Below are 120,645 nucleotides of genomic sequence, written 5' to 3' on the forward strand. Positions count from 1 at the left end.
TTACTAAAATGAAATAATAATCCTTATATCATATTTGAATAATTGTGTTTGCTCGCAAACGAAAAAAAAACCGACTTCAATTACATCGACGAGTAATACAACGTAGATCGACGAAAAAATAGTCAAGTAACTGCGCGTTATCAAAGATAGTTATCAGATCTCATAAAGTAGTTATCAGATCTCGATAAAATTTATATGTGACCACATGATAAACATCAGCTTTCGATTAAATTAAAAATTATCAAAATCGGTATACGCAGTAAAAAGTTATTGCGGATTTTCAAGAGTTTCCCTCGATTTATCTGGGATCCCATCATCAGATCCTGGTTTCCTTATCATGGTACCAAACTAGGGCTATCTTCTGTCCAACAAAAAAAGAATTATCAAAATCAGTACATTCAGTAGAAAGCTATGCGGTATAATACAACGTAGGTCGACGAAAAAAGCGTCAAGTAAAAACGCATTATTAGATATAACTCGAAAAGTAGTTGTTAGATCTCAAATAAATTTAAATGGGACCAATTGGCACACACCACCTTTCGATTAAAACAAAATTTGTCGCAATCGGTCAACCCGGTCAAAAGTTCTGAAGTAACATACATAAAAAAAATACAGTCGAATTGAGAACCTCCTCCTTTCTTACATGGATAAAGAGGCCTATGACCAACAGTGAGATGTCACAGGCTGAATGCTGCCTAGTGATATATAATAATAATAAATTCTTTATTTTAACCAAAAAGTTACAGCTCTCTTCAGCATACAGATATTAGAATCGTGTGCATAACAGTTAACATGTATTTATAAATCAGGTATAGGTATATAGTCAGGTAAAGGATCAGAACTTAATCCACCACGCTGCTCCAATGCGGGTTGGCGGATGGCTGAATTTAGACATATCCAGCATAAAATACAGCCTTGCCAGCCTACCTTTTCTTTTTTTTTTTATGTCACTAGGTCGGCAAACAAGCGTACGGCTCACCTGATGGTAAGCGATCACTGTAGCTTATAGACGCCTGCAACACCAGGAGCTCTGGTCACCGTACTCACCAACAGGAACACAATACTGCTTTTTTCTTTTAATTTTCTGAGAACACACTTTTATAGTAGTCGACTGTTAGTACAGGCATTAAGCTGCATGTCCTTTGAATGGACGACTAGGCGTATGTATGTTTTAATGATATTCATTGATTTATTTATATCTAATGAGGGTAAACTTGTTAGCCTATGTGTTTTAAATTGCTTTCCTGTGGTTAATTAATGAAACAAAACAATAATTATCAATTGTATATTTGATATCAAATCTTAATACATATTACATGGCTTAACAAATTTGAAAATATATACTAACTTTTATCATTCATCGTAGCTATTGTGAGTTCAATTAAGATGCAAATGAGATCTGCTCCGTACGTAAATTGTCATTTTATAAAAACATAGCTTTTTTATTCACATATAAAACTATCCATTGATTTTTGAGAATTATGACACATCAATGAACTTACATTTTATATCCACTGGACAATAATTTCATAATACATTTCAAGTCACACTGAATACATACAACAACTAATAACCCTATAAAAATTGTCATTTCGAATCATCTTCGTAAATTCAATATGGTATATGTTTCAACTCATCTTAACGCGAGTCACTTTGTATGAAACAAATTTGTATACCTACCGTACATTTGTAGGCAAATGGTATACAAATACAATTAACGGTCTTTCATTTATATAATGCATGTTGTATATCATCGTTAAATTTCTAACACCAAATATTGATGTCGAAATTACCAACTTATATAAAAAAATATAGACACCTATATCTGTACAATGAAATAAAATTATGATGTCTCTTTGTAATATTAAAATAATCGCTTTTTACTTAATGAGTATGCATGTTTACACGATACATATACCAAAATAACATTTTTACAATTTTAAGTCTGTCCGTCTGTTTGTTCCAGGTAATTTCTGAAACAGCTTAACCGATTTTGACACTGGCAGGTAGCTGATATAGTAAGGAGTAACTTAGGCTAAATTTATTTTAGAAATTTATTTGTTTTATATCTGCGAATTGAACAATAACTTTTTTGTTAAATTCCACGCGGACGAAGTCGCGAGCACAGCTAGTATTATATAAAAATAAAGACACTACTATATAGATTGCTACTGTGTTCTTTTAGTTACATATTTTCATTGCGCGATGTTTTTGATTGATTAGATTTCTAGCGAATGATGTCAATAAGTCAAAATCGCCAAAAATAACATAAGTGAAACTTCAACGATGATATGCAAATTTCTGTTTAACAAATATCAGCATTAAAATTCAAAATTTATTCCGTTGATAGTATTGTAATTCTACTAATGATAACTGAATCTAAGCTGTACCTATATTTATTTGTAAACACGCACATACGACCGTGTATCAAGATGAGTTGAACAATGTATAATTTCGTGTTCTATATCTAACAGTAACACTTTCACATACATTTTGATATGGTCACACAATACCATCTATAAATTAACACAATTACGTAAACATGGAAAACACCTAATCACATTACAACATTACATTTAACTCAAACTCTGAGAACCGTCGCGAACGCTCGCAGGCTACGCAGTACAATCATATTGTCATTTTAATACAACTACGCGGACGTCTCTTTGATTTCATCTAGCTGACGAAGATCACATAAACATATCATAGAAAAATTATCAACTGTCATGCTTGCTTGTCAAGAAAAAAAAATATTTTATAGTACAACATATGGCAAATAAACAATTTGTTCGAATCACAAACAACATTATTTCAAAGGAAATCGTTTTATTTTGTTTTATTTATTTATTCAAACATTAAAACTTCATATGAATCATATATTCGACAACGATATCAATAGCTAGAATACTTAATAGTAATAAAACTCGAGATCACATCAATGTGAATTGTGAGCCAAAGATTGAATGCAACGGGTCATATATTCTGGATCATATATTTTGGATCATATATTTTGGCTCAAGACCGTTTCATTTATGTGCCTCTTAACTACGTGGCAAGTTTGTGCAAACGTGTAAAGATGGCTACCGCTATAGATAATAAAGTGTTCCGTAAACTAAAACTTAATTAGTTTTATTGCTAATAAGAGAGATATGATGATAGTTCAGATATGTTTGAACCGTTCTAGATATTATAATTTTGGTCCGAATTGTCGTGTGTTGTTCATTAGTTGTTTAAATATCTAAACAATATTCTTGGACATAGATCACTAGATATAAGAATATATAGAACGTATAATCACAAAGTAACGACGAAGAACATATAATCACTAAGTAGAGATTGAGAAAAACATTCATATATTTAAGTGTCTTTTATATAAAAGATATAAAATATCTGTTATTTAAAATAAACATTACAAAATTGTTAAAAATTTTAGATTGTAACTATTTCGACAACGAAAATTGTTTTTGAAGTAGACAGCTCATTATTAAAAGCTATTACTTAACTACATAAACTTCTCACAAAACGTTTGTCGAACATCTTAAAACGAACATAAATAAAGAATAATTTATCGTAGAAATTGCTTATTAGTAAAAGTAATAATAGAAAATATTGGTAACGGTAAAGATTCTTACACTAACCGTTCAATATACAAACATTAAACTACGTTATATTTACAGATTGCGTTTAAAATTAAATAATTAAAAATATGAAATAATACCGTTCGAATAAAACGAGGCAAGTCGTGTCATGGAAGCGTTACTACAATGCAACATTATGAATATCTTCATATTGATATTTAATAATTTCTTTATGAAAAATTGGAAATTATCAAATTTACGACATGAAAGTAAAATGATTTCGATAACTTTAAACTATATAAGCGTTTTAACTGCTTAGTTTTTAGTGCTTAGTTTTTATTTTATTTTATACAGATGTAGTCCCGCATATTATTGCTTTACGCTGCATTTTTTCATTTTTGTCATTAAAGAAATCTATAACTCAAAATATTTTTATCATTCACTGCAAGCTAATCAAATGATAGAAGAGGACTAGTATTTAGTACATGATACTACTAACTGAGGAATGAATGCAACAATTTTTTTTTTGGTATCGTGAAACTGTCAAATATTAAAAGCTCGTAATGAAAATTAGTATTTTAATACTGTATTGCATGTGTACGACTAATTTGCTACAACCATATATTTTAATTTTATTGAACTAAGAAACGCTACCTAACTTTAAATCACGAAGTTTTGACATTAGTTTCATAAAATTAACAAAATGTAAAAATAAATAAATGATATATTTAATGAAAATGTAATAAACAAGTGCAAGTAGGTACATAACGAAATTTGTTTAGCAAATGGATACAAACAAGTCAACTGTTTTAATAGAAATTATTTTTTATTTTTTTAATAATTTCTTTATATTTTTTTTTTAATAAAAATTAGATTATGCAATACTTCTTGGTATCACTGACATAGAATATGCTGACGTGACATCGTCCAGTAGGTATTCCAACTCACCTATATACTTGGCTGAGCTAGGTCACGATCGGAACGGCTAAGAAGTTAATATCGATGCATGATAGATGTCTCCTGATTTCAAAAACACCACCCCCCCCGAGCCCTAATTTTGAAGTCATAGCCCGTACGTGTGAGTAACTGACTGTACGTTCCCTTTTCTACAATAATAAAAACTAGTAAAATAAAAGCTGATATTATTTTTAAACGATCACTATATTTTTTTTTAGATTCAAAAAAATGAACACATAGATATTTAATGCGTGAAATACAGTAAATAATAACTATTATTTTTATATAAATTGATTCTTCTTAATGTTGCATTGAGTTGTCGCCAGATATATAATTATCCTAGCAGTGTAAAATTTAGGCATTACTTCGAATAGGCAAAATGCGGCAATTTAATAAAGTCTTTTAAATAATATATATATATATATGTTCCCCTACATCGTTGTATACCAGAACCATGCTATGAACGGAAAGATACCGGCTTATTAAAAGTAATATGAATTAATGCCTTCTTAGTGGAACCAGTTAGGTTCTATCGTTTTAGGGTACTGTGATCGAACCATGCGTTAATTGTGTGTATGGATGTATGAGAATTATATTCATAGAAGAGTTCTAGAAATAGGGAAAGAACGTTACGTACGTCTACTGGCTTAAAAATAAAATGAAAGGATATATAATATTGAGTTAGAAAATATATTTGGAACACGGATAATAAACCTTTGTATGTTACAAAGCTTCAAGAGCCTAATCAAAGGTTTACTCGGTGGCATCAAAAGTTGCACGGTTACGATTTTGCTATCAAATAAATTATATGTAAAGACTTCAAGAATTTATAGTAGAATGTACGGGTAAATTATCAATGTAATTATTCGTTTGGGGTGAATCGAAAAAAAAATCTAAACAATACTTTAGTAATTTCAATAACAATCAATTTTTCTCTAATCAATAAAATTAAGAAAAGAATTCCTGTAAGAAAATAATAAATACATGTCTTCCGAAAGACAAGAAAAAATAGTTTTGATTTAAATAAAAAAAAAAAATCTAAAATAAATAGAGATAATTCATGGCATGTTCGTAGCACAGTAATGGTATAATGGTTGGAACTACTTAATGAGGGTCTAGAACGAAGCGTGATTTTGAGGATGATCACTTCTTGTTTGTAATAAAAAACATGTTAATCTCTAAAAACCCTTAAGGTCACGCGTCGTAGGAAACCATCGCATTTTAAAATTGTCATTTCATCATTCAATATTAATTACCCTTACAAATCTAGAAATGTGTTTTTAAATACCAGATCTAATATTTTAAAAACTGAGACATTAAAAATTACGGACACATTAATAATTAAATTAAAACGGGCGAAATATGTCCCTAAGGGATCACGTATTGCATTGTTTGTCTTTGTACCATAAGGGTTTAAATTATATCTGGAACACCAGTATATGGACGATATGCCAAACTTTTCCTGTGTAAAATCGAATATTTTATCAAAATGTGAATAATTCATACATGTGCGTTAAGCCATATTATATTATTCATTCGACAAAACTTTAAACCGATAACAAAATTATCATATCAATTGCCGTAATTATATAAAAACATAAAGAAAACCGCGCATACATTGAGTATTTAGGACAGTCTTGCTTGTCTGAACTTTTGTCGAAATATCTAGAGATTTCCAGAAACAGTATTAAAATACACTGTCCGAAAAAAATGCTAGAATTTTAGGCATTTTCAACTGCTAAACAATCCTGAAATGTGCGCATATACTTTTAGATCAAACCCAACTTATGTTACAGTCGAAATCTAATCTGTGCAGTAAACGCTAAATTAAAATGAGTGCAACAATATATAAATTTTACGAACCAAATCTCCATTTATGGAGATAACCGTGTGATCCCATTATCGAAGCGTTCCAAGATTAGTCTTAGGTGACCTTAGAAGATGGTATGTAAGTAGAGCTTTGTAGTAGGACGGCACATGTGTTCCCGTTTTTTTGGATTATAGCAGTCCCCTGTCCAACTCTTTCCGGAGCATTCTGGTTAGTTTGATGACGTCATCGTCTATTTGCCCCGCAAACAAGGAATCGAGGAGTTCGCCTCTAGATGCCAGCGCGAACACTCCAGCCAGTCTTGAAACCGACTTGTCTGATAGATGACGCTCGACGACGGCCCTGGAGATGGAACGATTAATTTGATTATTAAGCTAATACTGCACGATGGCTGATTTTGCATCCAGTATGTCGTTTTTAAAGATTCAGATCCAGAGAAAAAACTAATAATAATGTATTAATTATATTAATATACTAGTACTATTAAACTGTTAGTAGGGGTCAAACTTATTAAGATTGAAATATTGGTCGTAACTACTTTAGTAAGTTATTTGGTTGATTCTACGCTGTATACTGCTTACAACAGATAAATATACCCACTTGAGCGATTGATGGGACTCCCGTAGAGCGTCTTGAAGGAATCCTCGATCGTAGGAGAAGTCGACCTCGCAGAATGACACAACAGCCATCAATACCGTCTGTGTGAACATATTGCGATTGGGTAAATAATAACATATTCCTAACGTTTTTAAGTATTTACTTTTTTATTCAAAGATCGAAAAAATGACTGGATAACTCCGCCTTTCATTAAGTGTTTAGTGCCACCCTTGGAGATCTACAACATTAAAAATATTGAAGGTGTGTTACCGGGCCTTATGAAGAGATATTTATCTGTACATACAGGGACAACGTTACGCTTTTTAAAATAGAATAAAATCTGCAATAGCTATTTTTAAAGTATGCAAATTTTAAAATTCTAAATAAATCATATTTAAAAGTATAGTACATTCGAAGTATCAAACATGGAGTATCTGAGTATATAATATGAACATTTGACTTGATCACTATGTGACAACATTTTGTTAAATAATAATTTTTAAAAACAATGTGAGAATCAGAATCAGAACTCACGTGAAATTTCGAACGGAAGGCGGCCAGAGCGCGCTCGTCCGCAGCGGACAACTGCCCGTGCCGCCGCAACACGCCCAGCTTCACGGCCGCCTTGATGACGTGCTTCACCAGTTTTTCTGCCTCGCGCTTCTCCACGCGTTCACGCAGCACCGTTAGGAACTGAAACCAAAATAAATAATTGTTTGTTCTCAAAAAAAAAAAAAAAAGATTTCACATTCACATTCACATTACATAGACAAGTATATTATAATATGGGTTATTAGGGTCAACTCAAAAACGACTCGTAGAATTTCGCTCAATTACAATGGGACCACATAACAAGCACCAACTTTTAAAGAATCATCAAAATCGGTGCATCCAGTAAAAAGTCATGAAGTAGCACACATACAAAAAAATACAGTCGAGAAATAAAATAATAAAAAAACAAATTGAGAACCTCCGACCTTTTTTTTGAAGTCGATTAAAAGTTACTTAATTCAAGCTGGCTTCAAAATCACCTTAGAAAATTTAATTTACAAATTAAAATTATCTTTTTATTTTTAATTAAATAATTGATTAAACTAATTAGTAAAATAACAGTTCTTGGTCAAATACCTGACAAACGCTACTAAGAATCATGAGATTCTGAAATTGTACATTATATTTGATTATATAACTTAGAATATATTTCGTGTGATTTTATGATAATAAAAATTATAAGCTTTATTATGATTAAATCATGGCTTATTTTTTCATTTACTCAATCTAATTCAAATTGTACGAAAATAAATTATCATAAAAAATATCAATTACCTAAATGGGTCACGAATATCGTAACAAGGGACGTACGTTAACATCTGGAATTTGCGTTATATAAAGGTCAAACATTTAAATTACACTTATTTACGAGTGCTTTACAAACTTTCCTGCCCATCTGGACCTTCGGATTGGTCCTAGTTTACATGACTTTAGTACCTATTGAGGTTTGGCGCAGCAGGAAATATCAACGTCAAACAAAGTCTAAAGTAACTTGACTGGAGAAAGTACCTTAATTAAATAAAGAAACATACACACATATTACAGTCACAGCTGAATAAAAATGATTTCAAGGATTCTTGTGTTCCTATGTTAAGTAAGGTAGCCAGAGCTCACGGGGAACGTTGGGATTAGGGTCGGCAACGCTTCTCGCGATGCAGGCGTTCATAATTTACGGTTTCCGCTTACCATCAGACCGTAAGCTAGTTTTACCTTTGCGGTATAAAAAAAATGTGTGGCTCAAATTTGAAGTACGAAATTTTACTGAATATACATTAGCTCCGCTGTTCAAGTTACTTACTTTCTCAATATATTGGATCTCTAAGGTATTTTTTTTAATAAAATTTTTGCTAAGAGCATCCAAATAAACAAACATTTAACTTTATACATACAAATTTATTAAGTATCTTCTCCTATCACAATATACTTTTTTTAAATGTCACGATAAATTGAATAATGAAGCAGATGTTTTGTCACGTTGCGCTAAGCGTGATCAACGTGCTTCAACGACTTACAAAAGTCGGGGACAAAAACATCCTGCCTCGGTGATTACTTATTTAAAATTCTAATTGTTTTTTGTTGTGTTTTGATACCTTTATTGTTGTAATTATTTTTTTTTTAGTTAATTTGGAGTTCATTATGTGTAGGTTATTAGAAATAATATTTTTGTATAAAATAATGTAATTTAATCATTATTAAAACTACTACGACGGATATTTTATTCATTTGTGACTAATTAATTTTCCCATCATAAGTCACCAGAGTATTTAAAGACTTAATTTGTTTTTATTTGAATCTTTACTGATATTATAAAGCTAGAGAGTATGTTTGTTTGCTTGAACGCACTAATCTCAGGAACTACTGGTCCGATTTGAAAAATTCTTTCAGTTTTAGATAGTCCATTTACCGAGGAAGGCTATAGGCTATATATCGTCACGCTAAGACCAATGGGAGTGGATCGGGATATCGGTGGATAGATCGAGGTTTTATTTCCTTTTGAGAGCTTCCGCTGCGTGCACTGCTGGCACAATTGTTTCTATTCCACGCAGATGAAGTCACGGGTAGAAGCTAGTTCATTATAAAAATATAGGATTAGCCCGCAGGCGCAATTTGCAGTGACTGCATTCTGCTCCGGGGTTGTGGTTTCGGTACTTGCTTAGAACAATGGTGTATTATATAACACATATATATAATTTTTTTTCTTTATTAGAAAAATATCAGAATAAACGATTTTATAACACAAACATATTTATTATTACTTATTATTGAAACATATTTCAATCTATCCTTTTAGGTTACATAATAAGTGTCTCACGCCGAGTTGCACGAAAAGAAATTAAAATGTAAGTAGTGATTAAATTAATTTATTCGCAAGAATTGTATGAAATTATTGTGATTAAATTAGTTTAATCTCTACTTAAATTTTAATTTTGTTTCGTGCAACTCGGCGTTAGTCTCTCTGATTTCGTCCTGCCTGAGTTAACATACGGAGCCGAGACTTAGACACTGACAAAGGGACTGGTCCATAAGTTTAAAGTCGCTCAACGTGCAATGGAACGTGCATTTGTCTCAAAAATAGGATTAGAAATGAGACATGATATCATATAATAGAACTTAACGAAAGTAATCGACATAGCCCACAGAATTAGCAAGTTGAAGTGACAGTGGCCTGGTCATCGATGTGACACGATTGCGGAAAATCGGGATGTCTGGCGTGAACTTGAGGAGACCTAGGTCCAGCAGTGGACTTTAATAGGCTGAACTGACTTACTAACTGACTGACTGACTACTTTTATCCTCCCAGCCCCTTTTCTTCCCCCATAGAAGAAGTATACTAACAAAGTTACAATTCTAGTAAGCTATCAATTATTATCATATACAATTATACAGTCTAGACAGTACCTGGTCGAGAAGCTTGGAGGCGTGTTCGTCTAGCACGAGGGAGCGAGCGCTGGCAGCGCCGCCAACACGCGACAGGAATTTCTTCTGCGCGCGAAGCGAGATATCGCGGGCGCACCACGCGCCGCCCTCCATCGCTGGAAATAAGTAACGATAACGTTAACACATAGCTTCAAAAAACGTTGGAAATTCTCAATTCGATTGTTTTATTTTCTATTGTTACCTCATAATATTTTACAGTGTACCGATTAAGATGATCCTTTTTGTTCGAAAGCAGGTGCTTGTCGTACAGTATCGTTTAATTTGATTTATTTCTGATGAATAGTTTTGAGTTTTTCCTATAGAGATAGTATACATGTGATGTATTTATATCCTCCTAACCACCAGGGAGCGTCGTGATGGATTTTGCTCTTTCTATTTTATAAGAGTAGGCTTTTGTTTAGTAACATTGACAGGCTATTAGAGTGCCTACTAAACTGTTTGTTTACAAAAACAACATATCGAACAATTTAGAGGCTTTCTAAACTTCTACGTAAAGATTAGAAAATAAGAAAATGAATGTGTAAAAAATTATAAAAGAAAATTTAGTTAAAATTATAAAAGCGTGGGGTGCTTGATATAAATTATTCTACTAATATAATTATTCTACTTGCAACTATCTATGTGCGGAGAGTTATAAAAACATAGTAAAAAGTTATGAAAATATAGTAAAATGTACTCCACGTTTTTTACTCTGAATTGAATTATTCTCTTAATAACTTAAATTTTATTATAATTTTATTTTGAAGTAATTAATTATGATTGATTGTTCGATCTTCTACTATTATAATATAAACCCTTTGTAATTAAAAATTATTTTCAACTTTTTAGTTCGATTAGCTTAAAAGCGTATTTCTTTAGTTTTTTAAACTAATAATTTATTTAATATGTATAGATATCTCAAGTAATGTTAGAAAAAAAATATTTTTATAGCATAACTAGCTAGCCTGGCGAAGTTCGTACTTATTTGTATCGTTTAAAAAGTTTAGTTCGCGTTCCATCGCGGACAAACAACGTAACGCGTAATTTATATACATATATTAAGATTATTTACGATGAACGATATTTAATAATTTACCGTCATACTTAACAAATTAAGCTTATAAGAACTTTTATTTTCATCTATAAAATATCCATTAGTATGTTTAATAATCAAACCAACTTTAGACTAGTTTATCAAACAATAAATTGTACATCGAAACAAAAATATTAGGCACAGAGAAGAAGAACGTAATGTTGAAAAGAACAGACAGAAGAACATAAAAATGTTTTCCTGTTACCATGGTTACTGTTAATCCAAAACGTCGGGCATTTAAAAAACCTAATAAATCGTGATAAAGTCTGAAAAAGTTGTTTCATTATAATAATAAAGTATCATAATGTACAAAGATTTATACTGTTAGGATATATTAAATGTACTCTATTGTAACTAGCTGAGAAATGTCAGCAGAGCCTCGCACATTTTCTATTAAGGAAAGGGATTTAAGAGTAATCCGTGATTCCGTTCCACTGCATGACTATTGGCCAGTACAATGCCTCAAAATTTTCTACGAAACGTGGAAATTTTCTAATGAAATATTCCTTAAACACAACACAAGGTGAATTTTTAAACAGAATTTTATAACATTAAGTTAACTATGATTGTTCAGTCAGCGTGGATAAATACATTAACACACATAAAAGATTTTATCATCTTTCATCAAAGATTTTGACATCTTTTGACAACTTTTTAAAATATGTGCGTTTCCTACTTGTATAATTTCGATACGTTTTCATTTTATAATTTATATAAAACCAACAATGAGTCGATATAATATTAATCTATACAAATAAATAAAATTGGATTGTCTGTTTGTAATATTAAAAGAACCGATTTGTACTAAATGCGTATGGATTTATACACGGTACATATACCAAAATAACATTTTTTACAATTTTTGTCTGTTTGTATGTCTGTCTGTCTGTTTGTTTGTTCCGGTTGTTAATACAGTGATTTTCTTAGTCAACGCTTAAACCTGAAATTCCTTATAAGAATAAAAAAGTAGTAATTACCAAATTTAACCCCGTGACTGAAAAGGTAATTTTTTTTGACTTTTACGTCTAACAATGAAATTCGTTTGGCACAAAAAGAATAAAATATAGAATATAAAAATATATATACACAAAATCCTACTCTATAACATATTTTATACGATTAGGAAATAAGGTATTTTAATTATATATGGAAATATTAGCAATTTATTTTATGAAATAAAAAATATGAAAGCGATCTTTTTGCGTATTTTGTATGCAATCACGTTTCTAAATAGTATTTTTAATTAAATTACTAAACTTATATCGTATTAATAGCTGGCAAATACCGAAAAAGACATAGAAATAGTTGGATTTTTTTTTGTAGTAAGCGCCTTAAATTTCGTAAAATGCAGGTATGCACTTATGAAAATGACGCACATTGATTGACCCCAATTATTTATTAGCCTTATAAAACCTTGGTGTTAATTAATTATTATTTTAATATTCATTCTGTTTTTTATCTTTTGTTCTATTTTATGACTGTACGATACACAAATTTCAGAATATCTCTAGGTGATTTTAAGCTAAGACCCACGTACTCCTATGCCTCTAGAATCGCAACATTGGCATATGGCATTGGTGGTCGGGATTAAGAATCGGTTTAATTTTTTGATTGCTCACGCATAACTATGTATCGCATGCGATGACTTTTTTCCCTGACGACTTCTTTCTTAGATATTGTGTTTTTTTTTTAAATCAACAATATTTATGAAAAAAATATTTACTAAAATACTAATAATTTTGTTTTCTTTTATTGCGTATATTATTACTTGTATCTTAGCTATGTAATTATCTTATTCATAAATAATCAATGTACTCGACCATACCTTGATCAGACTAATATAAAATGTATTTAGCCGGTTATTTATACTAAGAATAAGGTTAATAACCCTCGCCAGACTCGGGCGATGTTATAATGCGATTTTAATTTGCATATGATAAATTTATTTATTCCCGGACAGAAAAGGTCAACGGCATCTTTCGATTCAGGTAAGAAGATTACGAAAGTCAAAAGGGTACAACAAACCCTTTAGATTAACTCATTTACACTTTTATAGGGTACCTGACTTATTCAGAGCATATGATCTCATGTTCTTGTAATATGATACCTAGACTTTGGTACGATTCCCTGAAGTTTATGCTTTTGTAGCTAGAGTGAAACGTAAAAAATGAACTAGTGTCACACTCGTTTGTGATTTTAGTAGTCCTTATTTTAGAGAGGTGAATGAACCTTTGATAAATTGTTATAAAATAGATGAACAACGCGGTTTTACCCTCGATTACGACATGAGTGACTCTTTCGTCTACTAATTACCGAGATTAACAACGCAATAATATACTTTTTTATAAACTGCCGGATAGATTTTAATGTTGAGGATAGATTTCGATGTTCAAGAAACAAACAATAAAACCCACACTTGTCCTATATTAGTATACGTACTATAGATTTACATGAGCTTTATATGAACATTTTAAAACATAGATAATAAATATAATATGTAATTAGTAGTAATTTAACGCTTTCCATCAATATCCTTTAATATGTCGAGTATTTTATATATTGATTTGTTTCCAGTTGTAGACGACAAAAACTACATGCACAGCACACATCGGTATTATAATATCAATAGTGACTTAGGACTTGCACACACTGACGGCAGTGACAGACTTTTTTTTTCAATTAGTAAAAATATAAATAATGTAACATGTGTCATGTGTCCTCCGTTTTTTATAACTTTAGAACTGGCTTATGATATCAACTAATAATTAAGCGCACCAGCATATTAACAACAACGCTAAAATTATTCCAAAAGCAACCATTAAAACAAGCTACATTAGAGCTAACGTTTGGTCGGTATGCTTTGGCGTACCTAATGACGTATAATATGATGAAAATATCTACGCGGGTGTTCCTTTATCCCACCGTACCGCAGTAGACCTTAAGCATACCTTGATGTCTTAAGATGAACCTCAATATCCTTAGATTAAAGCATAACGATGTTATTACTTTGTCAATAAAATTTCAATTTTTGAAGTAAAACTTCTTTACTCACGTTTGACTTGGAGAGTAGTGAATGCGTGACGAAAGCGTTATGAAAAGTGTGATCGGGCGAGGCGAACGGTAGTTGAGAGGAAGTTACAAGTTAGTGAAGACAGAAAGAGAGAAACTTACGTTTTGTAAGTTTTACTTGAGTCGTGTGGTCTAAAGCACACTCTTTTTTTTATATAATTTTCTCAAGTATGTCTATTTATAACTACAGTTTGAGACTCAGTGCCCGTAAAGCTGCTGACGTAGTGAAAAATGTACACAGGTAACCTAAAGCCCTTGTTTGATACTGAAGAATGTCGAGCCCTTCTGAATAACTGCTGAGCTAATCGTACGATTAAGTATTACACATATTCGTTCCTACAATGGATATTTTCGAAATTTAATTTGTTTTACGTTGCCGTGCTTTCTTGGCCCTAAGACATGACGATTTTTTTAATCAAATAAAGAGAAGGGAAACTTAATCTATTCCTTTAGGCACTACAATCTAATATTGAAAATATTTTGTGAGTAATATAATACAATTAGTTAAATCTTTTCAGGTTTAGTAAAGTTTTATTGAATAAGGAAAGTCTCGCGATATAATCTCATCTAATTAGATTTTAATAATATTGTACAGCCGGAGGATATGATAAAGCTTTTTTTATATAACTAAGTCGGCAAACAAGCGTACGACTCACCTGTTAGTAAGCGATTACCGTAGCTAACAGACGCCTGCAACACTACAAGCATCGAAAACGCGTTGCCTACCCTATCCCAGGAGCTCTGGTCACCTTACTCATCAACAAGAATACAGTACTGCTTGAAAACAGTACTATTTAACTGTGGTGTTCTGTAAGGTCGAGGTACTACCCCAGTCGGGCTGCTCCATATTTTGAGTTAATTTTATTTAAAAAGGTTAAGACTTTTGGCTAAAAACACTAGAAATAATTGTGTTTACAGACAAACGAAAAAAACCGACTTCAATTACATCGACAAGAATACAACGTAGATCGACGAAAAAATAGTCAAGTAACTACGCGTTATCAAAGATTACTCAAAAAGTAGTTATCAGATCTCGATAAAATTTATATGTAAACACATAATGAACATCAGCTTTTCATTAAATTAAAAATTATCAAAATCGGTACACCCAGTAAAAAGTTATTGCGGATTTTCGAGAGTTTTCCTCGATTTCTCTGGGATTCCGTCATCAGATCCTGGTTTCCTTATCATGGTACTAAACTAGGGATATCCCCTTTCTAACAAAAAAAGAATTATTCAAATCGGTATATCCAGTAGAAAGTTATGCGGTATAATACAACGTAGGTCGACGAAAAAAGCGTCAAGTAAAAACGCATTATTAGATATAACTCGAAAAGTAGTTGTTAGATTTCAAATAAATTTAAATGGGACCAATTGACACACACCACCTTTCGATTAAAAAAATGTCGAAATCGGTCCACCCGGTCAAAAGTTCTGATGTAACATACATAAAAAAAAAATACAGTCGAATTGAGAACCTCCTCCTTTTTTGGAAGTCGGTTACAAAATGAAATGGGATAAAAAAAGATAAAGTCCTGACCACCACATTCAATCCTACACAAATCCATGAAAAGGTAAGTATTTCAAATGAATCCCAAGAAACACTATCCAAGATCTTAACAGGAATTTATCTTGTGCCAAAACTTCAAATTATATTTTCGAAATACAGTCGAATTGAGAACCTCCTCCTTTTTTGGAAATCGGTTAAAAACTGTGTAATTCTTTGATAAAATTGCAATTAAATTTGACTTCACATTCAAATAAGCTGAGTCACTTTCCAAATTCATTAAAAAAACGATTATGATTCCAAACCAATAATGCGAATAACGAAAAGAAATAAAAAGTTATAAAGTTAGTCTTAGCCACTGCAGTATATTACTAAGAAATTCCGGTATATGACTCACGGTAGTGTTAAAAGTGAGTATATAAGTAACTGACTCCGCGAACAGAAATGACTAATATTACTTCCGTATCAAATATCAATATTTATCATTAAGCAATCTTTGTGTATATTTGTCATTTGTCTATAAACAATGTTTGCCACCAGTGAAATAAAAAAAAAATAAAAAACATTTGTCGTTTTATGACGATAAAAATTACCTAATAATCGTTAACGATTTCTTGACCGCGACTAATAGAAAAATATCTGAAATACAGAAGAATACTTATAACAAAACAACAAATTGTTATTTTATACTGTTAAAGTTTCTAAAAGCTATTTAATTTCCTGTTGCTACCAATTTACCAGCGAGTCATTGACGAAAAAGTGCCGCGTCAAGCAGAAGGTAATTTTCTTTACATACTTAATAGATATCCAAGATACAGAGGGGTGAAGTTCCCATTGATTTGGCAAAAAGGCTCTTATACCTTTTGTTACTTGCGTCAAAATAGCCTAACCGGTAAGGGTTCAACCGGCAATGTACAGAGGTTTCGGCGGAACATGACAGCCGTATATTAGCATATCGCGTGCAAGGGCGGCCTTCGTTTTGGATATATCAAGAACAATGTCAAGTTAAATGCTTACAATGTCATGATATAAGGCCTTTCTAGGTTCCACCAATTGTAGGTCATTGTACACCAATAATGGTAAAAGAAAATGCGGTATTACGATGATTCATTCACTTCATACTTACCAAAAAATATGTTTTCAAGATGTATGTAAAAAGATGTATCAAGTTTCCCTATTCCATTATAAATTATTACTTAGTCTCGTCTATTTTAATATACAATCTGTGTAAAATCTTTAAAAAAAAAACACTGACGTAATCATAGTACGCAATATTGTCAAAAACAATGTACTACCTAATTAATTAGCTTTTTAAAAAACAAGCGTTTTTTTTCCATATTTATATTGCTTGCGTGACTTGACCTTGCCTTACCTAAACTATAGTCTATTTACCTAATAAAAGATTAATCAAGTAAGTTAGTAAGGTTACTTTAATGAGGATGTTATCAACTTCAAAAGCCATAAACAGGGGCGGACATTTTAATTGCTATCACATTACACTGAAAAGGCACTGAGCTTCTGCATTATCACGATCATTAAAATGTTTCTTATTGATAAAACTCAAATTTAATTCTCAAAATTAATTCTAAACAAAAAATAACAAAAGTAAACTTTATAATACTGTGTAAGTTATAATTATATGTTTTCGTTTAAAATCGTTTAAAAAAAAAAACGATTTGTTATAGATTCTGCTATAGGAGACCTTGTTAAAATAAAACTATTTTAAAAATATCTATGTTAAAAAAATGTTCCGAGAAAATATTAATTGGAATTTTACTTTTGTATTTATGTTGACAGATAGTACATAAAATTAAGTTACAATCTACTTTAAAGTGTAAAAATATAAAGCTAGTAAAATTCTGCGATTTTTATATCAACGATCGAATGCTTTGTAAAAAAAAAAATTAGGAGGACAAATTGATTATATACAATGTATCTTGCCCCTATATTTCCACCCCATTGTTGTATATCCTTGACTCGTATTCAATTTTCTTACGTAATGTGAAACAATGAGAAATAATACAATCCAATTGTGTCCGCATCGTCGCCTGTACCTGAGATTTATTTAAATTTAAAACTACTGATACTAAACTACTGATTTATATCTCCAAATAACAAAACATGGCAGCAACATTTATCATATACGATTAATCGAAATTGTCATTGTCATGTCACTCAGAAGCTGCAAATTATGACACAACAATTGAAAATTAAATATCGTATAATTATGTAGCGCCAACTGTTGGTATTAGGAGTTAAGTTCGTAATTCAACGCGATGTAACATGACTATATATTGCAAGACTTATATCATACTTTATGATTCTGACACTTTAACATATATTTATTATAACCCATAGAAATAATATGGGGTCTTTCATTAATTACGTGATGTTTTTTAGCCACTTTACACCCTTCTGGTGATATGTGATGATGTTTTAAACTACTCCATAGCCAACAATCGCGTGTATTTTTTTGTAGATAGTATATTGAAAATTTCAGAATATTTTTAAATACAGATATAATCTGATTATGTTTTGGAAAGTTAAGCATCATGAACAAATTCCCACACAGAAAACAATGTTGCAGTGTGTTTTTTATATTTAAAAATAACATTTTCAATGAAAATAAAAACACGTGATATATCATTCCAGCCATTCTTTTGATATGGCATGATTTTTCTTCTACTCCCCCCCCCCACTTTGAACCTCACTTGATTAATGGACGACTCCTATGTATTCAAATAATCAGTGAAATAGACGAAAATATCTGCGACAACTGCAATGTATATATTCATAATTAGTATTTTTAGGCTCCTGCGGGATTCGTCCATAGTTATGCTTTTCATAAAATTCGGAAGTCTACACATTACTACACTCGTAAAAGTAACATTTTATACGTGTGTTCGTGGACACGGCCTCATACGTCGATCTTCACAACGCATGAATTATTTAAATAATTTTAATAGAATTGGCAAGCAAACACCTACACTCATTACCATTCATGCAACAAACTGAATACTTGTCTTGACGTAATGGGAACAAAACATCATTCTACACACAAATTATTAATTCCAAAAATATTAAAGTCAAAATTAATAATATAATTTCATACATTTCTCAATAAACATCTTCTCTAAAACTTTTCTCTTTAAATAAATACAATTTCAACACAATAAATAAGAACTGAACTAACAAATATTTCGTCCTTTTATTTACAAGTGAGTCAGTGTTAATTAAGAGCCTACTTCACTGATTGTTGATAAAGCAATCTGATACATAACGGTATTCAACAAAATTAAACTCCACTTCATCTTTCAGACACAGATAAATCATTACTCGCAAATTGTAAATTGTGTAGTTTTGCAGTTGAGGAAGAACGTGACCTAAGTCGCTGTGCCATCTTTTACTGATAAAGCCTATCTGTATCTTACGTACCAGACAAAATTCATCAGTCCCCGATGAAATGGGTCCTCAAAAAGTATTGAAATCGTTTTTTGTCCCCTTTATCATTATGTATTATATGAAGTAACTATATATTACATGACACAAGAAGTAATTAAAAATGTTCTTTGAGTCTAACAGTATTACCACATTCAATAAAGTATTTGTTGTTATTTAAAGCTATAAGGAAACACTTCCAATTGTTATTCAAAGAATGCATCGTCGTCACTATCCGAGTTCAACGAACTCCGTTGATTGGAACAATTGTCATCTTGAAGTGCAAGATGCGGGTTCTGTTACATCTACTAATATGTTAATCTCGCATTTGTTACCTATAACCTGTTTATAACTTTCTTAATGTTGATTTATGAAATTTTTAATATATTCTAAAACTTTGTATAGTGTGTAAATACGGAATAAATAATATAATACGATGCATTTGAATTTTACTAAATGGATGAAAACCAAATAAGTTTTTTTAAACACCTAAAATGTTTAATAAACACATTCTAGACATTAACTTATAAAAGTTACAATTTAAATACTCTTTGTTTCACATAACAATAAAAAACGAGGTATGATATAGGAAAGTAAATAAAACTATAAATATATTCACACTTTAAACCGTGAAAGAAACGTTTGTAGACTCGTTAGTACGAACAAAAAGCAGAATACATAAAATATCCATAAACGGTCGAGTTCGTTACATTCAAACAAGCGTTGTCTTTAAAACAAGTTAATGAGACGTTTGTGAATCGATGACTGTGACGAGGTCTGATTGGCTTGTACCGTCCTCTCGATCACGCAACGATGACCAATTTCAATGGCGTTTTGACTATCAATACTGATTGACTTCACTTGAACTATTAAAAAAGTTTCAAGTTAATTTAAATATTGAAACGGTTGTTTAATATACAATTTTTTTTAATGTAACTAGGTCGGCAAACAAGCGTACGGCTCTGCCTGCCCTATTATATTGACGGCCTGCAACACCAGAAGCATCGCAAGCGCATTGCCGATCCTATCCCCATTTCCCCCCATTCGAAAACGCACTTAAGATGCTCCTCGTGTTGCAGGCGTCAATATGATACAGCAACCGCTTACCATCAAATGGACCATAAGCTCGTTTGCCATCTTAGTGGTATAAAAATACGCTTTAATCTGATTTAGATAATATAATAAACAAAGTGAGCAGAATAGCTTCGGTGTAATTCTCTGCACAAATATTTTAAGTCCATTAGTGTTATAATAATCTATATATTAGTGCGCGAAGCATAAACTTTGTATTCCTTTTTACGAAAATTACGGGGACGGAGGAGTATGAAATTTCGCGCACTTATCTATACAAATAAATAAAATTGGAGTGTCTGTTTGTAATCTTAAAGTAACCTTTTTTTACAAAATGCATTTGGATGTATACACGGTACATATACAGAACTAACATTTTTTACAATTTCTGTCTGTCTGTTTGTTCCGGTTTATCTCTAAAACGGCTGAACCGATTTTGACGGAACTTCTACTGGCAGAAAGCTGATGTAATAAGGAGTATTTATTTTATAACTATGCGAAGTGAAAGGAGTACAGAATGCTAATATATTTTTTAAAACTATGCATAAAAATATAATAAATCAATTAAAAAAAAAACACTACACAAAGTACCATGTATTTGACACACACACGCATATATACGTTTTTATTTATTGTTATAGTGTTCAAACTTATAATTTAAATTAATTATGGTTAAATTTCGACCACTGCGCGACCATTAGTATAACTGAAATACAGATTCCCATAAAAGTTCTCGGGATAAGCTTTCATATGTTCTTTTTGTATAAAGTATGTCAGGAATATTCTTATACATATAGAAATTGTACATTATGTTTCGGAAGCGGATATTTACTTCCATTTCTTCGTAATCTTTATTATTTACTAACTCTCATGCGGAATGCTCTACATGTGGAAAGAGGCCTATGCCCAGCAGCGGGATATTAAAGGCTGAAGCAATTCATTTCTACAATATGGGTATTTATGTAATAGCTTATACATACTCGTATTACTGAAAAAAAATGCAAAATTTTGCTAACGATATAGTTAAATGTGTGTAATATTGGCACCTGTGCCGGGCCACTTGCCAATATTCATGAATCTCGTTTGCCTCATAGTTCCATAAAACAAACACATAGAGGGGTTATTGTCTAGACATGACTAATATCTAGAGCAAAACAACTATAGCTTACATATGAAGGCAAGTCCTTTGCAATTACTGAATGCTTTTATAATAAATGTTTGTTAGTAGGTTAATAATATAATTAATAGCTAAACAGTTTAACTAATTAAAAAAATAGGTACGATATAGAATTAAATTCTGTTTAATTAAAGACAAAAATAATTAGTCAAAAAATTATAAAATAATATAAGTAATAAAAGTTTGGCGTTGGCGTAAAATTTCAATAAAAATAAAAAGAAACGCAAATCAACTCACTCTACTAGTAAAATTTAGTTTCAGACTAGAGAGAGAAAAGTATTTGTTTCCTCGTGTAATGGATAAGTCTAGAAAGTTTTGAATAATTCTTGCTACATTAGAAAAAAATACCGCCCAAAATCGTACGTAGGCCAGAGACTTACCGTAGCTGATCACAAGACATCTGTAAATTATGTCAACGGGTGAAACCGCAAGAGGTTTTCACTAAAAGTATTTCCCGTGAGAACAGTCGCTGGCTCTAGCTAGTCATAAATGTAATATTATGACGTATTTTATGTTTAATTAAGAAAAGCGTTACGTGATTTATTCGAAGTGTAATAATCGCGGGGCGTCGGTTCCGCTCGAGTAAATATTTTTAATGAGAATAACTTCTTATTTACACAGAAGGCTTTGAAAATAAAGTACTTAAAACGTTACTATATTCACTTTTATGAGGATTTAAGAGGACTTAATACATAATACGTGAACGTAAATCAACACTGTTATGAGCTTTAGTTAGTCACATAAACAAATATAAGTGCTTTACAAGACACATCGTATCCACACTTTGAGGATAAATATCATACTTATTTGTATCCTTTGATATGTGTCGAAAGCCGACAAGTCGACGGATATACGTATTTGCTATTCGAGTTTATGCATTGTTTATGTAGAAATAGAATAGTTTATAAACCGTATTTTGCACTACGCCGCATGCGGAGGAAAAATCCCAAAATGAATAGCAAAAACCGCAGTCCCGCATTAGCCCATTATCCTGTGTCTGTCAAACGAAATAACGCTTTGTAACCGACTGACAAACACGAGAAAATATCAGAACCTATAATAAGTCGCGTTATGACACATGAAGTGACCCCGCTTTGCGTCGAACCTTGTCGTTTAACGCTACCAAGATATGGCCTACTGTGACATATCAGTTTCTAAGCGACAAACTCGCCAGTTTGTATTGTATTTGTCCTCGTGAAATGATGCCAAAATATCAAATAGTTATTGTAAGAATATCATGCCAGAACAAGCGCCCGTAGGATATCGCGTGAAATGTTTGTAGAATTATGTCGTGTCAAATCGTAATGTACTTTTTGTACACTTACCTACAACAAGTATTTTGCATTACTCTTTGACTTTAAGGTTAGGGGATACAGTAAGATTTAGAAATGCCTCTGTTTATTCGTTTATTTTATTTAAATTCTTTATTGTACAATAAATACACTAATACAAGTGTGTACAAAAGGCAGGCTTAACGCTAATATATTTTCTACCAGCCAACTTTTGTAGGGGCAAGAAAGTACAGTGTGTAGGTGTACAATAAAAAAAGGAGCAAATAATATAACATTACATATCATAAAATAATACTAATAATATAATATAATTATAGTTTAAGTAGTTTTTTGTATTTATTAAAGTTTAAAACAAAAATTATTGAAGCGCAGATGTGGACAATAAGTGGCAAGTTCTTCAACACTACGCGGCGGGAGTGACTAAGTTATCCACTTAGACGAGTCGACTTCTTGCTAACTCGGAACTTTGTCGTTGGCGATATTTATTTCTTATTACGTTTTTGATTATTTTCTTGAAATACTGATGTAATTTTTTTCGATCAAGGTCTACGATATTCAATTATCAATTTCAACAAATAAGTATCTAAAATGAGTGCAGTAAGTTCCTGTGTTTACTGTAAAACAAATGCAACGCCATGAAACCACAACAATGATGACCTATAAATTCATACTGTTATTTCCTTCTAATTATAAATAGTTCAATAAATTATATTCGTATTGTTTTTGGAATATACAGTTTTACATATACAGTTACACAAACTCATTCATCATCATCATTACAGCCTATACAGTCCACTGCTGGACATAGGCCTCCACAAGTTTACGCCAAAAATAACGTGAACTCATGTGTTTTGCCCATAGTCACCACGCTGGGCAGGCGGGTTGGTGACCGCAGTACTGGCTTTGTCGCACCGAAGACGCTGCTGCCCGTCTTCGGCCTATGTATTTCAAAGCCAGCAGTTAGATGGTTATCCCGCCATCGGTCGGCTTCTTAAGTTCCAAGGTGGTTGTGGAACTTTGTTATCCCTTAGTCGCCTCTTACGACACCCACGGGAAGAGAGGGGGTGGCTAAATTCTTTAGTGCCGAAGCCACACAACACAAACACAAACTCAACGGATACAAATCTACTATCAAATATTAGTAAGAAGACCGAACACTTGGAGGTTATCCCGCCTCAGATGTAATTCTCACAGTAATTAAAGGGGTTATATCATAAGACCTCTATGTTAAACGAGTAAAACCGGTTCGAACTGATAACATCAGAAACTAGAATAAGAGTTGTATCCTTGACACGGCTGGCCTGCTTTGTTCATTACATCTCCTTAGAGCTTAGACTAGACTATTGAATACGTAACAAGAGACGGTCAATATAATAAAGATTGTGGGAAACTCGGAGTAAACTGATATACGGTCGCTTAAGCCGGATAATTGCTTACGTCTTTGCGTTTTAGATTATTTTTAGATGAGATGTTTTAGATTTACGTATATATTTACTATTTACGAAAAACGGAATAGGGTTTATTGGTATTTTAATTAAATATTTAAATTTCTCTCTCCTTCTCTTTCCTTTTGGTCTATCTGTGACATTATTCCGTCGATCACTTTAACTCATTACATTCCAAACGCTTCTCACAAAAAATACACGTAATTTTTGAGTATGGAGGGTAGTCTAAAGGGATTGTCTAAAAGCTCACCACTATCACCAGGTTATTGGGGGTTAAAAAGTTGCTAAAAGCATCACGTGATTAATGGACGACACCTAATTGCTAAATTAAAAATAAAATAATAATGATTTCCTACTGGGGAATTCCCATCTGGGATCCACTGAGACCCAGATGCTTATACTAGGCAATCCTGCAGTAATTTCTAGTCTGATTACTTTGTAAGTCTGTAGATACTTAGAAAAGGTAATAATACCATATAGCATACCAAATAGCATTCAAAATAAACTTTCTATTTGTTAAATAAACAATTCTTTAATATTTCAGCTATTGCGACACATAATAAGGTATTATTACAATCGGCATACAAAACGTGAATGACAATTAATATAGGTACTCCTACATGAGAAAGTTTACGCCGTGGGATTTAATATGAAACAAAAACAATGAGAGAGCGGCATTATCATTATTTTTTCTTATTATTGTTAATGTTTTCATTTTTATTAAAATTTGAAGTGACTTAAATATAAGTATCAGTACTGATAAATATATATGTATTAAATCCTAATTTGGCGAAAAAAGTATCCGGTATTTTTTCTTTCGTTTTTTTTATAAGTAGTATCTAGGTGTTTATATTTATTAAATTTTTAATACACAATATACTGTTTTTTTTCTTTGTAGCGATACCAGTCTGTTTAACTGTCCTGGACTCTCTGCAGAGATGTCATATCGACTGGCGATATATCAAGATACTGAGATGTATGTACGATGCGGCGACGATGACCGTTAATATCCTGGACCAGAGAACAAGACCCATTTTCCAACGGCGTGGGGTAAAACAGGGAGTTGTAATCACCGAAACTGTTTACCACTGCGCTGGAGGATGTCTTTAAGACTTTGGATTGGGGGAACGAGGCATCAACGTCAACGGCGAATACACCTCTCACCTTCGTGTCGCCGACGATATCGTTATCTTTGCGAAGACATTGGATGAGCTAGGCCAAATGCTGACCGGCCTTAACGAGTCCTCCCGACGTATCGGTCTCGGTATGAACTTGGACAAAACGAAAGTTATGTTTAACAACCAAGTCATACCGAGACGATGGTACCCTTCTCGAAGTTGTGCAGGATTATATTAACCTAGACCATACTATCCTACTAGGCCGCAAGAACTTTGAGAAGGAGGCCGATAGGAGGAACTAGTTGGGCTGGGCGGCGTTTAGCAGGCTTCGTCGAGTCTTCATTTCGAAGATTCCGCAATGCTTGAAGACAAGTCTTCGAGCAATGCGACCTGCCCGTGTTAATATACGGAGCCGAGACATGGACACTGACGAAAGGACTGGTCCACAAGTTTAAAGTCGCTCAACGTGCAAAAGGCTATGCTTGGGGTTTCTCTCAAAGATAGGATTAGAAATGAGACTGAGATTCGCGAGAGAACGTAAGTAACCGATATAGCCCATATAATTAGCAAGTTGAAGTGGCAGTGGCCTGGTCATCTGTGTCGCAGGACTGATGATCGTTGGAGCAGACGGGTCCTGCAGTGGAGACCGCGTCTTGCCAAACGCAGTATAGGACGTCCTCCGGCTCGTTGGACTGACGATCTACGTAAGATTGCCAGTTTAGGCTGGATGAGGATTGAGGAAAACCGGGATGTCTGGCGCGAACTTGGGGAGGCCTATGTCCAGCAGTGGACTGCAATAGGCTGAACTGATTGATATCAGTCTAAGCATGGTGAATCGGAATTGTGGTTTGTTACAACAATAGTCTTAAGAAAGAGTTATCTTATAAGAAATAAAATGTAGCTTTCGAAAATGTATGTAAATGATTTTGATTTTTTTCACTTCACGAAAACCATGTATGGTGTCTTATTTTGATGAAGTATGAACAATTAATAATGCTATACAGTAACAAATCAAAAGTTAACGCTAATACGGTCACACATTTATCCGTTATTTACCTCATTGTGACTAATACATATACATTCAGAACGATATCCTTCTAAAAATAAATTTAACGACAAAAACAACGCAGTATAATATAACTAATTAGAGTACTGTTATTAACCTTGAAATACGCAAAACGTAAATTAAATAAATTTTAATTGGGATACCGACAGACGAGCAAAACTGTGATATTGCAATTTTCTCGAACACCTAAATTATTATTTTAATGAAAGCGTATTATTTACATGTTTGAGCAAAAAATATTATATTTTTAGACAGTAGTCGAGAAATGAGCAAGCATGAGCAATGAGCATCAAGTTTTCCACTTCTATTCTAAAATTAGATTTTGCAAATGCTCCTTTTTATTCGCGAACTCTAAGTTTGCAAAACTAGAATTCCCACCCTTCGAATTATTTAGAGGGTAAATGCCACATAAATATAGTCTTTAAAGGTTCAAAGGCGCGGACGACTAGACTCTTATATTCAAGACTCAGAACAAGTATTAAGAAACGTTATTTTTCGTAATTTATTTTACAATATAAATTTATAGCTTAACGCAAAAACATTTGCTAAAAACTACAAGCGTATTGAAAAATATTTCGTAATTTGAAGCACAGACATCGTCTCAAAAAATAGAGGAAAAAATTATATATTTAATTAGAGATAAAGCAATCTTATAGAGCAAATATTTGAAAAGAATCTTTGAAATATGAATAAGTTTTCTGAGAATCACAAAACAAAGTATCAGAGAAAATCGGCCTTCGATTTTTCTCTTGAAAAGCGTCGCCATGGTGATCTTTTCTCGGAGAACCTCGCACACTTAGATATCATTAAAAGAACGCAATACAATCAACAGCTTTTAAGAAGTTCTTTTCTCCATTCATACCCATACATTTATCTTGCACATCCATACTTTTTATTGTATGAGATATCGTCAAATAAAACTGTCTAAAACTGAACTATTTTAATAAGCATTAAAAAATTTTGGTATACTGTATTTTATAACGGATTTTATGCTACATGACCAATGCCAATGGGACAGTGGTCACAGCAACCGGCTGATGCGCTAGCAGTCACTAGTTCGACCCTGAACGTGACAAATGTTTATATAATCAGAGATAATAAAGAGAGAGTATTGTCATGGAAATGATTGTGTGTATTTCCAAATTTTCATAAGATTACATCCTGCTGAGGCCTGTACACGATTGTGATAACAAACTTCATTCCCTGTTGACAGCATCAATTGACATGGGGCAAGGGGCATGGGGCTAAGTAATAAGATGTCACAATAAGAACCCGTGGGAGAGCTAACAAAAGTTTTTCGTCTCAAGGGGTCTGTGAATCGTATCTCTATTTCGAATGCCCTTGGAAGGAAGGACGACGAGGTGAGTACAGGCACAATGAATGACATGCTTTGCAACAAACTATAAATTGAATTGGAACGATAAACTTGTAAATTTTTGGTGGATTGAAAAATTAAATAAAAAAGAACAACAGAAAAAAGATAGGGATACTACAATCACATAGTGGTATCAAATTTAATATACTTAACGACTTATTTTCATATTTACTAAAAAATCCTAAAAATCGATCGATCTATTTCTGAGGAGTGTGATCACAAACACCACGACCTTAGATTTTTATATATTTAAAGATTACTGCAATGAAAGCTGTAATATTCGTTTTCCTTAAATTTTTCTACGTACAGACTTCAGTCGCTTATAATTTTGTCATACCTAATACACACGTTTGTAAATAAGATCGTAAAATGTCGAAGAGTGATTTCTAATCAAAAATCAGATTGGCTTTAGAAAACCTTATTTCCCCGGGGTAATCAATATAATAAAGCATTAAAGAACGATATAGTGTAAATATTTAAAGGTGAATCAAATGCAAACCGAAGTTAACACCAAGGACGGACACACCTATGTGACGACTTACTAGGGCTGTTACTCATAGAGTTTAGGGAATCCATGGGGATTTGTCCTCGTTTTAGAGAGCCACAGAAAGGTTTAATAAACTTCATGTTGTAATACCTATAGTAATAATAATTGTATTTTATTTCACCGTAAACGTACATCAAATACGTAGAGACGAGAGAGCTGCTTTTTAAATCTGACCTTGTCATATCACCTGTAATTAAATCTAAATAAAGATATTAAATCAATTAAAACTAGTTTAAGTAAAACTTCTTTACTCACGCTTGACTTGGAGAGTAAGCTGGTGAATGCGTGACGTGAGCGTTACGAAAAGTGTAATCGGGTGAGGCAAACGGAAGTTTAGAGGGAGATAATTAGATAGAGCTAAAGAAGTTTTACTTCAGTCGTGTAAAAAGTATGCTCGTATTTTTTTTAGTTTTTTTAATTTCTGCGTGATTTACGTAATTAGTAACACAACGCAATCAGAAAGAATTTTACGCCGAAATTTTGAAGATTTTTTCAGCTTGGCAGTTCAATTATCGGCAGCCCTAGCCTTGACCGACGGAATCAGGACAGTGCGAGGTGCAGCTTGTGTGCTTTTCATATTTCCACGTTCCATACATTATTAGTGAAATAAAAAATGTTTCTGGTTTAAAATAATAAATCCATTTTTACCTTATTAATATAGTTTTATAACAATCATTTGCAAGTGTTTAATACTACAATTACAACAAACAAACAACAGTGTTAGTACATAATAAAACCTGAGGTTAATTGAGGTTAATATTTTATAATATATACATTAAAACGCAATCCTTAGAATTGATTATTATTTTCAAGGTTTTTTTTTAAATATTTTGTTTTAAATATGAAGCAATTAGGTAATGAATTACGCAATGACATGACTCTTGTATTAATATTAAAGAGTGTTTAACGTACCACTCGTAAAATTTCGAATGAAGAAATGTTTAAAATAAATCTGTTGGACCAGACTTAAATTGTTTGTCTTTATTTTATGTTACGTTAAGAAAAATCCACTTCCATCTTTTGTCGCTTTTTATTATCACAGCCAGAAGACAATTTCCTAGCGAACATTTTTGGCGGCACTGGTTCCGTACGAGCGGAAAATGAAGTGAAATTAGATTCATGAGAATAAAATATGTTTCGTATCGAACTTAATAGTATAAATCACAAATGTCTAGTATAGTGAAGGGAATACACGGTAAAAGTGATGTTTTCCCATTTGAACAATTTTTAAATATTTGTTTTTCAGGTTTGTTATGTCATTTGTTTAAGCGCACCAAATCTCAAGATTTATTCGTAAAGTTTGAATTTGTTTTTTGTGCTCCAGTCTGTTTATTAATAAAGATTGTATCAAACAATCAATCATACGAAATTTAATATAAGTCAAACTGTAAAAGGAATTTAGTTTTAAAAATTAATACATGTAAAAAAATAAAAGGTGCTAAAATTCAAAATTAAATACAAGTTTAACGGCAAAGGGCGCTTAGTTCAGAAACTCAGTACACGTAAAACAGTAAAAGGCGTTTAGTTCAAATTATCGAACCATAAATGGAGCACATAAAAAAATCTTTTCATAACATTGTCATTGACTAATCGTCTTTATACACTCTCGGAAAGTACTTCCTAGCGATGTAACAGCGTTTCCTTTCAAGCTCATGTTTTATGCAAATCCGTTCGGCTATCATCCGTAATGATAAAAGAAAATCAGTTATAATAACTGATACGACACACTCCAGTTCCTTAGTATATTTTTTCAGTGTATTCGTATAAATAATTTATTATTTTAAATGTCTTTTAGATTTGACTAGTAATTATTTAACTCTACTTACCATCAGATATCTAAGTAATCTAAATCTAAAATCTGCATCGGAATCTGAAGCTGGAAGGGGTAGTCTGGAAGAGATCACTATCTAGTGATAAGACCGCCCTTGATGCGATGATTCTTTTTTTGATCGGAAGTTGGTGCTTGTCATGTGGTCCGATTTTAATTAAATCGAGATCTGACATGTATTTTTTGAGTTATCCCTAATAATGCGTATTTAGTTAAGCAAGTTTTCGTCGACCTACGCTGAATTATACAATGACATGACTCATATACATATACGCTGACATGTATACGCTGCATTATACCTTATGTGTTATAAGTACTAGATTTACTGTTTTTTTTATTATTCTTTTTTTTAAACAAAAGCTGGTGATTGTCATGTGGTACGATTTAAATTTGATTAAGATCTGATGAGTACTTTTTGAGTTATCTCTAAGAATGCGTATTTATTTCACTACTGTTTAGTCTACCTACGTTGTATTACCTACTTGTCGATGTAATTCAAGTCGGTTTTTTTTTGTTTGCGAGGAAACACAATTATTAACAATATATATATATATATAAGAAAATATAAGCAGTTATAGAACTAGTTTTTCAATAAATCGAAATATTTCCAGTTTCGTTTTTATTGTTTTATATAGCTTTATAACATTAACATAATTTGTTTAAATCTGTCACGTATGTCGCAATATCTTTACTCGTTTAAAAACAAATTCGTCCTATCACGTTCGCCATTAGTCGCACAAAAACTGGCTACAAAACGAGAAAACGTTGTTACCATTCTCGTAATTTCATGTTTTTATATTTTTTCTTGAAAATATAATCATAATTATCTTCAAACTTTAAACAATTTTAATGTTAAGTATATTATTATGTACCTTCTTAAGTTTTTCATATGTTACTCGACGACTGAGCATTACAATTAAGACATTTTATAATAATTATTATACATTTAATGTTTGACTTTATCAAAAATAAAACGCAATTTTCAAACTAAACTGTCAAGAAAAAATGCCCCTTAACCTAATAAGCAATTAAGAAAAACACAAAATTAGTAGCGTATTGTAAGGATGCGTCTTTGTTAAACTATTGTTATTACAGTCCTATTAATGGGAGTATTTTTATTCAAATGAAAGATCTCAAGGAAAAATAAATCACAAATAATATTAAAATTAAAATTCAAAAACATAAAAAAAATAATAATTAAAGAAACAAACAATCAGGTTAGAAAATAAAAAAAAATAAAAAAAAAAACTTACAGGTGGCTACCATGAAGAAAACTTAAATAAAAAGTGGCGGCAAAAAAACTCGCGTATCAATCAGCTCCTGTAAAGAAATAAAAGAAGGTTGTAAAAAAAAAGAAAAAATAATAAGCGCATTAAAAAATAAAATAAAAAAAAACATCAACAAATCATTTTAAATATACATAATAAGATCAAATCCTTGTCGGCGGCAACAAAGGGTGAACAAGGCTTCTTAACATCGTGCAAGTTTCTTAAGTGTGATTTATTACGAAACACACTCTTTTATGGTTTCATACAATAAACAACATATATTATATAAAATACATTCATAACATAAGTTATTCCTAGTTACATTTGGAATAGTTTTAGTTACATTAACTAATAAACAACGTGCAACTTTTCTATGAATAATATTATAACAAAAAAAAAATATATATATTCATGCTAAATACAATTAAATAAGCAGTGCAAGTACAATCCACAAACATATTTCTATATAAATACTAAGGTGCATCAAGATCTCTTGTTATATAAATCTTAACATTCAATCATTTGTTCTCGACATATTATAAAAAGCAACAGAGTAAATGAAACTAAAACAACAAACCAATTGTATTATTGTCTATAAATAATCTCGAAGCATAACCGTTATTCCATCGCGTTATTTTCGAATCCTTTTATCTGCGCCTGCCGGATGCGGTAAAAGATTCGGTTGCACATGTGGACGGTTTGAAAAGACATCCTTACAGGAAATGTTAGACGACCATGATATTAAACGAATGAAATCTATTTTACGAATATTTAATCCTTTGTTATTAATCGAGTAATTCTTGTGACTAGCCTATCATATCTTATTTCATACAAATATTATTAATGTTCTAAATGTGAAAGTTTGTGAGGACGGATGAATCTTTTATACTCTTTCAAGCAAAAACTATTAAACTGATTGTAGAATCTTGGTACGTAGATAGCTGGGTATACAGAATAACGCATAGACTATTGTTTATGATAAAATGGTGATAATTATATTTAAAAACGCTTTGGTGTGGTGGTGCGTGTGCCGTGTTCGATTCCCGCTCGGAACAGATATTTGTATTTACAAATATTTCTTTCCGGTTTGAATTTCTGTCCTTGTGGGTTTCCCCGCCGTGCCTCGGAGGGTACGTTAAGTTACTATGTAAGCTTACGTTCTTGTATCTATTTTTAGTTTAAAATCTTTCTATGAAGAAGGAGTATATACGTCGTATAAAGAAATGTATACATAATTATATTGATGATTTCTGAAACGGCTTTTGGGTATATAAATTACATTTTTCAGGAAAAATTCATTTTAAGTAGATACTTTGGAAACCATAACCAAAACCGAGAAAGCACAGATTCGATCTTATCTACTTTTTATTACAGGTAATTTTACTTCATTCGTAACTAAGTTAATATGGGTTGTCTGGAAGAGATCACTATCTAGTGATAAGACCGCCCGTTGCATGCGACGTAATTATTATTTTTTCTCTTTAAGCTTTATACTTATGTAATTGTTATATGTTACTGTGTGCAATAAAGTTATTTATTATTATTATTATTATTTTTACTATTATATGGTACATTTTTTAAGTATGGTATCTGGGTGACCGAGCTTAGCTCGGTATTTTTAGTAAATCGTGTTTTTTGGAAATCTTATTTAAATACTAATTACATATTGATAAAATATAAATAATAACTTTCGATTTTACTGATATAATAATAAGAAATATGAAGTGGCTATTTAAATAAAAAAATAACGAGTGCAATCACAAAAAAATCTCGAATCATGGGGATTTGAAACGTGGTCTTTTCGGTCGAACGCGACCGGCCGATTTCCCACCTGAGCTATTATAACTTTATTGACAAATGCGAAATTTACCTTCGTACCGTTAAACTTAAATAACGAATATAATATAATAATAATGGCTACAATGATGTTAAACTTCCTTACAACAATACGTGCCTTCAAATTCCTTTGATCTCAATAATCTCAATAAACATTTTACTTCTTCTGTCACTATAGACAGTGCGACTAAAGCCGATACCCTTAGTCATCTCTCTGCCATTGAAACTCCTGACTCTTCGTCAACTTTTACCTTCACACAATTGTCTGAATGTGATGTTAAGAAGAGCATATTAGCTGTTTGTTCTAATGCAGTGGGCTTTGATAACATCAGCCGTAATATGATCATTCCTACAATAGACTCAGTCCTTCCTGTCATAACCCATATTTTCAACGAATCCCTAAGTTCCAATACATTCCCTACTAGCTGGAAAGACGCTCAAATCATTCCCCTACCTAAAAAACCTAATTCCTCTACGTTTTCCGATCTTCGCCCGATAGCCATTCTCCCTTTCCTGTCCAAAGTTTTAGAGCGTCTTGTCCATCAACAGCTAACGTTATTTCTTTCTTCCAATGATCTACTAAATCCTTATCAGTCCGGTTTCCGTAAAGGTCATAGTACGGCAACGGCCCTTGTGAAAATCACTGACGACATTAGGCGGGCAATGGACGGTCAGAATCTCACCGTGTTGACCTTGCTGGACTTTAGCAATGCCTTTAACGCGGTGGATTTTGATTTACTGCTGGCTGTTTTGTGCTCACTTAACATATCTCCATCAGCAATTGATTGGTTTCATAGTTACTTGTTTGGTCGTCGGCAGCGCGTTCGTGTCCAGGATTCATATTCAGACTGGTCCAACGTTAATGCTGGCGTTCCGCAAGGTGGCGTGTTGTCTCCGCTCTTATTTTCGATCTTCATAAATTCAATAACTCTCCGCATATCTCCTCTCTCTCACTTGTATGCCGATGATCTTCAAATTTATTCTCACGCTAAGTTGACAGATTTACCTACATCAATAAGCAATTTAAATAATGACTTGAAGAACATATATAGATGGAGTAACTCCTACGGATTAAACATAAATCCCTCAAAATGTCAAGCCATTATTATCGGTAGTCCTAAGCTTGTGTGTCGAATAGATTGGTCACTTATACCACCAGTCGTTTATAACAACGCCGTAATCAGTTACAGCGACACAGTCAAAAACCTCGGAATTATCTTCGATAGACATCTTTCTTGGGCACCTCAGCTGAGTGAGATGAGCCGTAAACTATTTGCAGCTATCGGATCACTACGACGACTGCAATATTTCCTCCCTTTGCCTACCAAAATTACATTAGCACAGTCACTCCTTCTACCAATTCTTGACTATGCTGACACTTGCTATCCTGATCTTAAAGAGGAGCAATTAAATAAGCTTGAGCGCCTTCAAAATCTTTGCATACGGTTCATATTTGGTCTTCGCAAATATGACCACGTTTCCCAATTTCGCAGTTGTCTCAAGTGGCTTCCGATTCGCTTTCGCAGGAATACTCACATACTCTCGCTACTATATTGTATACTTTTTCATTCTGATACACCTCTGTACCTTAAGGAGCGTTTCAAGTATCTTTGTAATACACACGAACGCACCCTTAGATCTGAGTCTACTTTGATGCTCGAAACCCCAGCTCACACTACTTCTTTTTACTCCAATTCTTTTTCAGTTAAAGCTGTTCAACTTTGGAACGCTCTACCTCTTCCTATAAAACAAGCCCAATCCCTGTCTTGCTTTAAAAAATACCTCAAGGCGCACTATTTGTCACTTAGCACGTCATAATTGTTTTTATCTCTGCATAACATATTGTAGGAGTATCGCTTCACTTGTATTTTGTATTCTATGCTATTATTCATATTATATGTATTTCGTTTATATGTAGGTATAGTATTTTATGCGTATGTATATATATGTGTATGTATGTCTGTGTATGTATATATGTGTGTATATATATGTGTGTATATATATGTGTGTATATATATATGTATATATGCTTGTATGTATGTATCTATGTATGTATGTATGTATTGTGCTGTATATGTATGTGTATTTATACTGGATAGTTGATATTGTTCTAGGTGACACTAATTGTCACTTCTCTGTATACACTTCCCTACCGCTTTTTCACTACGCTGTGTCCTATATGCCCAAAAGTTGTCTGGAAGAGATCGCTACTCTAGCGATAAGACCGCCTTTGTACACTGTTTTATTTTATTTTTTGTTTGTAATATGTTATTGTGTTGATTGTTGTTGTGTACAATAAAGAGTATCTATCTATCTATCTATCTATCTATCTATCTAACTTCGTAACGTTATTGTAGCCATTTTTTCATTGCTTAAAAATAGCGATAAAACGACGTTTTCTAAAAATGAATCCTAGCTATACCGATGTATCTCCCACGAAATCCCCTGCATACTAAATTTCATAAAAATCGTTGGAGCCGTTACCGAGATTCAGATTTATATAATCTGAATGAATATAATAAAATGAATCTTTATTCAAGAATTGTTCGTTTAATAATATAAGATTTATATGGAATTCTCGAAGTTGCTTAGATACTTATACTTTCTTTTCTGTTTAATAAATTATATAGATAAAAATATCATTATCCATAATATTGATAAAGTTTGTTCACAAAGTTTTTCTGAATTGAAGTATTATTTATGTCTCTATGTAGAAACTTTATTCTTTTGATTATTGAAATAAATATTTAAATATAGGTACATTAATACGTAAAATATTTATTCCAAAATGATCATTACTAGTCTCTGTGCGAGTTTTACAGTTATAGTTAATCTCAATTTATTTTTTCTAATTCAGTAAACAATATTTAATTGGTTAAAAGCAAAATTATTTGAAAAGTATAATTTTTCTCCGTATGCAGAATTTTTTTAGACTAATATTTATTAATTAAATTATACTTAAATTCTTCTTATTTATTATATTGCAACTTTATAGCTATAATTATGATCACACTTTTTTTTAATTAAGGTGATTCTAATATCAGGAATATTTTTTATTAGAAGCACGCTTAATTCACTTTGTAAAAATGTACCTACAAGACACAAACAGACACATTTATCGTTACAACTGTAGTACCAAACGAGTTAGACTTAAGACTATCGTGCGTTGGACAATACCTAACATTTAAAGTTTTTGGACTATAAACTTTATCCCTCAAAACTTAAAGTCCATTTTTCAATATAATAAGACCATTATAATAGACCATTACCCGCAGACGCACATTTTCCGCCTTATTTATTATAAGGGCCGCAGCTGATACGAACTAGTCTTTTTATAGAGAAACGAAGGCACTAACGTGTCTATTTTTAGTCTTATCTTTTTAATTCCACAGCAACCATTAATGCACTTGAATCGTGTTAAAATTTGCAGTAACAGCACATTCCATTTCAGCCAAACAGTATTAACCCATTCAATAAAACTTGAATAAAACTATCCAATTTAATGCATTCGTTCGGATTTTATGCGCATATTTCGGTGATTCGTTTATTATATCGTTTTATTCGTTATATTTTTTATTAACAAGGAGAAATATAATTATTTTGTTCGTAAGACTTTCAAAAATTATTAAAATTAAAGAGATTATATATTTTCATAAAACTTTGTATAAAGTAACACGTAATTGCTCCGTGAAGTATGATAATTTAATTGAGATATTTTGCGGAGAAAAAATACATGGGTAATTATTTTAAATTATATACTTTTTTAGCAATTAATTTTAATTATGAACAAAAGTGAACACTTACTCAAGTAAATTCATTCAAGAAATATAACAGACTTTTTTAATGATTGATTCAGCCTGAACATGTCACAACTGGGCACAGATCTCATTCTCCGTGTAGGGGAAGGATCGGAGCTTAATCTACTACACTGCTCCACTGCAAGTTTTGGAGGACACTTAAATTGAACTAGTTTAAAATTTTTAATATTTTTAAAATTTTTAATATTTTTAAAATTTTAAATAGATTATAGACATTTTTAGCACACAAAATTTAAGAATACATTAAACAATTTTTAAAACCCTCGCTGCGGTACTCGTTTAAGATGTTATAAAACCGAGATCAAACGTAAAGTTTATTACTTTTAATATAAATAAAATCGTTTGGTTTAGAAACTGGGATTTAATTGACTGATATTAGTGTTCCAACCTGTTTGTGAGATTCTACAGTGAATTTCAATTGTCAGAAAAGGAAAAAAAAATGAAATTTTAAACAAAAAAACGAGTAAAAAAAGAATGAAAATGCTATGAAATTCTCACAACGGTCTTTAAATTAAAAAAAATTGTCTTTCTAAAACGACCGTAACGACAGTAATAATTCTAAAAAAACATACAAGAAAATATAAAAAAAAAATATGCTAAATAATTTAACTTGATTCAGAATACATAGCAAGGCATAGCAACATTGTTGTTTTACATAACATTCGTTGGTACGGAATCCTTCGTGTCCCAATCCAACTTACACACTTTTTTAGGTACTTATTAATATTTTAAGTTACATTAAGATACAAAACTTTGATGGAGCGCAGATGGCTGTTATTTTAAATCGATAATAATAATGTGTTCAGAATTTGTAATCTATACAGCTTACTGTGATATATGATTATTTAAAGTGTTTGATTATTTATACCGTCTTATTGTAGCAAGAGCAACTACCAGTCGGATTAAAACAAAATTATTGATGAAAGCGTAATAGCGACTCTAAATGCACATGTCTTTTGTTGAACATGCATTATAAAAGTGCCTAGTAAAACTAGGACGTAGTCCGACATTGACTTTTTTTTATAATCTGGCATGGCTTAACACTTTTACTTTTACGGAAGTAGGGAGGGTTTATAAAACTATACGCTTTGTATGTGGATTTTAATTTTTGTATGGTTTAATTACCAACCTACTAGGCGACTATACGTTTCAGTTCTATGACATTTATGGGACATTTCGGGGGTTTCCTATAGTAGTGGAATTGCTGAGTGTAACGGAAGCTTAGTAAGTACTACATACAGTATCAGACGATTAAACGTATACTTATTAATATCTACGATTTTATTTTTGTGTTACCCACACATTAGGAATTCTAAACATTTTTGAATATCATATCAAAAATTGACCGCTCCAGCGGGGTTCGAACCCGCGTCTCCGACTGACCGTGTCGGCGCTTTAGCCAATTAAGCTATGGAACGATGTACCCGCTAGATCGAAATTTTTGATATGATGATTTTTATATTCGGTTTAAGCGAACCGTGGCGCCGTCTATAGTGAGCTCTTTACTTATTGTCTGATTTTTATGAAAAAAAAAAAAATCATGTCGATATGGGTTCCTAGACGGTTCAGACACAAAATTATGACAAGATTCTTGTAATCAGAAATAGGCACATAAATTTTTTCTCGAGTAGAACATCCATGGAAGCACGTATATACGTATAAAAGTTGCAAAAGCGACTTTTTTTCACAGAACGTAGGACTTACTTGAAGTAAAATTTATCGGTTTAGTTCTAAGAAACCTTTTAATAGTATAAAGTCTTTAAAGAGAACTCATAAAAAGTTCGGTAGGAGAAGTAGCTTCTAAAAAGTGCATAAAATATTCACATGTCGGTACGTAACATAAATTATTACTACCCAACTGACTTTTTGTTTTAACCATAGATATTATGGTGTATTCGCGTTAAGAAAATGGTGACTTATCATTGTCTTTCAGTTTAGCCGGGACGGGAAGGGATGTCCCTTGAAAAATTAAATCGTAGTGAAATAGTTAGAAACCCTGTCTGGAGGGCTCACTTCAACTGGTCAATATGAACACGGAGGAACACGATGAGTCACTATTTTCTTAACGCGAGTAGTAACAAATAAATGAACATCTACTTAAAAACCAATTGAGCCGATAGCTGCCGTCCTGTATTTCGTAAGAACTAAAAAAAGCCAAAATCTCTGAAAAGTATTAAGTATCATTAAAAAAATAAATAACCAAATTGGTTCAGCCGCTTCTGACTCTTTAATGCAACACAATTAGTAATTCATTTTTATTTTCACATAAGTATGAATACACATAAACAGCAGAAAACATCCCGTTCAGGGCTGGAGCAGCGCGTCTAGTAGAAATTCATTTACAGAAAATCACAGCTAAATATACTGCTCTCAAACAGTGATGTGTTCCTGTGTCAGTGACCAGAGCTCCTATAGGGAGTGTCTGGGGTAGGGTCGGCAACGCGCTTGCGATACTTTTGGTGTTGAAGTGTCTATAGGCTACGGTAACCGTTTACCATCACGCTACGCTTGTTTGCCGACCTAGTTGTATATGTAATTAAAAATCAGTTATAATTTTCGTAGTACATCCATGTTTGTGAACTAACTACAAGTATCTATGTTAAGGATGTATTTGTCTATCGACAGTAATGATAAGCTCAAATCTCAATTAACGTCACTAGAATCGTATTGTGCGTGATAATATTTAATTTTCTAGTCAACCGCTGTTCCGGTACATGAGCCAAGATGCAGAAGTGTTATTACCTACTACTTATGAATAAATTTAATATGCTCAGACATTCTATTAGTGCTGTGTTAACACCGAGGAAAAGTTTTACGCAAACTGTTGAGAAGCGTGGATGTTTATTTATATAGGTTTACTAGCTGACCCCGCAAACGTTGTTTTGCCATATATGTTATTAACCCCTTAATCTCCCCCCCCCATCCCATTTATAACTTAAGGGTATGAAAAATAGGTGTTGTTCGATTCTCAGACCTACCCAATATGCACACAAAATTTCATGAGAATCGGTCAAGCCGTTTCGGAGGAGTTTAACTACAAACACCGCGACACGAGAATTTTACATATTAGATAATAAAAATATATCTAAGTATCTATACCAATAAATGAAGAGCCAGTTTTTTGTTCGGTTACACTGCGAAAACTACTGAAGTGATCGGAATTACACTTATACAGTTATACCATATAAGATGCAGCGTGTTTCGAAGAAGGTTTTATTTAGTATATGATATGTTGGTGATTACTTGTCGTGTAAAAAAATATGGACAGAGGTCGCTAGTCGAATATGTAAAATGACAAAAATACACTTACTCTTTTAAGTTATATAGACAGTCGAATTTTTATGTAATCTCTGTTTCAAGTTACTGCTTGTCTTTCTATTTGATTTTATAAAGACACTTTAAAAACCTCTCGCTGCGCTTTTTAGATGTTCTTCCAAATAGAACAAATCCGAGGAAATCCGGAGAGATAGCAATTCTTAGATCTTTCTTCTTTTCTGTGTCTCGACAAGTGAAAGCTTTTTGTATGAGGTACCACTTTTAAATTAAATTAATAAAATTAAAGCAAGTCAAATTAATTTAATATTTAATCGTAATATTTGAACGTTCACTTCATCTTAATAAAACTAGAAACATGGAGATTTGAATAAGTTCAAAAGAGTAAATTTTTAATATTAAATGAAACATAGTTTATCGTGCAGTTATTTTTCTTAATACTTTCTGATTTAATTTATTTGTGTGATGAAAAATTTAACTTATGCAAATTTAAAAAAATATTTTATACATCAAACGGTCATAATGAAATCAAGATTTCTTTTAAACTAAAAACATTCCTTTTATTTTTAAATTAATTCGTAACGAAACATTTATCACTAGTAGCAATCGACATAATGTCCTATTTTAATAGAATAATGTTTATTTATTATTTAACTAGCTGTACCCACCTGGTTACACACGTGTTAATTTGAGAAAAATAATTGTATTTGCTCGCAAACGGAAAAAAAAAACCATCATCAATTACATCAACAAGTAGATATACAACGTAATACGTATGCAACGTAAATATACGAAAAAAAAATGTCATGTAAATACGCATTATTAGATATAACTCGAAAAGTACTTGTTAGATCTCAATTAAATTTAAATAGGACCACATGACACACACCACATTTCGATCAAAAAAAAAATCGTAAAAATCGGTCTACCCAGCCAGAGTGATAAAAAAGGAAAATACAATCGAATTGAGAATCTTCTCCTTTTCTGAAGTCGATTAAAATAGCTTATAACCTTTCTCGGTAAATGGGCTACCTAAAACAAAAAGAAATTTTTCAATTCGAACCAACAGTTCCTGAGATTAGCGCGCTTAAACAAACAAATACTATTGATGAACAAAAAACAATAGTAACAATAAGCGAACTATAGCCTAGTAACATTCTCTCCCAGTAGGCCAAATAGAAAATATATACGAACTGTGGGCAGTAATATAACATAATATTCCGTGATAATAAAACATAACAAACAATAACTCCAACATACGTGTGTATGCCTTAAATCATTTTAACTTAACCTCGTTTTAACGACGCCACAACAAACTGTTTTCATTTTTATTATACTAGGTAAATAATAACTTTTTTTATATATGAGATTTTCAAATAACTAGTTTAACATTTTTGAAATATAGTATGTGGCGCACTTCAGATTAATAATTATTAATAATAATATTTCTTGAATAGAACAATTTTTAAACAAAGCCATATTATTTATGTATGGTAGGAAGTAAAATGTCGTTACAGACAAATTTCCTTTTGATTATCCTTGCACTTAAGTATTAAAAATTTTAAAGCAAAAAGTTTTAAAGCTATAAATGTCTTTTAAAATAATTTACCTAACTTTATGATAGATAATTAATAAAAATAAGTAACAAAGTATTCATACGCCGGAAGTTCGGTTCGTGACACATTTCGCCGTCACATCAATGCGATGTAAGATTAACAAACGGAAGTGTACTTACAAGTGTTATCAAGAAACACGCCACTTTATGTTACAATCATTAATAAATACTTTAACCATCATAATAGACAGTATTAAACAACGTGTGTCATGGATCATGTGAAAGAATCGTATTCTATATTATTAGAAATTATTACCATTTGAATATACTTAAAATAATTTTACATAAGAAAAATAATAACTATATGTCAGAAATTACTTGATATAATGTTCTGTAAGTTAATAACAACTCGAGCAATTAGGTAAGAAAAGATAACAAACAAACATACATTCGAACACCATTACCCCTCTCTGTGAATCGTCAGGTAAAGAACGTTACATAAAAAATGATAAAAAATCGTAACTCTAATCAACATATTAAATATAAGAACAAATCATTTCACTCGACTTTCGAGAGTCAGGTAAAACCGTGGGATTAATATTACAATAAGTAAAAAATTCCGCTGCTCGTATTACCCACAATTGAAATACACAGAATGTTTGCTAACTGCAAGAAATATGATTTTCTATTATAATTAAAACTAGCAGTTATACTTTACATGTTCAACGTGATTCTTTAAATTTGCATAACTTTTTTAGTTATGAACCGATTGACATGAAACAAACACTTAATGTTAAGCCAAGCTTGCCACAATAAATTAATAAAAACCACATATAAATCGTATAAGCCGTTTCTGAGATTAGCGTGCACAAACGCACAGACAAACAGACAAAAATTCTGACAATCATTGTTTTGGGAGCTATCTGCGTTGATAAAGGTCCCAGTAATATTTTTTTCTCATATATCTTAAATGTACAAGGCGCGATGCGACCAGTTACATTTTTATTATATGTATTGATATTGATGATTTAAAATGAAAATACCGAAAATTTAACGGTTGCGATCTAAAATTTATTTAATAATATTTATGTGATAGTAAAATTACAAAAATAAGATATTATTTCAATAGAAACTTAAATCACGATCAAAAAAGTTACAACCTTCTCTAAAATTGCTGCTTATAGTAACCAGTAAGAAATTTTCCAATGCATACATTTTTATTATATTATAAGTATTTAACATACGGAGCCAAGACGTGGACACTGACGAAGGGACTGGGTCCACAAAGTTAAAGTTGCTCAACGTGCAATGGAACGGGCTATGCTTGGGGTTTCTCTCAAAGATAGGATTAGGAATTAGACTATCTGCGAGAGAACGAAAGTAACCGACATAGCCCACATAATTAGCAAGTTGAAGTGGCAGTGGGCTGGTCGTGGTGCTGGTGGTGGGAGTCACAGGACCGATGGCCGTTGGAGTAGACGGGTCCTGGAGTGGAGACCGCGTCTTGGCAAACGCAGTGTGGGACTCCTCCGGCCCGTTGGACCGACGATATATGTAAGATTGCCGGTGTAGGCTGGATGAGGATTACGGCAAACCGGGATGTCTGGCGCGAACTTGGGGAGGCCTATGTCCAGCAGTGGTGGGTGCCATAGGCTGAAGTGAGTGTGAGTGAATGAAGAATTTGCTACATTATAATATAATAAAATAAATATCAGTGAGTAGCTATGGTACTCGTATTTTAAGGGGTTGTAGTATCAGTGATCGCTTCTGGTGAAGAAGGGTAGACTGCGAATTGGGAATGGTATAATATAGGACATTTTTCCATAGAAAAAATTTTAAATTAAGTAATTTGTATATTAATTTGAATTGTTTTGGTACTCGTATAAGTAGTATAATGAACACATACTAATGGCTCAAGGAATAATTAGGACATCGTCTAATACAACATGACTACGTCAATCAACATAGGCATCGTAACGGATGTACGTCGCAAATCATAAATCAACTCCCTCTGAAAATGCTGTAGCATGTTATCAGCGTCATCGTCATAAATTATATAACTACTCATTAAATTTATCATAGCATTGTAAATATTCGGTATGAAAGTCAATGAACATGTATTAACATATATAGAAATTAATAGGTCGGGCAAAGTCTTTACGTGTTTCCTTCTAAAAATTTGCAAGAAAATTTTTGGTTGTATTGTTTGTAACTGGCCGATTTTGATACCATGAAACGGTGACATTTTAAAAATTAATTTAAAAAGTAAAAAAAAAAAAAACCAATTTCCTTCCTCTTTTTATTTGTTTTTCTGTCCACCAAAATGGGTGAATCCAACGAAGAAATTCGGTACATTTTAATGTTTTACTTTAATAAAATGAAAAATTCGACTCAAGCCGCGAAAAAAATTTGCGATGTTTATGGACCTAATGCAATGTATGTATAATTGTGTTTGCTATCCCTAAAAATCGACTTTACCTGCCGAAAATTACCTGCTCAAAATATGGAGCAGCCCGATTGGGGTAGCACCTCGACCTTACAGAAGATCACAGCTAAATAATACTGTTTTCAACCAGTATTGTGTTTCTGTTGGTGAGTAAGGTGACCAAAACGCTTGGGGGAAATTGGGGATAGGGTCGGCAATGCACTTGCGATGCTTGCTTCTGGTTTTGTAGACGTCCATAAGCTACGGTAATCGCTTACCATCGGTTGAAAACATTCAAAATTATTTATAATAATTTAATCAATTGACTAAGTACTATATTATATTAATAAAAATGAAAGTAAATATAATTAATCGTCATATTACTATCTAGTTTTCTCGTTTAACATGATTCAAGTGGATCATAAATAACTATTTAAGCGTAAAAATAACGCGAATACCAGTAAAATACATTTGAATTACTATATTAAATAGGTAATTTCCTCCGAAACAGCGCGGTATGTTTTCAGCGAAAACTCTTATCACATAAATATTTCGTAATTAAATTGCCTTACATTAAATGCTATGAACATTTCTGAGAATTAAAATATATTTTTTACATAAAAGAAAAACTAAGAATCGAATAGTCTGAAGTTGTATATGTTGCAGTCAGAACTCTTAACCACTCAAAAGTACTATTGACTAGCAAAATCAGTCAGAAGTACTTTTGACCGTTTGCTTTAGTCAATAATACTTTTGACTAAAATAACAGTTAAAAGTACTTTTGCCAAATGGAGCTGGTTAAAAGTACTTTTGACTAAATGATTCCGTCAAAAGTGGTTTTGACTGGTTGTATCAGTCAAAACTCTTAACAATTTAAGGTGGTCAATAAAAATAACGACAAACGCACATATAAACTTTTATATTACTCATTATTAGTGGAGAACGTGCTGATATTTGAACAAAAATGAGTGACTACGAAAAGAAAGAAGGCTTTTTGCAAATAATTTTAGCGATGGAAGATACGAAAGATAGTCATTTCAATGTGATGACAAAAGAAAAATTTGAAAAGTTTGCAATGGATGTGGAAGACGCGAAATTTAATGAAAAGGAAACACCATTAGTACAGTAGACTACAACGCTTTAACACATTGAAGTTTGTGGTATAAAAAAATTAGTTACAAACACAGAACCCGTCAAATATTTTTGCCGGCTGAGGAAATCTACGACATTATTGATGCTGCTCATATTTCTATAGGGCATGGTGGTCGCGATAGACTTAAGAATAAAACGGCAAAAAAGTACGCTAATGTTACAAAAGAAATGATTAATGTATATTTATCAATGTGCGAAGTATGCCAAAGGAAGAAAAACAAGAAAAGGATGGGTCAGGTTTAGAAACCAATCCTGCACACTGAAATGAACATCCGCTGCCAAGTCGATCTGATTGACATGCAATCGCAAGAAGATTGCGGGCATAAATTTATTATGGTTTATCAGGATCATTTGACTAAATTTATTCACATTCGAGTTAATAGTGCTTTTGACTGACGTTTTTTGCAGTTAAAACTACTTTTGACGGAGAGCGTCAGTCAAAAGTATTTTTAACCGCGAATTTGCAGTCAAAAGTACTAATAACCAATAATTTTCAGTCAAAATCACTTTTGACCAACTTGTCCAGTCAAAAGTACTTTTGACTGATTTCGCTAGTCAATAGTACTTTTGACTGGTTAAGAGTTCTGACTGCAACATATACACTTTAAATAATGATTAATATGAAAATATCAAAAATCGTTCAAAACTTTGTCAAAATTTTTGATCAAAAGTGGACTATTACCAATCCACAATTGCCTGTCCTTAAGCTAACTAACTGCACTAGATTTTATTAAGCATAAATTATAGTTTAGTTATCGCTTTGGAACGTGTCCGGCAGTAATTCTGTACTGAATGGACCACTAAGTCATTTTATGTAGCTGCAAATTACAGCAATAACTTATCTTTGAGACTACCAGTCGCAATTTCGCATTCATTACATTTATCAACGTATCTAAATAGCTGCAATTGAATATTTTGGGTATAATTAACGGTAGTTACATGGGGGTACCCATAATTTTCTAAAGGGGCGAAATAAATGTAAAAGTCGATAAGTATAAGATTTTTTTTTTGTTTACTGCAACTTTTCATTTACGTTCAGTATCCACACTACTTCTTGCTATCAAATTTATACGGATGGGTCTAAGGATGATAATGGAAGTGGGGCTTCATTTTACGATTCACAAGCTAATATAACTGCAAAATTTAAACTAAATAGCAACATTTCAATTTTAGAAGCGGAATTGGTTGCAATATATATTTATTCTACATTTATTCATGCGAAAGTAATAAATTTGTTAGACTTAGTGACTCTAAAAGTATAAAGTAAAAGTCCCTACAACATATAGCTCGGTGCACCTCAGGTAAACGAGGACTACCTGTAGCTTATTGTATATTAGAAACGTTTTTGAATTTAAAAGAATACGGTAAGGATGTTAAATTTCAGTGGATCACATCTCAAATAAATGCGGCAGAATATATAGATTATTTTAAAGATAAAGTTTTCATAAATCATATTTTTAATTTGCCAGAACAATTCATGATTTATTTAACGTTTTAATCAATAAAAGCAAACAAATATTAAAAAAAAATCTCGCTGAGAAACTGCTACTCAACAACGAGTTTGTCAATGTTTCTCTAGAGATTGTGTTGTGTAACATTAATTAACAGTCGGTGTCAATAAATAAGTACATAAAGGCAGCACTCGAGTGACAAAATAGGCTGACAATACATTTAAATTGTAAAATATTTTATTGTAAAATATGACTATATTTTGGCCCAGTGGTCAAAGTAACTGCGTGGTCGCTGATACGATATCCGCACTTGACAAATGTTTCAATCATAAAGTTATTTGTCATTGTGTGGGCTTTTGTGTTTATTTTCTGTGTGTTTCTGTATCTCTATACAGGATAATAAGGTAAATCATATTCTACTATATAAATATAAAATTGATGTAATTTCCAATAAAAGTTTTGACAATACTCATATTTACCTTTAAAGTAATATAAGTTGTTACCTTATCAATCGTCATTTTGCACAATGTCAAAGATAAACCCATTAGAATTTATTGTCTAAAGTTTGCTAAAATTTTACAATGCCACCGTATATCAACAAGGACGATCACTCGGAGGTGACTGCCTTCACAATTTATACAGAAAACCTAGACTTAAGCCTATTAATTTTTAAATAAGACCCGAGACGAGGACGATTTAATCACATCGAATAGGTTCTTACTTCTCTTAACAAAATAACGTAAAGTATAAATGAATAATATATTAAAAGTACGAAACAAATTAACAAATTCTAAAACATAATTTGTAATTCTATAATATAATAAACAAAAACGAATCACAGAAATAAAATGAATGTATAACTTATTAACGACTGCACCAAAATAAGAGAATTCTTTTTCTTTTTTAACCGACTTCCAAAAAAGGAGGAGGTTCTCAATTCGACTGTATTTTTTTTTTTTTTTTTTTTATGTATGTTACATCAGAACTTTTGACCGGGTAGACCGATTTCGACAAATTTTGTTTTAATCGAAAGGTGGTGTGTACCAATTGGTCCCATTTAAATTTATTTGAGATCTAACAACTACTTTTCGAGTTATATCTAATAATGCGTTTTTACTTGACGCTTTTTTCGTCGACCTACGTTGTATTATACCGCATAACTTTCTACTGGATGTACCGATTTTGATAATTCTTTTTTTGTTGGAAAGGAGATATCCCTAGTTTGGTACCGTGATAAGGAAACCAGGATCTGATGATGGGATCCCAGAGAAATCGATGGAAACTCTCGAAAATCCGCAATAACTTTTTACTGGGTATACCGATTTTGATAAGTTTTAATTTAATCGAAAGCTGATGTTTATCATGTGGTCACATATAAATTTTATCGAGATCTGATAACTACTTTTTGAGTAATCTTTGATAACGCGTAGTTGCTTGACTATTTTTTCGTCGATCTACGTTGTATTACTTGTCGATGTAATTGAAGTCGGTTTTTTTTTCGTTTGCGAGCAAACACAATTATTTATGTTCGTGTTTGTCATAAAACGGTTTCTATTTAAAAAAAATAGATATAAACAAGAAAAAAAAATGACTGGACAAAGTTTGCTGGGTCGACAAGTAAATACATATCCACTATATCTATTGCTGAATCAATTTCATAAGCCACATGATATAATTGTGTTTGCAGGCAAACGAAGAAAAACCGACTTCAACTATATAGACAAGTAATACGTACGTAGTAATATGTACGTAGGTAGACGAAAAAATGGTCAAGTAAATACGCATTATCAAAGAATACTCCAAAAGTTGTAATCAAATCTCGATGAAATGTGACCACATGATAAACATCGGCTTTCGATTAAATTATAAATCATCAAAATCGGTACACCTAGTAAAAAGTTATGCGGATTTTCGAGAGTTTCCCTCGATTTCTCTGGGATCCCATCATCAGATCCTGGTTTCCGTATCATGGTACCAAACTAGGGATATCTTCTTTCCAACAAAAAAAGAATTATCAAAATCGGTTCATAAACGACGGAGTTATCCCTGAACATACATAATATAACCTCCTCCTTTTTTGAAATCGGTTAAAAAGAAAAAATACTTTTCATATCCAGTACAGTATTGACCGGTCAAATACTATTACATTATTAACACGACTTTCCCATACACGAAATCCCATACGATCGTTCTGGTATTCCCGTTACTATAACAACGCGTTTGTAAACCAACCAAATAGAACTCGCTTACCGGCTGGCACCGAATTATTTTAGCAGAATTCTAAATTATCAAACTTTACTTTTAAAATATTTACGATGTCTACCAGGTAACTTACTTACTTTAAGTGTTTATGAAATTCATAAGAAGATTACATTTCAAATAAAAAGGAAGATAATTTGAAATTAAAACTAAGGAATCGTAAATCTTTTTATACAAACATTCTTTACAGTTATTGCGCTTATTACTTGTAAATTTTGTAATACGATCATATAATATACATTTTCGGTGTAACTACCTTGTATACATTTTTTTATTTTTTTTGTTATTAAAAAATAGATTTTATAATTAGTAAATAAGAAAAAGAAAAACGAAAAATTAAAAGGTCTTCGTTTTATAACAAATTATATTTAATCAGGCAGAAAAAAGGTTTCATTTACATCTTTAAATTTTTATGAAAGGTTGTAAAAAAAATAAAAAAAAAAAATAGTGAAGAATCTTTTCCTTGGCGAACAAAAAAGTAACAATTGTAACCCTTGATACATTTGGGCAAATTAACAATTGTATTAACAAGGCTTTCATTTATTATTAGTGTCCCTTGAGAGGCATTATACTCGTAATATAAAAATGGTAAAACGATAAAAAAGGCAACTTTACTTCAACTACATGCTCCCGCTTTGTAGAATAATGTAATTTTTATCACTTACTTGAAATATTTTTTTTTCTATTATTTTTAATAGCGGATTGTTTTCGTTCAATAACGGTGAATATGAGACCTGCGGTTAAATCTCTTAGGATTTTTAGTGATTCTACTCGAAGGTTGTTTGAGATATTTGCAAGAATATTGAATATAAGTATAAACGAAATATTATTCAGAATCAAAACATAATGCGTTTCTGGTTTTACTAGCTTTTTCTTTTCTTATTTTTGTTACTGTTAAAAAATAAATTTATTAATAATAAATATTTACACCGATGACGTGTGAATGAAGAACGACCCAAATCTCAACCATATTTATAAAACAGAAACTCGACATTAAACATTGTTTTAAGAATGATTAATATTATTAAGTCATAACCCTGTTAGTAATACGATTGAAACATAATCTGCAAATGTAACAAAGGCCAGTTCGCGGTATCAGTGACTGTCACCTCGTTAAAACATTACTTATGCCTTTTAATAACATGATGTACTTGCGTAAATGAATGAATTGCATAACTTACAAATTAAATTAGAAATTACTTATTAGTAGGTAAAGTTATAATACAAAATGCGTTTTCACGCGGACACCGGGATTATTTTTGATTATATTTTTACTATATAGCCGTGTCCGATGATTTCATCTGAAATAGATGTGCGTACTAAGAGACTCCTCATCATCTTCAACAGATTAGTGTGACCTCAAAAATCAGAACTATGAACATCACATCAATTTATGATTAGTATTAATTCAGCCTTTTATTTGTAAAAATTCTACAAATACAAAATTTATTATGTTTTAAAAAAATCTTTTGTAATTATAGACTAAACCAATCAAAATCAGTGTAAAAATAAAGCATCAAAATCGCTTTCAAAGTATTGTTTCTTAAAGTAAATAATCTTCTAAATCTACGGGAGAAATGAAATGTAAAATCTGAAATCCTACGCAAGTTTGATTTTATATTCAATCTAAAGTTACTAGACGAAGGTTGGGACGAGACGTTTAAGAATAAACTTAGTTTAGTTAATTTAAAGGGATTCTCGGGATCTGGTTTGATGGGGCTGAGAAAATTCAATTCGAAATTTGATTGGAAAAGTATCGGGGATCCCGTGAAACATCTTATTTTCACATTCTGTGACGAGAAAAGATTTATCTAATTTAAGAATAAGTAATAAAAGAAGACGTTAGCGGCGGGCAACTGTGGTAATAAAACTTTTTCTAAGAATTTTCCTACTTATTTTAATCTGGCGTTATTATACAATATATTCAGATGTAGCTGCAGTTATTTACCCAATATTCTCTACTGATTTTGATGAATTATTTACTATTCATAAAATCAATACTAACACTCGTCTCGTCTCGGTTTGGGGGTTCTTCTGTCACGACGACAGAGCATACGCTAACGTAACCAAGAGTTAAACCGATCAATCAATCAACGTTTATTATAAAATATCATGTCATCATTTCCAAAGTCAGGCATCAATTTTCAGTAGTCGTCAGAGACATGACGTAATATCTAATAGTCTAATATATACTCACTCACTCACTTCAGCCTATCGCAGTCCACTGTTGGACATAGGTCTCAACAAGTTATCTCCCCCAAGCCGACTGGTCCTCGTGGGGGAAAATGACCACGACCCTCTAAAGATAAAAAATTACAGGAAGAAAAAATATAACGATATATATATAGCAACTCTAAACTGTCGATCACTAGGAACCATGGAAAAACTCCAGGAACTAGAATTAGCATTGGATGAAATAAAATGGGACATAATTGGTATTAGTGAAGTGAGAAGATTTGGGGAAAGAATCGAAGACCATGGAAAATACGTACTACACCATATAGGGGAGACACCCGGATTATACGGAGTCGGATTTATGGTAAAAAGAGACCTCGCCAAAAACATACTTGAATTAAGAGGCCAAAAACATACTTTTTTGAAAAATTCTACGAAGATCTGCAATCCACTGCTGCAAATGCATCCAAGAACATAATAGTCATGGGTGACTTTAATGGACAGATTGGTAAACAAAAAAGTGGAGAAGAATATATCATAGGAAATCACGGATTTGGCAATAGAAGTAAAAACGGCTCACGATTAGTATCCTTTGCTATTGAAAATAAATTAAGCATCCTAAACAGTTTTTACAAAAAAAAACCATCAAAGAAATGGACATGGATATCTCCTAATGGCCAGTATAAAAATGAGATTGACTACTCGTATGTTCTGTCTAACAATGCAAAAGTTTTCAAAGACTTGTCTATTATAAGCAATTTGAATTTTAACTCAGATCATAGAATGGTTAGAGCAAAACTCTCAAGTACACATGTTAAAAGAGCACGAAAATTTAATAACATTATGAAAGCCATCGAGTGCACTGGTAGTACTGATTTACTTCTGAACAATCTCAAGATATCCTTGCATGATGGTGAAAAAGAATGTATATCTACTCAAGAAAAATACAACAGATTTCTCAAACAACTAAAAACAGAAACTAAAAAAGTAAACATGATTAGCAAGACAGCGATATCATTTAAAAGTAAGCAATTATTACAAGAACGGAAAGAACTCATACAGCAAGGAAAAAGTACTACTATCCATCGCCAAAAGATAGCAGAAATAAGCAAAAAGATTAGCGAACAACTTAGAAAGGAACGGAAAGCAAAAAGATTAGCAACATTCAGAAAATATTTAGAAAAAACAGGAGGAATAAAGAAGGCGATAAAAGAAATGAACTACAAAAAGGACTGGATTCCAAATATGAAGAATAAAAATAATGTTAAAACCAGCAAAAGACCAGAAATACTAGGGATTGCTACAGAATACTACAAAAATTTATACCAAAGCCATAAAGGGGAACACGTGATAAAGGAAAATAATTTAATAAATAAAGAGGAGATTAAACCAATTCTAAAAGAAGAAACAATAAAATCTATCCAAACACAAAAACTGGATAAGGCGCCTGGATCAGATTTAGTCACAAATGAACTACTAAAAACTACGTTACCAGCGATAACACCAAGACTTACAGATTTATTCAATGAAATCCTCGAAACGGAAACCATCCCGGAAGACTGGACCAAATCGACAATCGTACTGCTGCATAAGAAGGGAGACAAGGGTGATATAGGAAACTACAGACCGATCAGTTTAATGTCCAATGTTTACAAAATATTTTCAAAAATTATACTAAACAGAATAACCACTACACTAGATGAAAACCAACCTAAAGAACAAGCTGGTTTCCGAAGTAAGTTCTCAACTATAGATCACATTCACACTCTAAGACAAATACTACAAAAATATAGAGAATATAATAAAACATACTACATAGGGTTTGTTGACTTTAACAAAGCGTTCGATACATTGGAACATGAGTATATATGGGATGCTCTAAAAAGACAAGGGGTAGAAGCAAAGTACATACGAATAATCAAAAACGTATACACAGCGAGCACCGCACAAATTAAACTTGAATCTAAGGGCAAAGAATTTCCTATTAAAAGAGGTGTACGCCAAGGAGATCCTATATCACCTAAATTATTTTCAGCAGTACTGGAGATGATCTTCAGGAACCTAAACTGGACAAAAAAGGGGCTCAATATAAATGGCGAAAATCTCAACCATCTACGCTTCGCTGATGATTTGATTTTGTTCTCAGAGGATGCAGAAACTCTAGGTCTAATGTTGCAGCAATTATCCGATGAAAGTGCTAAAGCCGGCCTGACAATGAATCTAACCAAAACCAAAATTATGACAAACGCCCAACAAACACTAAACAATGAACAAATAACAGTAAATAACGAAAAAATAGAATATGTAAATGAATATATATATCTAGGTCAACTTATATCTACAGATGATTGCATGAATAGAGAAATAGAACGAAGAATAATTAATGCTTGGAAACGATTTTGGTCTCTAAAGGAAATAATGAAAGATAAAGATATGCCAATGAAAGGAAAAAAGAAAGTATATGAAATATGCATTATGCCATGCTTACTATATGGGTGCCAGACATGGGCGTTAACAGAACTACAAGAAAGTAAACTAAAAGTCTGTCAAAATTCAATGGAAAGAAGTATTTTAGGCATAAAAAAAGGAGATAGAGTCAAATTGCAAGAAATCAAAAAGAAAACAAAATTTAAAAATGTAACGACAGTCTACAGACAGCTTAAATGGCGTTGGACGGGACATATGTTAAGAGAAAGTAAAGAGAAATGGACTAAGTTAGTAACAGAATGGTATCCAAGAGATAGTAAAAGAAATAGAGGAAGACAAGCGAAAAGATGGGAAGATGACTTCAAGAAAATAGCTGGTCCGTTATGGTCAAGCTTAGCAAAAGATAGGAATACGTGGAAATCTTTAGAGGAGGCCTTTGTCGGCAGACAAGCTGTTCCACATAAACACCCAGTTGCCGATCATTCAAATACAAGTTAAATTTAATTAAACCAATTTGTGTTTTTTTAGAAAGTAGGCATATATTATTATGTATTAGTGTTAAGAAAAAAGCAGCAATAAAGGCTATTTTATTTTATTTTTTATTTATTTTATTAATAAAAGAAGACGTTAGCGGCGGGCAACTGTGGTAATAAAACTTTTTCTAAGAATTTTCCTACTTATTTTAATCTGGCGTTATTATACAATATATTCAGATGTAGCTGCAGTTATTTACCCAATATTCTCTACTGATTTTGATGAATTATTTACTATTCATAAAATCAATACTAACACTCGTCTCGTCTCGGTTTGGGGGTTCTTCTGTCACGACGACAGAGCATACGCTAACGTAACCAAGAGTTAAACCGATCAATCAATCAACGTTTATTATAAAATATCATGTCATCATTTCCAAAGTCAGGCATCAATTTTCAGTAGTCGTCAGAGACATGACGTAATATCTAATAGTCTAATATATACTCACTCACTCACTTCAGCCTATCGCAGTCCACTGTTGGACATAGGTCTCAACAAGTTCGCGCCAAAAATGGGGTTTAATATGTACATTGAAATATGTTTACTGCGTCAACTCTAAATAAGGCTTTCACTTTAAACGAAAACTTTCGACCCGAAATTTTTTAAAGAAAGTTGACGCAATTTGAACAACCTGTTTCGCACAGCTAGTTAATTAAAATACCATTGACATTGCAATCAAGAAAACGAGTCCTCTAAAATCAATTATCCGGTTAAAACCGGAATGGCATCTAACTGTTATTGTACTGTTGCGGATGCTGCGATACAAATTCGGTTGACGCACTTTCAAATTGTAGCACGCGACTCGGCGGTCCTCGGGCGGTGTTCATTATAATAATTGAATAAATCTATTCGAACAATAAAACTGTTACTGAAAACTGAACAGTAATTGTTTAGTTGTCTGTATGTGAATTATTTGCAAAAAACAAATCCCTTTTTAAGTTCCTACATTGCTATTATTTTGTTAAATTATGGATTGTAAATTTTACAAATAACTGAAATTGAGCAAGTTGCAAAGGTTTAAAAATATCAACCTAAAAATAGTTTTAAAGAACTATAAAAGACACGCTTTTGTAAATAAACTAAAAAGTAGAAAATCTTATCAAATTAGTATATTGTCATCGGTCCTTGATAAATCTACTAAGTTTGAGTAATGTAAGTAAATGAAATCTGAACGTTTGAAGTCGGTTACAAATATATACAACTTAGAGATGAAGCTAATAATAAGCGTGTAAAACATTTGAGGGTAAAATTAAAATATTACCTAAACATTGTTCGAGAAGGTTAATTTCACGTCCCATATTCAAAATTATGCATTAAATTACTCCCGTTAATAAAAATCACTAATTATAACACTGAATAATATAAAAGCTACAATTGTAAAATCAACATGGAGATACAATGGACAATATTAGGTATTCGTTTTTGAATAAAATATACACAATTATGAATTGGAGCTAAAGGTGGTTGAAACTGTCATTACTATAGCTCCACAGATTGGATTAAAATTTATTTTCGAATCTTATGTTTATTTCATAATGTTATAAAATATGAAGATAACCATTCCGTAAAAAAAAAATTACCGTACGTGATTTTATTGGAATTAATTCGGATATATCCTACCCGGGTTTAAAACGTTGAATTTTTATAGTTAATTTATTTTATGCATCAGTTCATCACTTCAGCCTATCGCAGGCCACAGCTGGACATAGGCCTCGACAAGTTCGCTATAGTCACCACGCTGGGCAGGCGGGTTGGCGACCGCAGGGCTGGCTTTGTCGCACCGAAGACGCTGCTGCCCGGCTTCCAATATCTCCAAGGTGGTTGTGGAACTGTGTTATCCCTTAGTTGCCTCTTACGACATCCAAGGGAAGAGAGGGAGTGGCTATATTCTTTACTGCCGTAACCACACAGTAGTTATTTATTTTATACACAACATCAAAAAACACATCGATTTAACCAGCATTTTATGAGAGAGACCCGCTTATTTACAGTTAAGCAATATGTCAGATTAAGTTTCAATTCTTCTCCTTTAGGATAAACTATCTTCTATTGAAAAAAAGAAATTCCCATCAGATAAAAGGTTGGTAAAGTATAGTACACTGTAGCAAAAGACAGAACAAATACACTTCTAGCAAATAAATTTACATTAATAAAGGTTACGCGAATAAAGCAGATGCGGTTCCTAGACAATAAATATTTGAAACATGCGGGATTCCAGCACGCGATTTTTCGCTCAGAAGACGGGTTCATCGACCTATCTCACATTAATATTCAGAAACTAATTTATGGAATATTAACATCAGTAGATCCATAATATTTCAAGTAGCGGGCGATTTATTATTGTTAGCCAATACTGAAAACTAGTGTTAACTGAAGTTCGTAGTACATGTCATACTACATACATAATTTTTAAAATATTTTGGTATTATCTCTTTGATCCTGTATCGTTTCAGATGAGTTTCAGGTCAACAACTAATTCCCGTTTCATATATTCATAAAACAGTTTGTTTTACTTATGAAACGTCAAATTTAAAACATGTCATTTTCGACTGGTCTGGTGGCACAGTGTGCTTATCTTAGGTACAGGCGATCGTGTGACTATTTTAAAGATATTTATTTATTATAGCGACTGGGCTTAAGTATATTACAACACAAATATTGTCATGAAAACTACATACGAGTATGTATGGTCCCTTTACACAATAGACGCTTATTTTGACTGGGCTTTTTTGGATATATTTTTTACAAAATTTACAATTATAGGTTTATGATTATCGGTCCATAATATGCAAAGTATTTTAACTATAAATATTTAAAAAATTAAACTTCATTCTTTTTGTAATTATGTATCCAAAGAATGAAATAAGTATACTAAAGTGAAGCTTTCATTCTATCGCCCCAAAATGTTTCGTTTATCTATCGCATGTCGCATGTCACAAGTGTTCCGCGGTATTTGTATTTTGATCTGTTTATTACTGTAAATGTTCACTTTAAAAAAGTTTCACTTGCATCGTGGTTTCATAAAACCACATAAATCTTTTTTTATGCTAGAACTATTTAAAAATTTTATTATTAAAAAGGGAGTCTAAGACTTTTTATACATCTTTTCAACGTTTAAACATTGATTGTTCCCACTATCTGTAATTTTGTATGATTCATACACTTGAATAATTTACCGGTTTCCTTGTAAGTGCGTTGTTTGGCTTTAGATTCGTTGAATATTTTATGAATCTCAATCGAATCATGTAATTAGAACTTATATAACTGTATATAATGTTAAGAAAACAGTTATCGAAATGCTTAAAAACTGTCTTTACTGTTAATAATTTTATATAATTACAAAATAACGTAACAAAGAAACTGCAATAAAAATATTATACTTCCGAATAAACGAAAAGGCAAACGTAGTTATAAAATTAACACAATTTATAATTTTACATAACACGACACACCACATTGACAAATTTAAAATTTATTACGATTTGCGAATCTCTTTAGGTGTTTAGTGTATACTTTGAATAAAATAAATTAACATACTCATAATGTCCAAACTTTAGAAGTAGTTTTTGATAAATAATCATATCATCTTACCCAAACAATGTATTAATCCGAGACTACAGCGGACTTGCCTATTTTAAATAAATAAATATGTATACATGTAGGAAATACAAAAGTAGCTTTGCTATTATATTTCATTAAAATTGATTTAGTTTTTTGGCACAAAATATTACCTACTGTTAGGTCATTACTATTCGGTTCGCTTGTTTTTGTATCGACTTTTTATTGCAATATACAATGAATTAAAATTAACATAGATAGAAGGCTAATGTGGCTTCGAAGAATTTGGGGTTTTTACTACTCGATACTCGCTTTATATACATACGACATACCTAAATTATACCTAACACTTCAAAACAACTTACTATGACCTTCCGCTATTAGAATAGTTACAAAGCATTTTCGGTAATTCAATATGTACTGGAGCCGAATGCAGGCAAATCCATACGAGATATTATAATATGTGTCAAACATTACGATGGACGAAATACGTTATAACGTTATGTGAAATATTAATCAAGCAATCCGAGATGATGTACGTAAGTTGATCATTCATTCATCGCTGGCTGTGGACTGTGGATTAATTAAACGAACACAAGCCGCATTTATAATAATATTAATAACTAACGACTTATCACTTGGTAATATGACTCATATTGTGGTCTCACAAGTTAAACAATGTCTAAAATTAGTTATGTTTTTAATTACTAATGTTTTGTATCGCTATAGGCAAGGATATTGAGCGCTGATCTTCTTTGTCTTTAACATTTTATGGAAATGGGATATTTAATGACAACTTGAAACTATTTTCATATTTTTTTTTTTGTTTGCGACCTTTGTACGAGGCGCAAAGCGATTTCTACTTTGTTGCCAATGTACTGCTTAAATATTTCGATCTATAAAAACGAGGCACTATTATTTTAAAATACAATAACAATCTCTTTATTAAGATGATTTTATTTTACAGGGTGTCTGACTGTCTGTTTCAGTCGCTGATAAAGTTACTTAGAAGACACATAAGCTACTGATACTCTGTATCGACAGATGGTAAAATAGTTAAGTTTTTCTTAATTAATAAATTACTACTTTTACTTTTACTGGTTACGAATATAACTTGTTGTAAATAGAACTTCCGACAGATAAAGAGTAATTTAATGGTAAAACAGAAAAAAAAAGAACTGCTGTGTTGGATACTGTCGTACATCAGGATATCTTTATAAGCAAACAATGAAACGAGGTTAGTTTTTTTTTAATTATTATTAAGTATAAGAAATGTCTCGGTGTTTCGAATTAAGTAAAGTTAGTTCTAAAATTCCTATATAGGACTACAGACCACGTTAAAGCACTTAAAACATGTATTGTATTTTTAAAATAAAATGTTGTTACAGTATTAGAGTTATTGTAAAAAAGAAAACACAATATTTTAACCCTCTGTCACAACTGCAGTGAACTTTAATATAGAATGTTATTACAGTCTGAAAAACGGTTGAAATGTCGACATTAAAAATGTAATCCAATCCACCGTAGTGCTTTCCTAGCAGAAATACTAATGAAAGATAAATTTTATTTTATTTTGAATTAGAATATTTTAATATTATCTATTTAAATAAATTTTTATTTGTATGACTGGGACGGTTTTATTTATAAGCCGAAGAACCAATAAACTAGTTTTTAATAAAAACCATATTGCAACATCAAATAATCTTAAGAATAATTAATGAGTTCATAAAGTCAATATCAAAAGGGATCTAAATATGTAAAAAACAAAAACCTAAGCAACGCCTACCGAAGCGTTAAAAGGCCATAATATGTCATGTATTAGAGGTTTCACGAACATTGTCTTACTAAAATAGCTTTAAACATGAATAAGCGCAGTACGCAACACTAAGCAACAACTTTAATTATTCTTTATAATTTATAAATGGGTCAGAAACTACGAATCATAAAAGATATACAGATTATTATATCTTTATACATATATGAATTCGCTTTTATTATAATGAATACGCCATACATTCCAATTTTTTAAATCAATTGAAACTGAAACTGACCCAATTTAACTCAAACAGCGTACACGGCTGAAAATTCAACGCAATTAAAAAGTCTATTTTATATACTAGACTGTTATGTATTGCTCATTACTTATGCCATTATTTTATGTAATAAAAGTTTTAAAATATATTTACGCCCTTGACGCCGCGTTGGCGCAACGGTTACAGCCATGGATTGGCCCTGTTGCGTTGGCGGTTGCGGGTTCGATCCCCGCTCATGACATACATTTGTATTGGCCATACAGGTGTTTACCGTGGTCTGGGTGTTTGTTCAGTCCTTGTGGGTCTCCCCACCGTGCCTCGGAGAGCACGTTAAGCCGTCGGTCCTGGTTGTTATCATGTACACCTGATAGCGATCGTTACTCGTAGTAGGGAATATATCCTCCAACCCACATTGGAGCAGCGTGGTGGATTAAGCTCTGATCCTTCTTCTACATGGGGAAAGAGGCCTACGCCCAGTAGTGGGATATTACAGGCTGAAGCGTTACGCCCTTTCGATGCAGTTCAAAAGTTCTTCTAATACGATACTAATAAGAAAATTCGTGGTTCTTAAATGGAACTTAAATAGGTATTATTGAAGGTCTAATATGATGTATTATTTAAGTATCTAGCTATGTATCTCCTACGTAAAATAGAAATATCACTTGTAAAATATAAGCGAAATTTATTTGTTATTTTTCTAAGTTTCCTTTATTTCGATTGAACCGCACAATCCAATATACAATTACTTAAAAATTCCTTTGTCATGTAACTTGTGACCGATCAAGCGGTTCATTGGCATCCTCTTAAACGAAATAAGTCTACATTTTACTCTCGATTCTATTATACGTTAAGGAGTTATTTTCTCTTGAGCCCCAATAAGAAAAGTAATTTCGCAGGTAAATAAACAGTACAGGATAAAGGACGGCGTCCGTTAACATAAACAGCTGTTCGCCCACCTGCCGTTACCGGCTGCTAACACGTCTATACATCTTTCGTTTTTTATTTACGTTAGTTTGAATTGAAGGGGACATTGAGAAACTTTTCTATTTTTATAAGAAATACAAAACTTAGTATAGTTGGTAAGTGTAGTTTGGTGTGTATGCTGTTTATAGTATCATAAATTTTGCTGTATTGATTATTCTTGGTTATGTTGAATTGTTATTATTATGTTGCTGTGTGGTTACGGCAATGAAGAATATAGCCACCCCCTCTTTTCCCGTGGGTGTCGTAAGAGGCGACTAAAGGATAACACAGTTCCACTACCACCTTGGAACTTAAAAAGCCAACCGATGGCGGGATAACCATCCAACGGCTGGCTTTGAAATACACTAGCCGAAGACGGGTAGCAGCGTCTTCAGTGCGACAAAGCCAGCCCTGCGGTCACCAACCCACCTGCCCAGCGTGGTGACTATGGGCAACACACATGAGTTGAGGAGGCCTATGTCCAGCAGTGGACTGCGATAGGCTGAAATGATGATGATGCTGATGATGTTGAATTGTCTGCAAATTTTACAACTATAAATAAGTTGCTATATTTTTAAGAAAAGCTGAGCATACTTTTAAATTAAACAAAAACATAGAAAATTGTAACTTTAGTCGTGTATCTTACCTACTATAAATTTAGTAATGCTGGTAAAATAAAACAAAATGTTACATGACAAAATTGTAACTGACTTTTGGATGAAGAATTATTAAAACGCATATTTTAAATACGGCTGTAGTACAAATATTAGCTAGTTCTGAAGAATATTTACAAATCCTTTTTAACAAATTTTTTTTTAATAAATATAGTATTATTCAGTTGTTTTTACCACTAAATACATTGTAAATTATACAACAATAATTTTATAAAGTATATAGGCAACTTAGAGAAACACGCATATAAAGTAGGTGACCGAATATGAGAATTTTTATAATTTTATAATAATCAGTGTCATAAATATTAAAAGTATGCGTGTACTACCGTTCATTTACCGTAGTATTTTGTTGAAGTCATCGAAAAATCGAATTGTTTATTATTGTATCCTTCCAAATCCACACACATTATTGTATCCTACACGGAGAAAGATGCCTATGCCCAGCTGTGGGATGTCACAGGTTGAATCGTACTATTGTTTTAATTTTGGCTTTAAGAGCAACTAAGCAGTAACGTCTAAAATGTTTTTCTTTTTCTGTCTCAACTATGAATATTAAATTAGAATTGGTATAATTAGTACAAAAAAAAGTGTTATAACCAATATTTTGTCAATTCTATGTCAAACGTTATAAGGTTAGATTAAAAAAGTTTATATTGTTCAGCGCTGAAGTTAGAGTAGAAATAATTTTATATGGTGGTTAAGTATTCTTAAATTTTCTAATTTCGCGCATTTTTTAAAATCTTTTCTTTCATAAGAAGCTTCTCCTGACAATAACAAATACAACAAAAAAAGAATCAGGTTATACAGGTGATGTGCTATAAAATCTAAAAAACGTAATAACCCGCGATAAAATCCGAAAAAGTTATTTCATTATAATGATTGAAACTCGCTTAAACATTAGAAAACAATATATAAATGAATTTTAAATACAATTTGCTAAAATAGGCTACGAAGAAGAAATGTAATCACTAAACTTTGTCAACGATGGTTAAAGTTTTAAATAAAATAAATTAATTGAGTAACCTCCTCCTTTTTTGAAGTCGGTTAGCAAAAACAAGCAACATAATTATGTAAAACATACAAAGAGAAAGTAATAAAGTTTAGACCCACTCGCTAGTACGTTTAAAAAAATGAAAATTTAAAAATGTTTATACAGTACCATTTCTCATAACAATATACTATTTAATTACATTTTTTTTTTGTTGTAAATAATTCGTAGAAGGTCGGTACATAGAGCGAGTCACGGAATGCAGAGTTGTGAGACCATAGTCATAACTTTCAACCTTCGTCCATTCATATTTTGCGTTCCTCCTCGAATCCTTGGCATTACTGTGCCTACGTACAAGGACAAAGTTTATTACTTCTCCATGTTATTGAATATACTACAGAAACGTAGTTAAAATATATTTGATCGTATCCATTACTAAGAATAACAAAAAAAAAAAAAAAAAAAAAAATTGCGAAATTAGGACGAACACGTAAAATACTGCACAACTTTGCACTATTTAAGACAATGGAATTTTTCTTTTTTCATTACCCTTTTTGGGATTTTTTTTATATTTGAAATGCATTTACCTATTATAATTCAAAAGATACAACTCTGTAACAGACTGATATACATAGAAGTTTCAGTAGTAAGGTTCTGTCGTAAAGAGAAGTTTATGTAATAAAATACAGTTGTTATTTATTTCTGGAAACCGGAGACAATAGTTAAGGTGACAGTTAAAAATATGAGGATGGTAAATTCTGATAATGACACCTCATTGCTTTATAAGTGCCGCGCCTCTGACGCGACCATGATTCATATAAAAACTAGAATAACACGCAGTATGTTTTTTTTTTATATACACATACACTAGCTGACCTGGCGAACTTCGTACCGCCTTTTTTTATCTTAAATATAATAATTACATATCATCACTACATAGTATAAAACAAAGTCGCTTCCCGCTGTCTTCATGCTTGATCTTTAAAACTACGGTATGGATTTTGATGCGGTTTTCTTTAGTAAATAGAGTGATTACAGAGAAAGGTTTATGTGTATAATATTTGCATAATATAGTAGAGGAACACTTATAGTTTTTGCAAACGTGCGAAGCCGGAGAGGGTCGCTAGTATCAAAAATAAAATATAGCTTATCTTTCAAGTTGGATCAAACTGCACACGGTGTGCATAAAATCCGTTAAGTTGTTTAGGAGTCCATCTCGGACAAATGACGTGATGCGTAATTTAGACATATTAAAATTATGTTTTGTACATTTATCCATACAAATAGCCCCTTTTTTGCTCATACAATAAAAATGTGTTATATGTGTGTTTATGCAACTAAACGTTTATTTGTGGTAGAGATTTTGTTTTGTAAATTACGTACACACTATATTGAAGTTTTACTGTCTACTAGATAATGTTATAAAGTTGTAGTTGGTACTACATTCATTGTTACTTACAATCATAATCATATTTGTTACTAATATATTTAAAAGTAATCTTACATATATTTTCACTAGTGACTCAGCAAACGTTGTCTTGCCGCTAAACGCTATTTAAAAATAGGGGTTGGTGGTAGAAGGGTGGAAATTTAGGGTTGTATGTATTTTTCAATGCCAAATCATAATAAAATAAAGAATAAATAATTTATCTAAAAATTAAAAAAAAAATTGGGGTGACTACCCTTAACATTTAGGGGGATGAGAAATAGATGTTGTTCGATTCTCAGACCTACCCAATATGCACACAAACTTTCATGAGAATCGGTCAAGCCGTTTCAGAGGAGTTTAACTACAAACACCGCGACACGAGAATTTTATATATTAGAGATTAATTTCCATACTTTTTAATAAAATGTATGCTTACATTGCAGATTGTTAAGGCTTTAAATCTGTTTGCCTAAAACTTTGCAAGGGGTAAACTTAGTCGGGAGGCAATTTGGAGAGAATGTACACAATGAGGCCGAACCCTTCAAGTTGTAAGGACTTTGACATGAAGTTGAGATTGAGCATCTGTTACTGAAACAGATATCGACAAAGTTTTTAGATTTTACGTATTGCTTTTGTTCTTGTTCAGATTTATGAGGAATCGTTTTTAAGATGACTTATTGAAAGATATAGGAATGTCACTACGATGGTAACTAACGAAAATCAACTAGAATGCTGTAGTGAGTGTATACATCTTTTACAAAGCTGTATTTTTACAGATTTAATAAATAAAATGAAAAATGTTATATATACTAGCTATGTTGTAAAACTTTAGTCAATAAACATACCTAACTTTGTAAATTGATGATATCTATTATAAAAAGAAATGTTGAAGGGAATTTTTATAATATTGAGCCAAAATTGTAGTAATTATTACTATCTATATATTGGTCACAGATCACTCTTTAAATGAAACTTAACATGAACCTGTACTAGAAGGTGGAACAAAGAATATTTTTATCATAAAATTCAGTGTAATTTCGTTGGGAGAAAGTATAAAACTTTCGTAGATTTCAATTTCAATAGATATTTTTAATATGAAAGTCAAAATCTCAAAAACCGCTAGAAGCATAAAGATGAAATTTAGCGGGGTGGTTGGTATAGTTTATATAGTTAGTAGACGTTCGCTGATAACGGATTCTTCGATAGGGTTTCCAATCAAAATAATATTTTAAGACTTTTCTTTTTTTTGTAGTATCCTGTTCGGAAGAAAAACCGAACAACCTTAAGATTGAGACGAAACGTAGACACAAAATTTACGCTTTATTACGATTTAATGAAAATCGTGTTGGCGCATCGGCCAGATCGGTGTTTATTGCGCTAGTGGTCGCGGTTTCGATTCCCGCACATGACAAACATTTGTAATTAGCCATACAGATATTTGCTGTGGTCTGGGCGTTTGCGCTTGTGTATTGTGTGTTTCCAGGCTCCCGATACAGGAGAAAATACTACTGGGAGCTGTTGAGTGCGAATCGTTTATGTTTATAAAATAAATATTAAATAATAAGAAATGAAACAAGAATCGTACAAGACAATTAAAATAAAAAATAAAAAATAAAAGATCGCATTTTTTTTAAATAAACGATCTTCCTACTGTAACAATGCATTAATAAATCGTAAAGAGCTTGTAGGATTTATTTTTGTGTTACCCACAGATTAGGAAATTCTAAACAATTTTTTAATACCATATCAAAACCGACACGGTAAGTCAGAGATGCAGGTTCGATCCCCGCTGGAACGGTCGATTTTTGATATGATATTAAAAAATAGGATAGGATAGGATAGGGATAACAAGGTTCCACAACCACCTTGGGACTTAAGAAGCCGACCGATGGCGGGATAACCATCCAACTGCTGGCTTTGAAATACACAGGCCGAAGACGGTCAGCAGCGTCTTCGGTGCGACAAAGCCAGTACTGCGGTCACCAACCCGCCTGCCCAGCGTGGTGACTATGGGCAAAACACATGAGTTCACGTTATTTTTGGCGTAAACTTGTGGAGGCCTATGTCCAGCAGTGGACTGTATAGGCTGTAATGAAATTAAAAAATAGCTTGTAGGGTTACCAGTTACCACATATTTTTAATCTTTAAAATCGATTTTACTTTTGAACAACGTATAAACTTTTTTAGACTATTCTATTTTTTTTTTTGTAGATACATTACTTTTATTGCACCCGTGTTTTATGTTTGCTGTTATTGTTTTGACATTGAGGAGTATTCTAGCGTTTGTTGATTATTTTTCAATGTAACCTCTTATGTCTTGTACTTTATCTACATATGCTAGCGCGCTGGTGAAATTGAGGGTAGATAATATTTAGACAGTATTTTTAAGCAAAAACTAATAATACCTTCTAAAGAAAAAAATTATAAGTATATATCTATAACGATATACCATTTATTACATTACTATTTACAATATACAAAATATAGGAATCTAATTAAAATGTTCTGTGGTATAACTTTTGCGTAATATACAACCCTAAACAATTTCAACTTTGAAGACAGAACAAAGAATTCCCGATAAGGTATCAATTACTGAAACTGAAAACTTAAATTGCTACTCCCGATAGCTTTGGGAAACTAAATCAGTAATGGAGTTTGTTACTCACGTTTCTCGCGTCTATTAGCAATATAATTATTTTAAATCCCTAAAGAATTGATGATTTTTTGGTTTTGTTTAATTGTGCGTATCGGCACCCAAACGTTGGCGATTGCGATTTCGGTTGCCGCTCGGGATGGATATTTGTATTTCTAGAAAATATTTGAATCTGGTCTGTCCTTGTGGGTCACACCGTGCTTCAGAGACCACGTGAAGCCATTGGTCCCGCTTGTTATCATAGACACTCGATAACGATCGTTACTCGTAGTAAGAAATATATATACCAAGCCGCAGTGGAATAACGTGGTGCATTCAGCTCCAACCCTTCTTTTGCATGGAGAAAGAGGCCTATGCCCAGCAATCGTATGTTACAGGTTGAATCAATCGATCGATTGTTTTTGATTATTGTATAATCTTTTTTTTTTTTTGGTTTATTTTTTTCAATAATGTACGCCAACGAATGTATGATTACCTACCTATTTATTGCTTTTTGCATTTTTGTTCTCATGTAAGTAACGTGCGTCTCTATGAAAATAAATGTATTTTAACCTAAGCGTACTTAAGTCACGTAAATAACCTCTACTACACCTCTCTTTAGGTTTTTGGTTTAGTAGTTAGAAGTAAGTTGTCATTCTGACAAAAGTAGTCATTGAAATTATTTCTTTATTTTCAAAATTGTGTATCGACTTGAAAGAGGTTTAAAGAAATGTGACAAAAGTAATATTATGTTCCTCTTTAATTACTTACTTATGTAAATTTATAATTAATTATGTTGTCTCCAGCAAAAAAAATGTTATATTATTACAAGATTATAATAAATACGTAAAAAAAATTCCGCTTACGACAAATAAACAAAAAAACAAACACTTCAATTTAAAAAATTACGAAACAACTCCATACGGAAAATTCGTTAAAATTTTAAACAAGCGTATTATATATGTATACGCTGAGCAACGATGCCACGTGCATACACAATTACATAATATGGAATTTAATGGAAAATTTAGGCTATGTCCATAAAACTTTCGATGTCCAAGGTTGCGACCTTGGAGGCATAGGTGCGACATGGGACCCATCAATTTACACACACGCCATAAAACTTATTAATTATTATTTATATTTTTTAATTAACATATTATTATTAGTAAATAAATATTTTAAGTAGTCTTAGAATATGTGATAGAATTAAAAATGTGTAGTTACGAGAAATCTATACAAATAAATAAAATTGGAATGTCTGTTTGTAATATTAAAATAACCGCATTTACTAAAAATGCATATGGGTATATACACGATACATATAGCAAAATAACATTTTTTACAATTTTTATCTGTCTGTCTGTCTGTTTATTCCGGCTAATCTCTGAAACGGTTGGACTCTGTTTATATATATAGCTATAAAGAAAGCACTTCGATTTATGCTTTCGAGGACAAGCTACGGAAACATCTTTTCTCCGAAATGATGAACCTCTGATAATTGTTGTACCCTCAATGTATGTACTTTTGTATATATGTATGTATATATGTATATGTTTATGTATGTATTAGTATGTGCCGGATCGTCAAAAATGGATATCCGCGGATACGGATACGGATATTTAGTGTGAAGATCCGTGGATACGGATACGGATCTTTATTTACTCACTCAATTGGTGTCGGTGCGTGGCCTTGAAACGATAATAGGCCAATGATGATGATAACTTCCCTAGTCGGGCTGCTGAATTTTAAGTAGGATATTTCCTGCTGTGCTCTACCTCATTGCATAACAACATGCCAATACTACCGGAGCGCCGAGTGGCAACGTATCGTTTGACGAAAATTCCGAACTTAAAATTATTGTTTTCTAAACTGAAGTTGTTTTTCGGGAGTTTTTTTTCTTTGTTGGGAGTCGGGAAGGCATACAAAAATTCTGGAGAATCTCGCCAAATCACGACCATCGGGCTAGGTAGCATTGAGCGCGTATTACTTTTGTTTAGCAACCAGGTTCAGGAAACGTCAAGCGTCTAAATAACTTAATAAACCGCGATAAAATCCGAAAGAGTTGTTTCAATAAAAATGTTATTTGTTTTTCATTTTCTTATATTTATAAAAGTAATGTCATAGCTTTCTATGTCTAATAGTGATATCATAAGATAGTTGATTTAGTATATTTGAGTTACTATTAGTATGATAACTTACTAGAATATATGTTTGCAATAAAATGTGCCAAATATTTTTTAATTATACTACTTAATCACATAACTAAGCATTTTATCCTGTCAAATAAATTTGAAAATTTATAAAAGATCCGTCCGTATAAGATCCTCGAGAAAAGTGACGGATACGGATACGGATATCCGGAACATCACTAGTACTTATGTATGTATATGTATTTGTATATGTAGTTAAGTATATATGATTTTTATATCACTAATTTTGAATGTATATATTATAAAATAAATATGTTTTTTTTTTTAACCTTTTTGTTCAGTTTTTTTTTACTTTATCACTCTTGCGCTTATGAGTCCCGCAGTAACATCATTTCTCACCAACGTGGTTAGACTGGTAGAGATTTCTTTTAGAGATAAGTTCGCCCTTGCCAACATCTCTTGTAAAAATGATCTGTGATTGTTTCTTTTTTTTTAAGTGCAATAAAGAATAAAGATAAAGATAGAGAACGAAGAAAGAACACCTTTTATGAATATTATGATGATAAATATAATTTATATGCTAATATTTTTAACATCTATGCAAAAGTAAATAAAATTATTGTTCCTGTTTAGTTTACGATAAATTTTAAAACGTCGCGTCGATCTTTTTGAAGCTACGGAAATACTTTAAAAACTTTAGATATTTTATTCTTAATTTTTTTTTTTCTAAAATGCTTAAAAGAAATACCAAATATATTTACAACGAGATTTCTGCTTATACATACATTAACTTCTGTCTTCAACTTATAAATGCTCAGATGTATGACGAAGGAGGCATTCCTATTATGAGCATTAACCAATTTACTTCAATTAAACATACTTAGGATACATATGTGCAATGACCGCGAACACTACACCAGTAGACCTTGTCTTTATTAGGTATGTAGTTTTTCTATCTTTAATTTATTTTAATTAATATTTTTTTCATTTAAGATCGCAACACTATTAAAAGATTTTATAAAACAATGTATTAAAATTATTTAAGCTCAAAATGTATTTAGATAAATATCACATTTTCTTCTAATATGTACATTAGTTAAAAAGTTACCAAAATGTATGAATTTTAGGACAAAAAAAAATTGAAAAAATTTTAAATTAAAAATACGTACATGTACTGGAGACATGGCATTCATTAAGGACACACTGGTAGATTATCCAGGATTCCAGTTCAATCATAGTGGACGCTGTCATTATTCCGGCAATTAATTATCACTTCAGTTAATAAATACGAAATTTAATACGGGGTATATATTTTATTTCACTACAGCCTTTCACTTAACTTTTATATTTTATAATAACAATTCATATGCGATAAATTTTCAGTCAATGTTATAAATTGTAAATAGTCCGTTAACATGCGAATCGTACTCAATGTTTTGATACCGCCCACGTCCAAAGCTTGAGCTTTACATGAAAAAATGATACAATCAAGCTATCCTCTCTGCTACTAGCATATTTCTACGTTAGCCGCCCCGACCGGAATCGGAAATCACAAGTAGGGCTGCCATAACAATACAGCACTATTTTCCTCAAAATAATTTAATCTATCAAAATTTTACGGTCGTTAAACTATAATTAAATACAACGATAATATAATACGACGATAAAAAAATACAACGATAATATAATACGATGATAATAAAAGGAATAGTAGATTTGAATTAAAATTTGTTGTTGTTAAAGTTGACAAGAATTTTACTAAATTATGTAGTAAATATCTTTGTATCAAGATGAATTTTAAAATTATACTATTCAAAACTATTGACGATAAAATAAATACTTTTTCAATGTAATTCTGTTATTTCTACATCATTTTTTTCTTTTATATTACTTCGGCCTTAGTCCGTCTATTGCAGACTACTTAGACAATGTCAGACGGACACTGTGTCACTTAGGACACTCTTCAGGAAAATCCAGAGTTGCCTTAGCTTTGCACCGCCCTCTCGACCTCACTGGCTAGGCCCACAAGAACGACGAGTCAATACGTGTGGAGCCAGTTCAGCTGCAGGAGTCTTTCGAATTTTAGAACTATGCCACGAATGCTTGACGGAGACCCCATTACGGGTTTCAAATGAAATTTTCCTTCTTTCCAGGACCCTGATAATCTTGAGCCAAGCCTCGGTCTCAATCTGACTCAGTGATAAATCTGAACTACAATAAAATAAACAAATGAAATGCGTTCATAATTTAGTTAAATTCAGAGTTACTAGTTGAATGTAAAACATATTTTTATATCAAAACTTGTTTAGTACATTTGTGTCAATCTTATGTGTTAATGTTACTTAAAATTGAATATTTTTAAATACTCCAGAAAAGGTAGCAAATTTTAATGATCTGGTAACATTTTCTCCATAGATAATTATGGAATGTAGAATGGAGATTGCAATTTATCGAATTTTTCAGACAATAATGTAATATCAAACAATTTATTGAAATACCTATTTAACTGTTACAATTTATATCCTATATTTATATACAAAATCATCTACTTAATAGTATAAAAAATGACATTACATTTTTTCATCATCATGCAACATTACCTACTTGTCAATTTCAGAATATCAGTGTTGTCTATGGCTTCTTATAAGTGGTTCGCGCAGTAGAAAGTGCTCTATTTGTAAATATTGTTAAACTGTAAATATTAGAAGAAAAAAAGTGTTTATACAGCAAGTTTTGGTTTTTAATATTTATTTAAGTGTTTTATGGATTTTATTTGTCATCTGGGACAAAACTAAGCCCTTGCAGGTGAGTAAAATATTGTTACGCACTATATTTATATCAGTGGCTTGTTTATCTAGCAAAGGTAAATATAATATTAACGTATCATAAGCACACACAACATAATTATTAATTAATTTATCGGTTTAGAACAAATAAAGTCGTAATTAAAGTGAAATAAAACGCTTTTCTGTGTAACCTTGAGCCAAAGAGTGTCATCGTTAAAAACAGCAGCTGTGCTACAAAATTTACATACGTTTTTAAATGCAAGGTGTATGCTGTATTGTAATAAAACTTTACATTTTAGTAATGTCGTTTACGCTTTTCAAATTAATAAAATAATTATTATGTTGATTAAATATAAACTTTGCTCATTTTATTATTAAGTCCAGATAAAATACAATAGTTTAACAAGATCAACCAACAAAATTGTCTAACAAGAAGAAACAAGTCTTCATTTTAATTATTGTATATTATATTTATTAAAATGCAAATGTAAACAAATTTGCAATTTAATAAATATAGTATTCAAAGTTAATTACATTATATTTTTATTTTTATAAAACATTTTTATATATAATATGTTTATTATATATTCTATAATAGTTAACAAAAATAGTTTTGTCATACATTAATCACATAGTACTTATTTTTTAAAGATTTTCCTTTCTTCTTTAGTATCTGGTATATAGCTACATTTACACACTAGTAATAATTATGATGGTTATATGAACTAGTTGCTGTAATGACACAGCTAAATGAAAGTAAAAAACGCTAACCTTTTTTCACAGCAACCGCTTAACACCAAAAAGAGCATTATATTTAAAAAAAAATCAATATTTTTTAATCAACACAGTAAATTATCAAGCTTGGTAAGCAATATCTTTTGAGAATATTGCTGTGCCCTGTGATTTTGCCTGTGTTGATGTGAGAAAAAAAGATATTCAAAATATATAGCCTATATACTCCTCTGTAAAAGGGCCTTCCTTAATGGCCTTCCTCGATATATGGACTATCCAGCATAAAAAGAATTTTTAAATTTGAACCAGTAGTTCCTGAGATAAGCACATTCGAACAAACAAATAATCTCTTCAGCTCTATATATTAGTATAGATTTATTTAGGCAGGCAGTTGAACTGATGGTTGACTGTTTTCAACAACATCTATTAATACTGAAAATATAAATATGTTTTATTTTTTCATAAATGTATTTACAGATGTTATCTAAGTTAATATGATTGTATATGGATAGCGTCAATAACATCAGTCTATTTGTGAAACTTACCTAAGAACCTTTTTATGGAGGTCATCCACTTGTAGTCTCGGAATCTTAATCTAATTAGTTCCTCAATTTAATTAAAAAGTTAATTCATGTAAACTATAAATAATAAATCTTCTTTTGCTATTTTTAAAGTTTAAACTATGTACACACATATTGTACACTGTAAAAATGTTTAAGAGAATAATTTATAAAAATTATAAAAGAGCAATCTACAAAAATATAAATATTATAGCATTTTAATCTAAGTTTATATATTTGATTTTTGGGAAAAGTTCAACACAACAAACATTTTGAACAATTTTTGCAATGCCTGTTGTGTTTTGCAGAATAGTAATGCGGTATATTGAAACCAAAGTTTGATATAACCGAAATTTTGTAAACGCATTAGATTATTAATTACCTGTAATGTTTACAATAATATTACGTGTTAATAAATAAATAAATAAACATTAACAGACTCTGATGTGCTCTTTTTTTTTCAAACATATTACATAATGAAAACATATCAAGGAGAGAATTTTAATATATTATGTATGAAACTCATTTATATTTTAAACATTATAATATTAAAGTAATTAAATACGTGGTTCCTATCAGAAATTTTATTTGACACTCGAACTTTCTAACATTAATTTGTATAACTTGATCACTAATATGTCTGATTAATTATGCTAGTATCTGGGTGACCGAGCTTAGCTCGGTATTTTTAGTAAATCGTGTTTTTTGGAAATCATATTTAAATACGAATTCCATATTTATAAAATATGTATAATATTTTTTTTCCCGACAATAATAAAAAATATAAATAAATATAAAAAATCAAAAATATTAAAAAACAATAATGATAAAATATGAATAATATTTTTCGATTTTACCGACATAATAATAAAAAATAAGAACTAATTATTTAAATAAAAATAACGAGTGCAATTTAAAAAAAAAAAAATTATAATCGATCTGGAAATTTGAACCGTGGCCATTTTGGTCGATCGCGACCGGCCGATTTCCCACCTGAGCTATTACAACTTTATTGACAAGCGCGAAATTTACCTTCGTACGATACGATATTGTAGCAATTTTTTCATTGTCTAAAAACTGAGATAAAACGACATTTTCTAAAAATGAATCCTAGCTAGATTTATTTATCTCCCCCGAAATCCTCTGCATACTGAATTTCATGAAAATCGTTGGAGCTGGTAGTTGCTATGTAGTCTTATTTAAATTTGATCGAGATTTTATGACTTTTTGAATAATCTATGATAAGGAGTTACTTGACTATTATTTCGTGTGCCTATGTTGTATTACTTCTCGATGTAATTGAAGTCAGTATTTTGATTGATTGCGAGCAAATATTATTATTAAATCCTACTATGAAGTACAAAAATTAAATAATTGTATTAATATTTAATAGGCTTATTAGAACTAAACTAAAGATATAGATATTAAAAAACAGTAAAATCATTGGAACCACAATAATATATTGTTATCAATGATATCAGTACATAAAACACAGGTAAACACTCCTATCAGTTATTGATATGTGCCACAGTAATGAGTTTACAGTGTTAGTCACAGTTGAGAATTGGAAGTAGTAAATGTTGATAACAAGATTTTTCATTGTTTGTTGCTTTTTATTTTAAAGACTTGATTTTGCGTGTTCTGATTAAAATATGTAACATTAAAAAAATGTCTTAGAATTGAATTAAAGTGTATATTTTAATTCTGAAATAAAATACACTGCACAGGCCAATCAATAGATTTTATATAAGATTTTTTTTTTTTTTTTTTTATAACAAGTCTTATACATCCATGGGCTTATGAACCCATGTCCTTTTTTTACTCTAATACATGCAAATTTTTATTTTTATTTTTTCTCTATTTCAAGGTAGGCGTTAGTCAACAACATCGCTGTTCAAGTCAGACTATGTTTCTTTTTAATGTCTCCAAAAGAGACGTGAGTCCACCGACCGGTTCTTAATCTAATCTATGGTACAACATTTTTTTTTTTTTTTTTTTTTTGTATTATTATTATTTCCTTATAATACTATACTTATATCTAGCTAAATCTTACATTATTTACATGCGTAATAATCGTTTTCTTAGAAATATATTTTTTAATATTGTCTATATTACTACCAACTTACTCCTCCCAAGCAAAGCAACCTATTCGAATTTTATTTTGACATCTCGAGAATACTCTCAACGACGGCGGTGTCTCTATTATGAATCGCCATCTTGAGAATATGCTCGAGGATGTCTTTTTCCGTAGCCTCCGCCGCTCTCCCGACGAAACGACAGATCGCGTCATCTCTGTAGTCGGTGTAGTAGACACTATCGCGTGCGAAACGCTGTCATGTATTCGCAGCCTCCCACTCCTCGTCTGGATGACGATGACACTCTCACTCGTCTGGCCCTGCGCCTCGTGGATAGTCAAGACACGCGACCCCTCCCCTTTCCCGTATCCCCGGTCCACCAGCAACTTCTTCTCTTCCTGCGTGAAGACCAGGTATAGGGTCCAGTTCTGTCTTGTAGAGATTTGCGCGCCCGTGAAGCTTTCCACGCGCAGGGAACGGATTATTGGGCTTGAGCTATAAATATCTTTGTAGACCTCGCTGATGGCGAAGGCGACATCCTTGGGGTTTCGGTGCGTACAAGACAGCTCCCACGATATGCCTGTTATCAGGGTTGGTCTGCTGTACCGCATCTTGAACAGGTTTTCCCTGTCGATGTACGGCAGCTGGTTAATATCTCCGATGAGGACCACCTTCTTGGCCCCTGATAGTCGGGCTGCCATCACTATGGCCCCGAAGTGGTTCATGAGGGCTTCATCTACCGTAAGACGGCTGATTTTTGCGCCCCCTCGAAAACCATTGACCAGTACGGAGGCCATAGTGCGCACCTTAGATTTGGCTTTAACGCCATAGCGGTGTGCCAGCTTCTCCTTAAGTTCTTTGGCAGCCTCGACTGTGGTCGTAATGACGACTTCCTCGTCCTCATCGAATTCCCCGACTATGCGAGTTGTCTTGCCACATCCTGGAACCCCATTTATCCATTCCAGTGAAGGTAGCCCCCAGACCACGGAAGAATCATCGGCGTCACGGTCCCCCGTGATGGTTTGAGCCATCCGGAGTATCCGATCATCCAGCATTACTCTCGTGCATCTGGCCACTACCACCACCGGGTCCCCTGGTGGTGTATTGAAGATCTGAGGCTCTTGTTCCTGCCCCTCAGACTCGACCGCGCTCACGAAGCCTGCTGTGATGTTATATGCAGCCATATACCTCCCCGACATATTTCCTTTGAGTATCTGTCGAGTGTCGTTGTTGTAAATGGCTGCTTCGGCTTCTTCGAGTTCCACCTCCAGTAACTTTAGGTTGTTGTACTGGTAGGTCTGCATGATCTTATTGCATGTGGCCAGGTTCACCTCTCGGTTTGCCTTTGTTATGGCCAGGAACTCGGTAAGGGCATTTTGCGCGTGTTCAGACAGTGTGGACGCTGGTCGAAGTTTTGGTGGTGTTACTTGCCCCATATCGGCCCTTGTTCGAACAGTTGGTGGCGCCTCCGGGTGCTTCGAACTTTCGTCCTCGGTGAACCTTTCCAACGCCTTAATTTGCCGCTCTCTTGTATCGACCTGATTGGGGGACAAGTGGGGCGGTTTTTTGCCTCGTTTTGGGGAGATCGTCGATTGGATAAACTTCGCCATCGACATCAGGCTCGGTTTCGGTGTGGCTTTTGTCCGATTGCTTAACTCAGCCTTTTGGGCCTCGACCTGTTTCTGTAGGCGCTCCGATCCGCTGGGTGTGGGCTCTTCAAGAGCCGGCGATGCGGGGGGTTTAGATGTCCTGATCTTGGGTTTTAGGTAGCCTAGATCCTCCCCCCTGTCTTCGTATATAATGACCTCGTTGTTCAGTGAGGCCTTTAGACACCCGTACCTGTCTGATACGTTGCCTTTGTCATACCCGACTCTCATTGAGTCCACACTGATCCTTCCGGGGGCCCCACCGGAGGCCTCGTCCAGCCGCTGTAGTCACAAACTTGACTGCGCGAAGGCAGACCTTTCTCCTTCCTCGAAAAGCACGATTGTTTTATTTTTCAACCGCACCAGACGGTAAATTAAGTCGTCCTTCGGTTTTTGCGCAAGCGCCTCGATCTTAGAGCGCTTTATGCTTGTGTTTTGCGTGCTACCTGTCATCAGCAGGGCAAGCCCCGGCGTGACCACCAGACGATCCTGACCTTCGGAGCGACAAAAACTCATTCCGACTCTCTCCGCTTCGCTGTCCATAAACAGAGCCACGCATCTGGTCTTTATTCCCACTTCACCGCTTCCTTTCCATTCTTTGAACAAGGCCACTGGTGTTTTGCTGTGAGTAGGTTGCGGAGGTACGTTTTTATTGGCTCTCTTCTGGAACAAACTCTGCAGAGAAGACGGTGTGGTCTGTGTTATTTGGCCACGCAGCGTTTGGGTATTCAGGGGCTGAGAAGCAGTTGCCCCAGGCTGGTAAACGGTATATGGGACACGGACCTGAACGTGTGTCGGTGTCTGTGTAATTGTGTTTGTGTTTGTGTTGGTAGTTGTTGTGACGGTACTGGCACTATGTGGTATGAATGCAGCCTGTGGTAGAGCGGTCGTGCTATTTCTTTTTGCAGCCAAGGAAGCGGCTTTTCTCGCAAATGTCAGGAAAGACGTTCTACCCGGTTCATTTTCCAAGATGGTGCGGAGCGAGGTCTGGTCTAGTTTTGTCTGGAGTTTGAGTTCCAGAGCCAGCCTTTCTCTGCCGAACCTCGGACATTCCAGCAGAATGTGCAGAACTGTCTCCTGACAGTTTGAGTCGAAGATACACGAAGGGCTGTCCCTAAGGTGGAATCTGTGTAGATACGCCGCAAATCCTCGCATCCATCGCTTTATATAAGATTGGCTAATATTAAATTTAATCAATATAATGTTGCCATTAAGCTTGTAACACAGAGTCCATAGACCAATTTATTTAAGATGGGAGATGTCAAATATTTAGCAAAACTTTTTAGTTCATATGAAATTTAAAAATATGCATATGCATATGCTTACAAAAGTTCTTTTTTCGTAAGATTTTAACAGTTTACCTTTTAATAACTTGTAACCCACCCACACTAATGTCTTTTTGTTTTTGGCCCACCAGTGACTGAGTTTCATATAGCTGGCCTGCAGTGTATAATTTGATTGACATACAGTACATTAATTTTTATTAACATATTGATATACGTTACAACCAGATCGGACCGATATTATCCTTTCGAACCGTCAAACGTGTGAAGTTGAAATAATCTTTACAATAATATTACAAATAAGAAACCATTTAAAATATTCGTTAACTGAGCTTATATTTTACTTTTATTTGTAGCATATTGTTTTCATGTAAGTGACATTGTCTTTTTGAGAATAAAGTTCTTTAACCTTACAATTCCTGAAATTTTCTAGTTTTCTTAAATTATGTTCCATATGATCCTTCGACAATTTTTAGAAAACTTAAAACAAAAATGGCTAGAATTGATGCTGCCGTTCTCAAGTTTACCGCCTGGTAACACATTAAGCGATTCATTTTTAATCACATGGATAAGTTACTTTACAAGTTTATATAAACTTGTTAAATATTAACCTCTTTCTACACTAACTAAGTATGGATAACCAATGTTGCCACCCGTTTTACTTCACTACATAGTATAAAACAAAGTCGCTTTCTCTGTCCCTATGTATGCTTAAATCTTCAAAACTACGCAACGGATTTTAATGCGGTTTTTTTAATAGATAGAGTGATTGAAGAGGAAGGTTTATATGTACAATACATGCGTAATAGAGGAACATTGATAGTTTTTGAAACGGTGCGAAGCCGGGGCGGGTCGCTAGTATCATATAATTTTATTCAATAACGCGTTCGTAACAAAGCAAAGTTCGTCGTAACAATTATATGAATCGATGCACTTTCTCCTGCTTGTGACGAGAATACACGATGTTTATCTATACTTGCCAAATAACACATTTATATTTATTTAAATTTATGTACGTTTAAAAGAGTTACTAAATCTAAATAATTGTTTAACATTTTTTTTTTAAATAATAATAAAAATTATGGTTTAAGATTTCAAATATAAAACTCTCTAAACCGTCTTAACTTGTGTTGTCCATTAGTCGCCTCTTACGACACACAAGGGAAGAGAGGGGGTGGCTATATTCTTTAGTGTCTTTATTAGTCTTTAGTGTCGTAACCACACAACTTACCTTGCTTTGCCGTAACCTTGGAACTTAAGAAGCCGACCGATGGCGAGATAACCATCCAACTGCTGGCTTTTAAATACACAGGCCGAAGACGGGCAGCAGCTTCTTCGGTGCGACAAAGCCAGCGCTGCAGTCACCAACCCGCCTGTCCAGCGTGGTGACTATGGGCAAAACACATGAGTTCACGGCATTTTTGGCGCGAACTTATGGATGCCTATATCTAACAGTGGACTGCGATAGGCTGAAGTGAAAGCGTCTTAAAAATGTTAAACTTTAGTGTTTAAATTATTAATGATAACTTGGAACTTTTTAAAAAACTTATTTATTGCAAGTAATTTGACTCGATATTCATTTAAATGGAAGGATTTTTTCCTAAACACAGCAATAGATACTTATACCTACTTTATAAATATTTTAAACCACCAGTTTTACAACCACATTCTATGTAACAATAACATGGATATATACCTACTTATGATATTATATTTCAAGATAGTCTATTATATGCTTTGGTATTCATATTTTGGTCTAACTACATGGACTGTGGTTTAAACCTATTGTTACATAAAAGTATAATGTTCAAATAGGGTCATTGCGCCTGTTCGCGTCCACCGCCCAATTCGCGTCCATTTTACGGATCTCACTTTCAAAAGTCTCGAAATTAAGTATACTAAGACACCAATAAGTCGAAAAGTAATTACCGGCAATACCTCAATGTATAAGAGGCACGCACGCATAGACAAAAGTTCTCTGCGTCCAAGCAATCCTGGGTAAAAAAAATAGTTAGTGAGGGCTGTTCAACAAGAGAGCGCGAAGGCACGGAATAATGAGAAGAAAATAGTGAGCAGCGGTTCGTTTGAAGGTAAGTCTTTTATTATTTTATGCCTATTTTGAATACATAGCTGTTTCTAGGCGTTGATTATGATAAAAGGAATTATAATAATTATGAATTTGCTTATTTTTTTTATAGTTAACAGTTAAAATAAGGTGGACGCGAACTACTACACCGAATTTATAAAACTTCCACTTTGCGTCCGCAATGGACGCAAACTATACCTAAAGGGATTAATAATAAAACTAAATCGCGTCCATTTCTTAAATTAATTCTATAAGTTTAATACATAAAACTAATAACTACAAGTTTAATACCTATTCTACTTTGAATGAAATAAGTAATTTCTTTCTTATTTTTTTTTTTCTGTTTAAGATGAGTTCTTTGCAGATAAGAAGAAGAAAAAAAGAACATACACAGAGGAAGATTTAAGAGAAGTTTTGCTGGTACAAAACTTATCTACACAAATAAATAAAATTGGAGTGTCTGTTTGTAATATTAAAGTAACAGCTTTTTACTAAATGCATATTGATTTATACACGGTACATATACCAAAATAAGCAATCTCTTTACTGTATGATGCCCTAATAAGAAGTCAGCTTGAGTATAATGCGGTAGTATGGTCTCCACATGAAGTCAAATACAGTCTCATGCTGGAACGTATTCAAAATAAATTCACCAGGTTTCTTTACCTTAGGCTTAATGACGTGTATCCCTTGTATCCCTTGATGTATCCAACATTGTTTGTATTGGGCATGGTTGGATACAACAAGGTGGAGACTAGGAGAGAGCTGGCTCTGGCAACTTATATTTTAAAATTATTATTTGCAGTACCCCACGGCAGAACCGAGCTAGCTAGTATCAAATAAAACCAAGTAACGAAGAAGAAAACATAACGGTATTATTAATATTTAATGCGAATGGAGATATGTGTCCACCTCGTATTTTGTTTCCATAATTATTAATCAAGGCTGATCTTTGTGGTGCTGTGTGCTTACGGCATCAAAGAATATAGCCACCCCCTCTCTTCCCGTGGGTGTCGTAAGAGGCGACTAAGGGATAACATAGTTCCACTACCACCTTGGAACTCATAAAGCCGACCGATGGCGGGATAACCATCCAACTGCTGGCTTTGAAATACACAGGCCGAAGACGGGCAGCAGCATCTTCAGTACGACAATGCCAGCCCTGCGGTCACCAACCCGTCTGCCGAGCGTTGTGACTATGGGCAAAACACAGGAGTGAACTTGTCGAGGCCTATGTCCAGTAGTCGACTGCAAAAGGCTGCTGTGATTATAATTGCAGGCTGATCCTTTAGATTGCTTACATTCCTTTAAAATTCACAGAACAGATAATTGTTGAATTTTATAGGTGGAATTACTATTTACTTACTAAATACATGGGTACCTAATTTGTTTTTTAATTTTAAGTTCTATCAATGTTTAGAAGAATAAATAGGTGTTTTATTTTCTTTATAGTGATTTATTAATGTTAATATTATGTTGATTTTTAAATAACTATAATTCTTCAATAAATAAATTATTAAAATCCAACCTCTCTTTACATTATCATAAAAATATCACCTCTTTATTCCTTTTCTAAGCTGGTGGACGCGAAGTGGTCCAGCGGGTGGACGCAAATTGGATTTTATGGACGCAAACTGGGTAAATCGCCTAATTCTGAAGTTTGTATTTAAATAAAATAATAACAAGACGTTTCGAACAAAACTGAAAATTAATCTTTAAATAGACTATATAATGAACACAGTAAATAAATTTTTCATAGAAATTAGTACATTTTTATTTTCTTCTTCATACTTGCCAACTGCACAAAGTGGACGCGAACAGGCGCAATGACCCTAAATATCTTTTAACGGTCGTAGCGAACGTTTGACAATATAGTTAGGTTGCTTTCGGTCTTCTGTCGTTAAAACAAACGTGTACAGTGTCACATGTTTTATTCACTACTTTTTCGTGGAAAGTAGCAATTAAAAAGTTTACGTAGACTGCACTATGTGTGTAACACTTCTTATGAAGCCTATTTTTTAGCTTTTTTCGTTACACAGTTTTTGCCAGTATTTATAATAATTTTTTTGTAGTAAAAATATTAGTCAGTGACCAGTACTTATACTATAAAATTGTAAGTAATGAAATATTTAGCTCTTTTCAATCTTTCGTAACGAAAATTGCGAATCAACAATATCTTCTTTAGACGAAGGTATTAACTATAATATATTCAACAATTTCATTACTTCATTGGATTTTGTTTATTTTCGCTATTAATATTGAAAAAAATCTTTAGTAATATGCTTAGTCTTCTACCTCAGAGAGATACGTGACCTTCGTGACCGGTTTATAGTAATGTACACGAACGTTCCCTTCAACTTTTGTTTAAAGATATTGGTTAAAGGCGTTCAGGTTTTTTACTTTTTCATTGATTCAATTCTCTTTATTCTTACACAAACTCAACATGCTTAATTCCATGAAACGTCCTAGAATTTATATTATGGTAATTCTTGATGTCTAGACTATTAAACATGGCATTTTTATATATTAGTTTACAAGTTTTCAACACATTTACATATACAGGATTTACTAATATTATCATTTTAACCCTAGATCACTAACCTTATTTTACAACGCTTATGACTAACCTTCGTCGTTTCGACTACGCCGTATTAAAGGGAGGCTTCTAAGGGTTTATGGAATAAAATATTCATATGTGTTTTACTTATTTATTACAATAATCATTTGTTAACATGTATATAAGTTTTTTATTTACTAAAATTGCATTATAATTACTTTGACACTATTTTAATTGAGACCGGTGTTTGTACGCATTTGTACATTTTTGTTTTATTAAATGCTTAAATCTTATTATCTTAAAAAAACAAAGACTTAAAAATATATTAAAATATCAAAATTTAGTGGTAAAATCAACAAAATAAAGAAACATTAAAGAAAAAAACTATTAATTAATACATTTGTGACAAATGTCAAGTTTGTGTTCGCCACACAATGATTTATTGCACTTGGTGCAATAACTCTTCGTCATTGTTCGCCTTATGAAGGGGCAAATTGCACAAATTTTTCTTTTTTCGGCGATAGGAAAACTAACTGCATCTTTTCTTTGATCAGTCTCGTGTGTAGAAATAGAACTATTGGTTCCTGGCATGGGTTACAATTAAATCAATCATATTATCAGTTACAAAAAATAAAAATAAAGAAAGCTGATCTAGTTCGTTTTTACAATTACACGTGGGTCCAGGTCTATTATGAACAATATTTTTTGAAGCTGTTCGGCTTCATGAACTCTGTTTCACTGATGACCTTGCCTTTGCCTTTTCCGCGAATAATATTACTTGGTGGTGTAATAATTAATTCGTGTGACTGACTTGAAGTACTAGCTCACGGGTCTTCAATTGGTGAAGATGAACTTTGCCTGGATGTCTTCAGGTGAAGGTGGTTGTTTTGTCACAAAACAAATTTCTTCCTCACCATCTGTTTCATAAGCCGAATCAGCGTCAAGGTGGTCTTCTTTCTAACTCTCAGAGCCGTTTTCTTCGTCACTATTAATATCTAATAACAGCTGACGAATCGTATCTAAAATAAAAATATATTGAAATAAAAATAATGTGGGTCCTTATTTCAATGTAGGCAAATTAAGTACAAAGTTTACAAAACACCAAAATAATTATAGCACCAAAAAAGAATGAAAAATAATACTGCAAGAATAACGTTAATACTAACCTTCGTCGATTCGACGACTCATGGTGGCTGGAATGGCGCACACAGGGCTCCTAAACAAAAATACACCCGTGTGCCGTAAGAACTGTATGTCGACTGAGATTAGCCGGAATCTGGAATGCGTACGACGACGCACTCAAAATTTATAGCACTTTTTTCAAGTCCGCGTCGTCGTTTCGACGAAGGTTAGTGATCTAGGGTTAAAACTCCCGATATATCGGCGACGTTAAGACGCCATGGTTAGGGACTGAGGAGCTGCGAGTTTGATGTCATGAAAATTTCAAGGCAATATGTAAAAAAAATAAATTAAAGTGGTTATTTGTAGTATCAAAATATATAATACATTTTTATTTAAGAGACATAGGCGTATGCTTTTAATAGTATTTATATAATTAAGTATATCTATATAAGAATATATTTAATATATATTTTACTTCAGCCTGTAATATCTCATTGCTACAGATCTCTTTCCCCATGTAGGAGAAGAATAAGAGCTTAATCATATATAACTTAATTAAATTAAACATATATAACCATCTGTTAATGCATTTAATTAACACACAAAAAAACTCTGTATTAAACAACAATAAAAGAATTATATCGTTTTAGCATTAACTTTATTTCCTAACACCGGAAGCCAAGAACATTTTGTAATGATATAAACAAAGAAAATCACCGCATTAAGCGTACTTCCTTTATTAGTAATCCTTTATTTTGTACAAACTTACAAAGTAGCCTAGTCGACCTCCGCAGGCGTGCAACCGTATTAGTCTCGGCTTCACTTCCGGATTGTCAAAGAGTGTGTGTTTGGAAATCTCGTCGCTTTATTGGAGTTTTACGTCCTCCAAAATAATTCGAATCCGTATAAATATAAGGAAAGCGAAAGTTTTAGGAAGGTTAAATGTTAATGCCACTAGGGTAAAACTATTGGACCAGTTGATATTTGTTTACTGTTTGAAGTCTTAAGGCCAACGATGGTACTGAACTGTCTATAAATATTAAAGTCCCTAAAAAGAAAAAGACTTAAAAAGTTTTAAGCCATTCCTTTTTTACAAACGGTTCCTATATTCAAAAACAATGGTTTTTGCTCATAAAATTGAATACCTAGTTCGCGAGTAAAGCGAAAAGTTACTTGAAGACAAGAACTAACTTTTATCGTGTATTCCAAATTTGTCACGGAATCAGGACACGTGGGCATATCCGTGGGATATAGCTATTGTAATACGTTAATACAAATATTATTCTATTAATAATTTCAATATTGTACTTTAATTGTTTTGTTGATACTTTTTAGATTTTATTTTCATTTTTATTAGCTCATTAGGGCTGTTGTTTCAATTGCGTGATAAAAAAAAAAAAAAAAAAAACGCTAATCCTACATAATCTTCACCTTATAAATGGTATTTAATAGTAAATTTGTTTTATTATTAATACAAACGCTTTTAAGAGTATACCTACTACGTATTTATAATATTAACTGAAACAAATTAAAAAGTGGTAATTTAAGCTATTAACATATTCATCCTTAATATTTACCCGTAAGTATTGTTTACTTAAACAAAAAAAAAAATAGTAATTATTGCGAAAGCCCGTATAATCCGCTTTGTTTTATTTCAATCGACAGTAAGGCTTCGCGATGGTTCAGTCGTTACGATAGACATGAGATGATTCTAATTCTATCCTTGTCCTAAATATTGTATTGAGGACGTCTGTATTCCGATTAATCGTATAAAACACTAGGTCACACCCGGGGCTTCGGTTGACTTAGATACTTAGCGTACAAAACGACTTAGCTATAATTTCCTTACAATTGTTTGGAGCATCTAGACGAAACCTAGACTAGATTTAAAGCTAGAAATATTAGACGATGCTGCCTAGTCGGAAAACTGCGTTCAATTTCATGCAACAGATTCAGCGCGATACCGGATCAAATGTCCAGTCAGGCAAATTCTAAAAATAATTATTTTTTAACGAACCCTATAATCTGGGGGCACGGTAGTGCCCCCGCCAAGACGAACCAAAAAAAAAAAAAAAAAAAAACGAAAAGCACTACCTATCTTTTCTCGAAGTGCTTCGTCGTTTTTTTTGGACCTTCATAACTTGGGTTTGGATTATACCAGATAAACAAAATTCTCAGGATATGATGTTAATAGTGGACTTATTAATCATATAAAGTTTCAATTGCATAGCTCTTATACTTTAGATTTTATTGATATCTAAAAAACCCCGATTTCGTCACTCACTGATGATCATCAAAATTCTTAGAGTACTTCCTGAAGTCTCAGAAAGCTGAAATTTGGTATGTAAGCTAGTATTAGTACACAAACAACAAAAAAATTCTAAAACTTGGAACTTTAACCCCCCAACCCCTTAAACTAGGGGATGGAAGTTTGTATGAGAATTCCGCACATTTTGATGCTAGAGGTCTGAAAATTGATATAGGGACTCCTAGTTACTCCTTGTTATAAATAATAATAATAAAAAATACATAAAAAATAAAAATCGACAAATATTTTTGACATTTCATCTTAAAAATTTATTTATTGATTTAGAGTGAAAGCTTAATTACAATAGTTTTTGGTGTGAATATTTGGTGATTTATAAAAGATAATATAGAGTCTGTGTATTTAAGGAGATAAATCAGTTGGTTTTTTTCTATATTTGTATTTCTTCGTTTGACATAGTTATTAAGTTCTCTTATAGTGGTTTTTTTTTCAAGACAGCAAAGTAATTTTCTGATATATTTATTGCTGTGGATTTCGTGTTATTTAACGTTCTTCCATAATTATATGTATAAACTACTAAGTTTTCATCCACTTTGCAGTTTTCTTACGTTTCGTGTTTGTTCGGTTTTATTATAACATATATTACTTTTATTGAGAGTATTGTCCGTATTCGTCGTTTGCGGTCAATTTAGTGTTATTAATGTTCTTTATCTGGGGACACGGTAGTGCCCCCGCCAAGACGAGCCAAAAAAAAAAACGAAAAGCACTACCTATCTTTTCTCGAAGCGCTTCGTCGTTTTTTTAAACACTCATAACTTGGGTTTGGATTAAACCAGATAAACAAAATTTTCTGGATATGATGTCAATAGTGGACTTTTTAAAAATATAAAGTTTCAATTACATAGCTCTTATACTTTAGATTTTATTGATATCTAAAAAAGCCCGATTTCGTCACTCACTGATGATCATCAAAATTCTTAGAGTACTTGCTGAAGTCCCAGAAAGCTGAAATTTGGTATGTAAGCTAGTATTAGTACATAAACAATAAAAACTTTCTAAAACTTGAAACTTTTACCCCCCAACCCCTTAAACTAGGGGATGGAAGTTTGTATGAGACTTCCGCAAATTTTGATGCTAGAAGTCTGAAAATTGATATAGGGACTCCTTGTTGCTCCTTGTTATAAATAATAATAATAAAATACATAAAAAACAAAAATCGGTTATTAGATAAATATTGACTTTAGTAGTATTAAAGCACAACAGGCAGCTATAGTAGAATATAATCGCCTAAAAGCCAAGTACCGCCTTGATCTATCGCTTATTATAAACAGTAAACCAACAAAGAAAAAAGGCAAAGATAGAGAGTGATCTATGAAAAAAGGCACCTCTGATTTGCAAGAAATACACCCCAAAACAAAGAAAGAAAAAATGAACAAAATACCAAAATATTGTCATAAGCAACTTACAAAAAGAAGTGAAATCCCAACAAAAACATTTTCATGTAAAATGTTGCCAAGACGAGATCATATGGCTCGCACTGTCAAAAAGTTATCAGATCTCATGTAGAGCCAAGCTTCTAACTCTACACGCCCTAACTCTACAAGCCCTAACTTCACAAACTCTACACTTTAGTCAAAATATGTGGCTTGGCCGTTTCGCTACCGCCACGTGGGCGTAAGGTGAAAAATTTATTCACTGTTTATTACTTTTCTGTTGTACAACAGTTCTATTAAAGAAAAAATAAAAAGAAGAATAATAATTGATATATAATACAAATAAAAATAAAAAGAGAATATATATATTCCCGCGATGGGGCCAAAATGAAGAGGCAGGGGGCAGCATCGCCAGCAGCAGTAGTCCACCTCACCAGCAGTCATCATCAACAACATCGGCAGCCGGTACTAACGAAACGGCCAAGCCACATATTTTGACTAAAGTGTAGAGTTTATGAAGTTAGGGCTTGTAGAGTTAGGGCGTGTAGAGTTAGAAGCTTGGCTCTACATGAGATCTGATAACTTTTTGACAGTGCGAGCCATATGATCTCGTCTTGGCAACATTTTACATGAAAATGTTTTTGTTGGGATACGATTTACCTAAACATCCATCTTATGCAGACATCTCTTGGTTCTGTTCAGATATAGGTATAGTTTATTGTATTAATGATGATTGAAATGTACTTTATTAAGGGGAGACCTGGTGTCCTGAAACACAGGCCTCGAGCCTAGCTTAGGCACCAGTCTTCCACAATATGAGTGCTCATATTATAATGTAACAGTCAAATGTCATGTTTAAAATATAATGGTGAGAAATTAAATAAATCTTATTATAATATTATTGTTATTATGGTGGACTTCAGTATGTTGCAAATGACGAATTTTTACGTTACGCTTGAATATTTTTTTGGGTCACATGTTTATCAGTACGGCATACAAGTAATTCGGAATGTAAAATGTAATGGATCATAAACCGTTGATAAAACCTATTGATAACGTCATGTAAAAGAATAATACATACAGGTAACGATACTAATTCTGTTGCACACATATTACATTTTATTATTTATTATTATTATTTATTATTATTATTATATTATTATACATTGTAGCTTATTAAAAATAATTATATAGTAATTAAAAGTTCTGCGTTAGAAAAGTGTATGTAAGAATAATTAACCTAACTTAATTCAATGACTATAGTTATTACCCTAGACAGCGATCCTGGCAGAGGAGGTTATTGACACTAACCCTCAACAAAAGGGACCTACGAGAGGGCTCAGGAAGTACGTTTTAAGGGTGTCTACTTGCATATTATCAATATATTATAGAGTGTAAGACTTTATTATACTGTCCTTCTGGGATTTTTTACGGGAAAAACCTACATTACATGCTGAATAGATATTTTTATTTTTAATTCTTCAATCTTTTCCATTTTCCTACGTATAGAAAGAGACCTATGCTTAGTAGTGGAACGTTACAGGCTGATTAAATGAATCAATTATTCTTTTCAGGGCTCCGTACCTTAAAAGTAAAAACGGAACCCTTATAGGATCTCGTTGTTGTCCGTCTGTCTGTCAAGACCCTTTTTATCAAAAACGCGTAAAGTATCTTAAAAGTAGCTTAAATTCATATCAAATACTCAGGTCTACTGTCCCTTGGAGTTGTAAAAAAGTCAAACTTCTAAGCCAATGCAGTCAAAAGATACAGCCGTTTATGCTGCAAATTTTCGATACTCGTAAGGAAATCAAAACCTACAGGGTATTTTCTATAAACTAAGAATCTTGAAATTTCGTACAAACCAACGTCCTATACCACAGATAAAGGGAAAATTGCGAAAAGCATAAATATTTAGTGACATCATGTAATAAAATTATTTTTAAAATATTATTTGTACGGAAAACTCGGTACGTGAATCCGACTCGCGCTTGGCCGGTTTTTTTTTAATCTATACCGGTTAATTTTATAAATCTGAAGAGTTTGTTTGTTTGGACGCGCTAATCTCAGAAACTACTGGTTAAATTGGAAAAATTCTTTCAGTGTTATATAGCCCATTTACCGAGGAAGGCTATAGGCTTTATATCATCAAGCTAAGACCAGTAGGAGCGGAGCACCAATGAAGAATGTTTCAAAATCGGGTTATTTTCCTTTTGAGAGCTTCCTCAGCTTGCCCAAAGAAACTGTTCCCCTCGGGCGAAGTCGCGGACAGAAGCTAGTTGTAATATATTTTAGAGTACATTGTGCACCAATTTAACTAACCTGCATCTGTTTAACTGAAAATTTTTCTCTACTCATGGTTGCTTGTAAGAAATCGCTTTTAGTGATGACCACCATTGCTCATTTGTTTTAAAATTATTAATGTCGTTTTTTAAAATATATATTACTTTTTCATTTGCGAGATATTATGCTCTTATTTGAATTATTGTCTCATAAACAATAGGCACTATCAAACGATGCAATAACAGATGGTAATTTCATTCAAAAACGTAATTTTATTGTTTACTCTTCCAGTTAGTCATCCACACCCACTTCAAACTATTCCATATGTAATGTACTTAGCATATTGCACAACAAATGATTGCGTACTAAAAGTACCAACAAAACATTGTTACTGCACGTGATTGAGATCCTTCGCAGACTGAGATTATTTTATACCCGGTTTCTGTATTAAAAAAAAAAAAAAAAAAAAAAATAGTTTTGTCTAACAGTCTTCTTTTATGAAATGTAACTAGATTTCTAAATCAGTAAAACATTTTTGTACTTACCTGTAAGATACGTAAAGAAGCGTACGGTCTGCCAGGAGTGTTCCTGAGCACTTGATAACTATTTGGTTGTGGTCTTCTGTAAGGTCGGTAAATCCCAAGTCGGTCTGCTCCATATTTTGACCAAGATTAGGTATAACTATTAGTATCTAAAAATATTTTTAGAAATTTCATTATTTTGAAGACGTAATAAACCTTCGTATTTGAGATCGTTTGATCTCTTAATTACACAAAAAATTAAATATTAATATTTCAAAAGAATAAATTTCGAATATTTTATTTATTAATTTAATTATTACGCCAACTTACAAAACACTAACATAGATTTTACACAAAATATCGTATAGTTATTTGCTGAGTCTTGTTTTATTTAAAAAAAAAAGACATGGTAGGTAGACAGTTTCATCTATTCTCCTATTTTTAACTACAAAAATAACAAAACTTTATAAAATACAGTAATCAAAAATGTTTATGTTTTTGAATAACACACAAAGTTGATAATTATATTCATAACTTCAAACATCCAGACACCTCATCAAAGTCGCCTCCGTAGATAACATTTGATTTCACCCTGATATTTACCAACTTTTGATGTGTTTGAGCAGGATTCTAAAAACAGTTTTAACTTGGTACATTTATTAATGCTTTACGACAGTTGCAAAACATATAATAACATTATTTGTTCATTTCGAGCGTTAATCCTGCTGTGTACGCGAACAATTTAATATTTTTCAAACTCAAATTGACTTTATTGCGAATATAGGTAGGTACACAAAGATTATTACTAAGATGTTAAATTTTAAACAGTTACAAGCTATATTTTCCGAGTGGCGTGCAACGTCATTATCATTTTTAAGTCGCATACATTATCACTACATAGTATAAAACAAAGTCGCTTTCTCTGTCCCTGCACATGTATGTACGCTTAAATCTTTAAAACTACGCAACGGATTTTGATGCGGTTCTTTTTAATAGATAGATTGATTCAAGAGGAAGGTTTATATGTACAATAACATCCATTAAATAGTGGAGAAATACTGTTATTTTTGAGTTTTCTGATGTTATGTCGTAAATAATTATTATTTTTTTCGCTTAAATTGCAAACGCAGGCTGAACCCTACGAGATTTATCAAAATAATGTACTAAGTATTGTACACATTGAAAAGGTCTACAGAAAACTCCGCGATGGTATATACCTATCTCTTATGGATATCCCACAATAACATTTTTTTGTCATTTACTTTTTACGACAAATAATGGCTAATTTTCGAAGATATTACAGATTTAAAAATCGCGGTACGTAGCGTTTGCGGCGGTTCCGGCCGGCTTTTACTCTAAGTTAACGCGTGCGGGCCACGGGCAGTAATGAATAAATCAAAACTACTGGATCGATTTTAATCATTTTTTCAGTGAATGACATAGGCTATAATTATATTTTATACCCGTGCGAAGCCGGAGCGGGTCGCTAGTATAATTATAAACCAAAGATACAATAAATACACCATATGCGTTTCTTATCAGATGTAGTAACAAATTTTAGATTCTTGCACTGAATTGCTGATTGCTTTGCAATACTACGATATTTTACCACGACATATCTAAAATATAGATTTTTTGAACTTTCGTTACTTAAGTGTGTGTAGGTATCTCTCTTCAGGGCGAATTGATGTTTGTTGCCCATTGATGCCAGAACAGTTTAATATATCTGGTTGAAATTTGATTTAGATAATGTACTATAGGTGTGTATAATTACAGAATATTCATGAAAAAATAAGTTTTATTAGTCGCAGTCTCAAAATAAAAGATTTTTTTATTGGAAAAACAAACGAACTTTTTAATAATTTTAATTAGCGAATTACGCCTATGCACACAATTAAAATAAAATGGTTCCGCTTCATATAAAATTTGAAAGTAATAAATAATTACTTGCAAAGATTACGTACATACGTAGTACAAAATTAGAAAAAAAAAGATTATTCATCTTTATGTTTTGGTTATTAAAAACTTACAAAACAACTTTAATACTTATTAACTAGATACGGTTTCGAATTTCCGCCCACTATACCGTTTCCCTTATAGCCCGGCGTTTGATCACGCCCATGTGATGATGCCATATAAGGTTTCATTTGAGACCTCATTTTACGTAACGTTTTAATCGACTCTCAGGTTATGATCCGTTACCATATAAGCATTGAATGTTCTGGTGTATTTGTCCACTAGTGGTCGCTCAAGTTAGATATTCGTTATTGTACAAAAAATTGGTCTAGGTGTATGTCCTTCCAGAGAGTACGTAAAGCTGTCGGTCCTAGTTATTATTATAACTATCTGATAGCGATAGTTACTACTTGGAAGTGGAATTTTCCAGCCAGCTGCAGTGGAGTAGCCTAGTTGAAGTTCCGACACTTCTACTGTATGAATATTGCTGTCGTTGCGTAAACGCGTCAAGAAAATTTTACAGCGCTTTATTGTTATAAAGCATGTTTTTTTTTTGAGTTACACAAGTTTAAATCATAATTAAATAAACAAATATGTTTTTAATATCAAGGAAACGGGCTTTATTTGATTGAAATTTTATGACATTAATGATTAAATATGATTTTGGCCATGTGGCCATGGAATCTTGAAAGCTTTTAAGCCAACATCCTTTCGTAAAATCTTCCATAAAGTGGAAGGACACAGTCCCAGTTGTTAAGGACGGCGATGAATTGATTGATTTGTATCTTCTTCATAGATTCCTATAGAGCGTCTAGCTTCTTCAGTGCGCACTATTAGGTGTCTCACGTGATGCACATTATAATGATCCGAAAACGATCCATTATTATTCGAATTAGCCACTCTGAACTACGATTATGTACCGCATAAAATGTATGTATGCATAATAAATTTGACGAACCATTATTTTGATAAAAAATTTCAACGATTTGCAAGCGTTGCTCTGTTTTAAGTCTATCCATAATGAAATGCCGAACCAAACTAAACAAAAAGCAACTACTAGCTGTTCAATGAGCTCTCAAATAAAACACTGTTGCCAACTCAAAGTTAGGAACCTCTAATAAACACACATTACAAGCTGTATTTAGTGCTGTGTAGAGATTTCATTTTACATTGTGTATTAGGTATGGTATAGTCGAAAGGTTACGTTAAGAATGAAAAATATATTCGCATATATCGCACAAAAGCCTTCTGTTATCTTATTGAGGTCAAAGTATTCGAATTCAATCCACCTCGTGCTCTTCTTGTTACTTATAACGGATTGTCGGATAATGTATATCCATAAATCAGTCTCGGAATTTCTTCCGAGACATTGAGATTTTCTCGGCTTTCTAGTACCATCTAGCAAAAGATTAATTTTTATGATGAATCTCGATAAATCTTGAAACTTCATGATGTTGCGTATAAGATCATGGATTCTTAGTGACTGTTTTTTTTTATAGAAACTTCTAAGTATGTTGCCTGTTCTTTTCCTTAAAACTATATTTAAAATTGGTGGTAGTTTTGCATTAACCGTAAATTATTTTATTATAGATTAACATAATTATAATAATCCCTATTAAGTTCATAATTATTGGTAATGTTGACGATCCAAAAATGCTTTTGAATGCCACTTAAATAAAGAAAAAGTTCTGATTCGATGTTTACACAATTTTATCGTTTTAATAAAGTAACGAAAAAGGGTATGATTTTTAATTCAATTACTTACTACAAAATGACTATACATTTACTCCGAAAATATGATTTAATCTCATAAATATATTCGAAAAATTCAGAGTCACGTACGATGTAGAATTCCACAAAATTGCTTTTAATATTCCGATCTACATTGTTAAAATATTGTCAAGGATCTTAAGAACGACCAAATTTCAATGACCTTCTTCACTAATAAATCTTCATAATTGTGTTTGCTCGCAAACGAAAAAAAAAACCGACTTCAATTACATCGACCAGTAATACAACGTAGATCGACGAAAAAATAGTCAAGCAACTACGCGTTATTAAAGATTACTCAAAAAGTAGTTATCAGATCTCAATAAAATTTATACGTGACCACATGATAAACATCAGCTTTCGATTAAATTAAAAATTATCAAAATCGGTACACCCAGTAAAAAGTTATTACGGATTTTCGAGAGTTTCCCTCGATTCCTCTGGGATCCCATCATCAGATCCTAGTTTCCTTATCACGGTACCAAACTAGGAATATCCCCTTTCCAACAAAAAAAGAATTATCAAAATCGGTACATCCAGTAGAAAGTTATGCGGTATAATACAACGTAGGTCGACGAAAAAAGCGTCAAGTAAAAACACATTATTAGATATAACTCGAAAAGTAGTTGTTAGATCTCAAATAAATTTAAATGGGACCAATTGGCACACACCACCTTTCGATTAAAACAAAATTTGTCGAAATCGGTCCACACGGGCAAAAGTTCTGATGTAACATACATAAAAAAAAAAAAAAAAAAAAAAAAAAATACAGTCGAATTGAGAACCTCCTCCTTTTTTGGAAGTCGGTTAAAAAGACACTAAGGAGCTACTAAATTTGAACGGCCAATTAAACTGGTTATTCTGTCTTATTATTAAGCTTGTCAGGCTATTTTAAACCTTGTGTGGGCAGATAATGTGTCATCGTTGCACACGTCGAGTCTTAATTTTAATTTTGCATTTTTCTTTTGGCAACGATCACTGTAAACATTATTAGTACCAAAAGAAGTTTACTTATCTTCAGACTAATTACGGGAAAAAAATAAAAACTATATAAACTAATCAAAACTAATCGGAACAAGAAAAAAACGCAAAATTCTGGAATACGTTTAAAGAAACTTTTTATATAGACTAATTACCAGAAAAGTAAAATCTAAATAAAAATGTACTTATGAAATTCAAAAAGAAACATGGATACGCAATAAAGACTCAAAAACAATATTTATTTTTCCTTTAATTAATTAACGTTATTATGCATATTAAAAATTAATATCGAAAATTTGAAAATTAACTCCGTTGTTAAGGAAATGCTCAAACACGCCAACAAACGCAATACAATTGAGATAAATAACAAAAATATAATTGAGAGTAATTATTCCGCGGAAATAAGTAACAATGTATTTTCTTATCGTTTACTTCTGACGTCAAACATTGGACCTTTTAGTTTATTTCTTTTAATTTTATTTATTTTCTTTCAGGGTTATCACCATGGTGGTGGAAGCCAATCCTATTGGTGATGCTCACTCAGATGGTAAATATTATTTTTAATTTTATTACGCTCTTTATTTCTTTATTTATACATTTTGGCATAAAAATATTAGGTAATATCAGTATGTTAAATTTAACTGTATTGTTCTATTAAGATTAACTAGGAAAATAAAACAATTAATAAATAACAATAATATTTCAAGCAAATCAATAATTATTCCGGCTATGTTTTAAATTAAGTAAAACCGAATTATGGGGTTTTTGGGGATAGAGGGCGGAGGGTGTAGGGGGAGCTATACTAGTAGTAACTCTGCCACACTTCGAAACCCCATGGTTATGGAGATATCCATGGTTAAAGTTTTGAGATTAGAGGAAGAATTTAAAGCTATTATAATACCTTTGAGCTCCGCGTCTGACTTCACCTTAGCTCCGGCGCTGCGGGGAGTGCCACCCATGCGCCGTTTCGCAACTTTAATAAATTATTTTCGAACAGGAGTACGTAAAAACAATCACGATTCCAAGATCAACAAACGATACAACTTGCGTTAACCATGTAGTCGTAACGTAACCAAGTAAGTAGTGTATCTTAGTTCCGTAGCTTTCACATGTTATATTCATGTGAATTATATTCATGTGAAATTCGGTGTACATGATAACAACCGGGACCGACGGCGTAACGGTCTTTCCGAGGCACGGTGGGGTGACTCACAAAAACTGCACAAACACCCAGACCACAGCAAACATCTGTATGGCCATTACAAATGTTTGTCATATGCGGAGATCGAACTAGCAACCGCCAGCGCAACAGCTACAAACCAAGTACTGTGACCGTTCCGCCAACGTGACGTCACATCTGTCAGAGTCAGAGGACCTCCACTAACTATTAACTATCTCTGTGTCAAATTTCAAGCATAAGAAATAGCACAAGAAACGAAGGACTTTCATACAATCTTGTGAGAGCCGTTAGACTCTTTTAAACTGGCCCTATCGAAAAATCCATTCTTAGCGGACGTCTACTAACTATAAACTACATCGGAGTCAGATTTTATCTTAGTAGCGTAAAAAAGGACTTTTATAAAATCTTTCGACGGCCCTTAGACATTAGGCCTATGTCTTGAAATTCGTTCCTAGAGGATGACTACTAACTATATATATATATATATATATATATAGTTAGTAGTATATATATATATATATATATATATATGTGTGTGTGTGTGTGTGTGTGTGTGTGTGTGTGTGTGTGTGTGTGTGTGTGAATTAACAATGGCGTCGATGATGCTATTAAAATGAAGTTAAGAGTAGTCTTTACATTATTTATTTTGAAATAATATTATTATATATTAATAGCGCATTAATAAAATATTTAAACAGATAAATATACTAAACAAGTTTGGAAGCACACACCTCAGCCTTCGAACATTCATTAAACACGTCAATCGGAATGTTAGAATTTAATATCTCATATATTATCTATTAATGTATATACTAATGATATTATAAAGAGAAAATATTTGTATTTTAAATATTTGTAATAGATAAACACAAAACGTAGGTATTAGTAGTAGGTAGGGACCGACTTTAATTTTTTTTTTCACCAACAGTAAGTAGAAACGTTATATACTACAAAAAAGGATCGACTATAATTTAAGCAAACCGACAACCGAACCGAACAAACCGACTTTTATAATAAAAGTCGGTTTTTTATGATTGGTTTCTATACAAGTCTTACGTTTAACCTAAGAATACGTTTATCTTTTTAATTTTTCAGTACTGAGTGTCCGTACACACGCACTAACGGTCCTTATGCTTTGAATTTGTAATGAGCAATGTCATCTATTTGGACACAATATCCCCGTTTGACTGGCCTGTTAGTGGCTAGTGCAGTTGATAGTAGGTGACCCTACTTTACGCTCGTGTTTCTTTTCGATTTCCCGAAACATGCGTTTATAAAAATAATATTTGTTGTATATATGAAATTAGCTGCTGGTAGAAAAATTCATTGTATTATACAATGAAATACTTAAATGAAAAAGAAAAATCCTCCTTGTACCGATTTATTACAAACCAAAAGTTGGATTCAATTCAAAAATGGTTTTTTGTTTCTCTTTTGTACAAAAAAATACGGAACCGATTGCAATGACACTTAAATGAATGTAGGCGACATTCTCATGAGATTATAATTTTTGCAAATAAAACTACGTGCAGCTAGTTATTGTATATTTTTTTATTTAGCATCAAACAGTTGCATACAATATTAATACCTAAAAGATTGGCAGACGAAAAATATGGGAAGATATATTGGAAAGATTTTTTTATTACTTTTCTTCGAGTGTATTTTTTATGTGTGTTATCCTCATAACTATTTTACTGGGTATCCCGATGTGATTATACTTTTTAATCGAAAATCAGTGCTTGTTTTGTGGTTCCATTTAAATTTGATCGAGTTCAGACGTGTAGTTTTTGAGTTATCTCGAACATGCGTTGTTAATGTAACAATTAATGTCGGTGTTTTTCGTTCGCGAGCAAACACAATTATTAAAACTTGTACTTAATAATGTCGAGCTAGTTACTTCTGAAAAACAAAAACATTATCTATACATATAATAAAATGGTAGGAAAGTCAAAACTGTACATTGAATATTTTTTTAAAAGAATACTTGGGGTGTGATCTACGATCGATACCGAAGCCAAAAATATAGTTTTTAGAATTTTTGTCTGTTTGTCTTTTTGTCTGTATGTATAGTCCGGGATAAACTCAAAACTGCATGGATTGGATGTACTGCATGGATTTACTTCAAAGGCACGAATATTATTAAGAAGTCGGGTCAACATATAGGCTACAAATTATCATGCTAACACCTACGGGGAACGAGCAGTGAACCTTTATTTCTTCAGCGCATTCTGTAACAACGTGAAATCTAACGACGCATATTTGAATGTTGTTTTTATTATGTTAATAACCATGCTATATAAGCTAGCTTCACACTATAAAAATCACGCAATATAAGTAACTAAGCCGATAAACATAATTAAATGAATATAAGTAGACAAGACAATTTTAAAGCAGCGCCATCTATGAGATTTTTCTTAGATATGAAATGTAAAGAAGAAATGGGTAAATGAATGTTATTTTTTAAGGTATAATCGTAGGTATTTTTGGTGCTGAATAACGTTCACGCAGACGACGTCGCGGGCAGCAGCTAGTAATACAAATAAACTGATATAACATTATTGAGAATTGAACAGCAAGAACCGAAATAAAAACGCATACCCTAATTCCGCCCACGCAGAGTCTCCGTCCTACATAGCGTGGTGCCTAAAAATATCCAGTCTATTCTGTTTTCTTTTAAGATTACTTTTTATTGACTTTCTGTTTGTTCTTTAGATACATTATTTTAATATTCGCCTTAGATCGTATTAAGTTATGTTTATTTATATTTATTTATATTTTATTATATTAGGGAACAAATTCCCAATGTAACATTCAGGTCATTATGATCCAATGCCTTAAAATAGTATTATTTTTAATTTAATAGATACTGATGTGTGAAATAATGTACGATATTAAGTTTTTTTATTAAACCGGTCTTTAGATTATAATTTTATTATTTAACTAGTCATTGTCACAAAAAAAGAACAGAAGAATAATAATACTGCTACCATATTACGGGAATAGGGCCTGAAATATTCGTTCATACAAAACGACGAACAAATAGAATAATTAGAATTGTTTTAGGCAACCGTTACTTTAGTTCAATATACTAAATTAAAGAATGATCCCAACAAAAACATTTTCATGTAAAATGTTGCCAAGACGAGATCATATGGCTCGCACTGTCAAAAAGTTATCAGATCTCATGTAGAGCCAAGCTTCTAACTCTACACGCCCTAACTCTACAAGCCCTAACTTCATAAACTCTACACTTTAGTCAAAATATGTGGCTTGGCCGTTTCGTTAGTACCGGCTGCCGATGTTGTTGATGATGACTGCTGGTGAGGTGGACTACTGCTGCTGGCGATGCTGCCCCCTGCCTCTTCATTTTGGCCCCATCGCGGGAATATATATATTCTCTTTTTATTTTTATTTGTATTATATATCAATTATTATTCTTCTTTTTATTTTTTCTTTAATAGAACTGTTGTACAACAGAAAAGTAATAAACAGTGAATAAATTTTTCACCTTACGCCCACGTGGCGGTAGCGAAACGGCCAAGCCACATATTTTGACTAAAGTGTAGAGTTTGTGAAGTTAGGGCTTGTAGAGTTAGGGCGTGTAGAGTTAGAAGCTTGGCTCTACATGAGATCTGATAACTTTTTGACAGTGCGAGCCATATGATCTCGTCTTGGCAACATTTTACATGAAAATGTTTTTGTTGGGATTTCACTTCTTTTTGTAAGTTGCTTATGACAATATTTTGGTATTTTGTTCATTTTTTCTTTCTTTGTTTTGGGGTGTATTTCTTGCAAATCAGAGGTGCCTTTTTTCATAGATCACTCTCTATCTTTGCCTTTTTTCTTTGTTGGTTTACTGTTTATAATAAGCGATAGATCAAGGCGGTACTTGGCTTTTAGGCGATTATATTCTACTATAGCTGCCTGTTGTGCTTTAATACTACTAAAGTCAATATTTATCTAATAACCGATTTTTGTTTTTTATGTATTTTATTATTATTATTTATAACAAGGAGCAACAAGGAGTCCCTATATCAATTTTCAGACTTCTAGCATCAAAATTTGCGGAAGTCTCATACAAACTTCCATCCCCTAGTTTAAGGGGTTGGGGGGTAAAAGTTTCAAGTTTTAGAAAGTTTTTATTGTTTATGTACTAATACTAGCTTACATACCAAATTTCAGCTTTCTGGGACTTCAGCAAGTACTCTAAGAATTTTGATGATCATCAGTGAGTGACGAAATCGGGCTTTTTTAGATATCAATAAAATCTAAAGTATAAGAGCTATGTAATTGAAACTTTATATTTTTAAAAAGTCCACTATTGACATCATATCCAGAAAATTTTGTTTATCTGGTTTAATCCAAACCCAAGTTATGAGTGTTTAAAAAAACGACGAAGCGCTTCGAGAAAAGATAGGTAGTGCTTTTCGTTTTTTTTTTTGGCTCGTCTTGGCGGGGGCACTACCGTGTCCCCAGATAAAGAACATTAATAACACTAAATTGACCGCAAACGACGAATACGGACAATACTCTCAATAAAAGTAATATATGTTATAATAAAACCGAACAAACACGAAACGTAAGAAAACTGCAAAGTGGATGAAAACTTAGTAGTTTATACATATAATTATGGAAGAACGTTAAATAACACGAAATCCACAGCAATAAATATATCAGAAAATTACTTTGCTGTCTTGAAAAAAAAACCACTATAAGAGAACTTAATAACTATGTCAAACGAAGAAATACAAATATAGAAAAAAACCAACTGATTTATCTCCTTAAATACACAGACTCTATATTATCTTTTATAAATCACCAAATATTCACACCAAAAACTATTGTAATTAAGCTTTCACTCTAAATCAATAAATAAATTTTTAAGATGAAATGTCAAAAATATTTGTCGATTTTTATTTTTTATGTATTTTTTATTATTATTATTTATAACAAGGAGTAACTAGGAGTCCCTATATCAATTTTCAGACCTCTAGCATCAAAATGTGCGGAATTCTCATACAAACTTCCATCCCCTAGTTTAAGGGGTTGGGGGGTTAAAGTTCCAAGTTTTAGAATTTTTTTGTTGTTTGTGTACTAATACTAGCTTACATACCAAATTTCAGCTTTCTGAGACTTCAGGAAGTACTCTAAGAATTTTGATGATCATCAGTGAGTGACGAAATCGGGGTTTTTTAGATATCAATAAAATCTAAAGTATAAGAGCTATGCAATTGAAACTTTATATGATTAATAAGTCCACTATTAACATCATATCCTGAGAATTTTGTTTATCTGGTATAATCCAAACCCAAGTTATGAAGGTCCAAAAAAAACGACGAAGCACTTCGAGAAAAGATAGGTAGTGCTTTTCGTTTTTTTTTTTTTTTTTTTTTTGGTTCGTCTTGGCGGGGGCACTACCGTGCCCCCAGATGCTAGATTTTCTTACGTTGCAACTGTCACGAATAAGTTTAATGTGTTCATAATCAAGTATTACTTTCTTTTACTAAGATTTTAAGGAAATCAATTGTGCTTCTACGCCGAACGAAAAAGTTACATTTTTATTTGATGAACGAAAAGGAACGAGACAAATTATTTATTTATTTAAAATACAAAGAATATAACAAAAAAAAAAAAAAAAAAAATATCATTTAACGGTGTGACAAAAATCATCGTTGATTTATCCGCACACCGGCATTCGACATCGTACGCTCACAATATCAAAAATAAGTCAGTAGCATAATTATAACAACTTAACAGTAACACACGATCAACATTTTTACACATCTACCCTCCAAGTTTTACAATGAATCACTCACAAAATAATACAGTCGTAGTAGCAGGATACACACGGGGCGATTTACTTTGACGATATTATTTCATGTTTATTTTTTTAACCGACTTCCAAAAAAGGAGGAGGTTCTCAATTCGACTGTTTTTTTTTTTTTGTATTTTACTTCAGAACTTTTGACCGTGTGGACCGATTTCGACAATTTTTTTTTTAATCGAAAGGTGGTGTGTGTCAATTGGTCCCATTTAAATTTATTTGAGATCTAACAAGTACTTTTCGAGCTATATCTGATAATGCGTTTTTACTTGACGCTTTTTTCGTCGCCCTACGTTGTATTATACCACATAACTTTCTACTGTATGTACCGATTTTGATAATTCTTTTTTTGTTGCAAAGGAGATATTCCAAGTTTAGTACCATGATAAGGAAACCAGGATCTGATGATGGGATCCCAGAGAAATCGAGGGAAATTCTTGAAAATCCGCAATAACTTTTTACTGGGAGTACCGATTTTGATAATTCTTTTTTGTTGAAAAGAAGATATCCTTAGTTTAGTACCATGATAAGGAAACCAGGATCTGATGATGGGATCTCAGAGAAATCGAGGGAAACTCTTGAAAATCCGCAATAACTTTTTACTGGGTGTACCGATTTTAATAATTTTTAATTTAATCGAAAGCCGATGTTTGTCATGTGGTCACATATAAATTTTATTGAGATCTGATAACTACTTTTTGAGTAATCTTTGATAACGCGTAGTTACTTGACTATTTTTTCGTCGATCTACGTTGTATTACTCGTCGATGTAATTGAAGTCGGTTTTTTTTTCGTTTGCGAGCAAACACAATTATAATAATGATAAGAAATATTGTTTTAATTTATATTTTATATTTGTTTTTGTAACTTCATTTTTTAGTGAAGCTGGTAGGGCGTTTACTAAATTTGATATTGTTATTGTACTTAGTTGTTTGCCATATAGATTATTGTAACTCGGTACTTTTAATTCAACTTGAGACGCACTACGTGTTTGGTAGGTACGCCTGATGACATGTTGGTATTCACCATTATGAAACTGCACGAGCAGTAATATGTATTTAACCTGATCATGTATTGGTATTATGTTACAATAATAAAAGAGCTCGTGATAATCATTTTCGTAATAGGTTTTAATTTTTTTAGGTATTATAGCTTTCATAATTCTTATTTGCAAATTATATGTTGTATCGAGGTTTGATTTATGTACATGTTCTACCATAGCTACTCAGACCGTAAAATATAATTGTTTCGCCTAAAGCTTTATATAGGTTTAATAGAATTTTATATGGGATTTTTCTTTTAATTAAAGTTATTTTAGCCAATATAGGACGCAACTTATCACATACGTGATTAATATGTTGAGTCCATTTTAGTCGATCGTCATAATAAGTCCTAGATATTTTTGTTTATTGACTATCTCAACCGCCTTACAAGAACAGTTGTGAAGATTAGCATGTAGCAATAAGAAACTGACTGACGATAGTGGTGAATAAATGAATCTAGTCTGTGTCCTTCTATGTATTTTGAAAAACTACTACTTACTTCTTACTAGGAGAAGGAGTAGGATTTAATTCAACACACTGCTCCACTGCGAGTTGGCCAATAATATAGTATGAGTAAAAATCGCCATCGGCTATGTTAGTTTATATTAAGTATTGTATACGGAAACGACAAATACAAAAATAGCGCTACACTTATAAATAACCTTAGAATAAAGAAGTATTGGCATATTATATTATTATTCTATACTTAATACTAAACGAAACAGCAATACTTATAATAAAGACCTTAACAATAATTTTAACAATTACGAGGGAATTGGCAAGATTGGGACTTGTAAGGGCGAAAATTTTATGTGTACAAGTGTATGTAGTTAGATAACTATTAGGTCAGTTAAAATAGAATTTAACCTTTCACTAAGTTTTCGTTCCTTAAATAATATCACAAAAAATTGACAGATTTAGGTGGAGATTCAAGCGCCATTTTGAAAAAAAATATTTTTTGCCGATATCTCTGAAACTATGCACTTTAGTGAAAAAGTTCTTGAGGCCATTATTGTAGAGAATAAAATTTCGCATTTTCTGTTACATTTTTGCAAAACTTACTATAGGTACATACTTATCTATTCTATTTCTTCGACCGGAATCTGTTAGCATTTTGTGATTTATTCTCAGTAAGTGATCCTAAACCTAAAAAGTTTGATTCGAAATTTAGTGCGATGTTGACCAAAAAACGGCTATTTTTACTGGCCTATATAGGCTTCACATCGGGGATAATACGTTTTTTTGGGCACAGCAAAAATAACTTGCCAAAATGTGGAGCAACCAGACATCACAGAAGATCACAGTCAAATCAAGACTGCTCTTTTAAGTAATGTTATGCTTCTGAGGAGAGTAGGACTTCAAAAAATGCGCTATGTTATTCGTATAAGCAGTGATAGGGTCGGCGATGCACTTGTGATGCTCTGGGTGTTACAGGCTACGGTAATCGCTCACCATTAAACAGACCTTACGCTTTGTTGCCACCAAAGTGAGGCCAAAATTTAATTGGGGCCGGAAGTTACGCAGTAAAACCTCGAGGTCCAGAACAGAATGGTTTAAAACAGAACTCAGCTTATGAACCCGCCTTTTTTCGCAAACACATGCGTTTTATTTGATTCATAAAGGAGTTTGCCCACTATACCGTTCCATATAATGACCATGATCTAAACACAATATCAAGTTAGACGAACAACGAAACGGGCTCGCCACACGACACGCCACACACGCGATGGTTTAAACGATACAGTTGGCCTATGCCCGCTATCATGTTTCAACAACGTTTCCTTTATATATATATTTTTTTATTTTCTAAAGTAATGTGCAGCTGTGATATGAAAAAAGGTAAAAAAGCATAAAAAACTTACGTTACAGTCTTCTGATTGTAACCTTACTTTTAAAAAGTTAATTATTATAAATTTTTGAGACACGTATTTGTGTAATACTATACGCATGTAACCTATTGTATCCGTTTTAGTTTGCTTTGTAATTTAATTCATTGTAGATCAATTGTATTTAACTTATTAATGAATGAATTAACAGCAATTATGACTTTAATACCACATATTAATAATGGGTTGTCTGGAAGAAATGGCTAATTAGCCATAAGTCCGCCCATTGCACTTCACTGTCTGTAGCTATCTTTATGCTTTGTTTGTAATATATTTGTGATGTACAATAAAGTATAAAATAAATAAATATTAAAAACCAAATCTGCAACACAAAGCCACTCGGACCGCGTTTAATCACTATCATCTGTGCTTCTTGATTACCTAATGCCATTGCTATTGAGCCTTGAGTTAGCTTCCTGATCGACTACCCTTCACTGGCACAATTAAAAGCCATCAGGCAATTCAATCAACCTGCCTAACCTCTAAATCATCATACAAAGAGAAGATACACCAAACATACGGACGACCAACGAAGATTTTACGTACTTAATCTTCGATTTTTATCTTTTATTTTTCAAGTCTTAATCGCTCTCATAAGCAAAGCCGGCTGCTCGACCTCGTATAAAATTATGTAATACATTACGCTTAGCGAACCGTCGCCCTGATCACGTCGATCGCATCCGTTCCGCGCTCCATTACTCCCATTGTCTCATCAAAGCCCTGCAAGTGATTGTGTACCGAGACGTAAAAATACGCAAATTGTTAATACATATCGATATAATTTATGCGGAAATAACCGTACATATGTAATTTTTCTTAACTAAATAATTTGGGTTTATAAGAATTCAAAAAACCTGGAGCAAGTTTTTTAGAGCAATAAATAAGTTCTAAAAGGACATTTCTCTGTGAATTTGAAAAGGAAAATAATGAATACATGACTTCTGCCTTCTTTAACTTACGCATCTCAAACATAGAAATTTACATCATAAAATTAAAACAACTCAGAGAGCCACGGAAAGAAGCATGCTAGGATCAGAAAAATACAGAAAATAAGGCACACGATTATTAGAGAGAAGTCAGAAGTGATCGACGCATTAAATTTCGCTATGAAATCAAAATGTAAATGGGCTGGACATGTATCTAGATTAACTGACGAAAGATGGACGAAACGGGCTACAGAGTGGACAGGTCCGCAAGGCTACAGAAGAGGAGAAAGACCGCTTGCGAGATGGGCTGACGACTTTAATAGACACCGCAGGCCGGGACTGGCTAGACATAGCTAAAGATAGAGTCACGTAGTATTCTCTGGAGGAGGCCTTTAACTGAGAGGGGTTCATGCATCTCAACTATATATTTCCAAATTTATTTATTAAATACAATAATTTTAGTCAAAAAACTGTAATGAAATGACGCAAGAAATAAAAGGCATTTTTATTTTTATTTTATTATTTTTTAAGTTACTCCTTACTACATCAGCTATCTGCCAGTGAAAGTCCCATCAAAAGCAGTCCAGCCGTTTCAAAAAATTAGTCGGAACAAACAGACAGGCAAAAATTGTAAAAAATGTTATTTTGGTATATGTACTGTGTATATCGTATGTGTATATCCATATGCATTTAGTAAAAAGCGGTCACTATTATAAACAGACATCACTCCAATTTTATTTATTTATATGTAGGTAGATGTACAGTCATTACAGCTGCAGGGCAACATCTGTATCTTAGTTTTTTTCTTTTTCTGAAGGCGTATGTATTATATATGCACGCAGCAATATTTTTGTAGTAAGTAAAAATAAAAGTTTAATGTTATCTTTAATTTGGAATAAAAATTATGTTAAGCGTATGTTTATTAGTATTAGCTAGATTTATATATTCGATATCTACTATGTAAAATGTGCTTGATAAACCACTGATACCATTTTAATACCTTTGTATATGAATAATTGTGTTTCCTCCCAGACGAAAAAAACTAAAAACTACTTGTCAGATCTTTATTAAGTTTAAATGGGATACATTAAAATGGGCCACACGACAAGCACCGCCTTACTATTAAAAAAAGAATAATTGAAATCGGTCCACCCAGTACAAAGTTATGAAGTAAAACATATAAAAATATAGTTGAATTGAGAACTTGTCCTTTTTTTTTTGAAGTCGTTCAATAAGTATGTTTAACGTGACACGGTCGTCTGTTCCTGATGTAGGCAACTTAGCCTATTTTTTAGGTAACGCCCGGCAACTAAAAATCTGTATAAATAAAGTTTGTTCTAAAATAATATTGTACAGTAGCACGCGGCTTGAAATATTTACTGTTGTTCATATGTTTCAATCAAATAAACCGACTTTGTGACCTATTTTGAAACATCTAGAATTTCATACGTGTACATTTCGTCGACGAACGATGACTGTTTTGGCACGAGAGCTCGTCTATAATAATATTTTGAAGTCATGTTTGAACAACGCAACGCGTGTACGAATATTTTTATATATTCCATTATAGGACATGATGTGTACTTGGAATGGTCCCAAATCTATGTATATATAAAAATGTTCACTAAATGTGTTATGTTCATCGCAAAACTCTAAAACTACTGGACCAATTTGGCTACTTCTTTTTTAAAGTTTTGTATTATTTCGTAAAAGGTTCTCGCGGAAAGAAAAATTAAGAAAATATAAAAAGATAACAAAAGATGAAATAAAAGAAGTTCGGAAAATAGGATCTTTGTCGAGTCATCTAGGTTTAAATAAAATGTACATTTTTGTTGTTAAAAATGTAATACATTAGATATATAATAATAATAATAAAAGTAAAATAAAGTAAATCGTTTCACATTCCGCTCATTACGATGATTATTGATGTACTCGAATTTCTAGACTACAAAAGCAATAAAAGTAATTTCCATAGTGAGTTAAGTATGTGAAACTGCACTAACTGGCACAAAAACTACATGCTGTGAAAATCCTAAAACATAACAAAAAAAAAAAAAAAACTACGGTAATTCTAAAGACCTGCGATTTTCTTGACGATTCTTCTCAGGAGAATCTGCGTTCCAAATTGGTGGACCTTTTATTTCCTATTTAAAAGAGTTTTTCAAGTCTGTTTGAATAAAGTTTTTTTTTTTCATATTTTAAAAGCTACTTTTTTATTTATTTAAGTAGTTTTACACCCTTTAAATCCATCAGGACTATATTTATTACGTTTGTTTCCAGAGCGAGTCCACGGCGCGTCTCTACGTCCACGAGCAGGCGGCGATGTGATTCCAGAACGTTCCGTGAGCACCCTCGGCCTGAACATGTCATATTCAGCGCCCTCTAACTTAGTGCTCACCCCGGCACCCGAGTGTAAGTAACATTTAGCTTGCAAGCAAAACAAAAGACTTATATTACATCAACTAAGTAACACGACGTAGGTAGTCGATAAAACTGACAATTCAATTTACATTATCAGGGATAACTCAAAAAGTACTCCTCAGATCTCGATCAAATTTACATGCACATTACAAGCACCAACTATCGATTTAAAAAAAAAGAAACCATAAACCGATGTTACCCTATTAAAATTTTATGAGGTAACACTCATAAAAAATATATTCGTGTTGAGAAAGAGATGATGAGGTCCTTTTATTGAAGTCGGCTTAAAACTAGGAACAGCTTGTATTAAACTTCAGTATCACTAGGCGGTCTTGATAAAGCTATTTAACTGTATTGACGTTGTAATATTATTCTTTTTAATTGTATGAAAACGGTGTATTTATTAACTATAATGACGTAAATAAAATATTTTTCTTTTAAAATTTTACGGAAAAGACAATAAATTCATGTGTCCAAGGTGCATAATATTATCTAAATTCACACAAAAACTACGTCACTAATTCTTCTTTTGTTTCTATGCTTTAGATTTTGTCTTTTGAAATTACAAATTAATATTTAGTCGGTCTTTACTTCGAAGATTCCGCAATGCTTAAAGACAAGTCTTCGAGCAATGCGTCCTGCCTGTGTTAACATACGGAGCCGAGACGTGGCTAACGAAGGGACTGGTCCACAAATTTAAAGTCGCGCAACGCGCAATGGAACGGGCTATGCTTGGGGTTTCTCTCAAAGATAGGATTAGAAATGAGACTATCCGCGAGAGAACGAAAGTAACCGATATAGCCCATATAATTAGCAAGTTGATGTGGCAGTGGGCTAGTCATCTGTGTCGCAGGACCGATGGCCGTTGGAGAAGATGGGTCCTGGAGTGGAGACCGCGTCTTGGCAAACGCAGTGTCGGACGTCCTCCGGCCCACTGGACCGACGATCTACGTAAGATTGCCGGTGTAGGCTGGATGAGGATTGCGGAAAACCGGAATGTCTGGCGCGAACTTGGGGGGCCTATGTCCAGCAGTGGACGGCCATAGGCTGAAGTGATTTAGTCGGTCTGGTTAACCACCCACTTTTTTCATTAAAAGTTGTGATTAAAATCGATCAAATCTTGAAGTCGCTGCCACATACAATATTCAAAAATTATGTTCCAAAATTGAGTCGAAGTGTCATTTGGTCTAAAACAGGTCGTGTCATTTTGTTTAGGTTGAAATTATATTTAAATTTGTATGAGTCGTATAATGTTTTTGTGTCATAAAAAGTATTTAAATCGGTCTTGTAATTCATTACATATACAAACACCTATTATTGTCATAGATCAGTCAACTCAGCGCCGCTTTGCATGTGTGTTGTAAATAGACAGTTTTGATTTGTGTGGCAGTGACGCAGCAGAGTTGACGTTAACATAAAAAAAAATGGATTGAAATTTTATAGAGGTTTTATAATAACTTTGAATATAGAATATTAAGAAAGTGAGATATTGTATTTACGAATAAAACGTTTTCGGCTGCATCTTTCACACACACTTGGTGCGGCAAAGCCAGCGCAGCGGTCATTAAACCGCCTGCCCAGCGTGGTGACTATGGGCAACACATATTTGTATGAGTTCATGCCATTTTTAGCGCGAACTTGTGACAGCCTATGTCCAGCAGTGAACTGCGATAGGCTGAAGTGATGAAGTAATTTGTATTGTCGAATTATAAATACCTCAATAAATAATAAAATTTAACTGCAACAAATATTAATATTCCCAGGTCGCAAACTGTCCCGGGGTATATCAAGGGCAACAGATAACGAAGGGCTGGTGTGGGCGCTACGAAGCAATACCGAGCCAGAACCGAACACACTGACCTCCGATCACATACTCCTACTGCCGGATATATCGGTATATCCGCCAGATTTTAGGTACGATTTTTTAAATAAGAAATATTTTTAGATATTTAGACAATTTATTTATTAAAGTTTTATAATATATATTACTTTTTATTCTTCTTTTTATTTATTTATGTATTTTCTATAAGTATTACAATGTAGACATTTGTATGTAAGCTTACTATACAACTACACCACCGACCCAATTTAGATAAAAAGTTTCCTTTTTATGTCTGGGTTCTTTGGAAGAAATGGCTAATTAGCCATAAGTCCGCCCATTGTACTTCACTGTATTGGTGTAAAATAAAGTATAAAGAAGTCGGTTAAAAATAAATAAAACTATTATTTGGGCATCACTCAAAAATAACTTTAATATGAAACAAAATATTAAAAATAATAATTAAAACGTATATTTCATTTGAACTAGTTAAAAATCCATGCCTAGAAAGAAAGAGAAAGAAATACAAATCACATTACATCCCTGCCTAATAAAGAAACATAATTATGAATTAATACTTCAAATACACAATATCAAAACATTTTTGACCACCAAACGCCGATCGTTCAAAATTTCACATTAATTTTCCCGCCAGCTATAGTCATATATGTCATTTATAGCCAGGATTTTTCTTGGCCTCCCGAACAAGTCACCGTGACATTGCGTTTCACGCACATGTCACGGCACATTGCCAATTCACCTAAAGCATGTTACACATAATAACACGTTCGATTTAGTAATATTTGTCGAACAAAAGCAACGAAATTGTAATGAAACAAATGTATGTATTTTTTAGATAATTTTGATTGCTCTGTTAGCAGCCTTTTTTTAATAAATAAATAATTTAGTACACATTTGGTTAACTTCTACCAATAACAGTCCAGTGCTGGATATAGGATTTTCCAAGGTCGCGTCAAACACTCCAGTTCGTCGCTCGGTAAAGTTAGTAGTTAATAAACTTACTTTAAAATCGAATCAAAAACTATAGGCATTTATATTGAACTAGCAATATTAGCCATGACCTAGCTAAACTGAAACCAAGGCCTATAAATTATTTCAAATATTAAAATCCATGAATTAATGTGGAACTATTCATCACTCATCATCATCAGTTCGGCCTATCGCAGTCCACAGCTGGACATATGCCTCTTATATGCTCTGCTGGACTTTTTACCACTTCATATTTTTTTAATATCATACGAGCAAAAGAGTTGAACCAGTAACACAAAATCCTGCAGATATTAATATCAAGTACTCTGATCACTTATTTCTAAGTTGACAATTAAATTGGCATTGTAAGTTGACAAGTAAAATTGATTCGCATGTTGACAAAACTACCGCCCATTTTAATTTTACCGCTTTAATTACCTGCATGTTGTCAGTGCGGTAAAGCCAAACAGCTATGGACTAAACATTCAATTTTACCACCCAGCTCTGCCCCTTAATACCAATTTATATATATGTAGTACGCTTAAACCTAGACTTGGGCTTAGTAAAACTAATCAAATCAGGATATTGTAAAATAATTGATTATTTATATAACTTATTCGTTTAAATGCAGCAAAATTCAAAGTGCACTATCTAAATTATAAATGGTTGTAGAACGTGTTTTAAATGTCAATTTATTTACGTCTATATATAGGTGTAACGCTGATTCGGCACGCAAATGAATGTTGAAAGAATATAAATTAATATTAGTGTTGTTAAAATAGACAAAGAAACAAAATCTTGACATGAATTTTCATATCAATGAGATGTAACCCACCTAAAAAAAAGCAGGCTTTAAGTTGACTACCAAGGAATAGACAAGTGTTTAAAAAAAAAATGTATGTATTCGTCTGTGTTATTGCGACCCGACCCTAAAACACGCTACACAATACATATTCAGTCATTGAACCCTCGAAAGCATTCACTCTTTTAACCTTTTGTAGTTTGAACTTGGTATTCTTGGTTTTTATAAAAAAATATCGACATACAAAACCTTTTAGCTATTTCTCACTTCAATGTACCATTAAAGGTATATCTTTCCATAACTGGGGGCTCGTTAAAGTGTATGAGATTACAAGCATTGCGAAAATTTATTGACTGAGTGTTTTCTATAAGCTTAGTTATTTACCTTTTTTATTTTTTTAAGTATGTGAGAGTTCATAATAGTATGATTCAAATGGTAATCCTAGTGAGCTCTTGATATGATAAATTTCTAATTCTTTTAGATTTAAGGATAGGAATGAATAAAACATTATTTTTGATCATAATTTTTACTAACTATATATACTAATATTTTAGTTATTTTAATTTTATTTCAGAAATAAATATATTTAATAAGCGGTTTCACAAGCGTTAATTTGAGAGAAAAATAGCCCTCCTTCGTAAATGGGCTATCCGATAAAAAAGTAATTTTTTAATTCGAACCAGTAGTTCTGAGATAATATAATAAATATAAATAAACAAAAAAAGAAACTTTTTAGTCTTATAATATTCGTATAGATAAGTCACATAAAACGATTTCCTTCCAGGATATTTATCGAAAAAGATTTACTCGAAACAGCGACACTGGTAACACTAGAATCAGCCGGTATATTAAACTGGTGGCGCCACGGTCGGGTCCCGGGGGCTCCCCGCTTGTTGCCGCTAGCGACATCTGGCGATGGGAATTGTTTGCCGCATGCGGCTTCTTTAGCTGCTTACGGGTTCCATGATAGATTGCTGGCACTACGAACGAAGGTGCAAGCGTTGTTATCTGGGGAAGGTGGTGATGCTCTTACAAGTAAGTTTAAGCAATATTTTAGAATTAGATTCTATCTTATTTTGATTAAATACCAGCAGTTCTTAGATTAATGTTGTTATGAATTTGATAGTTAACTAGCTTTGTTGTTGTTAGCTATAAATGATATTTAGCAATCGATTAATTGTTGTGAGTGGTAATATATTTCTCAAGTATCATTGTAATCTATGTTATGAGTCAAATAATTAAGTCAAAACGAAAAGTTTCTCTTTGTAGTCGTTTTTATTTTCAAAATTTCAAAAATTTTAATTGATAATAAATGACAAATTAGCAATAGTTGCTGACTATAATTGATACTAGTGATGCCCAGTGGTCGAAATTCAACCATAATTTAATCATAGGCTAACAGTGAACAAAAGAGTATATGTCAAATATGAGTTTTATTTGTAATTAAGTAGTGTGTGTCGTTATTTTTTATAGATTTATTGTATTTTTATGGAAAAATGAAAAAATATACATTAACGTTCTGCATTCTTCTCTATATAAACTATAAGTGGGTAAAATTTCACACTTCTTCGTCCGCGCAATTTTCGTAAAATGGCGTAAAAAGTTTTTACTTGACGTATTAATATAGATATTAATATAGATAGCAGGAGAAAATTGGACGTCAAAAGCCAAAGATAGAAAACTTTGGAGTGAAATGGAGGAGGCCTTTACTCGAAAAGAGGTCCTTAAAAGAGAAAGAATAACTACATTTGCATGATTTACTCACAAAATTATTTATTGTATTTTAAGGATAAATAAATGGCTTAATAATAATAATTATTATTATTATTAATATATAGAAGATACCTATTAACTGTCATGAGCGATACGATGTAGCTTAAACCGAGCTCCTTATCTCCTCGGTTTCAAAGAAAGTGTCAAGCGACGCCGCTACATATTCAGTGCGTTCGCGCTGCATGCGCTGCACGCACACAGCACCCATCGATCCCCCCAGGAGCGATAAAGCGGCGCTGGCGCTGGTCGGAGTCGGCGGCGCTGCGCTCGGCGGGGCTGACGCCGTCGGAGGCGGAGTGGGAGCGCGAGTGGGCGGACGCCGTGCGCGCCGCGTCCGCCGAGCCGCGGCCGCGCCCGCAGCCCGCCGCCGCGCCGCACTACGCCGGCCTGGAGCAGCTGCACGTGCTGGCGCTGGCGCACGTCATGCGCCGCCCCGTCGTCGTCTTCGCGGACGTGGCGCTCCGGGTCAGTAATAATAATAATAATAAACCTTTCACGACAAACGAAACAAAACAAAACAGTCTATCTAATAGACATTGCTATTCCTAATACCCACAATATTCAAACAACCATATCGGACAAACTAACAAAGTACCAGGACCTCGCAATAGAAATTAAAACACAGTGTAATGCAGACACTGTTCATATTGTTCCCATTGTACTCTCCGCAACTGGAATCATACCTAAAACTCTTACTAACAGCTTAAAAATTCTTAACATGTCTAGAATCTTACATACACCTTACAAAAAGCAACAGTTCTCAACACTTGCCGTATCACTCGAAAATTTCTGACCGCCTCGACAATCACCTCCAACGCAGAACCATCTGCCATACTTGGTTAAGGCCCGTATGGCAGTTTATTACCTTCTCTTAACAAGAGAAGAGAAAAAGAAAAAGAATAATAATAATAATAATAATTTACTAGACTATTTTTTTTTAATAGACTAGACCGTTGGCGCAGTTTGTAGTGACCCTGCTTTCTGCTCCGAGGGTTGTGGGTTCGATTCCCACCCCGAGTCTGGGTGTAATATAAATATTTATTTATATATTTATATATGTATTATTTATAAGTATGATTATCGAAAAAAAAATATGTAGCTATATACTAGTCGGCTGTTACCTATAACACAAGCATTAAGTTGCTTACTTTAGGAACAGACGACCGTGTGTGTATTGTGTAAAAACATAAAAATAAATTTCTTTATTTCAGGTAACAATTGACCCATAAAACAATTCCTCTTAAACAATTCTTATAACGACTAGAAAAATTAATGAATGTCACGAAAATTTGTAAAATACAATAATAAAATAATAAAATCACATTAATAATAAACAATACCTAATACAAATAAATAATTTTAACAATAATTTCATTATATTAAAACTAAAACAACTAATTACAACAACACAATGTCAAATATGATATTTAATAAAATAGTTGTGCATACATATAACGGACACGTAAATTTTACTATTTAAAAATAAAGTCAGTGCCTTCGGGTTCCGTACATACAGCCATGCCCCGGCTCCTTGATTGTAACTAGTAACTGAGTTTACATGTCGGCTACATAAAAAGTAAAAGTAGCAAGTAACGGCCTACTATTGATAAATTAACAAACATTTGTATTGGCCATACGGGTGTTTGCCGTGGTCTGGGTGTTTGTGCAGTCCTCGTGGGTCTCCCCACCATGCCTCGGAGAGCACGTTAAGCCGTCGGTCCCGGTTGTTATCATTTACACCTGATAGCGATCGTTACTCATAGTAGGGAATATATCCGTCAACCCGCATTGGAGCAGCGTGGTGGATTAAGCTCTGATCCTTCTCCTACATGGGGAAAGAGGCCTAAGCCCAGTAGTGGGATATTACAGGCCGAAGCGTATGTTGGCATATGTCAAATATTGTTTTTTTATATTGTCTCTTACATCGTGTGTCATCTCCAGGATTTCCGCGGGGACCCGATAGCACCGATCCCATTCGGGGGCATATACCTGCCCTTGGAGTTAGAACCAGAAATATGCAGTAAAGCTCCAATCTTGCTAGCTTATGACGCTGGACACTTTTCAGCGCTAGTACCTTGTGAACCACTGCCCACTGATGGAGCTAGAGTTCCACTAGAAGACCAGGCTGGAAACCCTATGCCTATACGGTAAACATATGTTATAAATTTTATTCTCTATTTCAGTCTGTTGAGTCAGTTTATTTCTAGTTTATTATATAGAAATGTATTTTTATTTTACAAAATTTGTTACGTGAGCACTTGTAAAAGAACACTTTTTAAAGTGACATTAAGTTTACTTGCTGTTATAGGGCTAGGTATTAGAAAGTCATAAAAAAGTTTGAATCCTAAGCAGAACCTGGAACCTAAAAAAGTTTAAATTACGAGATGACCTATTTTTAAAGATACATTTAAATTTAAAACAATTCATGTGTCAATTATCACTTTCAGCTTCAGCGTGGATCCAGGCGAAGATTTCAGATGGGACATCCAACCGGAACAGAGAACTATAAACAATCTCATACCAGATGAATACCAAAGATCGGCCATGTTATCCGCTTATTTAGATTTGGAGAACGTCGAGTGCCTCTCCCAAACCCCTCCACCGGAAGAATTGAGAAGATCTCTAGACGCGTTGTCCACAAAAAGTTCTAAACAGCTTAATTCGGTTGCGAAACAGTTTGGGAGTATTGGAAGGTCGATGAGTAGTAAATTGAAGAAGAACTTTGGGTCGGTGGCTAAGCTGGGCAGGAGTGGGAGTCAGAGTAACCCCGAGGAAGGGGCCCGTGGAGGGGGCAGTACGTGTGTGGTGCTTTGTTGTCGAGTGGCGGCCGCCCGAGCTCCAGTACAGGAAGAGATGGTGAAAAACTACCTTAATGAGGCTTGGATAGGGTGAGTATCTAGTTTTGACTGACTTCAAAACATAAAAGTTTCTCATTTCGACTGTATATTTTCGTTGTTGTATGTGTGTTAGCGCATAACTTTTTACTGGATGTTCGTTGTGAAAATTTCAGCTAAATCTGACAAGTTTACCGACTTCAACATTATTTTTTTATGAGTGTTAACTCATAAATTTTTACTGGGTGTACGTGACGAGTTTTTTAGTTGTCACTAATAATGTCTATTGTACGCCTCCGAGGAGGCTGGATGTAGTATGTATTTTATTAATAATCCAACAAGAAGTTTATTTATTTGCTATTTTAAATATTACAGATTCACAGCGGAAAAGAATAGAAAAGAAGAAAACCGGACCGCGCCAACACAACCACGATACGGTACCGGCCGTTCCCAATTCTATGCAGAAGCTGACCGGGCGGCCCACGAAGTGGCCAGAACGCTCACCACAAGATCAGTGAAACCTGCACAGGATCGAACCTTGTACCTTTCAAAATCAACGTTCTATGACGACCGCCCCCCCTCCCCTAAGCCCTGCCGCGCCCCCCTCTGTTTGTACTACGGTAGCCCGGCAAATAATGACTACTGTTCAAGATGTGCAAAGTTACAGTAAGTGCTTCCGACTAATATAGTGGCTACTTAATTAGTTTGCGTGACGAACTTAATTAACTTTGGTACGTGTTAAGTTATGCGTATTAATTTTTTATTTTTTGTAAACGAAACTGATTTCAATCAGACATGTCCTTTTATAACGAAAATGTTACAGACGTGCTTTTGTTCTTAGTGTATACATCTGTTTTTTACAGTCCGAAATACTTTTATAAGTTTAAACCTTCCCAATATCAAATATGTCCAAAAATTTAATGAGTATTGTTTCATACATTAATTGGAATCTTGTAAAATACAAAATTAAAAAAAAAACTATTTGGTTTAAAATTGCTTAAAAACTGAAACATTTACTATTGAACTTACATGATATTATGTAATGCGGCTTTAATCCTGTTTTCAACTCAATTTAGTAATTGTATTACCTATGAAAAGGTAAAATAAAAATAATTGTCTAATATTAATCATATTTAATTTTTACCTATATTGATATATATTTGTCTCGCTCTAACACGTATGGTAAAATTCATATGTGTAACCGAGATAGGTGATGTGGTTTGAGTGATAAATGTTGAATTTACCAGTATTCTCCAATATATTTGATGGGTCCCTAAAAATAGGGAAAATATTGTCCTATTACTATATGAGGCTTTTGAATTAATATATTCGTCCTTTAACATGTCATTGCTGGGCATAGGCTTCTTTCTCCGTGTAGGAGATGTGGATCAGAGCTTAATCCACCACGGAGCTCTACTGGAGTTGGTGGATATTAAAAAGCTTAATGCAGTCACAATATGTCAACTATTTACTCAAATAAAAACAATTTAGTTATTGTAAAACATATTTTGGAAATCTAGGTACTTAATTGTACAGAAATATTCCATAAATAGTTAAAAAAATAAAATAAAAATAAATATTTCTATAATAAAAATATTTTTGGGACCCATCAAATTGTACATAATTTTTTATACAGGCCAGATTGAAAACCTCGCTGCTATTGCAATTGTTAAAAGTCGTTTATGGTATACAAATAGTATTGACAGTTTTGGTAATCTATTTACGCGACTGACAACTGTGATAGGAGACTTGCGCCCCAATTCGAAGTAACTTTGTATGCATTTTGGAATCGTTTTGATATTTGACAACCTACCTATTCTATTGATAATTTGAAGGCTTAGAAACAAAGAAACGGCTATATCAACCAACCCTTGTCTCCAGTTGCTGATAAAGCTTTATCTGGCATATAACGGTATTCAACAGATAAAATCTGATGATATATTTTCTTTATTACAAACAAAATTCACCTTCTCTGTTAGATATTGCTATTTGCAACCTGTAAATCTAAACGTTGTATTTAATTAGTTACCTACTGTTAATGAAGCTTCTGCTTATCATTAACATTTGTGACATAAACTTTATCAGCGAGCGGTAAACATGCAAGCACCAAAACATATTAGTTATTAATAATATAGAAAATAGTCAATAGATTTACTTTATTTTATATTAAGATAAACTAACACATTAGATTACAAAGTATTTCTAATTTATTTTTTTTAATTTTTAATCTGTTATACCACTGTTCTCAATAACTTATTTTGTATAATCGTTAATTTTAAAATGATAGAAAAATTGCGAAAATAAAAGTATTAAATTATATTCCGTAAAGTCATCATTAGTTTCTATTCTAAAAAGAAATTGAAATTTAAGGAAGTTTAAATTTTTTTTCTAAAACTATTTTTTTAATTTGTAAAGAATTTTTTCAGTTGTTGCCAGATAAAAAAAAAACTTAATTTAAATCGCTGTATCTATGTCAAAAATATAAAAATATATATTACAGTAATTATTATTACATTACACAAGTTGTATGTTTGTTGTTAGCAATGACTATGAGGCTTCAAATATACAGGAAGAGTAAAGCAAGAGGTATTAAATTAAACAATATTATACTACATAATACTTCTGAGCTATATAAAAAAGTCTACTAGAAGCAGTAGTTTAATTTATGATCATTTATTTATTTTATTAAGATACACGAAAGAAACTTATACTTAAATAAACTTTTAATATAAATTACAATCAACAATAATAAGATGCCATATAAACTTATTCGAGTTTTATCGGACAGACAGTGCGGTGTATCAGTGTCGTCGACATTATTAGTAGGTAACTAGGTACATATTCGACGTAATGCTGAAGTACATAATTTAAAAAAAAATAAAAAAAAAAACAATAATATAACTATATTTTCAATATAACTATATTTCTCAATAAAATTACAACTCACTGAAAAACATTACAAATAATCACAAAAAGAATGAAAGTAAAATGCAACTCGAGCTACACGAGCTACAAATGAAAGCCAGTAGTTTTTACTATTTGTATAAAGTAACAAATTGTTCAATATTTTAGTGTTAGCTTAATTTATTATTAGCCAAGAAACGTTTTTTTATACTTACTCCTGAAGTTACATGCGCTATGTGGCCCAAAAAAGATAAAAATCGTATGTTGTTAGATCAAGACGTTTTCTGGCGACCCTTCTTGTTGCTCTTTATCCCTTTGTTAAAATTTAAACAAAGACAAAACAGAAATAAAATTCAGTTGTAAACCTATCTTATTCCTAAACATTTTTTTTTACTTGACCAATTTCTTGTATTCATTTTAGATATTGTATGTATTATATGTGTTTTAATTTAACGCCTCTCGCTCGTATACATTATGTATAAAACTATATAATTAAGAATTGTTCAAAACGAAAGTGAGTTATTTAACAGGTGCAAATATATACTGTAACTGAGAAATACATATTTATCATTGAAAATATTTAAATAATAAATGTTAACGCGTTATTTGTGGAAATAACTAATGTGAACATTTTTCAATTACTTAGATGTCGTTTAAAACTTTTTAAAATTATATAAGAGTTATTTGATATTAATATCTTAAAATACTACTCTTAAAATGTATTATTAATGCTTAAAGAATAATTATTATTATATTGTGGAGTATATTATTAAGGAGCGTCCATAAACCACATGGTCATATTTTAGCTCATGTAGCCTAACGTAGCTTTTACTGTCCCCTCCCCTCCCCCCGACCCGATGGCAGATTGATTTTTTGCGATATTTTGTACTTTTTACTTTATAATAATTAAAAAAAGTTTATTTTAAATAATTTTTGCTTAATATATTTATATAATTTTTTTATATTTATAAACAGTCTTGACTCAAATGGTGGCTTTAGCCACTCTTGTAAGTGAGCGATTATTGGGATATCTTCTTTATAGAAAGCAACCCCCCCCCCCCACACACCTACCGTTACGTAGCTCAGCGTAGCGTAGCGTTTAAACTCCCCCCCCCCCCCCCCTCGACCAGGC

The 120,645-nt window shown here is 32.7% G+C and overlaps 3 protein-coding genes and 1 long non-coding RNA gene across 4 annotated transcripts; 3 read left to right on the top strand and 1 right to left on the bottom strand.

Annotated features, from left to right (window-relative positions):
- Window positions 1–6,533: 6,533 nt before the first annotated feature.
- LOC123659045 (tumor necrosis factor, alpha-induced protein 8-like protein 2 A) lies at window positions 6,534–70,595 on the bottom strand. Its single transcript, XM_045594319.1, has 5 exons — window positions 70,227–70,595; window positions 10,411–10,544; window positions 7,495–7,653; window positions 6,964–7,061; window positions 6,534–6,705 (listed from the first exon to the last, which is right to left on the bottom strand). The coding sequence occupies exons 1-5, from the start codon at window positions 70,306–70,308 to the stop codon at window positions 6,534–6,536; spliced, it is 645 nt and encodes a 214-aa protein (XP_045450275.1). The 5' UTR covers window positions 70,309–70,595.
- LOC123659044 lies at window positions 52,379–54,096 on the top strand. The gene is made up of 2 exons (XM_045594318.1): window positions 52,379–53,058; window positions 54,024–54,096. The coding sequence occupies exons 1-2, from the start codon at window positions 52,450–52,452 to the stop codon at window positions 54,024–54,026; spliced, it is 612 nt and encodes a 203-aa protein (XP_045450274.1). The 5' UTR covers window positions 52,379–52,449; the 3' UTR covers window positions 54,027–54,096.
- LOC123659046 lies at window positions 63,992–69,140 on the top strand. The gene is made up of 2 exons (XR_006743966.1): window positions 63,992–64,103; window positions 69,094–69,140. It is a non-coding gene; the product is annotated as an uncharacterized LOC123659046 (long non-coding RNA).
- A 1,079-nt stretch (window positions 70,596–71,674) lies between the features above and the next one.
- On the top strand, window positions 71,675–117,736 carry LOC123659164 (OTU domain-containing protein 7B-like). The gene is made up of 9 exons (XM_045594420.1): window positions 71,675–71,862; window positions 95,606–95,658; window positions 108,251–108,382; window positions 110,155–110,305; window positions 112,787–113,037; window positions 113,996–114,240; window positions 115,717–115,922; window positions 116,223–116,663; window positions 116,985–117,736. Exons 2-9 carry the CDS (start codon window positions 95,616–95,618, stop codon window positions 117,277–117,279), a joined length of 1,764 nt encoding a protein of 587 aa, XP_045450376.1. The 5' UTR covers window positions 71,675–71,862; window positions 95,606–95,615; the 3' UTR covers window positions 117,280–117,736.
- The last annotated feature ends 2,909 nt before the right edge of the window (window positions 117,737–120,645 follow it).

Source organism: Melitaea cinxia, chromosome 13 (assembly GCF_905220565.1).
Source record: "Melitaea cinxia chromosome 13, ilMelCinx1.1, whole genome shotgun sequence".
NCBI classification, from domain to species: domain Eukaryota; kingdom Metazoa; phylum Arthropoda; class Insecta; order Lepidoptera; family Nymphalidae; genus Melitaea; species Melitaea cinxia.

Excerpts from the sequence above, each read along its gene's own strand:
- LOC123659164 (XM_045594420.1), top strand. The coding sequence starts at position 95,616 with ATGGTGGTGGAAGCCAATCCTATTGGTGATGCTCACTCAGATG. Across the intron at positions 113,038-113,995 it reads AGGTGGTGATGCTCTTACAA|GAGCGATAAAGCGGCGCTGG; the intron begins GTAAGTTTAAGC and ends CGATCCCCCCAG. Across the intron at positions 114,241-115,716 it reads TCGCGGACGTGGCGCTCCGG|GATTTCCGCGGGGACCCGAT; the intron begins GTCAGTAATAAT and ends TGTCATCTCCAG.
- LOC123659044 (XM_045594318.1), top strand. The coding sequence starts at position 52,450 with ATGGTTAGAGCAAAACTCTCAAGTACACATGTTAAAAGAGCACGAAAA.
- LOC123659045 (XM_045594319.1), bottom strand. The coding sequence starts at position 70,308 with ATGACAGCGTCCACTATGATTGAACTGGAATCCTGGATAATCTACCAG. Across the intron at positions 10,545-70,226 it reads ATGCCATGTCTCCAGTACAT|CGATGGAGGGCGGCGCGTGG; the intron begins GTACGTATTTTT and ends ACTTATTTCCAG. Across the intron at positions 6,706-6,963 it reads GAGTCCCATCAATCGCTCAA|GGCCGTCGTCGAGCGTCATC; the intron begins GTGGGTATATTT and ends TTCCATCTCCAG.